Source organism: Astyanax mexicanus, chromosome 7 (assembly GCF_023375975.1).
Source record: "Astyanax mexicanus isolate ESR-SI-001 chromosome 7, AstMex3_surface, whole genome shotgun sequence".
Classification (NCBI taxonomy): domain Eukaryota; kingdom Metazoa; phylum Chordata; class Actinopteri; order Characiformes; family Acestrorhamphidae; genus Astyanax; species Astyanax mexicanus.
Window position 1 is genome coordinate 16582796 of NC_064414.1, and position 130228 is coordinate 16713023.

At 40.1% G+C, this 130228-nt stretch overlaps 9 protein-coding genes across 10 annotated transcripts; 5 read left to right on the forward strand and 4 right to left on the reverse strand.

Annotated features, from left to right (window-relative positions):
• Nucleotides 1-678: 678 nt before the first annotated feature.
• On the forward strand, nt 679-10881 carry tnfaip3 (tumor necrosis factor, alpha-induced protein 3). The gene is made up of 9 exons (XM_007247333.4): nt 679-813; nt 1804-2147; nt 5867-6057; nt 6239-6380; nt 6491-6661; nt 6766-6946; nt 7661-8565; nt 8989-9185; nt 9394-10881. Exons 2-9 carry the CDS (start codon nt 1841-1843, stop codon nt 9652-9654), a joined length of 2355 nt encoding a protein of 784 aa, XP_007247395.3. The 5' UTR covers nt 679-813; nt 1804-1840; the 3' UTR covers nt 9655-10881.
• Nucleotides 10882-24309: 13428 nt separating this feature from the next.
• On the reverse strand, nt 24310-31178 carry LOC103035936 (p53 apoptosis effector related to pmp22). The gene is made up of 3 exons (XM_007247334.4): nt 30829-31178; nt 27352-27492; nt 24310-25720 (listed from the first exon to the last, which is right to left on the reverse strand). The coding sequence occupies exons 1-3, from the start codon at nt 31031-31033 to the stop codon at nt 25509-25511; spliced, it is 558 nt and encodes a 185-aa protein (XP_007247396.3). The 5' UTR covers nt 31034-31178; the 3' UTR covers nt 24310-25508.
• A 4431-nt stretch (nt 31179-35609) lies between these two features.
• psmb1 (proteasome 20S subunit beta 1) lies at nt 35610-40000 on the forward strand. Its single transcript, XM_007247335.4, has 6 exons — nt 35610-35780; nt 36912-37019; nt 37108-37189; nt 37626-37755; nt 37857-37963; nt 39680-40000. The coding sequence occupies exons 1-6, from the start codon at nt 35671-35673 to the stop codon at nt 39863-39865; spliced, it is 723 nt and encodes a 240-aa protein (XP_007247397.3). The 5' UTR covers nt 35610-35670; the 3' UTR covers nt 39866-40000.
• Nucleotides 40001-43423: 3423 nt separating this feature from the next.
• On the forward strand, nt 43424-50975 carry LOC103036570 (uncharacterized). The gene is made up of 5 exons (XM_022685045.2): nt 43424-43582; nt 45029-45233; nt 48049-48215; nt 49590-50115; nt 50212-50975. Exons 1-4 carry the CDS (start codon nt 43424-43426, stop codon nt 49722-49724), a joined length of 666 nt encoding a protein of 221 aa, XP_022540766.2. The 3' UTR covers nt 49725-50115; nt 50212-50975.
• Nucleotides 49986-67585, forward strand: LOC103030755 (uncharacterized). The gene is made up of 15 exons (XM_049481588.1): nt 49986-50174; nt 51056-51136; nt 51344-51458; nt 52915-53090; nt 56309-56530; nt 56825-57027; nt 57293-57424; nt 57503-57640; nt 59133-59364; nt 59851-60052; nt 60352-60619; nt 62574-62701; nt 64466-64629; nt 66756-66978; nt 67099-67585. Exons 1-15 carry the CDS (start codon nt 49986-49988, stop codon nt 67236-67238), a joined length of 2613 nt encoding a protein of 870 aa, XP_049337545.1. The 3' UTR covers nt 67239-67585.
• Nucleotides 67586-68798: 1213 nt separating this feature from the next.
• dnaaf10 (dynein axonemal assembly factor 10) lies at nt 68799-73986 on the reverse strand. The gene is made up of 8 exons (XM_007247337.4): nt 73548-73986; nt 72288-72388; nt 72066-72196; nt 71860-71961; nt 71633-71748; nt 69902-70036; nt 69323-69420; nt 68799-69179 (listed from the first exon to the last, which is right to left on the reverse strand). Exons 1-8 carry the CDS (start codon nt 73731-73733, stop codon nt 68972-68974), a joined length of 1077 nt encoding a protein of 358 aa, XP_007247399.3. The 5' UTR covers nt 73734-73986; the 3' UTR covers nt 68799-68971.
• Nucleotides 73987-74084: 98 nt separating this feature from the next.
• Nucleotides 74085-77328, forward strand: pno1 (partner of NOB1 homolog). The gene is made up of 7 exons (XM_007247339.4): nt 74085-74377; nt 75074-75223; nt 75330-75413; nt 75669-75729; nt 75811-75928; nt 76050-76120; nt 76995-77328. The coding sequence occupies exons 1-7, from the start codon at nt 74213-74215 to the stop codon at nt 77060-77062; spliced, it is 717 nt and encodes a 238-aa protein (XP_007247401.1). The 5' UTR covers nt 74085-74212; the 3' UTR covers nt 77063-77328.
• Nucleotides 77329-77486: 158 nt separating this feature from the next.
• On the reverse strand, nt 77487-98483 carry ppp3r1a (protein phosphatase 3, regulatory subunit B, alpha a). Its single transcript, XM_007247338.4, has 6 exons — nt 98281-98483; nt 88039-88078; nt 81799-81975; nt 79389-79448; nt 78954-79138; nt 77487-78766 (listed from the first exon to the last, which is right to left on the reverse strand). Exons 1-6 carry the CDS (start codon nt 98281-98283, stop codon nt 78719-78721), a joined length of 513 nt encoding a protein of 170 aa, XP_007247400.1. The 5' UTR covers nt 98284-98483; the 3' UTR covers nt 77487-78718.
• Nucleotides 98484-99761: 1278 nt separating this feature from the next.
• On the reverse strand, nt 99762-104859 carry cnrip1b (cannabinoid receptor interacting protein 1b). 2 transcript variants are annotated; one of them, XM_049481769.1, is made up of 3 exons: nt 104459-104859; nt 102107-102239; nt 99762-101311 (listed from the first exon to the last, which is right to left on the reverse strand). In XM_049481769.1, exons 1-3 carry the CDS (start codon nt 104635-104637, stop codon nt 101147-101149), a joined length of 477 nt encoding a protein of 158 aa, XP_049337726.1. In that variant the 5' UTR covers nt 104638-104859; the 3' UTR covers nt 99762-101146. The 2 variants fall into 2 exon arrangements, with proteins under 2 accessions (XP_049337726.1, XP_007247402.1); XM_007247340.4 differs by having other exon boundaries at nt 102095-102239; nt 104459-104855.
• Between the last annotated feature and the right edge of the window lie 25369 nt (nt 104860-130228).

The window sequence follows — 130228 nt, forward strand, 5'->3', positions numbered from 1 at the left end:
GAAAAATAATGAGCAGCTGTCCCAATATGTTGTTCATGTGGTGTAGGTATTTTCCTTTTTTGACCCAGAATAAACCTAAAGCTGTTTAACTCAGTTATATAGACGTAACTGAATTGTAGTTGGTGGTGGTATTGAGGTGTTATCTAGTGAGGGTGGTGAGGGTGCTCTGGCTGCGGGTCTGAGCGCCCTCTGCTGGCCGGGCCTCAGTCTCAGACAGCACTAACCCGCTGAAAGGCCTGAAACAGGCGCGCTCCGCGGCTAACAGCAGCCCTGCGCCGCTGCGGGGGAGGCTCGGAGGGGCGCAGGCAGCGGGGCTGGTGGGTTCATGGGTGGTAAAGGCTGGAGCTTTTTAAGACAATAGAAAGATTTAAAGGCCCGACAGCGGGCAGACAGATACTCCCGGCCAGACCTCCGCCGATGGGTGTGGCAAACATTAGCAGCGTAACTGCGTCACCGTTTCGAGGGCGACGTCAGCGCGCTCCGCGAGCGTCCGCGCGGGCCTGGGGAGGTAATTGGCTGCGCGCGGTTGTGAAAGTGGAAAGTACCTCCTTGGAAATCCCCGCTGGCTTTTCCTTGTTGACATCAACTCGAAGGCTTTTCGGCTGGTTAAGCCCCGCTCCGCTCCGCTGTGTGAGAGAGAGCGTGTTATTGTGAGGAGGCTGGTGGTGCGGATCAGCCCGCGGTGTGAAGCGCCATGGAGCAGCAGCAGCGCGGTTAGCGGGGTTTAGCGCTCCGGACTGGGGGACCGAGGAGGCGCGGAGTCGCAGCTCTTTCTCTCGGGCTTCCGCTGCTGGATACCGACATATTGAGCAGGTAAGAGGCGCGCGGCCCCGGTCCGCCCCGCGATTATCCGTGTTGACTCCACACTGAGCCAAATGAGACGGAGTCGGTTCGGAGCGGGCCGCGGTGACTCGGTGTGTGAGTGAGAGCGGATGGACGGTGTGATTCTGAATGCCCGGGTCTGACAGCCATTGTTTGTGAAGACGCTCCTCACAGCCGCTTATTAAACACTCCGCGCAGCGGCGGCCCGCTGTCGGCCTCGCCAGTGTGAATGAGGAGTGTGTGGCAGGTAGTGGAGTGTGTGTGGCGGGTAGTGGAGTGTGTGTGGCGGGTTGTGGAGTGTGTGTGGCGGGTAGTGGAGTGTGTGTGGCGGGTTGTGGAGTGTGTGTGGCGGGGGTTTATTGTCTGTAAGGGACAGAATTACGTAATTGGAGCGCCAGCTCGCCGTCGCCGCTGCTTTACCCCGAGCGGAGCGGCGAGACGCAGCGGCTCCTATTGTTGTGCTGCAGCCGAGCAAAACACCCCGCCGCCGCCTCACCCCCGGTCCGCTCAGCCATTCTCCTCTGAGCAGCGTTTTACTGCGGGCAGAGACGGTGGGCATGAGTTGTGTGTGTGTGTGTGAGAGAGGCAGGGTATTTGTATAAGTTGTCCTCAGACAACCTCAGCCTGTGACTGAGCGCAGGAGAGCCTAAATGATGCCCTTGTAGGTTAGCTTAGCATCCTCAGGCACTTTCACTGACAGAAGATGAGAATCGTGTGTGTGTGTGTGTCTGCCGTCCGCAGACTGTAGTGTAATAGACCAAAAATTACCCTTTGTCCATCTCTGTCATCATGACCTCGAGGAAGTGTTTCACAATAAGGGTTTGGTAGTGTCCAACGTCAGGTGGCTCCATGGGCCCACCTGTTATATCTAACCCACATATTTACTCCAGCCTACATTGTCAGAGTGTATTGGTTGAGTAATTGGTTGAGTATTGTACATGTTGAGTAATGTCATTATTGCTGTTCTTTTCCCCCCAACAGAAATAATTTGGTGTCCCGCTCCTCTCCCAAGAACACAATGTCCCAGGGCCAGAACTTCCTGCCCAAGTTCCTGTTTGTCAGCAACCTTCTAAAGGCTGTAAAGATACGCGAACGTGTCCCCAACGATGTCGTGAAGCCCTCCTCCAGCGGCGGCCTGCTCCATCACCTGCGGGGCATGCACCGCTACACTCTGGAGATGATCCGCATGAGCCAGTTCCCGCAGGCCTTCTGCGAAGTCATCCAGGCAGCCATCTTGGACCGGGCCATGCAGATCTCCCTGGAGCAGGAGAAGAGGCTCAACTGGTGCCGAGAGGTCAAGAAGCTGGTGCCGCTCCGGACGAACGGTAAAGTCTTGCTTTTAGGTTGTCACATAGAAATGAGATTTGGCCAGCCTGAGCATCTCTTTTGGTAGCTGCTTTTTTGTGGGGATTTTGTACAAATCAGATTGGAGAGTCCTGCAGACTGAAAATTATGGATATACTTGGCTTTAGAGTGGTAAACTGGTTTGCCTTTAACACAGGGTATGTCTGTAGAGCAAGCTTACAGCTGAATACAAAGTTTTTTAGTTAGCCATCATCTAATAAGGATTTGTTTGTAATCATGTATAGCATTAACATAAAAGTTTTCTCATGTAGTGCAGATCCTGTTGGCTATTCACAGTTCCCTTTTTGCTTCATTAACGAATTGTGCCCATTTAAGGCCCTCTAGGCCTAACTGGCCCACTGCACATACAAATTTGTCTGTGGTGAACTCTGTTCAGTATAAGATAGACTTGCTAAAGGTTTGTGTATGAATTATGACAAGATCAAATAGTCAGTTGTGGATGTATATTGTGTTTGTTTTAAATGCCTGATGCACAGGCATTTTAGACATAGAGGGAAAATCCTGTAGCACCCCTTTTTGGTGTGATTTGATTTTAAGTGGCCCCACTATTGCGCTGTTAACTGTAAGCTCTAAGAGAGTTAAACATTTCTACTGTTAACTTGAGGTCAAGCTATTCTGCTTGCTTAGGATGAGTAATTTAACAAGAGGAAGCATCTGTGTACTTGCCCTTTTTGCTTCACTTTACAGTCACTTATGTTACAATAGCCCCACCTGAACAGAAGTGTCATGAAAGCTTGTGTTTTACAGAAAGTTGAAAGGAGACGTCGGCCAAAATGTATTGTTCATCACCTTTTGTCATGACTAGAACTTTTTCCTTAGTGTGTTTCCAAGATTGGGGTGACGGTGGTATTGTGGTGACTTCGAATCGTTTCAGAGTTGAGCTGTTGAATCCAGACATTTTATTTGCTGACTTTTCCTCTTGTAGCTAGCATCTAAAACAGTTAATTTATATGGTTTATTGTACATATGTTACTAATATAGATATTTGGACTCTGTGCAGCTTCCTCTGAATTAATCTAGTCTGGGAATTTTGTGTTTTGAAGTCGTTTGCGGATGTGAAAGTGTTGGAACTGAATGTGCTGCTTTGAATAAAAGACTTCTCAGAATGGATACCACTGGCTGCTGATTACTAGAATTCATAGTATCAGGTGACACTGGGACAGGGGTGAGGGAGAGCAGGACAATCCGTTCCAGTGTCTGTGCAGCTGACTCATTTTATTTTGTGTCCATGTCCTGAAGCTGCAACTGAAATGGCGATCCATGCTGATAAGGATGTGGTTGTGAGTGAGGAGCTGGGTATTTCTGACAATCACCTCCCTGTGTTTCATATCATTTTTTTCACCAGTTGTGCCAATGTGTTATTATAATTGATTTATAACATATAATATCCCCATACATGAAGAAATAATTTATGATGTGTGACCTGCATCAGGATACTTAATTAATTTTACATTTGATACATTTAAGATCCCTAGTTACGACATATAAACATTACTGACAAAAGCTCTCCTGTCAAGTTTGAAATTTCCATAGTCAATCCAGTTATACAAAGCTAATACTGTTTTTTTAAATGTCAAAAGCTTAGGATAGTGAAATGTAAAACACATTGTTTTATTGGAGGTATAGTTCTGTTTTTACACAGAGTGACACTTTGGTGTCATGGATATTGTAACGTTTCATAAAATGTGTCTAGTCATGTGGAAAATTTCTCAGTCCTCCCAAAACTATTTTCCTTCAAACAAAGGCCTGTTCTGCTTTGCTCACATTTAAGAGCTATTTATAGGACCTGTTTTTTACTCAGCCTTGATCTTGTGTGTTGAAATGTATTAAAGTCTATTCATTTTATTTTTTGATATTTGTTTTCATGCTTGGGTTGGGTTTCTTTTAAAATCCAAGGTAGTCTACACCTCGTCGCAGCCCTTTGGAACTGCTGGTTGTTGGTAAAGTTAGAAAAGGTACATACATTCCTGTAGCACGAGGCTCCTCCCCTTTGGAAAGTCCAGCCGCTCTGTAGCACAGCCCTGCTGTCTCAAGAGCAGACCAGGGGAAGAAAAAAGTTGAAGTGCGGCCTTACGGCACTTAATCAGAGAATCACATACAGGGGAAATTCCTCCCTGTTGTGTTACAGGCTTGTTTTAGACTAGTTTGTTACCAGGGCGCGCTCAGACGCTCACAAGTTGCACAACATTGAAAAAACCCTCGCCTTCAAACGGAATCTAGGGCTTAACTCTAATTCTGGTGTTAACAGGAGTTCAGCATGTGTGAAGTGTTGAAGCTGTCTGTAATACATGTAACCTATTTTTATTTGGTCTGACTTTACTTGAACAGGAGATCTTACTCAACATTTCTGCTGTCAGGGTTTTGGCTTATTAAGCCATTAGTGTTTTTGTTAATTAAGTCATAACCACTGTTTATCATTTGTTATAAATGGTGCTAAATGTAGTCACTACTGAGTCAGATTGTTCCCTAGATTACATATATGTGTGTTTATTTTTTGGATGTATGGCTAATAGAATAAGCAACACAGCACTGAGTTTTTATAAAGTATTTATAAATGCATATTAAATTTTTAATATTCCTAAAAAGTGAGGAATAAGTACATTGCTCTTTAAATGCAATGTGCATTAATACAAATGTATATTTAGTATCAAATAAGGGGCATTTAATTGTCCTAAAAACAATCTTATTTATTGAAATTGTTCCTGGGACAATATATCTTCCTACACACACTGAGCACTATATTCATGATGTTAGAAGAAGAAATACATCCTTGGTTATTATACAAATGTCTAACAAACAACACATGATCACACAGTTTATTAAGTCATTTTTATCCAAATCAGTATTATCTTTATTTAGTCACATTATTTTTCAGAGCTTGAGCAAATCTAGTGCCTGGCCTTCTAATTTGCTGTAAAATTGTAATACAGTAGTGTGCTATAGACTTTACACTCATTTTCCGCTCTAGGTACTGGGACAGGTTACCGGTTCTGTTCTTGTAGAAAGTCATATTTCCTCTTTAGAGAGATATATGGCCCCATGTAATAGATACCTTAAAAGAGTTCTAACAGCTTGGTGGAAATTCCCCAGTTCATTTTTGTCTCTCTGCCTGACAAAACACCTAACCATTTGTCATATCTCTTGCGGCCTCTGAAATCTTTATATCTTAGCAACAAAGCACAGTGTACATTGATAGCTGTTACAGCTCTTTTACCTACAGGTCTGCTACCTTTCAAATGTCTTCTAATGACGTATTTGGTCATGAGCTGCCTCTTTGGGTTTTTTAAAGGGGAAAATATACACCCTTCTGAACTTGTGGAGGCGGCCTACAAAAATACAGCAACCGCTACCACAAGTCTGTGTGCAGTGCATAGGCTCAACTCTGCTCTTTCTGCTGGCTTTGATTCTTATCAGAATAGTTGGTTTGGCTGTGTTTTAGGTATTTTAAGGTTATAGCGTTATGATAGAGTCAGTTTTAGAAAATGTGTTGATGTTTTTTAGGTTTATAATGACCATCTGTCAGTTGTGTTCTGTGTATTTCTGCCTATGGAAACACTTATGTGTGTTTAGATAGTGTGACCATTGACCCACTAATACTCTAAAAAAGCTCTAGACATACAGTTGTATGCTGCAGGTATTCAGGTAATAATTCTTTTTTTTTTGCTCTGTGTTTCTTCAGGTGATGGGAATTGTCTGCTTCATGCTGCCTCGCAGTACATGTTAGGAGTACAGGACACGGACCTCGTCCTGCGAAAAGCCCTTTACGCCGTGCTCAAAGAGACTGACACCAGTAATTTTAGAGCACGCTTTCAAACTGAGCTCCTTCACTCCCAGGAGTTCACCCAGACTGGCCTGCGCTACAGTACCAAGGTAGCTTATTCTCACCCTCACTGTATGCACACACCAGAGCAGCACTCTGAATTCGTCAGTTTTCTCTTTTCTGTCCCACATTTACTGGCCATTTTTGTGAGTGTTATTTCTGGGCCGTATTTCATGTACCAGTAGTGACGTTATCGAGGCAGATTCAAGAAAAGCCCTTTTATCTTTTCAGAACTGGGAAGAGGAGTGGGAGAAGATAGTTGAAATGGCATCTCCTGTATCCAGCAGTAATGGCCTACAGTTTGACTCCCTGGAAGATATTCACATCTTTGTGCTATCGAATATCCTGCGCAGACCAATTATTGTCATTGCAGGTAGATACTTCTCTGTAGGTTTTTATCTTTTGGTTAAAGTTAATAAAAATTGGGAAGATTAAGGCAAACACTTTCTTTTATTAAGTTTACTGTTTTCTGTAATTTAACAGATCAAGTGCTGAGGAGTATGAAGTCTGGTTCCTCCTTTTCACCGCTCAATGTGGGTGGCATATACCTTCCTCTTCATTGGCCCCCAGAAGAGTGCTACAAGTATCCTATAGTCCTCGGCTACGACTCCCAACACTTTGCCCCCCTCATAACTGTCAAAGACAGTGGTCCAGGTATATCCCAGACATTGTTAAAACTGTCAGTATTGCCTTCTGATTAGTGACTGTTTTTGGCTAGTATTGTTTTATGCATTGTTATGTGTTGATCCTCTCTTTAGAGTTTCGAGCAGTTCCTCTGATAAATCCTGGCCGGGTGGGCTTTGAGGAACTGCGTATACACTTCCTTACTGAGAAGGAACAGCAACAGAAGGAGCGGCTGTTAAACGACTACCTGATGATCATGGAGATCCCCGTCATTGGCCTGGGCTATGATCCCACACAGATGATCAGAGCAGCTCGGTATGAGACAATGACATACTTCTGTGGGAGCCATGAGTGTTTCCCGCTTAGACTGTAGATGATTTTGAAAAGTATAAATTTAAATATACCTGTGACTGGTAGTTAGTTTGTTAAGGTTACTGAAGTCCTTGTTAAGTACTGAGGTCCTAACCCTGGTACTTCAGTACACCTGCATTATATTGCCAAAATAATCTGCTTTTTTAACTAATTTCATGCAGCTCTCTATACTTTACTGTTCTTGAGCTAATTTTAAGCTACATGAAGTTTGGAGGTCTGTAGTGTTTGACGCTGACAGAGCGGGTTGCCGTCATTATCAGTCACCTCCTCTTTGTTATACTACTGACAGTTGGCTGTGAAATATTTAGTAGTGAGGAAATATCATGACTGGTCTTGTTGCACATGTGAAATCCTTAAACGCTCCCTGCTGGAATTTCTTTCTTTCACTAATGTTTGTAGAAGCAGTCTGCATGCCTAGGTGCTTGCTTTTATACACATGTGGCCATGAAATGATTAAAGCCTGAGTTTCTGTAATTTGGGTGGGGGAGTGAATACTGTTGGCAGTATAATGTACCAGCCACAAGGGCTAAAACAAAATAATCTGCTATATAACCATTCCTATATTGATTCAACAGAAAGCATTAAAATATCCAGATCATGGGCTCGGCTTATAAAAGATATGTGTCATATTCATTCTTTCATTAATTCTCTGTTTAGGCTTGATGAGGGAAACCTGCCTGAGGACATGAACCTTATGGAGGACTACCTGCAGCTGGTCACCCACGAGTACAAGCGCTGGCAGGAAGACAAGAAGTCTTTGTGGGCTCCCCAGTCACAGCGTCCTCCTCTGTTCTCTGTTTCTCAGCTGTCCCTTATCGAGATCCGCTGCGCCACACCTCGCTGCACCTTCTACGTTTCTGTGGACACGCAGCCACACTGCCACGAATGCTTTGAGAAGCGTCAGGCTGGCCGGAAGCTGGAGGCTGTGGCTAACCATGCCAATTCCTCTTCGGACACAGAGGGCTGCGGTAGGTCGGCCACTACGGAGCGCTCTGTGATCCCCAGCCCTCGCTCAGCACCACCTCCCACCGCCCCCAGTCTGAGCCTGTACAGTGAAACACACGCCATGAAGTGCAAAACAACCGGCTGTCTGTTCACACTTAGCGTGGAGCACGATGGCCTGTGCGAGCGCTGCTTTGCTGCTCGCCAAAGCAGGCTGGCCGGAAACGGGCCACCCCAAGGACCCTCCCATCACGGCTGGGGACAGGGTTGGGTGCTTGGTGGCCGGGAGCGAGAGAAGGAGCGAGAGCGTGAGAGAGAGAGGGACAGCGAGCACTGCAGTGCGTGTCGACAGGAGGCCACACGGACATTCAACGGACTCTGCCCGTCCTGCATGCAGAGAACGGTGGTTTCAGAGCGGAGTGACACTCAGCAGCTGGAGCCAAGGATGGAAGGCTCAGTGTGGACGCCGCTAAGGGATCCAGAGCGCACGGGCACTGGTGGCCACGGTTGGCAGACCCAGACAGCGCGGCAGTGCAAGCGCTCAGGCTGCCAGTTCTTTGGGACGCCCGAGAAGCTGGGATTCTGCACTATATGTTACGTGGACTTTCAGACCAATCACCGTAAGTGCAATGAACAAAAAGTCCACAGTAATGTGGCATACAGTGAATTACAGCTTTAACGTAATGCACATGCTTACACAACCACTAGAGTGAGACAAATTTTACAAGGGAAGCAGAAGCCTTTTATACTTTCATCTGGTGGCTGTGCTTGTAGTGGTTGTAGAAGAAGTTGGAGTAGCAGAACTATTAGTGTTTATTAACTGTTAGTACACTAAACAGTTTTTTTTACTCTAAAATGGGTTTACTCATTCTACATTATTCATTTTTACTGAGTACCATCGTAGTAAACCACAATACTGACTGCAACATCCATAGCCAAAGGAAATTTAGACAGAAGCAAGTGTGGGGTAACAGTTTTTTTTTAAAGAGGTAACGGGATACTGAAGAAGAGTATGAGTATTAATGTGCCTTTTGTTCATGCAGAAGCAGCCTCTGTGGTGGTGCCACCTAGACATACTTCGGAGGCAGGCTTTCAGAACCTCCGGTGTCGGGGCCAGGGGTGTGGTGCAGTGGGCAAGGCCATGCTGGAGGGCTACTGCAACAAGTGTTATGTGAAGGAGCAGAGTGCCAGACTTACCCAGGCTGCTAGCAGAGGCTCCAGTTCCCCTCCTCTAGTCATGGTGAGTCACCTTAGTGTATGCCAAAGGTTTTCATGCAGAATGTGATCTTTCAAGAGGAGCTTATCCTAAAACACAAAGTGTTTTGAGTGAAGTCATTGAGTGAAGTGAGTCACAGGCTCATGAAATCACTAAAATGTTAGAGTGAACATTCTAAATATATCTGACCAGGCAAAACTTTATAATGTTTTTTCCCCTCTCTGCCACACAGCGAGCTTCAAAACCACGTCCACCGGCGACACTTAACCAGGCCCAGTGTCGGCGAAGCGGCTGTAAGAACCTGTCGCCCGGCTGTACTGACCTGTGCCCGGACTGTCTGAGCCGCGGACAGCGCGAGGGCAGGCGTGCGCAGGCGCCCAAAGAGAAGAGCAAACAGCGCTGCAGGACGCAGGGCTGCGACCACTACGCCAACCAGGAGAAGCAAGGCTACTGTAATGAGTGCGACCACTTTAAGCAGATCTACCGAGGCTGACCGAAACCAGCTTTCAGTCTAAAACAAAAGGGACTAGAACCTTGCACACTGACGGGCAAAAAAAGGAATCCTTTGGCTAACCTGCCCATCTGCTTTGGGCAGTGCTAAAGAACCTGCCGGTGCTGTAGAACTGGTGATTACCTCTCAAGCTAAGTTTTGATCATTTTTGTATCGTGTGTATTGGACCCAGGTTGGGGGTGTTGACGTAACAAAAACTGATGATACACTGGCATCCAGTCGCATACATCTGTGGTATCTCTGATTTATATCGAACAGGGTAATAGATTGTAAACAATTTTTACATTGCCAACAAAATTGGGGGAAGCGACTTAAAAGGATTTTTTTTTCTTTTTTCCTGATTGTGAGCTGACAACAGTGCAGTTTGACCAAAGTTACCTAAAGAATGATTATGACCAAGCCAATGTACATCACCACTGTGGACTACGGTAAGCCAGTGGGGCCTGTAGAAAATACAGGAGCAAGAGCTACAGGGTTTCAAAGTTCGCCGAAAGACAGCATTTGATAATTTATTTGATACTTCTTAGGTTAAGTGCCAATGAGAGTTTTGCAAAGCAGTGCTCCAGTTTTATTTCCTGCTGTACCATTTGATGTCTGCTGGCAGTACGGACCTGTTGCCTTTTGAGATTGATATATATTTTTTTCGTATTACTTTTTTTTTTCTTTAGTTTTCGTCATTGCTGGACGTCTTTGTGTGTGTCCTGCTTGATCTTGAAATGATTATACACCTGATTTTGCCTTGCTAGACTTTGTTCAGTATCTTTTTACTGGCTATGGCACTGGAATATGTTGGATATGTTCTAACATTTTTGCGTAGCTTAAGATGAAAGAATTTCCGAAGTGCAATAACGCTGGTTTTCCACCTCACCTCCTTAATCGAGAGCATGTGACCACTCACACGTGAAGCAGTCAAAATAACACTGATGGGAAATGCCACACCAAAAAAAAAATAAAAGTGCAACAGAAGAGAAATCCCAGTTAGGATTAACGTTAAGTTTAGAAAAAGGAAATAAAAAAAGAACAGTGATCCAAATGTAAACACACCTGTGTGTTGTGCACACCCTCTCTTAAATCTGTGAATATCCGTCTGCTTTTTTTTTCTCTCTCTCTCTCTATTTTTGCAAGGGATCTTCATTCCCTTGGCTGTGCTTCTTTGCTACATTCACACAATGCCTCTATTGCATACATTTGGTATGCAAAACCGTCTCTGGCTCTCGGCGCTCGCAATAGATGAGCATGGAAAAGTCGTTGGCTACTGTGGCTTTGCTGAGAAAAAAAACTTCTGTGTAATACATTCCCATTCCTGGCGTCTACTATTGTGCTAACACATGTAACTTGTGGTGACATATGAGAAATACAACCATGTGGGCCCGTACGCAGACATGTGCTTTAGTCCAACGACACATTCGAGAAGAGTTCGCAGTCAAATTGTAAGTAGGAATCTGAGTGTCTGCTCGTCAACTACTGGATCTGAATTCAGTTCAGATGATCACAAATTTGCACAATACTTAATAAGCTGCTCTGTAATTAGTTGAGGTACTTCTGACTTACTTCTGACATAGTGACATTCCAACTATAGACCTAGATGACAATATGAATTTGTGCAAACTTTCATATAGAGTATTGTATGAAAACTTTTTTTGGGGAGGGAGGTGGGGGGAGTTGTTTGGTATTTATTCACAGCAAACATTATCTGTATTGTGTTTGATGAATTATTTATATGTTGGTCTGAAATAAATTATTTTTAATAGTAAAATTGAAATTTGCCTCCTGTCTATTTTCAGATCTATTTAGCAGTGATGGTATGTTCATTGGTTCTTTTTTCTTTTAGACAAACCAGCCTCTTTGCACTTCTGATCAGAGTTTAAGCTTTTCTGTGAATTTTGCTGGACTTCCAAAGCATCTGCTTCCAGCCACGTTTTGGTAGCACTTTTATGTGTAGTTAAAATTTTACCTTGCTTTAAAGGCTTTATTGAGCTTCATTTCAGATCTTCAGTCAACTGTTTAGAGAAGCCCAATTGTAGTTCATTGTGTTTAAACATGGTTGCAGCTAACAGCCTAACCATCTGTAATGAGTAATGAGATCATATGAGGGTGGACGGGTATCTGAACGTTTTCATGTGACACAATTGTAAGTTTTTCACTTCCAAGATAATAATGTCACTGCTATGTTAGTGTACCAGCCATGCGGAAATACTCGTTAATCCAGAAACTAACTGGACAGCACCGGTTATGTTTCAGACTGGTATCGAAACTAACTGACTGTGTATGATCAGACATCTGGATAATAGTGTTTTTATACGAAGGTTTTTCAGTGAAGCTAAATTAATGGTACATAATCAGAATGCACATGTCTAATGTACAGTATAGTCATGTAAAAAGTAACAAATGAGTAATCTGTTAACAGTGAGGAAGGAAAAATGTAATGGCTCCAACTGACTTTGAGTTTAAGGCCCCCTTTTTGGGTGATAATACTGGTATTAATAAGGATGGAACATTTTTAAAAGCTGCTTCCCGAAAGGGTTGTATGTATATGCAAGATTAATTAACAGTGTGTTCCTCTAAATGTATTTATATATGTGTATATGCTTAAATATACACTATTTGTATTTAATCTACTGCAGCAACATGATATAAATGATGTTCTGTAATAACAAAAGTTTGGTAGAAGGACCACGTCCGAACTCTGCGTTCTAACTCCACCCCGTTCAATCAACCGTCTTATAAATACCTCCCCTAACTAACTACCTCTCATGACGAAAGTTCGCAACCCACCTCCTCCCCAACAACCCCCTTTTATTACTCTTCCACTTCTTATTTAATAAAAGGGGGGGGATATAACTGCATGCTTCTTCAGCACGCAGTTCAGAACCCAGGCCCAAATTTCCCTGAGTTCCCTCCCCTTTTTCCTTCTTCTTTGTCTACTTATTTAGGCGTGGTCCGCACTTAGCAAAATATAAATTATAATCCAATCGTCCACTGTCAACTTCTATCTGGGGCGGGGTCCGGGTTTCAATATTTTAAATATAAACTTAGCTTTCTCCCCGGTACAAATAATATATTTTTATGTAAATTGTCATTATTTAATAAATCTTATTATAAAAGCTCTCATTAAGATCAAATAATCTGCAGTTAGCTCAGCTGGCCTGGTCAGTCTGTTCTCAGTCTGAGGGCAGATAACCAGCCAGTTACAGTGTTTTCACTTTTTAACAAGTGGAACCTAAATGAAGTATAAAAAAGACAAATTAGACCGGTTTTCAATTTGAATAAAAAGATAGAAATGTGTGAGAAATGAGTATGAATGTAGGACCTGATTGAGAATGTTGTGTGGGTCATTACCAGAAATGGATCTTTGAAGTAATGAAACATACCAGACCTCCTTGAAATTTTTATAAACATTTCCTAACCTTTGAAAAACTCTTTAATTGCATCGTTGGGCCTCTGCAGTACCCTCAGAGGTTTAACTGTGCTATAGGCGAGGATGATGTGTCCGTGTACTTTCAGTCAATTAATAATACCGCCCCCCCTGCTGACATCCAACCATCTCCGTCTCACTGCTATCAGAGGCACATGGCTCAGCCCAATCAGCACTTCCTCCTGCCCTGCCTCTAAACCCATACATCACCCAGTGCTACTCTCAAACTACTGCCTTTTTTTTATTTTTATTTTTTTAAGTTGAGCTGAGGGTGGAGTCAGCCAAAATCGACGGGTTAAGTTACCTTTTAACCCAATATCTTGCGGCGTGTTCAGTCACTAATGTGTACGGTGATATTTATGCAGTCAGAAACATTGCAGAGTTTAAGATGATGGCTATTATAAGATTAGTAATCATTTTAACAGCTGACACCAGTATTAGTCATTTAGTTTGAGAGTGAAAACCAGTACAAGTCATCCAGCCAGGTGAGAACGAAACACACAACAGGGAACCGACTCCCTAGAAAAGTTTCATTTTAGACTGGATGGCTGTTTTTACTGTAAGGTAAAGGCTGTGAGTGCTGACTGTAATCTGCCTGAAGCAGAGTCACCATGAGCTGGAAGATGGCTGAGCTTGTGTCACTTGTTTCAGGAAGTTTTGTGGTGACGGGTTACAACACGTATGCTTTGTAAGTTTTTTCCTCTGTTTGTCTGTAATTTTTGTCTTTCTAACAATTTGATTTTGAAAGTCAGCCTACAGGTTGAGGCAGCCCCCTTCCCATGCGATCACGATGGAGCGCTCGCACTGACTCACAGCTGGAAGGAAAGAGTGTATAAGAAGGTGTGAGAGAGGGAGGGGATATTTGTTGAGAGGGAGAGGTGACATTTTGGAGGTGAGGGGGAAGAACCGGCAGCTTCGTGGGCGGCAGGAAGCCCACAACCTGCCTAAACTCTCAAAATAACACAGCATGCAAAGCAGGATATGCTAACACAGCTAACATGCTACTGCACCGCCACATCCGGTACCTGTCCAGAGTTTACACACATTCTTCTCTAGCTTTCCCCTCTATCAATACTTAAATATAATAATATATTTATAGTGGCATGAAAAAGTATTTGCCCCCCCCACCCCCCCCCCCCCACACACACACACATATTTCTTTTGTTTTTTGTCATACTGATGTTATTGAGATATCAAACAAACTTTAATATCAGACAAAGATATTCTAAATAAATATAAAAGCAATTTTATGCTTAAGGGGAAAAAAAACTATCCAAACTAATCTAGCCCTGTGTAAAAGGATAGTTTGCTTCCTAAATCTAATATATTGGTTTTGCAACTACAGTCCAGCTTTACCAATAACTTTTCACATCTCTAGGGAAATATTGTGTTTCGCTTTTCTTTGCAGAATTGTTTTAATTCAGCCAGATTTAAGGATTTTCAAGCACAAACAGCCTGTCACAGCATCTTAAAGGAGAACTCCTGTGTAAAATGGACCTTTGGTCAGCCCTTACTTCAACTCGCATAAAGCATCTGCACCCGCTATCAGCCCTAACTCTAACTCCCATAATTTACCTGCACCTACTATCAGACCTCACTCCAATTCCCATAATTCACCTGTACCTACTATCAGACCTCACTCCAATTCCCATAATTCACCTGTACCTACTATCAGACCTCACTCCAATTCCCATAATTCACCTGTACCTACTGTCAGACCTCACTCCAACTCCCATAATTCACCTGTACCTGCTGTCAGACCTCACTCCAACTCCCATAATTCACCTGCACCCTCTATTAGACCTCACTCCAACTCCCATAATTCACCTGCACCTACTATCAGACCTCACTCCAACTCCCATAATTCACCTGCACCCACTATCAGTCCTTACTCCAACTCCCATAATTCACCTGTACCTACTATCAGTCCTTACTCCAACTCCCATAATACACCTGCACCTACTATCAGACCTCACTCCAACTCCCATAATTCACCTGCACCCACTATCAGTCCTTACTCCAACTCCCATAATTCACCTGTACCTACTATCAGTCCTTACTCCAACTCCCATAATTCACCTGCACCCACTATCAGTCCTTACTCCAACTCCCATAATTCACCTGTACCTACTATCAGTCCTTACTCCAACTCCCATAATTCACCTGCACCCACTATCAGACCTCACTCCAACTCCCATAATTCACCTGTACCTACTATCAGTCCTTACTCCAACTCCCATAATTCACCTGCACCCACTATCAGTCCTTACTCCAACTCCCATACAGACCTCACTCCAACTCCCATAAATCACCTGCACCCACTATCAGACCTCACTCCAACTCCCATAATTCACCTGCACCCACTATCAGTCCTTACTCCAACTCCCATAAATCACCTGCACCCACTATCAGACTTCACTCTAACTCCCATAATTCACCTTTACCCACTATCAGACCTCACTACAACTCCTATAATTCACCTGCACCTAATATCAGACCTCACTCCAAATCCCATAATTCACCTGCACCTATTATCAGAAGCACTTTAAAGCACCCGTACAATCAGTTCAGGTTATCATATCAGAGCGTAGTGTAGGGTAGTAAACTATAAATCCTTCTAGCACTGGACTGTGTAGCAGGGGAACTGTAATGTGGAGTTACGACGCTCTGACTTAAGTGCAGTCAAATGTTTAGCGCAGGGGTCAATAAGAGCCGGACTGTGGTCCGGGTCCAGACCCAGACGTTGTCCAATGTGGACCCAAACCGATAAACTACAGATAAGGATTCTGACAGTGTTCATTTAAAGCGGCGGAACTTTAATTGTTCACACTGCAGCAACGTGGAATTGCTCCCAATCGCTTTCTCTCTCCGCTTTAGGGCATGTCGCCTAAAAGAGCAAGCAATTTACCTGCCACCAGCAAGAATGTGTAGAGTTGTAGTTCAGTGCTGTGTATGAATAAGACGCTGTTCTTTTTTTATCGCCCGGTGAACCCTGCTAAAGCATCCAGCTCAGGACCAGCTGGTCCTCCATCTCTGTTATCCTACAAAGGGGATCTTAAAGCACAAAAAAGTCTAGTTCAACCTGTGGTGTGTGTGTGTGGTGCTGAAGCCCTGTCCGCGTGGCGCTGATTGGCTACCGCCCAGCGAAACTCGCTTCTCATTTGCATAAAGTTGAATTTTTTATTTTTTTTTGCCGCTCGCTTTGCCACTTTCGTGCCCCTGCCACCACTCTTTATAAAAACAGTTGGAGTGTGCAGTGTGTGTTTTGCGGCACAGTAAAGGCACAGACCAATCAACAAATGCTCTCCTCTGCCAATCAGATCTGTGCAGACCGCTGCCCCGGCAAGTAAATTGGGACGCGTCCAGGAAAAAACGCCTTTATGAAGAAACTAAAGACACGCAGAGCGAGATAAAGAGACAGGGGAGGAATGTACACAAAATCTGGCCAGAGAGGCATTTTATTATTATTATATGTATATTTATTTAATCATAATTCAAACAACCTCACGGGATGTATCATACATTTTATATATATATATATATATATATATATATATATATATATATATATATATATATATATATATATATATACACACATATACAGGTTATAGCACTGAATCATAACACAAGTTAACTGGCGACGGTCTTGGACTGACGGAATTTTCTCCAACTGGACCGTACTGAAATCTAATTAAATACCCCTGGTTTAATAATGAGTAATGTTCTTACATTTAAGCAAGTCAAGATAAATGTATATCTTGTAAAATTTAAAGAGCTTTACATAAACTGTGATAAAAATATGAATAATTCAGTATATTTAAATAAATATTCAAATGAACATGAGACTATACTGACCCATTTTGTGTGTGCACAACTTGTTGACTGGTTACTGGTCCTACAGAACATTATATAAATACTGGTGAATTTTACTGTAAATTAATGTAAAGTGTTACCAAGAGCATCCATCACTCCCCAGTCCTCTATAAAGTTCATGACACATTTAGTGTGCAGAGAATAATAAGAAACAGGCTGGGGGGTGATAAATGTGGTTTTGAAGATGTACAGACTACATGTAGTTTTCTATAGGAGGCTTTCTACTAAAACAGTGTTGAGTGGACCATGAACAGAATGGTTCAGTCCTTATTTATAACTAAACCAGGTTTTATTAGACACCATGTTAACTGTGCCATTCATTATTCTCAGCTCCACAGTGAGACTAATCAGCATGGTGGTGCTGTGTGAGGTGTTAGTACAGTGGCTTGCAAAAGTATTCATACCCCTTAAACTTTTTTTTTTTACATATTGTCACCTTACAATCACAACTTATGTATTTTATTGAGATTTTAAATGACAGACCAACACAAAGTATTGCATAAGTGTGAAGTGGATTAAAAATGATACATGGTTCTCAAGTTTTTTTATTAAACAAAAATCTGACAAGTGTGTTTACTCTAAAACCCCTAAATAAAACCAAGAGAGGTCAGAGATAAAGTTGTGGAGAAGTTTAAAGCACGGTTAGGTTATAAAAACACATTCCCAAGCTTTGAGCATCCCAAGGAACACTGTTCAATCCATCATACAAAAATAGAATAAGCATTCTACACCTGAAAACCTATCAAGGCATGGCCATTCACCCAAACTGAAAGATCAAGCAAGTAGGGCACCGGTCAGAGAAGCAGCCAAGAGGCCCATGATCACTCTGGATGAGCTGCATAAATCCACAACTCAGGTGGGAGAATCTGTATACAGGACAACTATCATAAGTCATGTGCTCCGAAAACATGGCCTTTATGGAAGAGTGCCAAGAAGAAATCCATTGTTAAAAGAAACATATAAATTGCTGTTTGCAGTTGCAGCAAATATATGGAAGATGGTTCTGTGGTCAGATGAGACCAATGTTGAACTTTCTGGCCTAAATGCAAAGCGCTATATGGGGAAGAAAAGTAACACTTCTTTTCACCCTAAACACACCATCCGCTCTGTAAAACAAGGTGGTGGTGGCTTTAGGCTGTAGAGATGCTTCTTTTTCAGCAGGGACAGAGAAGCTGGTCAGAGTTGATGGGAAGATGGATGGAGCTAAACACAGGGCAATCCTGTAAGAAAACCAGTTGAAGGCAACATAAGACTTGAGACTGGGAAAGAGATTCACCTTCCAGCAAGACAATGAACCTAAAACATACAGCCAGAGCTACAGTGGATTGGTTTAGATCAGAGAATATTTATGTGTTAGAATTGGCCCAGTTTTAAATCACATTGAGCTTCTTTGGCAAGACATAAAAAATTGCAGATGCTCTCCATCCAACTTGAGAAACAGATATAGCACTATAGCCTGTAATTATAGAACTGCAGTGTCCTATATGATCAGTGGAGCTGAAAAAGTTGGACAGTATGTGTAGAAGCAAGCAGTTCTCATAATATTCTAATATGACTGTGTGTATTGATAGGTTTGGAAATGATATAATAATTTGCTATATGATGGTAAAGTATGTTATTACTGGAAACTAATGTAAACTTTAATTTAGTCTCTTTTAATACCTTGTTGCTCATGCTATTGTTGGATATTTCAAATAATTGTTAATAATTTGGTGTGGTATTGAATACGGTAAAATATTATTTCTTAGAGAAACAAACCAATTCCAATATTGAAAAAACAATAGACTATATTGATGGTTCTATTGTATGAAACAAAAAAACAATTAACAAAAAAACAGCAGCTGCTTCAACCCCTTCTTGGACCTTCACTGGGGTCTGGTTTTAGTGTATGTGTCTGTCCCAGTGACACCATTAACTGTGGGCTTGTCTGTACTAGATTTGAAACGGTTCCCAGATCAGAAAGCCCCTAAAAGGAAGTAGAGTGTGCCCAACAAAACTGAAAAAGAAAAGCTAAACTCAGGTTGGACACCACAGGGTTTTACTGCCCAGCGATGTGCAGTCACTGGGTGTGTGGAATAGAAAGGGAATTCCATATTTATTACTACTGGGTTATATATTCTTGATCTGCCCATATCTGATGAGTCAGGAAAAGTTCCACATCTGATCTAATCTCACGGTGCATTCCAGGAACAGCTTCACTCAACACTTCCAGTCAGGCTTTCTGAAACAATGGACAACTAAATAAATGTAAAGGTTTTAGTGGAAACATGTGACAGTACACTACATCTAATAGTGAACGATATAGGGAATTAAATGTGGTGTTGAGATTTGGAACTGCACTACAGGATGGCTTTCATATCATACAGTGTACTACTCCTTATATTAAGAAGCGATTCTGTACGCAGCTACAAATATGGTAGACTTAAGTCTCAAATTCACAGATATCCAAATGTAATGTTTGTAATAAATCTAAAATATAATTAATATATATAATTAGTTAATTAGTTAATTATATAATATAATTAGTTAATTAGGTCATTAGTTTCAAGGAACAGCTGACACATCGTCACGAGGTGTGGAAAGCACCTGAGGTCTAAAGTTCATGGCGCTGTTTTGTTATAAGAAAGTGAAAGAAAAGACCCCGGCAGTACCCTTCCTCACGCAGAGTCCTCACAACTGTCCTCACAACACTCTGGGAAAAATAATATAAATATAACAGAGCAATATCATATCAGGTGGATCAAAACTGAAAGTTTCTCACGTGCTGAGCGGCTGAGAGAACAGGGCTGGGAACAGGCGCGATCTGTACATGAGTGCCTGATCTGGGGCCCTTTTAGCGCTCTTAGGGGCCGAGCTGACTCACCCTTTGTTGAGCAACTGGATCCCGTAAATGTAACTAGTATTTCATTCTGATTCAAGAAGGGCAGCGAGCTCTGAGTTCTGAGTTCTGGGGGTTGTCCCCAGTCATTACGACACTTTTACAGCCTGAGATCGAGTCAAATGAAGCTCGTCTGAGAACCCCCACAGTACAGCTCCAGCACAGCTATGGTGGGGGAGTACACTCGGGGAACATTTGAGCCCTTAAAGGGGAACCACTTGAGGGTTCTGGTGTTTTTATTTTTAGGGGGCAACTTTTCAGCAAGTTACTATTTGACTCACAGTCCCAACAGCTAGACACTACTGCAGAAACCTTGCAGAAGAAAAATGGCAACAATGGTAGAGTTTCCTGGTAGAGTTTAGCATTATGGCCCCACACATCTCTGAGGCTTCATCATGTACAGATTTAAACCTCTGAAAGATCCTGTACATTTAGGGACATTCTGTATCAGGTAGGATGTTACCTCACAACTCACAAATTAAAGTGTTAAACAGACGTTTCTGCTTATGATATGAGCAGTGTATCGCTATGACACTAAGCTGTTAGCAGAGAGTGAATTATGTTAGAGGAAAAGAGAATGGGAAGCTTCCTCTTGGAAAAGAAAACTGATTTGCTAATGGTGTTAATAAAGGTGAGGGAAATGCCAACTGGTGTGATCATTTTTGAGAATTTTTTAAAAAATCCAGTCTTCAGAAAGATTAGACCACAGGTGTCCCAGTAAATATGCTGAATAATCACGACTTCAGCAAAACAGCTGTGATCAAAACTAGTGTTTGAAAGCAGTAGCAGGTACAATTATACTGCTTTTCATGAATTAAGGTATAAAAAGCTCTACAGAATGTCCAACACCATAAACACCACAGACTAAACCTGAGCTAAAACTCTGCTCTGGGCTTTTTCTATTGATTCTCCATATTTGCAATGACATCATGTCCAGACGGCTGTAATGACATCATACTCAGTGACAGGTTTAAGGGTCCTCATGCTTTAAAAAAGGAGATGCTGCCATCTTGTGGCAATATATGTTCTGACATCAACATCCAGTTAAATGAAAGATACAGAAAATAGTTGAGTGGCCAAATCATAGCGTGGGCCTGTAAAACCACATCTGCTTCCTCTGATAAAGGAGAGTTAGAAAGGAGAGAAAAGGGGGTTTAGACAGGAAGCTAGAGGGTTGCAAAGGCTCATCTTCAACATGAGGGATTATTTAAGAAATACTTTATGCATTTTAGTTATTAATTCATAAAGCTATGTCTTAGAATTCCTTATTCAAACTGTCACTTTAGGATGATTCCGCCCTTTAAGAAAGTAAGCTTTGGAATCAGTGACATCACAACCTTCACATATTTTTATTTTCAAAGGACTGAGGGCACTTACTGCTGCATGTTCAACAATCACACATGTAAATATTGTATTTATTGTCCATGTCTGATCTAGCTTAATAGTGTTTCTTTCTATTGTACAAGCCAGTATCAGAAAATAAAGTTACATTTTATTAATAATATTAATTTCACTTAATATTTCTCATTCTGTGTCCATACTGAGCTCAATCTGTGCACTCTGTCACGGCAAAATATCACAGTACTTCAGTTTAGTTAATCAAAATGTTAAGATCATCATGAACAATTCAATACTTCTGCATATCTACTGAAACTGCCCATCATGTTGCATAGCTTGCCATTACAAGGTGGATGCATGCATGACAGGAAATAAAAAGTGATGAAGCTGGGAAGATATTATTATTGCGTAGTCGGAAGTCTAAAAAATATGATGTGTCCAAAAATTAAAAAAATTTTTTTGAGGGTTGAGTTTCCTTTCATTTATTACAGTTTTTCTCGGTTGCTTTGGAGAATATCTCAAATCAGAATTGATTTTCTCAAAACTATCAGTTCAACTTGTACCTCATTTATTCACTTGTGCACATCACAGAAGCTATTTCTGATAACATACAACTGTCTGCTGTTCCTCACATTATCATCCTTTCTGTCCTGTAGGTCACAGCGTATTATACTTTATTCTGCTGAACTTTCACACCCACCACAGCATGCAGCCATTAGTTCACTGTATAGGTTGTTACATTCAGATAAAGTCATCCATGTATCAGAATCTGTACAGCAGATATTTTGTACATTTCTTTTAGAACTTTTACTAATGAAGGAAAGGGTGTGGAAATGTTTCAGATAAAATAAGAACTACAGATTAGGAGGATGTTATCAATTATAGCCTTACACTGGCAGAGGCTGATCAAAGGATGCAGAAGAATTCTGGGAAGTCAGTTATTCAAATGTTTTATAGAGAGAACAGGTGTTTCATCTAACAATGTCCTCTGTAGAGATAGATAGTTTAGACAATGTGAATAATTAGCTGATTTTTTAAGGAAAAAAACATTTTAAACGTCCCTTTTATCTGAAATCTCAGTGTACTAAATTATTTTATTGGGAAACTTTACAAACGGTTTAGACAGAAACATATTCCATTACGCCAATGTCATAAAACCTGTAAAACCAACTTCATAGCTCCATCCTTTTTCACAAGGATATTTAGATTTAGGCGCGATCATACTGGTGGATCAAACAAAACAGAACCACAGCGGATGAAAAGTGAAGCCACTACTCTGAAACACTCTTACCCCCTCTGGTGGCTCCAGTACAACTTTTAACTCCGCCTAATTCTATTCATTTGAATGGGAGAATGGGAATAGAAGTCGGGTTCTGGACATTCTGTTTTTCTTTGGAGTCAAGTTATTTCGTGGTATTTAATGGGGCGTGGTGATGTGGTGATTGGCACGCGTCCTCTGTAGGAGTGGAGGGGGTCTCAGACATGTGGGTGGGGTTTCAGCAGTTCCACACAGCCCCGTCTCTCACCTCTATTGCTTTTGTTCTGGCTCCACTTTGCCTTTACCGCGCAAGCGCACGCAAGATGGCAGCTTCCATTTCGGCTATATTTTGACTTCAAAACGCCGTAATGAGAGTGAATGGGGACGTTCTGTCCAAACATATATACAGTCTATGATCCTGAACAGGTCAGTGATTGTAACCAGTCTGACCAGCTGGCCATGGTGTTTTGAGCAGGGCAGTTTTGATCCTGCTGGATGGAGAATCATCTTGTGTTGGGGAGCTGTAGAGAACTGCATGTGTTCCTGCGCTGCCTGTCACACAGGTTTACAATTAGCAAGCAGAGCTTTAGCTTGAAAGGGCTCAGGTGAGCTCCTCTGTTCTGGAGCAATGGATGCTAATGTTGGAAACAGAGGCAGCTTCAGAGGACTGAGCTTAGATTTCCAAATTTCCACTAAGACTGGGTGCAGTAGTGCTTGCCCGACAGTGCTACCTTGAGGATCCCTGTGTGTTTTGGTAAGCCAGGGCGATATGGGTTAGTCGTTTGTCCCTTATTTTAACATGGTAAAGCCGATAATACTCACCTCTGAACGACGAAAGAGCTAGCAGTTAGCGGCTAATGCTGCTCTAGCAGTGTTAGCTGTGGTTAGCAGCAGGCTACATGCCAGTAACACTCACTTCTAAACTGTGATAGAACTAGCGCTTAGCATGGTTAAGCTTTCATTGTTTTTGTGGGAAAAAGAAAATGTTTGTTGCAGTGGATTTGTGTATTAAAACAATATGAAAAACTATTTTACAATACAATGTATGTATTGTCTGTAGTAGTGATGGGCGGTATACCGGTTTATACAGTTAGCCTTTGGGTAGTTTTGAACCCGTACGCATTTTTCACATAACTAATAATAAAAATACAGTGATATACTGTGAAACCATCAGAATTTTGAAAAATACTGTGATATGCATTTTTGGTCATACCGCCCAGCACTAGTCTGTAGTAACTGTATCACTGATCAAAAAAGGTCAAAAAGGAATGAAGAAGTGTTTTTCATTCATTATAGTGTTTTACACTCATCACATCAGTGTTGAGCCGGTTTTTATACATGTATATTCATATGATGGTTTGTGTGTGAGGAGATAACATTTTGAATATTAAGTTTCATTTTGCAGGAGAATTTGTGTTTTTTTAATTGTGCGTAAAGTTCCGAGAGTATGAGGGTATAAGAGTAAAGCCATTGTAAGTTTGCCACTATGAGTAAAGGGAAGGTGGAATATAAATAAAGGGAGGGTAGAACAGGAGGAGAAATAAAAATAAAATTAGTGTCTCTTTTCACAATTTTCCTGAAATCTTCACTCACTTTACAAACAGATTAAATAAAGTTAAATAAAGATTAAACAAAGGCTCTGACAGTTTCAACGATGTTTAAATTATTTCCCAATGTAGTAAGCTGATATTTTGCTTGTATAAAAAATAGCTTCTTTGAAGGGTTTTTTTCTGTCGAGGATTTCAACAAACTCACCTACCGAAACTTTTACATATATCTCATTAAATTTACAACAAACTTATATTGTTCTAATTTGGGACATTTACCCATGAAACACAAGAAAATATGTGAATAAAAAGCCATCAAAATCAATTATTTTTTAAACAGTCTTTCCCTTTATTTTGTTGTTTAAAGTGAACTATTCAGCATCATTAAAAGATCAACAATAAAAAATTTTTTTTTAGTAATTTATATAAAGAAGAACAGTCAGGTACAAAAATGGGAAACCCTAAAACCTCCAAATTTCTCTTTATCACACAGAATCTTTCTATACACTTTATATCATTGCTGTCACACAAAATGTCATATCTGTAAAATGGCAACTTCAAAGAAAGAGGAAAGTGTAAAGATTTTATTTCAAGTCACTGCAATTCTATTGGTCCATTTATGACACTGTGGCACAATGTAAAGAACTGCCCAATTTAAACTGTTAAAAAAATGAAAACAGCAAAACCATATACAGGTTTTCTAATAATGTATAAAAAAAAAAAAAAAAGCAGAAAAACACATTCATCAGTTCAATCACAACAGTCTGCGCCAAACACACAATCTATACAGCATTTGAAGACAAAAATAGCACTTTGGTGATGTATTTTAAGTGGAGGAATCGCCATCCGTGTTCATGACCTTGGATGAGTTGAGGCCAGTATTAGAATCTTAACAGTGTGCAGAGATACAGTAGACAGGTTTCTAAAAATATACATGCATCTTTGGACACAAGGCACCAGCGGTGTTAATGTTATAGTTAGCAGGCCAATATTAATATGATATTAACCATAAAGAAAGGCGTATACCAATATTTTCGAACAAAGTGATGAAGTAGTGTTATGTTATTTAGTTATAAAATTATTACGTCTGGAATCACTGTCAGTTACTGAGGTGACTACACCTACAGAGTTTAAACCAGTCTTTTTTATTTGCACCACATTTATGGCTGCTTAGGACTGAAACGGCAGCAGGTTTAGCTATTTTTAGACATTTTCTCCCATAGAAAAAAAACACACAAAGAGCATCCAGTGCCAAAGTTAATCTATTAAACCCCCAAGCAGGAACTGCTGCCAATAAAGCACAGGCTGGTGTTTTAATATAGTAACAATATATATATCTTTAAACGTAGGTCTTAAAAAGTCTATAATACTGTACACATTTAATGCTCGATGTGGATCACCAGCCACCTGCTGTGACAATTTCCTGACTGGAGCTTTAAATAATGTTATATATTCAAGAGTATAAAGCCTTGGAAGATGTTTTTGGGAAGGCAACACTCAAACGGTCTGATCTGGGTGAGATGTTTAGGATGAAGTGTAGATGTATTTGGTCTTTTCCAGGCCAGTGAGGTGGTCTTCATAGCGGGGGAGGCAGCAGAAGAGGATCCCACAGCCCATCATGAGGATGGTGGCTCCCCACCCGAAGCCGTATGCCCAGGTATAGTCATAGTGGCCTTCAAAGATGGTCTCATTGAACTTCACTGGATAGATAATGAGTGCGATGATCTGGAGGATTACTGAAATGACAAAGGCCATATGGTTAGTTAGTCAGGTAAAATTAACTGTACATGGTAATCGACTACACGCTAAAGATACAGCAGATAGAAATCAGGTTGAAAAACTCTAGATTAAACCTTCAATAACGCTACAAAAAGCATAGACTGCTTAGCAAAGTCTATCCCTAAACTGTATCCTTTTTAGGGTTTGTTTAGCTGTTTAATTAACTATTTTGTAACAAGGGAATTCTAAATAAAATGAAGCAGATGTTTCTGCAGTACATTGTATCATCTTCGCATAAATTCAAGCCTCCTTTATTTCTCCATATGGAAGTAAACTGCAGTTTGTAACACAGTCTAAAAGAAAGTACATTACAAACTCCCAAACAGAACTGTCCTATAGAATAAAGCTTTGAATGGAAACAATTATTTTCACAAAAATGAGTATAAGCTTCTAACTAGATAAATTCCATTACTGAGCATTAAAAAGTATAATAAACATTTCAAATAACTAAACTGTTTACATCCTGATACAAGTAAATCTATTGCTCTGACAAATCAAGAAAAAGAAATCGAAAATCACATAACACAATAAACACAATGGTGTCTTAAGAGCTAGCTTGTTTATGGTGGAATCATCCTGAATTATATAGCCCATATAGTCAAACATGTTTCTATATAGAATCAAACATGACTTCGCTATTGTTACAGAGCCCATTTTCAGTAATATATAGAACTGTTTTTACGTGCACTTTCACTCGCGCTTCGTTTAGAAAAGTCCTATGCTGCTTGCTAAAAACAGCCTTACATCCGTCAGTGCAGGGGTTGGCTGTCACAGGGCTGGAAGTCTGGTGAGTAAGTGAGAGTGAGAGCCTCGCCCTGCTGGGTGTGTAGCTAAAATTCTTTCACAGATGTGTGGCCAAACAAAAGATTAGACACAGAGTGCTGTCTCTTCCTGAACTCCCGCTTGCTCCACAACACATCTCAAAGGAGCCAAAAAAGCTAAAAACGGCGTTAGGAAGCTGCTACCTTAAATGTGGCAACATGAGAAGAGACACAGCTACAGTCGGAGGAACGCCACCGGGGCAGGTGGTGTCTTATTTTACCAGGCCCGACTCTCACGCCTGGGTGCAGGCCTGGGTGTGTGTGTGTGTGTGAATGTGTGTGTTGGTGGGGGTGGGGAGGCGCTTTCTCTCTCTGTGTTCTCAAATGACTCACAATCCACTCCCAGGTCTCCTGGCAACAGTACAACAAAAGCTCAGGGCGGAGCTTGAAGGTGCACAAATCACTCAGAATGCGCTTCAGGCTGGTTGGAGGAGTTCAGGCTTGCTCTGACTAATGCTAACACTATCACTTTCTCTCACTGTCTTTCACTTGTGCTGAGATTCTGATAGTTTGGAAAATCTTACGTAGTTTAATTAAATTACACAGAACCGTCTGACACAACTCTGACCCCAAACTGATCAGCGAACAGGAGCAAGACTATTTAAGACTACACTTACAGCAGGAATGACAATGTAAACATAGTTTATACAATAGTAACTAATGTTCAAGGGTCGAGATCCTTTTAAACCGTACAGTGATAAGGAGGTTGCCAGCTATACAAAGTAGGCCCAAATCCAATTTGAAAATTTTAAATCATAGGCTCTTACCGGCAATGATGAGGAGGACTCCGATAACTGGCAGAACGGGAATGTTGAGGGTACAGCAGAGTGCGACACAGGAGACGATGAAGGCTATGATGAGGATGATTAGGCCAATGATCATTAGCGCAGCTACAGCCTGGGCCCATGCTGGGGAAGAGAAAATGTAATCTTTTAAATGTAAAATCAACAATTACAGTGGAGCTAGTGAAGTGCCTCTTTATTTCTCTTGCCTTAAATGAAGTGTCTATACTGTATACAAAACATTTTCCATGTATCAGGTAATGGTGTTTGTGTCACACATTTTCACATCATTTTCTATTTTTTAAAAGAAACTGTGTTAACTGCAATTTATGTTACTGGTTTCAGATTATTCTTTCAACACAAGTAATTCAGTAATTCAGACTCCAGCCAATACAGGTTATGACAGGTATGAACCAGCATTTAAATCAAACAGGTTTATAATATATTGTTTTTTTTTAGTTTTATAAGTATCACCTACCCTTAACCCTTAAGTTCATTTAAAATCATGATTAATCAAAAAACAAGGAGTGACTTGTTCTGGCAGGACAGTGTGAAACTGGTTCTGCGTTGTGACGGTTAGCTGGCTGTATGTCAGACTGCAGCCTGTGACTCAGGATGACGGCACATGAGAAACAGAAGGGAAGTTGAATGTCTGAGAACATCAGATCCACCCTATAATTGTCGACTTTCACCCTGCGATCTTTTCCAAGGAAAAGACAAGGCAAACACAAACAGGGGCCTGGCTGATAATACTGGTTGAACATTACTTAAAGCTGAAACAGAATCAGCTTCACACAGCTCTGTGGAGAATGTGCACTGGATCTAAGTTTTCTCAGAACAGGGAGATACCTGGCGGGCCAGTAGGGCGTGCTTAGGCTGGGCTGTGTATCACCACACCCTGTGAAATAAATGCGGGAGGCAAAGGGTGTGGCTGATGTGGCCCCTCCACAATGCATTATAAACTTGTTGACTCAATACAGATTCCATATACACTCTAAGCTGTGTTTTGAGGGTGTGTTTTTAATGGGAAACTGATAAAATGCTTAACTATGCCTGGGGCAAATTGCATGGCGTGCGCACACTCTTCTGTTTACGACATAACTAACAGGCCTAGCTACCGGTTAAACAAGTTACCTTCCATATAGACAGGCCAATATGGGTTTGTTTTCCTGAGTAAACTGAGGGAGGGTTTTTTTTCTGTATGTGTGACAAATTATCAAGTTAAAATGTCTAAGTATGTAATTCAATAATCATTGGACTAGAAAAATGCTTTTTTGTCACTACACAAAATACAGGTTCCGTGGCTTACTTTAGCACTGTAAATATTTAATAATTTATTTTACTCTTCACAGTCACAAAGGAGCTGTACTTGTGGCCTTTAATAGACTATAAATAGGGCTGAACAATGATTTAATATTGATAAATTATGCCAAAGAAAATGTTTCAGTAATGGCATTGATTTTAAAATCAATCAATATTTGCAATATACAGTACCAGTCAAAAGTTTATTCCCAACTATAAAGACTGGAGATGTCTGTAATTTTCATTGTACATTCACTTCAACTGTAAGAGACAGAATCTACTAAAATAGCCCATTGAAAATCCCTTTGTACAATTTTTAAATAATTTATTTGCATTTTATTGCATTAAATAAGTATTTAATCAGCTACCAAACAGCAAGAATTCTGGCTCTCATTGACTGTTTTTGCAATTAATAAAAAATGGAAGAAACCTACTGGAAGGCAAACAAGGTCCCCCTGCTCAGGCCAGCACATGCCCCGGCCCATTTGAAGTTCACCAATGACCATCTGGAGGATCCAGAGGAGGCATGGGAGAAGGTTATGTGGCCAAACAAGACCAAAATAGAGCTTTTTGGTATCAACTGTACTGGCCGTGTTTGGAGGAAGAAACATGAGTATAACCCCAAGAACATAATCCCACTTTTGGGGTGCTTTTGTCCAAAAGGGGACAGGACAACTGCATGGTATTTAAGTGAGGATGGATGGGGTCATGTACTGCACAGTTTTGGCCACAACCTTCTTCCCTCTGTAAGAGCACTGAAGATAGGCTGTGACTGGGTCTTACAGCATGACAATGACTTGAAACACACAGCCAGAGTAACTAAAGTGGCTCTATAATAAGCATTTTGAGGTTCTGGACTGGCCCAGCCAGTCTCCAAACCTGAAGCCAATAGAAAATCTTTGGCGGGAACTGAAATTCAGTGTTGCCCAGTGACAGCCCCGAAACCTGAAAGATATGTATGGAGGGGCGGGCCAATATCCCTGCTGCAGTGTGTGCTAATTTGGTTAAGAATTACATGAAACATCTGGGCTCTGTAATTGCAAACAAAGGTTTCTGTATCAAATATTGTTTTTCTATTGTATCAAATACATACGTCATGCAATAAAATGCTAATTAATTATTAAAAAATACAATGTGGTTTTCTGGATTTTGTTTTAAGATTCTGTCTTTGTAGGTGGGAAAACTTCCAAAATTGGCAGTGTACTTATTTTCCCCACTGTACATAGTAAATAGTAAAAAAAAAGTGTTTGTGCTCCACAATCTCCTGATCTAAACCAGATCAAGTGAGATGGTGATTTGGGATGGTGTGAAGGAAAAGCAGTCACAGTATCGTTTAGCAACTTCAGGAACTCCTTCAAGATGCTGAGAAAACTATTTAAAGTTAAAACAATCCTCAAAGTAAAATGTTGTACTGAAAGTATTTAAAGTATAATACACATTATGGTTTGATTAACACGAATGTACTGAATAATTATGTGTGATACTGTATAGCTTTAATCTATTCGATATAGAATTTACAATGTAAAACAATCATAAATAGAAAAAAAAAACATGAAGAGAAGAGGTGAGGTCCTTGTTCCGTATACTGTATTATATTTTGTATTATCGCTGACACTGATTTATTTGTCGGATGTTGGCACAGATATTAATATGAAGGTCTTACATTTAAATTAGTTTGTATATAATAACGTTTGTTAGCTTCTAAACATATTTTTTATACGTTATCAATATATATATATATATATATATATATATATATATATATATATATATATATATATATATATATATATATACATATTGATATATATCAATACCTAATAGCTACAATTAGCTAGAACTGTAATCTGATAAGTGTGAAAGGTTATAGCTATTAAAACAAAGTTGGATTATTACCAAACAAACTTTTTTCTTCTTCTCATTTTAGAGGACATTTCTGTTGATTTAGTGAGTTAAATCTGTTTTGGTGTGTTAGTGTTGTTGGTCTGAGCTGTAGTAAATGTTAAGTTAGGTGAATGTTGTTGGTCTGACTTGTTGAGTCCCCCCCTCCCCTCCACCACCAGCTCCACACCCTGTTTGATCAGTAGATCCGCTCAGTAAAGTAAAGTTACTCGGTTCTTACTGCGGTGTTTAACCCGCGGGCCGGGCCCAGGTACTCACAGTTCTCCATCAGGGACCAGCAGGTCCAGTTGTCGTTGCGGCCGCGGCACTGCTCCCACATGCTGGCGTAATGGGACTTGGCGTTCTCGTCCTCCACCCAGCCGGACTGCGCCGCGATGGCGATGATGTCGAAGATCAGCGCGAACAGCAGCAGCAGCGGGAGGATCCACCGGCAGCGCGGGTACGCGATCCCACAGCGGAACATACCGACACCCGGAGAGAGGGAGCAGGACCGAGAGAGACAGAGAGAGAGTGCAGGAGTGAGTCTGTGTGAGTGAGGGAGTAGTGTGTGCTCAGCGCCCGGAGTCCAGAGTCCTTTCTGTGGCTCTCAGAATCCGGCCGACCCTAAACTACAGAACCGAGCAGCTCCTCCCACCTGAAACCTGAGCAGGGCTCGGCTCTGCCGGGCAGGAGCCGGGGAGGGCGGGGGCCGTGTGGGAGGGGCGCTGAAAGGGAGGGGCGCGTTTACTTTCCTGCCTTTGTTTTTGCAGTACATCTCCAAAAGTTTGTGTTCAGACTGCTAACCCAAATCAGATTCATGACAGATCCAGATTTAAGTCAAAAGAAATCAGATTTTGCATATTGATTTTTTTGTCCTGCATGTTTCTAAGAACTGACGTTAGTTGTTAAACATTCTGGTAATGTCACTGCATCGTCACTTGTGTCAATGTTTAGATTTTTAGTTTTGGGAATGTTCATTTTTTACACACATTTTTATTCTGTGTTAGCTGGGAAACCACGTTATCTGCTGTGGTAGCTGTGTGGGGTGCTGTGGTATCTGCATGGGTTACTGTGGCATCTGCATGAGACGCTGTCATCTGCGTGGGTTGTTGTGGTATCTGTAGGGGTTGCTGTGGTGTCTGCATAGGTTGATGTGGTATCTGCACGGGTTGCTGTGGTATCTGTGAGTTGCTGTGGTATCTTTATGTTTTGCTGTGATTCATGATTTTGTTCATGATTTTGTTTATAAATCATTGGTTGTTCATATAGTTTAGTTAAACATATCATATTGCAGACAAACACAGTGATATTTGAGAAGTGAAATGAAGTTCATAGGATTTACAGAAGGGTGCAATAATTCTTTAAACAAAATTAGGCAGGTGCTTAAATTTGGGCACCCCAGGTCTGTACTGGTTGCTGTGGTAGCTGTGTAGGTTGTTGTGGTATCTGTGTGGGTTGCTGTGGTATATGTGTGGATTGCTGTGGTATCTCTGTCGGTTGCTGTGGTATGGAGGTCGGTGCTCTCTACCTCTGGTTGAGTAGCTCTAGCACAGCATATGATGTCCTTTGATTTTAATTTAATGGTGTAGCTGGTCTGTCCGTATATCCAGGTTGGTTGTTCAAAATGATAAGAGCTCATACCAATACTCTAATTAAACATCCTAAAAGCACTCGGCTGCACTGTGCTACATTTTTTTGTGGAATTTTGGTCATGTAGAAATGTATCAAAAACATCAGAAAAAATAGGGGCTAAATATGTCAAGAATAAAAATATTGTATATAGTGTATATTTTATTCAAAAACTTTTTAGGATACTCTGGATAAGGATTATATTAGTAAACACAGCCTGTGCACAGCAGGTGTTAGTAGTAAAATGGATTCAGTGAGGTTTCAGGTAATGAAGCTTCCGGCAAATGTTTGGGCTGAAAAGCTCCATTTGACAACTGAACAAAAAGCTAAAAACACATCTCTAATTTGAAAGAAAATGGTTAAAGAAATTTAAGAGGTAGGATTACTGATGAAGGAGTACTTATACTTATACTTAGCCAATATTACACTTTATAGCACAAACCTCGAGTGTATTATTGGGATTATACCGCTGTTCCATTATTGCTGTTTATTGAAAGATTTTAAATTAAAGAGGATGAGAAAATACAATCTGTTTGGTTATAAACACTCCGTGAGTTAAAATGGTTCCATTTCTGCTCTGTTTGTATCGGTGCTGTATCGTTGCTAGGTTACCTGTATGTGGTGGAGTAATACATGGCGAACTTCGGTTACAGTGCATTACCGGCTGATAACGGCACTCATAGAACACTTCTTAGCCAATCACATTGTAGGGTCAGAATTAACTGTGGTATAACCAGAGTTTAAAACTGTGACCGAAATGACTCCCTATTAATTATTTAGGGCATTATTGAGTGTGTCAGAATCATGAGAGCGAAATAGATTGGGTTTTAGGGCACAATAAACCCCCATAATGCATCAGGATTTAAAGTAAACATTGCTGCTTACAAATCAAGCTGAATGTGTCCCAGAATGCATTGCGATTCTCACTGCAAAGCAACAGACAGCCGAACAAACTGAGTGGACAGCGAGCCACCAGGGTTGCCAAATTGTTACAGTGGGATTCAGATAAAAGTCAATGGGTAAAATGTGTTTAAAATCTGCATAAATGCAAAGAAAAACAGCCAGACAGCTGATGTTCAGCATATTTACAGTATCACAGGGTTTATTCCAACATGACCTTAAATAAAATACCTTAAATATCTTAAATATCATTAATTACAATAAAATGTTATTTAAATTATTTGTATTATGTGTTTGTGCATTGTATGATAGGACACATGAATGAAAGAAAAGTAAATACAGTACATACAAATAAACTCGCAAAAAATGACTTCATGACTTACATGAAAACATAATAATCAACACAAACACAGCGTATTTGAATCTCCATCACTGATTATTTAAATTTCCAAAGTCATAACACTTGGTAGTTTCAGATGTTTCTCCATTTCAGACAAACCAAGTCTCCCTGAAGCTGCGGGAGTCTCCCGCATTTAGGTAGTGGCTCCCTGATGCCCAGGGGCGTAGCAGCAAATTCTGGGCCCTGTACACCCTCTATGTTAATGGGCCCCTATCCATGCCAGTAAACAAAGGAAAGTGAGCGAAAAAAAAATCAGGATTTTCATGGGCCCCTCTCCCTACTCGGGCCCTGGGTAGTCAGGTCCACTTTTCCCCCCACTACCACGCCCATGCTGATGCCCACGAGTCACATATAATCTCCCGCAATTCAGAACGAGTGCCCCAAACGCGCACTGCACGCAAACGCGCACACAGGCGACAGTATGGTGGCCGAGAAAGCTCAACGCAGTGCAAATTGAAAAGCGCTGCAAAAGCACAAAACACATCCATCAAAATTACAACACAGGCGCAGCAAATAGAAAAACGCGCTGCAAATAGAAAAACACGCTGTAAATACAACCACAACACAACGGAAGTGAGTCACAACACAACGGAATTTTCCCGGGGGACCTCAAAAGATGCTGTACCAGCTGTGTACAAAGGACAATAAGTGGCAAACAAGCTTCTGAAAAGTAAGTTATGTTTATTACCTGTGATTACCATGGTTGTGTGCATATTATTAAAAGTTCTGCTTCACAAAACGCCTTGTTTGCCACTTATTGTCCTTTTTACACATAGTGAAGTCCGAGACGTTACTGAAGACGCAGCTTAGCTGGTCCAGTATCTTTTAAGGTCCCCCGGGAAATTCCGTTGTGTTGTGACTGACTTCCGTTGTGTTGTGGTTCTATTTGCAGCGCGTTTTTCTATTTGCAGCGCGTTTTTTTATTTGCAGCGCGTTTTTCTATTTGCTGCGCCTGTGTTGTAATTTTGATGGATGTGTTTTGTGCTTTTGCAGCGCTTTTCAATTTGCACTGCGTTGGGCTTTCTCGGCCACCGTCCGACAGACTTTTTTCTCTAATCGTGTGGGGGAAAGAGAGAGAGAAAACAGAGAGGGTTCTGATTGGCCTCAGTTTTTAGTGTGGGCGGGCAGTGTTTTTCCCCCCTTCCAGACGGTTCAGTTAGTGAGAGAAAGCAGATCATGGCGGAGGCAATATTAATAATTATTTTAATATGATATGGAATGTTTTGGATGTTGTGCAATTTTCTGTGATATTGTAACTGTCAATGTTTGTCAAATAAAGGCTTTTGTTTTTGTTTTTCAAAAAAAAAAAAAAAAAAAAAAAAAGGAAAGCAGAGGCAGGGCCTTCCAAAAAGAAAAACGTTAAAACTCATTTCACCTCTAAATACTCTAAATTTAATTAAAAAAAAAAAAAAGTAAAATTAATTAATATAAAAGTAAAGTTTCGTTATCTTTTGGTGTTATCTTGGGATGTCTGCCATTTAGTTTATTAATGGATTATGTTTGTAAACAGTGTAAATATAACAGAGCGATTCCTCCATTATCACTATTCACTAACTTTAATTTAGAGCTCAGTTCGTGTGTTTATGTAGTTTTAAACACAGTTCTGTTGTTTTTGGTGTCCGTGTTTCAGAATGATGAGGGCGTGTCCGAATTCACTTTAGTGAAGTACACAGTCTCTCGCTATAAAGCGCAACACTAATGAGGGAGTAGGGAACCATTTCAGTCACAGATAAACACCCAATCATCCATTACTCCGGATATCGATGGGGATTTAACAGGGCTGAGATGGTCTGGGGGCTCGCGGCGCTGTGTCTCCCAGTTATACAGGCTCAGAGTTCAGCATCATCCACCTCCACTCACTGAGCGCCGGCTCGCGGACTCCCTCTAGCGGTCAGTGCTATAGTGGAGGAGGCGCTCCTGCAGCAGCGCCCCCTGCCGCCCGGGAGACACAGCGCCGCGAGCCCCCAGACCATCTCAGCCCTGTTAAATCCCCATCGATATCCGGAGTAATGGATGATTGGGTGTTTATCCAATAACGATGTTAATAACAGGTTAATAATAACAGGATCTTATTAAAGCTATTTCTGAAATAGAAAGAACTGATTACAAGTGCTTCGCGTCACCGGAAAAGAGCGATATCAACTTCCGTCCGCCATGTTGCAGTGATACAGCGGGTTTCGGTTCGGTTAGAGATGATTTCCGCGCAGCTCCGAGCCCCGCAGTCCGGCACCATGCAGCCCCGCAATGCCGCCACCGCCGCCGCCACCCAGCACAAGTTCTCCCCGTACGCCTTCAACGGAGGGTAAGAGGACCACAACTTTACATCCAGAATATAACTGCTATTAGAGCTGTAGTTATAGAGAGAGCCGGTTCTGGAGTTGCCGCTGAACCGATGCTGCGGGTTTAATTTACCCGGTCTCCGGCTCACAGGTCCAGTTAGACTCGGTTCTGCTTCAGTGAGCTGCTGTAAAGTCTCTTTCTCTCTCAGCCCGACTCCAGCTCTCCTCTCCTCTCCGCCTGTAGCTCACCAGGAGACTCGCCGGTTATCAATAAAGTGTTATAATATTAATAACTCAATCTGTGCTTCAGTGACTGGAGTAACATAAATGATGTTGGGTAGATATCACTGTAAGCTGGTAGATATTATAATGAGAAGTATCAACAGTGTGGATTTTTCTTGATCAATTAGCAAAAAAAAACCCTTTAAATATAGGTTATATATTTCACAAAACACTGTAATGTAAGTATTGCGCTAGTGTACATTGCGATGACTAGGCAGAAAAGAGAATATTGTTCAGCTCTAATGTAGAGTCAACTTTCAGTTCAGTTTTAATAATTACAAGAGATTAAACCCACCCTGAATACCTGTTTACTGTAACTATCGTTATTTAGTTAACTTATCTTAGTCTTATATTTTAAAACTCTCCTCACTGTGTTTATTACATTATACAGGGACACCTGCTTAATCAGTTGTTTCTACTGAATTGTTTTTACTCTCCTTTTTTTGGTTCTACTTATTGTCTCTACTGTCCAGGGAAGAGTTTTCACTAAGTTTTGGAACGTTATAGTGAGGATGAGGATGTGATTTAATTCAGTTACAAGAGCATTATTGAGGTCGGGATGTTGGATGATGATCACCAACTCATCCCATCTTTAAGTATTGGATGGAGCTCTATCATTTCAGAGAACACATATCAACCCAACCTTTATGCTATGCAGGAAAACAAGGACAGAATCGGTAATACAAATAATTGGAAAGCAGAGTAATGTACACATCATACAGCAGAACTTACAACAATATTAAACCATTAATAACATCATTCTGATATCAAACATCAGCTGTTAATTCATCTCATTTATTTAAAGCGTTGTGTAAAACCTGAGTGTGTCTGGGTTGTGTGTCTGATTTCATACTGTAAATGTTGTGTTGCAGGACTGTGCTGGCGGTTGCTGGGGAAGATTTTGCTCTTGTGGCCTCAGATACTCGTTTAAGTGAGGGCTATTCAATCCATAGCCGGGATTCCCCAAAATGCTATAAACTGTAAGTGTGCACAGCTTTTGTTTTCATCTATGTAGATCCCTGTTGTGTGAAGTAAACAAAGTTATGCTAATATGGTCTGCTTTCACAGGACGGACACGACAGTGATTGGCTGCAGTGGTTTCCATGGTGACTGTTTGACACTGACCAAAATCATTGATGCAAGACTGAAGGTACGATTACTTTCACCTCTACATCTGAGACTGGTTTGATATTCAAACCACCAATACACAAGTTTCACTTACCTTAACTATCATTCCTTAGACAAGACCCAAGACACATGAGCCCAGCATAGTGTCCTGGTATATTCTTTGTGTTTGTTGGCAGGTTGAAAAAAACACATAAAATATATGTAGAAATGCACTATTAAAAAGTAGTGTTTTTGTCAATAAACTATTTATCCAAATAGAAGATGAATAAAAAATGTCCACAGTCCCTGACCTATTATGACAAAAATTAGCATTGTAATGATTTTTATATATATATATATATATATATATATATATATATATATATATATAATTTTTTTTTTTTTTTTTTCTCTTGTGTTGAGGGGAAAAATAATGTAAATGGTGCCCAAAAAAAGAATGGTGTGGTCTCCCTCTACAGATGTACAAACATGCAAACAACAAGTCCATGACAAGTGGAGCCATTGCTGCCATGCTGTCAACGATTCTGTATGGAAGGCGATTTTTCCCATACTACGTTTACAACATCATCGGTGGACTGGATGAGGAAGGTAAGCTTCTCAAGAAGGTAAAATTTTCTCAGATCCATTTTAAACTCCTACCTATAATACTCAGTGTCTTTTTATTTAATCTTTAACTTTTCCCATTCAAGGTCGTGGTGCGGTATACAGTTTTGATCCTGTTGGATCTTATCAGAGGGATTCTTACAAAGCCGGAGGATCGGCAAGTGCAATGCTGCAGCCACTGCTTGACAACCAGGTGAATTAGCTAAAATTATTTATTTAGATACACACAACAGAAAGTCTTTAACACAGGCAATGTTATTCAGATATTCTCTTAATACATGTATCTTTTTGTTAAATTTTTAATTTGTAAACTTTAACGTGTGATTAAAACAAATTCTGCCTTTATTCATGCATAGATCCGTTAAGCTATGTTAAAGGTTTGGGGAGTAAATGTACACACATACTTTACGATCCGTCACAGTACGGGGGGGGGGGGGGGGGGGGTCACAGGCTGGTTCACACAGAATACACGATACATGTCATCTGTAGGAACATGCGAGAACCACTGAAGGTAATGTGGAACCAAGTTCACAGCCGAGTTGCACCTGAGAACTTTAGATGAACACAGTTGTTTTTAGCAACATGTAACTCGCTTAGCCTGCTGTGCTAACTGTAGTGCTTAAAGTATTGGCTAAGTTTGGCAAGTGGAAGCAACCCCTTTTTATAAAATCTACTGTGTGGGGAATGGTTTTAGAAACATTTGTTAATGCATTTTCTACACCATCCGGCACCAGACGTGCTGATAACAAGAGCTAAAAATAAAAACTGCAACCCAACTTCTAATTCCCACAGTTTGTTTTTGTATTTTCAAAACATGTGGTCTGTTTTTTAGGAGCCAACTACAAGAGTGTGTTTATGCATGTATAAAGGCAGAAATCTCTCTTTTTTTCTGTTGGAAAAATTAAGGCTTAAGCTTTATGTAAATATAGACTTTTAAACACACAAACTCCTCTTATTAGACAAATTAATTTTGTATAATAAACAATTAAAATATGTTTTTCAAACACAGTTTACATTTCACTGTTTAACATCTTAGCCAGTGATGAGCTCAGGACAAAGTTGGGAGTCTTTCTAATCCCGACCGCTCGCACTTTGAATTTTTTGATAGCTATTCCTGAAATAGCACAGGTTTTGCTCCCTTTCTTAGATGCCGTTTGTTTGTTGTTTGAATAAAACTGCAGGGAAAAAATTCTCAAGGTGCTTAGTGTTGTTAAAATTCTCATTATGAATAGTAACTCTCCACTCTGCCTTGATCTCATCACTTCCTGGGATGAAGTGAAAACTTAAGATGGAGAACTTTGCCGACGCTAAGCAAATAAACAAGCGAACAATTGAACAAGAAAACACCAGCACTATATACTATATAATGAATGCTAGAATAACAACTTAATACTAAATATAAATCACACTATGCAAAGCTACATACAGAGCTAAGACTATAGCTGGGGGCATTGGCAGATTGTAAACATACATGTTGTTCAGGATGTGGACATGCGTCCCGCCATGTTGTGCAAGTTCTCATTTAAGGTCAAAAATCTGTGTAGTAGTTATTCACTGTTGAAACTGGCTAAATAATATCTTAAAACTCATTTATTCTTTATCCTCTGTCAGGAACCTGTTTTTCTTTTTTGGCATATGTAACTACAGCCATAAATAGCCTGTTGCTTTGTCTAATAAATGCAAATATCTCCCAGCTTGTGTAAACACGCAGTCTTTAGTGTGTACTGTTTCACTGTTTAATTTGCATTATACCATTACACACACCAGTAACATTTGTAAACCTGGGAAATGATGGCTAAATTCATTTATACAGCTGTGAAATGTTAGATTAATTTTGCGTGTCTAGTAATATTTCAGTTCAGTTTAAAATTCTCAGTACTGAGACTGCAAATATCCTTGTTTTACTTAGATTGGTTTCAAGAACATGGAGAACGTGCAGCAGCTGCCCCTGACCCTGGAGAAGGCTGTGCAGCTGGTGAAGGATGTGTTCATTTCTGCTGCGGAGCGAGATGTCTATACTGGAGACGCCCTTAAAATCTGCATTGTCACCAAGGAGGGCATCCGGGAAGAGGTGCTGCCACTCAGAAAAGACTGAGCAGCTTCTTTTCCATGCCAAACCCAGTCCACCTCTGTTTCCCTCAGATTGACCTTTGCTTGTCCTTTGCTTTGAATCCTTTGCTCTGCTGTACTTTTTATATTCTCACAAGAATAAAAAAAATACTAAATAGAATGTTTTTGGGTACTGTCTTGTTCATTTAAAGGGTCGTTCAGCAGGGAATGAGAGAAGTGTGTGAAATAGCCACAGCAGTCCAATTTCAAAACACCACATAAAGTAGTCCGTTTCAGCACTGCTCACTCGCTGTTTTGTATTGGCAACCTCGGGGGATGGAGTTAGTGTTGGGGAACGAGCAGCAGGCAGACTCAAAGGCCAAACCAAACACAGAGACCGGTGATGCACTGCATAGTCCAAATAGGAAAGTACTGGCTGAAGCTCTGTTGCCAGTGCTTTAACTCAGCATTTTTCAGCATTTTAATGTCTGATGATACATCCTGAATTATCATTTACTACTGAAACTTACATGAACTTACATGTTTTCTCAGTTAAACAGTTTGATTGCATGTTTGTATGCAGGTGTCATAATGGAAATCTGGTATATGTACTAATTAAACTGGTGAGCAGGTGCTTAATGTTATTCCTCACTGTTAAAGCATGTTTTCATGAACAGTCATAAGATATGTGTCTTAGTGAGGTGTGTTTAACTAACAAGCGCATTTAATATTATATGGATAAATGGAAAATAACTAGTTGTGTTTAGTAAAAAGCAGGGACGAACGGTTTTACCAGCATAGGCTGCTGTTACCATAGAGCTCATGCCAATAAAGCATAAATGCACCTGTAGGGTATTACAGAAAACTGAAGAAATTTTAATAAACTTTAAAACTCAAACTTTACTTTAGAGTCTAATGCAGCATGTTACATCATTACATCCACGAATAGCTGATCAGTTAGGTTAGGTTGTTTTCAGTATAGATTTGAATGAGAAAACTCGAATATTGGGTTTAATACCACTGGAGTTTGACATAATAATGTCTGCTTCATTATACAGACTATTTAAAGAATATGTTTAGATGCTGAAGTAAAAGCAGCATCCGCAAAAGAACAGGATTTGGTGCAGCAAAATGAGAAAAAATTAAAAGAAGAGTGCCAGAATAATGTGCAATATGCAAGTTCCAAAAATTGTCTCAGTTTTACATGTGCCTAATGTGGGAGTAATTCTTACCCTTAGCTCTGAGCCCTTCCTGGAAGTGCATTTTGTGGAAGTTGTGGAAGGTAAAATGGAACATCCCTTCCTCTGCATATGAGTCTTAAACGCAGAATAACTGATGCTACTGTGCTGGGTTTGCTGAAGTCTAAAACCTGTCAGCTGCAGAGAACCATTTCACAAAAATCTTATCACTACAATTTAAAGATTTTTTTTTTCTTGGTAATTTGAACATTTTCTCTCATGACTCATGATATGATGTCTTAATCTGGATGAAAAAGAAGAAATAAAGTACACATATACACCTAAAGTTTTTTATTTTTTTATTGGCCAGTGTGATGAAGATCGCAGGATGACAGTGGCTCATGGATGATTACATCCAGTGTGATCTGATATGGAGTTAGAAGAGGATGTACCAAGAGCTCATGGTCCCTCTTAAGGGAAACAGGAAGAAATGAGAGAGCCTACTACATCCTTTACACCTGATGATGATGAAAATGCCAGTGATAGTGGCGAAGATAATGCTGAAAATCATATGAACTTAATACCAAGTGACTTTTGTTCATAACTACTCAGCGTTCTTTATTGTAGCCTAGCTGAGCATTGATTACAAATGATTCTAGGTCTGTAACTTATGGTAAGATGGCTGAAGCGAATAAAAACCCCATTTACAAAGCCAGATGAGCAGTGGCCTGCCTAGGCCTTGGAGAACTGGAGGAAGCTCATCTGATCCAAAAAAAAAAACAAAGGCCTAGCCTAGTACAACAACATGGATGCTCTTAATAAAAAAAAAAAGTGCTGTGGCATAAATTATAAAATCTACTTTGTTTTATGACTGTACATGTACTAGTTATGTACTAGGGCCCTGATTAAAAATTGCTTGTGACTAATACTGAAATAGCGATGACAGGCGAGGCTAATGCTGTGATAAAAATGCAAATTACAAACTGAGACTAAAGAAAATCAAGGATTGTCTAAATGATGGGAAATCATGGATGTCACACAACTTTCTCCAATTAAATAGTGATAAATCAGAAGTCCTAATATTAGGCCTAAAAGCTGCTAGAAAAAAAAAAGATCCAACTTGGTAAATATGGCCGACTTCTCAGGGACACCTGGTTCAGCAGCTAAAAATGTTGCCTTTATCACAGATTCAGATCTAGCATATGATAAACACACATCTAATGTTACTATAACAGCTTTTCTACACCTCCATAATATTGCCAAGCTAAGAAATTTCTTATCTTTGCGTGATGCAGAAAAATTAGTACATGCCTAATTTTTTTTTCAAGGCTAGACTGCTGTAATGCGTAACTTTAAAGTATTTTTCCCCCATTTTTTTCAATTACCCAACCCACTTAATAGGACTCCCCCTACTACTAGTGATGCCCCAACACAAGGAGGCTGAAGACCAGCACATGCTTCCTCTGATACATGTGAAGTCAGCCACCGCTTTTTTTCAAACTGCCAGGTAGCCAGAGCACTCTCGGAGGAAAGTGCAGCGACTCGAATCTGATACATTAGCTCACAGATGCCTTGTGCTGACCCACATCACCCTAGAAAGGATGTGGGGAGAGAGCAAGGACACTTGTGCTCTCTCAGGGCTCCAGCAGTTGATGTCAACCTACATGTAATGCGCAACTTTCAGGATGTTCTAACAAGAAATTATATATAAACTTCAACCAGTTCAATATGTTCAGCAGGGCCAGAGCTTTCTCTTATAAGCGCCCTAACTCTGGAATAACTTTCCCGAAAATGTTTAGGGATAAAATCTTGCTTAGTTTAGTTTAGCTTTTGAAGATTAATGTTTCCTCGTAGATAAATCCTGCAGATCCAGGGGTTCATGGACATAGGGGATTGTGGTAAGCTGAGATGTTGGTGCTGTTGTCCACTACAACCCACTGCACGCGATCACTCAGGTTTGTTTAATCTTCTATACAACCACAGTAGTTTTGCTAAATAATGCTGGTGGATGGGTTAGCTAACGTCATGGTGGTATTGTTAATGGCACAGCGGTGATATTAACAGCGCAGTTATCAGAGTAGAGCCAGTGGCCCACTGCTGAACCCCACATTGGGAATACTGTTGGGCCTGCTGAAGCGTGGTGGAAAAAGCCAGTCCTCGTCCATGCGTGTTTCAACAAAATGTCTTCAGTCAGTGATTGAGAATATGAAATGTCAGATGTGAAAATATGACAGTATATTAACTAAAACATAATTAAATACTTTTAACTCTGCTTCAGTCATGTCTGTGGGTAATTTGAACAATCAGTACCCTGGTTACAGTGTTGCTGTGTAACTAAAGCTACAAACATTGCAGTGAGTAAACACTACTCAGTACCTTTAGAAAGTCGCTTCTTTACTCCTGTATAAAAATCAGTTTTTTAAAGGATGGATAACTGTGATTTAGAGAAGCTCTCTGTGGATGGAGTCCAGCTGTGTCCTGAGTTCAGGCCTGAGGTCACTCTCTACACAGCGGCTGTTCCGAGCAGCGTACGCAGAGTCCGGCTCCACATGACCACCAGCGACTGCGCAGCATCCTGTAAAATAGTGAGTTTAATATGAACCTCGGTGTTTTACTTACAGATGAATTTACTGATCCTACATATTCTCTGTGTGATTATTAAAATATTGTGCCTTTTGGAAATCATATTTTCAATTTTAGTGGACAACTTTAGTGAAAATTGGCGTTTAATGGATGTGGTTGAGCTGGAGTTGCATTGTTCATGCTGTTATTCTCCTGCCTCAAAGATATATTTATATTAACTAAAATGATTTTAATTACTGTGATATTTTACTGCAAAAGAGTGGAAAGATTAAGCTTTACCTCTTTAAGCTCAGTATGGAGACAATATGAGAAATATTAAGTGAAATTAATATTATTAACCCTTTCCATTTTAAATGATTGGAAACAAATAATTCATTATTTTGCGCTGAAATGGCTCTAATATGATGGGGGGGCATTCGTCGCTGTGTGTGTGTGTGTGTGTGTGTGTGTGTGCAGTCTGTGAGAGGGGAGGAGCAGTAGGAGGGGAGGGACAGCACCTCGGCTGTAAGCCGCAATATCATTGGTCTGAAGGCTGTCAATCAGCAGGAATAGGCAAATCAGCAATAAGTCAGGAGGTAATCTAATCTACAGGCCATGTTCAGGTGGAAACAAGCCTTTCAAAGCAGATCCAGGCAATTCGTATCTTTTTTTGTGGTTTGTGTTTGGAAGCAGTGCAGTGTGCACTAGGAGGCGCTGCTGCTGAAAGAAGCACTTTTAAACTTGTTTAGAAGGTTTTTTTTGTGCAGAATTAGTTTGATATCAGCATGTACCTTCAAGATATGATGATTTGTGTGGAACAAAAAAGGCGATTTTAATGTTCTTTTATATCATAATATATAATTAATAAAAGGTAATTAAATTTACCAAATAGTGAAAACCAACGGTTGCATTTTTGGGGCCCAAGTATATACTCTTACATAAGCCATTAACCACCAGGGTTCAGTGAGTTTAAAAAAATATTCTAAGCTGAACAGAGGGACCTTTAAAATAGGCAAAAATTGCATTTTATGGCCACTGAGAAAAGGTTGTCGTTGATGTTAAAGGTTACTTTCTTAAAAGGGTGGTTTTATCCCAAAAGACAGGGTGGACAGGGAAGTCTTGGAAAGATTGATGTTTTTGAAAATGAAAATAGTTAAATGAGTAATTGAAATGCTTAAATTATTAAACACAATTAATAAACAAATTACCATCTTTAAAACCTAGAAAAGAAAATCTAATAAAACAAATTTGTTTATTTAACCACTGCAAAAATGTGTGTACTTCATCTAGGCAACACTGTGAACATGGCAAAACCCCACTCCCACCATCTACATAAAAATAAAAGAGTATAAAATGTAGAAAAACTTCCTTAAAGTGAAGGTTAATAAATGTTGAATGTAATTTAAATAGTTAAAATAGGCTGCAACACAAGAGAATCATTACGCTGATATTGTCTGTCTGTGTTTGAGTTATCTGGTGACAGGACGGGCACAGTGCAGCTGGAGGATGGTTTAAACCGAATAGATGTTGAGGTGATAGCAGAGGACGGCACGGCCAAGACCTACAGCATCCAGCTGACCAAACTGTCGGCCAGCGCGGCGAGACTGACCGAACTGACAGTAGAGGGACATCAGCTTCAGCCCGGGTTTACTCCAGACCTGTATGAGTACTGCTGTACGTGTTTCTAAAGTTTACTTTCTGAACCTGGATCTGACTCTTCCACTGTTCTCTGCTCATTCATAGCTCCTATATTTACCATGGTCAGCCTAAACTGGCTAAACTGAGTAAACTGGTTGTTTAGCTTAGATCAGAGGTGTTCAAACTGAATACTGGGAGCTGAAGGTAAATGGTGAGATTGTTATTGAAATAAAGCAAATTAGATGTTTTATATAGGTGCTGCAGTAGTTTGCATATTGGTCATTGACAGGTGACATAATGGTGAGGTTCCCTTTTTGTTTTATTGATTTGAATACTTGCACTAATTATTGGAACACAAAATGTGTTAGGTAAGCTTAATGACCCTTGACCTACATACACAGGTGAATCCAATTATGAGAAAGTTAAGGCAAGTATTTCTCCTCTTCTCAGAGATTTTAGCTGTCAGTTTCCACTGTGAGGAACATAGCAAGGAAATGGAAGAACACAGACACAGTTCTAAGGCCTGAAGTCACAGGCCAAGCAAAATAAGCATAGGAGAACCTTCATTTTGGAATAAGGTGCTGTGAGTTTTCGGAGCGCAGTATGCATGGTGGAAAAAGGACAAAGCATTCCAAGACAAACACTTTACTGGTTATTCCATCATGTTGTGGGGCTGTATGATCTATGGAAGCCCATTTCCGCCACCTGAAGAAAAAAAAAAACGTCCTCAACTAAGTCATAATTATGAGATAGAAAAGTCATAATTATGGGATAGTAAGTCATAATTATGAGATAGTAAGTCATAATTATGAGATAGAAAGTCATATTTATGTGATAGAAAGTCATAATTATGAGATAGTAAGTCATATTTATGAGATAAAAAGTCATCTCATAATTATGACTTTCTATCTCATAATTATGACTTTCTATCACATAAATATGACTTTCTATCTCATAATTATGACTTTCTATCTCATAATTATGACTTAGTATCTCATAATTATGACTTTCTATCTCATAATTATGACTTAGTATCTCATAATTATGACTTACTATCTCATAATTATGACTTTTTTTCATCTCATAATTATGACTTACTATCTCATAATTATGACTTAGTATCTCATAATTATGACTTACTATCTCATAATTATGACTTTCTATCTCATAATTATGACTTACTATCTCATAATTATGACTTACTATCCCATAATTATGACTTTTCTATCTCATAATTATGACTTAGTTGAGGACGTTTTTTTTTCTTCAGGTGGCGGAAATGGGCTTCCATAGTGATCAGTGCAGGTACTGGAATACTTGTTAAAGTTGAGGGTTGCATGGATTCCAGTCAATATCAGCAGATTCCTGAGAACAATGTTCAATCTACTATGGCATTCATGCAGAGAAACAAGTACAATGTTCTGAAATGATCATCTCAGTCCCCAGACCTGAATATTATTGAAAGTCTGTGGTGTGATTTAAAGCAGCTGTTTATGCTCAGAAACCATTAAATCTGACTGAACTGGAGATGTTTTTGTAAAGAAGAATGATCCAAAATACCTTCAACCAGAAGTCAGACTCTCATTGGAAGCTATAGGAAGTGGTTAGAGGCTGTTATTTCTGCAAAAGGAGGATCTACTAAATATTGATGTAATTTTTCTGTTGGGGTGCCCAAATTTATGCACCTGCCTAATTTGTTTTAAAGAATTATTGCACATTTTCTGTAAATCCTACTAAAAACTTCCTTTCACTTCTCAAATATCACTGTGTTCATCTGTTATATAATATATATTTAACTGAAATTGCTGATCCGAACACCCAATGATTTATAGAAAAAAAGCATGAACATTATCAGGGGTACCCAAACTTTTTTATACCACTATATTACACCAAATGGCAATAAATTCTCTGCCTTGGTTCTGAGACGTAGTTTTTCCAAAGTTTTGAGAAGATTTTGAGTTTGAAATACGTTCCCAAAATTAAATATTAATAAACTATAGGCCAAATACATACAGAGATTTGTGCAAATAACAGCTCCCTGAAGAATATTAACAGTCCTCAGCATGTATCCAGATATTTGTAAAAACAGTACAGTCTTCAGTGCTATAAGCACAATTTAAATTTGTTCAGATAAGCTTTATTGGTAGGACAGTCGTACTGTGTTTTGGAGCTTCAGCTTAAATGGAAAAACGTCCTCCACTGACTATATTTTAGACCTAATTTCAGAAGTGTTCACAGGTGTAAACACTCATGATATAAAAAAGATAATATCTGTTATATCCTGATAACATTGCGATTGCTTCTCCTGTTTTACTGCCATTGCTATACTATACCTTAAACATCATGCTTTGGTGACAAACACACGTGACTGTCAATGACCTATAGACACCTGTGAGTTGTAGCTGAGGGAGAGTGTCTCCAAGGTGCCACATGGGGCTCTGGAGGAAAAAGATTGAATACCTCTGTCTGAGAGTATATAGGGTGTGTTTTTATTTGAGGTTGATGGTTTGGTATGATCAACCATCATGACCAAGTCTGACCAGGCTTAACCATGCTGAACAACCAGCAAGACCAACGAGACCAAAATCAAATGCATTACACATTACATTGGTTATAAGCTGCTTTTAATGCTGAACAAACTAGCATTATTTAGTGCAGCTGTGCTTTCAAATGAGGAAAACAACTTAGCAAACATTCTATCTCCTCTATATTTCACAATATTTATTCAAATTCACTTTCATGTTACTAAACTTAATTTGTATATGAATATATCTGAACTTTTATATGACTATATCTAAGCATATAATGGTGTTAATAACTGTGAATAACTGAGGTGAGTTTGTGTGTTTAGGCTCTGTGAGTTTTGACTGTCTCAGGGTTTCAGTGGGAGCCCAGGTTCCTGACCCCTGCATGCAGATCACAGTGAGGGAGGCCTGCAGCTCCGGCTCTGTGTCTTTAAATGCTGGAGACACTCTGATCCCTGTGCAGGTCACCTCACCAGATGGCGCCAACTCACAGGTAAACACCTATCACTGCAGCCCCATAAACCAGCAGCTTCTCCTGCTCCTGCAAATCCAATGTTTAGCACATTTTACTGGTTAAAGGCAGCTGATTAATCTAATCTGAGACCAGATCATCTATAAACACAAGCAAAGAAAGTTTATAAAAGCCCATTCTCAACAAATACTATTCTGCTACAAAGATTTATATAATTATATATTTTAACACACCTTTACCTCTTTGAAAAACATCATAGTAAACTGGGATCTAATGCTAAACTGCCTGGCCAAAGAAAGAAATCGCCACCAAAAGAAAAGGTCACATACTGTAATATTTCACTAGACTGCCTTTAGCTTTGATTGCAGCACACATTCAGTGTGGCATTGTTTCAATAAGCTTCTGCAATAAGATTCACAAGACTTATTTCAATCCAGTGCTGCATTCATTTTTCACAAAGATCTTGCAGCAGCATTGATGATGGTAGAGTCTGCCCACTGCACAAAGTCTTCTCCATCCAGCACATCCCAAAGATTCTCAATGAGGTTAAGATCTGAGCTCTGTGGTGAACAATCCATGTGTGAAAATGATGATCTCATGCTCCCTGAATCACTCGTTCACAATTCCAGCCCCATGAATCCTGACATTGTCATCTTGGAATATTGCGTTCCATCAGGGAAGAAAAATACGTTGATAGAATAACCTGGTCTATATTCAGTATATTCAGGTAGTCAGCTGACCTCATTCTTTCAGCACATACTGTTGCTGAACCTAGACCAACTGCAGCATCAACCCCACATCATTTACTTACTTAAATCCAGGTGGCGACTTTTGTTTTTGGGCAGGCAGTGTATTTTGATTGTGTCTCTTGATTGTTGCTATAAAGGTTACATTTTATTGCTACATGATACCCACAGAAATGTTCCAAGATAACTGCCATAACCCTTCATTCATTTTGAGAGTTGTCTTAATGTCATAATGGCTGTATTAGTCTTTTTTTATTATTATTTTACTTTTATATAATCTCAAACTGATAACTGAGTAGTTGTAACCTGGGGGTCTTTGGATTTTTTAATCAGTTCTTATTAAAGGGTTTAGTGTGTTTGAGCTGTTCTTTAGCCTTAAAGGAAATAAGTGTTAACAAAATATCCTCTTTTAATTTCTATTTTTAGATGATTTAATACAAAATACTGTATATGTACAGTGCAGTTTGCTAGTTATTGGACAAAAAATATTTTTTTCTCTACTGGTTCTCTACTCCAGCACAATGGGTTTGAACTATATGAATAAAGAATGTTGTGATTAATACATGTTTATCTACAATTAAAAGAAATGCCTAATAGCAAAAGGACAATGATTGACTGATCAGCTGATGATTACTTGTCATGTTTTCAGGTGTATACAGTAATGGTCACTCGGGAACAGATTCCTGTAGCTGTCTCATTCTGTGACGTGAGAGACCAGATGGCGTTTGAATGCCCTGTATCTTTAAATGCCCTCTATAGGCCTGTGTCTATTAATCAGAGGTAGGGAAACATTATGTAATGTAAGTAAACAAAATACAATATGATAACACACTCAAATGCTTAATAAAGCACTACTATAAAAAACTGCAAGACTAAGAGTAAAGATTTTTCTGGACTGTGTAGCAGTTTTAATTTAAAGCTCAGTTCCTGTATCAAACAGTACACTGCCTGTATGAGGACTGAGTGTATATTGTTTTACAGTGACTCAGTTTGACGTGTTTTATTCAGTGACTCGAAGGCCGTCTTCTCCTCTCCGTATATTGACATGCTGACGCGGAGGTCGAAGGTTCATCCGTTTACTGAGCGTCCGCTGGGGGACTCGTGGAGAGTTGAGGAGACTGAGCTCGACAGCAGAATGTCCAACACATCTGTCAACTGCTGCTTTACACATCGTGGTATGAATATCAAAACTGCAGCCTGTAGAGTGAAGCCTTTGGAGTATAGAATGCTGACTGTGTGAATTTCACAATCATTCAATAAATGTTGTTTAGGTTGTAAAAGCGTGCTGAAACTTGCTGAGGTCGGAGCACATGCAAAAGATTGCCCTTACAAACCACCGCTCAACTTAAACACAAAGGCAAGTATTAAATATTTATTAGATTTAGATTTAACCAGTACAATACTGATCAAAAGATTTAGAACCCCCCGGTTATTTTGTTGTTGTCCAGTAGCAGTGCTGCACAATCCACACAATGACTTTATTACTGCACTTCACCTGTCAGACCTCAAATTCTTCTTTTTAATGCTGAAACTGAGGCTTTAGTCCAATGTTAAGATGAGCTTAGGCCATTGCCATGTGGGTCAGCCAGACTATATCAGTTTTCTCTTTTGAAGGTGTAGGAAACAGAACTCATCGCTCTCTGAATTAATCTGTTATTTCTTTAAAGAAATGACTTATACTTTTAATAGTTTCAGAATTCTGTATATAAGTCTGTATTTCTGTGTCTATTTCTAATAATTATGATGAAAGTGTGAATATGCTGTGTGTTGTGTAAATGCTGCAGTAGAGAATCTGTATCAGTCTGTACAAAAGCTTTGAAAAAGCTTTGCATTCATTTCCAAAGCTCAGTTTATTTCTATAAACTAATAACCAATTTGTTTCCTAAAATATCTCACCACCTCTTCTTTTCACAATATACTTCTTTTACAATATAATTTTTTCTTAGTTTTTAGTTAATTTCTTTCTTAAAATCCTAACTGTTTTCTAACTTTTGTATCATTTAAGTAAAAAAATGAACAGAAAATAACTGGGGGTGTTCTAAAACTTTTGACAGGTAGCGTATAAAAAAGTGTCTGTTAGTCTAATTCCTCCGGCATCATTTTATTTCTATACAGGAGGTCACTGAAACAAATTGGTACAGAAACTTTTTCACATCTTCCGGAAGCCTGAACATTGAGACAAAGCACTCTCTTAAGGTGAGGCAGAAATAGATGTCACCTTCACTTTCTGGGTTCTTTATGGAACATCAGCACTCATAGCTCAAATCTTGAATTGGTTCTGTTCAGAACTTTGTGCAGTCCAGAAAACCTCAAAAACATAAGAAGTGCCTTCATTTAAAACTGTTAACTGTTAACTACAGCTTTTTAAGATGAGCTTACATTAAAAACATCTTGTTCTTTAAGATTCGGAAGTGGGAGAAGAGACTCCAGACTGCAGTAGGTGAGGGCGATGTGGAGGACCTGTGCAGTCGAGCTCAGAACTACATTAATCTGTACAGAAAACAGATTCCAAAAGGAGGTAAAAACAGGGTCTTCAGGCTGATCTCATAGATCAGGGGTGTCCAAACTACGGCCCGCGGGCCATTTGCGGCCCGTTTTCTTTTTTGGAGCGGCCCGCGAGGTATTTTAGAAAAACCACGAGGTTTTTATAATGTGAGATTCAAAGTTTGAACGCTAGGTGTCAGAAACGGGCCAAAGAGTCTAAAAGCGGAGAGGGTGCGCATTTCTAGCGCAGAAAACGGGCCAAAGAGTCTAAAAGTGGAGAGTGCGCATTTCTAGCGCAGAAAACGGGCAAATGAGTCTAAAAGCGGAGAGAGTGCGCATTTCTAGTGCAAAAAAACGGCCAAAGAGTCTAAAAGCGGAGAGAGTGTGCATTTCTAGCGCAGAAAACGGGCAAATGAGTCTAAAAGCGGAGAGAGTGCGCATTTCTAGTGCAAAAAAACGGCCAAAGAGTCTAAAAGCGGAGAGAGTGTGCATTTCTAGCGCAGAAAACGGGCAAATGAGTCTAAAAGCGGAGAGGGTGCGCATTTCTAGTGCAAAAAAACGGGCCAAAGAGTCTAAAAGCGGAGAGGGTGCGCATTTCTAGCGCAGAAAAACGGGGCAAAAGAGTCTAAAAGTAGCCGTAATTAAGGAGTTTAATATTAAGAGAAATCATGAAATGAAACATCAATTTGAAAAATCTTAGTTTACACAACACTGTCAAAGATAAAGATAGTAAGTCAAGTAAAATGGTGTGTAAATAAAAGTAATCAGGAAAACGTATTATTTAAAGTGGTACATTTTATTATTTGTTTTATTACAGGGTCTTTGGCCCGTGACTTCAAATATATTTCTCCTTGTTTGGACACCCCTGTCATAGACAAATAATTTTTGGTTCCTTAAAGAACATTTGTGAGGATGGATGCACTGTTACCTGACATACTTTTAAAAATAGGATTTAAAGTGACATTGTGTAAGTTTTAAGGGATTTGGAGACCTCTCTGGAGAGAATGTTTAGTTGGAAGAGCACTTTTGTTTAAGAGAACGTTTAAAAAATGTAAGTAAATTGCATTTTATGTTTTCGAGTTTATTGTATTGGTGATTTATGAAATATATCAGTTGTGTAGAGAGTTTGTGTAGATTACATCCAACAATTCTACCAGACCACTGCAGGGATAGGTGTGCTAGGACACTGGTATTATTAATTAACTAAAAACCACTGTTTAAACTACTGTTTAAAAGAAAAATCTTAAAGACTGCTGCTTTAATGTATTGTCTGAAAGCACAACTTATTAAAATGGTTTTGTGGTTAATGCACTATATTTAAAAGGTTGTTGCATAAGTAAGTAAGAAAATATTGAACGCTGTAATGCCTGAGCTTCGGCATGAAAAAATAACACAATGCAGCAGTCGCTGCAACCGACCACAAAACATTCCCAGAGATCTATGTGTGGGTGTTTGTGTTTCTAGTGGTGCTAGGTTTTGTTTATTTGCAGGTGGTAAAATGCACTGTGAGAAAGAAAACTCACCTCTGGATTGTTTGGAACAAGCAGCCATCCACTACGCTACTGCCATCAAATTCAAACCGCAAGATTCACAACTGCATTTCCTGCTGGGAAAGACTTTAGAGGAATTCTATTATGCATCAGAACTGTATGGCCTGAAAAAGAAGGTATTGAAAACTAATTGCAAAGCCTGTTATCATCCCGCAAATATATATATATATATATATATATATATATATAACAGTCAGAAAGATAGGAGTGGGACAAAATATTATTATCATGATATACAATTTGTTTTCGTTTGTGATAGCTTATCAATACATGATGTTAAATAATTGTATTTGTATTGAAATATAAACACTCTAAACTCCCGAAGACTCACGGCCCAGTTAGATTTACCAAAATTACTGCTTCATTACTCCAAGTAGTGGCACTGACCAAATAAATAGGGTAAACCTGTGGTGTATAATATTGGTTGTTAAATTCTGTAAAACTGACACCAATAAATCCATAATTTCTGTTATTTCTGTTAGGAGTATTTCCTCTTCAGTACCACAGATAATCTGAATTAGATTAGATCATTTTCTTATAATATGTGGAGTATATCGTGATAACATCCTGTGATTTCCACCTCTAAGATAATGTGATATGCCATTTTAACCTTGATAAAAAAAAAAAATAAAAAAAAAAAACATGTAACATGTCTTCCAGGCAGTTGTCCACTGTTTGATGCAGTGGTGGATGCTGGTCTTTCAAAGAGGGGAAGCTTAATTTCGGCCTACATCTTAAAATATTTCAGTTTATTTATACGTAAATTCTACCCTCCCTGAGATGGTTTCATAAAGAGAAATGGCCATCAGTACATTTTATTTGTTACAGCACTTCCAGTCAGCCAGCTCACTTTGTCATACCAGAACAGCTGAAAAGACCTGATACTTTTCCCCACCTTTTACACCAAATTAATCTGAGCAGTTAATCTGCCTCACTCAAGTTTTTTTTTGTAAGGAAGACTATCAAATGGCTTCTCCAAAATCTGGTCCAACAATAAAACTGTCTGCCATTATGTGCAGCTGGTGTGAGGCTAGTGTGAAGTGTGTCCATCTGTGAGTGCTTTGTGACGGTGGAGGGGCTGAGCAGCACCCGCTGGACAGAAACTGCGATAGAAGTCAGAAAGAGTGATAAAAGTCAGATAGAGTGATATAAGTCAGTCTCTAAACACAAGCAGCTACAAAAAAAACACCAACAAAGAAAATGCCGCTAAGAGGATTAGGAAAATCTTCGCCGCCACCTAAAAAAATATTTTGAGATACTATTTCAAAATATTGAGATACTAGTAGAATGTAGTAGAATGTACAGAGACAGAAGCAGGTGAGACAAAGACGCAAAATGGATACTTTTATTGAAGACTACTTCAGACATGGATTTACAAATCATAAAATATTGGTGCTTTTAAAGGAATTACACAATATCGGAATAAGCCTCCAGACCTTGGAGAGAAGAGATTTATTTAATACACACTGGATTATATTTTAGTGTGTAGAAGAGTGTGGCTGTGGCTCTGACTGTGCTGTATGTTATATATGTGTTGTGTCACCACTTGAATAATAAGGCCAAACAGCGATGTGGAACAATATTAGTTAAACTCTTTACTGTTACAGCAGAACACAGTTTACCCCCCACAGTCACTGCTGTCTTAGGGTGTACTCACACTAGGCCCGGTTGGGTTGAATCGTGCCGGAGCACGGTTCGGCCCCCTCCCCACTCCCCCGCAGGCCTGCACTCACACTGCGCTAAACGATCCGTGCCCGAGCACGCTTTCGTCATCAACAGGTGACTTTTGTTTTGAAGAACAGTATGCGCGCGCAAAACAATGGAGTTCAGGATTGTACTGTTGTTTTTGTTTCTCTGGAGTCGTTTTGGGCGTGCAAATACGCAACTGAACCAGAGATTCATTGATTGTGCAACACAGCGATTTACTGCTAATCGTGCTGCACGTGTAAGAAGGTTTTTACACAAGCAGCAGACGTCCAGGGAGAAATTTGCAGCTTTACTCGCGGACTACAATTCACGTTCATCAGTAAGGTAAGAGACGTACTTGCTATATACATAAATAGTGTCCAAAGGAGCGAAACATAAAACTCAAGTAATAATAAAATGTGTTTGTTGTTTAGGACTTGTAGATAGTAGTCCTAATTTATTATGGGTAATACTAACCATTATGGTGCTCTTTAGAACCCTTTCAAAAATATTATATTTAGAATTGTGTATAAAACGTCCTCCGTTTACAGTAGCGTCGCATCACTGACGTCATCTTGATCCGTGCTCGGGCACGGTTTGCGCTCACACTGCACCTGTACCGTGCCCGGGTCCAAGTGAACCGTGCTCGGGCCCACCTCTCCAAGCGGGCCGTGCCCGGGCACGGTTCGGAGCAATCACACCAGCCAAACGAACCGTGCCTAGTGTGAGTACACCCTTACTCTCCCCGCCCTACTCTTCTCTCTTCACCCACTCAGCTCCCCCTAGTGGTTCTCTACACACCACAGTATGGTAGCTTCACTGGAGGACAAAAAAACTTTTTTCCCCCAAAAGCAAACACACTTACTATCTCAAAATATTAAGATAATATCTCAAAATAATGACTTAGTATCTCAAAATAATGACTTAGTACCTCAAAATAATGAGATAGTGGCGGGAATGGGCTTCCATATCGGTCCAACTCTCCCAGCTCCCACCACGGATGTTTACACCAAAAGATTGCTGATTCGCTTATTTCGCTGTCAATCAAAAAGGAATTCAACCTCAAACAGATCATCCAACCATCATGCAGAGGCTGAGGGTCCGGGCCAGCCGAGACCAGCCCACTGCCCCATAGACCCCCAGAGACTCTGAGCGTCCAATGGGCGGGACAAAGCCCAGCATTTATCCAATCACTCGTCGTTTCGCTGCACGCTTTGCTTCGCTATTGAACTCTGTTTAAAGCACCGTGAAGCTGCGGGAATGAGTGAGAGGAAAGCTGCGTCGTTACCAGTGATAAGAATCTGATTCTGAACAAAAGTTGAGCGCGCTGTAGCGCATATTCAGTCAATGACATGTACACACAACAGTTTACGGTCTTAGAGCAATCGCCTCTGGTTTGGTGATATAAGATATAAGCTTCATCAATCATTATGCTTGAATCCTAACGTACCATCAAGAGGACAACCTGAACTGTCCAATAAGGCCTCAGGGGCGTGGCCAGCAGAGCACAGGGACTTTGTTTTAAAATTGCTGGCCATCGCAGCTTTCACTCAGCTGTAGTTCTCTGTATATTTCAACCAATATAGTGTTTACATGAAACAGGTCCAGTGTATCATGTGTTCTTACATGGTAATGGATTCTCTTCTAGGCTAAAGAGGAAGACCAGGACCTTAGTGAAGCCCAGACCAGCGGGAGACGAGAAGAGATCCTGGCAATCTGCAGTCTTCATGGCTTCTCCGGGACAGTTTCAGTAGAGAATCAGCTAAAAGCCCTTGATAAGGAGCTCCAGCTGCTGAAAGAGCAGGGCCAGTCGGGAAAAGCTGATTATGTTCAGACTCTTCACATTTGGCTGTGCAAAACAGCTGGAAAGGTACATTTGCCACACTACTGTCATATTAAAATCATCTAATCTAATCCAATTATCTGAATTATCTTATGCTCTTACAGTTAGTACAGCATTTTTTGTACTAACTGTACTCTTACAGCAGTTATAGTTCTGACTGGTCACAGCATTGATTATTGTTACAGCAGTCGCAGACTTTTGTTACCACAGTCACAGTGCTGACTTCTGTTACAATAGTCACAGTGTTGAATGTAATGTTACAGCAGTGACAGTATTAATGGGGTTTATAAAGAAGTCACATTGTTAATTGTATTGCTACAGGTCAGCAATCCTGAAGTGTGTGATGAGGAGAACTGGCTCCACAGAGCCTCTCTGAAGTATCTGGATGCCTGGTCTCTGAGTCCAGATAAGTGGGAACTGAACCTTCATGTGGGTCGTCTGCTGCTCTTACAGGGAAGGAGCGAAGAGGCCCTGCAGCACCTGTACACTGCACTGGCCATCACACCTGTCCAGGCAGCTCTTAGGTCAGACCTTCTCCTCTCTATACACTTCTACAGTCACTGTACATGTATTTATTGTTCATTTTATACATATTTATATCCTTGCCAAGTAATTTAGACTGTGGATTACAATTACTCTGTACCCCTTTTAAATTTATATTTCTTTGTCCAGCAGTTTATGGTATTTTTCTTGCCATTTTATTTTTTGGGTTACATCCCTGGGGGTTTGTTTTATTACTGAAATTATGAAAAGCTACTAATAAATAAAGCATACAATTATTATTTACAGGTTCTACACAGGCCTGGCCATGCTGCAGCAGCCTGGAGCTTCAGTGGAAAATGAGCCGGAGGCAATTTTGTTCCTCCAGCAGGGCCTGGAGAGTGTTATGGCCCAGTACTTTACCTCTCCAGATCATGATCGGTAAAGCAAATAAACATTTCTGTTTTCTTAAATAAACTTCCATAAGGCATTTGCAACCATCCTTATTTCCCTGCACAGAGGTCAGAAGCAGGATGTTGGATATGCTCTTTCCACTGTGAATGTCCAGTTTCTCAGAGCTTGCCTCAGTCTGGGAGATCTGCTGTGCAGGCACGTCAACTCAGGGCAGGATATGAGTCCTGTACTGGTCTATCACATGTAAGTAACAGTGACAGGTATCACATGTACTGGTGATTAATACGTTTTCCTCATTACAAAGAGTGTAGAGTTGTTTGTGCTTTTAGAATTGATTTTTCTTTTGGAAATGGTAAGATGCTAATATGAAACAAGAAAAGTGAGACTGTTGCATGATTATATGAAAAAAGTATTGAAATGAAAATAGTAACCCATCAGCTTTTTTTGTATATTTTTTATGTACTGTTACCTATACTGAAACCCAAACAGTCATGGGACAGGAACTAGTATTGTGTCCCATGGAAGCAAAAGAGAGTGGCACTGACCTGTGGGATATGTGGGCGGGGTTTCCTGTATTGAATGAGGAGGCAATCATGTTTAATATGTGAGGTGATTCTATCAGAGTCACTAGTCACTGTTCACACAGACAATTCTCACCAGATGCCGCCAGTCTACATCATTACTGCTAGTCACCCCCCACTGCACTGTCCACTGTGGGTGATAATATTATTCTCTGGTGTTTTCATCTTGTAGAATTCCTGTATAAATTACCTACACCCGCTATCAAACCTCACTCCAACTCCCATAATTCACCTGCTCCCACTATCAGACCTCACTCCAACTCCAATGATTCACCTGCACCCACTATCAGACCTCACTCCAACTCCCATAATTCACCTGCACCCACTGTCAGCCCTCACTCCAACTCCCATAATTCACCTGCACCCACTATCAGCCCTCACTACAACTCCCATAATTCACCTGCACTTGCTATCAGTCCTTACTCCAACTCCCATAATTCACCTGCTCCCACTATCAGACCTCACTCCAACTCCAATGATTCACCTGCACCCACTATCAGACCTCACTCCAACTCCCATAATTCACCTGCACCCACTGTCAGCCCTCACTCCAACTCCCATAATTCACCTGCACCCACTATCAGCCCTCACTACAACTCCCATAATTCACCTGCACCTACTATCAGATCTCACTACAACTCCCATAATTCACCTGCACCCACTATCAGTCCTTACTCCAACTCCCATAATTCACCTGCTCCCACTATCAGACCTCACTCCAACTCCCATGATTCACCTGCACCCACTATCAGCCCTCACTACAACTCCCATAATTCACCTGCACCCACTATAAGCCCTCACTACAGCTTCCATAATTCACCTGCACCCACTATCCGACCTCCCTCCAACTCCCATAATACACCTGTTTCCACTATCACACGTAACTCTAACTCCCATTATTCACCTGCACCCACTATCAACCCTCACTATCCCATAATTCAACTATCCTTACCATGAACATACTGACCAGTCTTCAATCAACCTTACTCAGAAGATAGTACCTCACAACTTATATGGGTGTGGTCATTCCTAAACAGTCTACTAAAGTAACACTTCATTTACATGCTGCTGTCCCTTGATTGTATGAACAGTAAAGCAGTGTGTGAATATTAATGAGAGCTATAAGCAGGTGTGTGCTGATGTTGTGGTTGCAGGGTTGCTGTGTTTGCTGCGCGAGCCGTTAGCATGAGCGCTGCTCAGGGGGAGATGGTTCAGCAGTTGGAGTGGGTGTTACTCGATGCTCACTTCGCATTGCTTCAAATTCTCGTGCAGCAGCAGAGCGAAATCACGCAGGTGTGGAACACTCGGAGATGCCAGGCGCTCGGGGCGCTGATCAGGCTCTCCTGCATCGCCCCCTGCAGGAAACTGTTGGACATGCAGGAGAGGGTGAGGTCACTGTCTCTTCCACCTGAATTCATTTACTGTAACATACAGGGAAACTCACTGCCCAGACAGTAAGAGGAATTTTGACTTGGATGCCCAAAGTCACTTACTGGGAATAATAATTGATAAGAGCGTGAAATAATCTCAAAACGGTATAAACTAAAGATTTCAGCATTTCAACAGCCTACTTCTTATTTAGAGCTAGACAATTGCAAATTCTCCTCTTCCTCCAATCATTGTAAAACCTCTAAACTCTAGAAAATTCCCATAAATGAAGCCTAAAATTTTGAATGCCACTCTCATTCTAAGTCCATTCCTGGTCTAGTCGCATCATTCTATATCATTACTTATTAGACAATAAGTTTTTTTTCCAAATAATGATATAGCTAACTCACAACAGGCCTGGCCATCAAACCTTGTCCAGCCTTGGTACAACAAACTGCTACATGGACGTGTTTTTGAGATATTGTGGTGTTATTGTTTGTGCAGGTGTGTGAGATGGGGGTAATGACCACACCCTGCAGCAGTACAGCACTATGTCAGCTAGGCCTGGCCCAGCTGGCCCAGTACGACAGTGACTCCAGCTCAGTAAGAGGTCAAGCATCCTTAGCTGATGCTTGCCTCAGTTTCCAGGCCAGCATCGCACTGGAGGGACTGCCTTTAACCGGAGACGCCCCGGAGCTACTGACCAGTAAGCAAAGTGTTCATGGCCTAGAGTCAGCTAAGGCTAATATTGAAATGATAAATAGATAACAAAGAAAAACTCAACTTTAAAACCTATTACATTTTCACCTTCTTTAATGGTCTGCTCCTCACTTGCTGAAAAATGTGAAAAAATGTGAAAGGATACTACTATATTTTTAAAATCTTTAAAAGGAAAAAAATGCAGTTATAAGGTTAATTTTAGTGAGGAATTTATGTCATTGTTATAATTTTATGGTGATGTTTGACCAGGTGTCTGTAAAATGTAAATTGTTTTGTTTTCTTCAGAGCAGGCGTGGTGGCAGAACCACTGGGTTAAAGAGAAGGAGAGGAGAGACAGGCAGGCCAGTATTAAAACCACAGGAGTGAATACAGCGTTTGATAAAACAGGAGAGGGGACTGCGACTGGGAGAGGCAGATCTGCAGCCGCAGCCAAGAGCACTCCATCTGCTCCGGCCCGCGGCGTCAGAACTGGCCCGGCCCGCGGGGTCAGAACCGGCCCGGCCCGTGGGGTCAGAACCGGCCCGGCAGCCAGACAGAGAGGACAAGCATCAAGGTTAACCTTCCAGATGCTTCAGTTTGGTTAAGAATAAACATACACACCACTAACAGAAAAGCAAAAGTTTTCTGAATGTTCTGAATGTAAATATTAATTAACATTCGTAGAAAGTTCAATCTGTCAAGTTTTCTGGATGTTCTTAGAACATTTTAAAATGTTTTGGTAACGTCACTGCAACATAACTATAAATGTAAATGTTTATATTTAGTTAGTTTTGGAAATTTTACTTTTAAGGTTTCCATAATGTTAGTATTTGTCCATCTGGGAACTTTATGTGAGGAACATTCTAATAAAGTTGTGATGGAAACCATAATTATGTCACATTCTCAGAACATCCCTGGAACATTAATACTGTAATAATACTGAACCTGTGATCATTTTGAAACACCTAAAGAGATCACAGATCTAATTTCCATATTTTCCATTATTGCTACAAATAACGTCTTGTGACATTATGTTAAATTGTCAAACTAGTTTGTTTTATGTGGTTTCTAACACTGACATATTGTAGTGCATAAAACTGTAAGCTTTAAAGTGACAGTTCATAAGTTTGGGGAATTTAGAGACTTCTCTAGTGAGAATGTGTAATTGCACTGAGCCTGCACAGGAATACTGCATTGTAGTGAGGTCTCTTTACTTATAGTGAAGTATTTGCTCTCTTATTTAATCTCATCCAGCTCTCTTTGTTTGCAGTAGCTCTTGTATCAGCATCATTAGCAGCAACATCAACAGCCCAAGAAAAGTCCCAGGAAAAACCTACCAGTCCACTCTGTTTATACGATTAATATATTTGACTTGCAGGGATGGTCACAGAGGCATATTCATGTAATTTATTAAAAGCCCCACCCCCTCAGGAATGCTGCTTTAAGATGCCATTACAACTCTTAATACAGACACTTTTCTTTTTAACAACATTGCCTGAAAGCTGGACATAGTTTATACAGATTATGTGTCTGATATTTGCCTCTTTATATGATGTTGTATTCAGAGGTGGAAAGTAATGAATTACATTACTCAAATTACTGTAATTGAGTAGATTTTATGTGTAATTTGTAATTTTTAAAGTAGTTTTAAAAATAGGTAATTTTACTTTTACTCAAGTACATTTTGACAAGTAATTTACTTCACTACATTGGAAAACTCCTCATTACTGAGTAAATAATTAAATGCTGGGGGAAAAAATACTAATTGTCTGAATAAAAAAATAAAGAGTTTTGTTCTCCATGGCAGCGCAGCTAAACTTTTCCCAGCAGTGTTTATTATGTTTAGCGGGAGAGACGCTGTGTGAATCAGCTGTGCTCGGGGGAACCGGTGTTCTGTCGAGTTATGCTACCCATCAATATGTGCTTCTTTACAGCACTGCGCATGCGCCGACAAACTTTTTATTTTTGTATTTTTTCATGTTTTTAATGATAATTCCTTACGTTTTTATTGGAAACATTAAACAATCTTCTTAAATGTAAAAAAAAAAACATGTAAATAGCAGTTAAAGCATATCAGTGGCAAGTTCAAAAAATAATAATGACCTGTAAAACTGTAAAAATACGGTTTATAGTCACCTATCTGAGCATAACCTTTTAACAGTAAAGAAGAAAAATGGATCATAGAAACCTATACCACTTTTTGAAAATGTTTTATGGGGTGGTCTGACCAAATACTGCCTGAAAGATCATTAAAAAAAGTTCATTAAAAAAGATTTAATTCATGATTGTTGTACTTTTTTACATCAAATAATTACAAGTAACTATGTAACTTTTACTCAAAGTAAATTTTAAATTGAGTACTTTTTTACTTTTACTCGAGTAGATTTTTAGATGGGTACTTTTACTTTTACTCGAGTAGAATTTTAGATGGGTACTTTTACTTTTACTCGAGTAGAATTTTAGCAAAGTAAAGGTACTTTTACTTAATTACAATTTTTTAGTACTTTTTCCACCTCTGGTTGTATTAGAGGAGCAGCTGCTGAGGCTGATGTTGGAGTGAAGAGTCCAGGAGAAGTGAGCTGTAAGATTTCTTCTGCTGGCGAACAGGAACATTACCTTAACCAGGAATGCAGGCCTCCCCAGGCGGATTCAGCAGGTTTGAGCTGTGTGTTGTAAATGTAGTGTTTGTTAACTTCATGTTTGTGTGTGTGTATTGTTTCTTATTGTACTGCAGTGACAGTACAGTGAGTTTGGGTGTGTCCAGTAGTCTGTAGTCAGGCACAGTGTGTCTGGTTCCCTGGGCATGTGTGCTGATCCTTTTCCCCACTCCTATGAGTTCTGGCTTTATGATTTTGTGTTAAACACAGGGCTGCTGGTACAGCTGTGGTGGTTAGAGCATGTACAATCATATGAAAAAAGTTTGGGCACCCCTATTAATCTTAATCATTTTTAGTTCTAAATATATTTCAGTTTGATATATCTAATAACTGATGGACACAGTAATATTTCAGGATTGAAATGAGGTTTAATGTGCAATATGCATTAAACCAAAATTTGACCGGTGCGAAAGTATGGGCACCCTTATTATTTTATTGATTTGAATACTCCTAACTACTTTTTACTGACTTACTGAAGCACAAAATTGGTTTGGTAACCTCATTGAGCTTTGAACTTCATAGCCAGGTGTATCCAATCAGGAAAAAAGGTATTTAAGGTGGCCAATTACAAGCTGTTCTCCTATTTGAATCTCCTCTGAGGAGTGGCATCATGGGCTCATCAAAACAACTCTCACATTATCTAAAAACAAAGATTGTTCAACATAGTTGTTCAGGGGAAGGATACAAAAAGTTGTCTCAGAGATTTAACCTGTCAGTTTCCACTGTGAGGAACATAGTAAGGAAATGGAAGAGCACAGGGACAGTTCTTGTTAAGCCCAGAAGTGGCAGGCCAAGAAAAATATCAGAAAGGCAGAGAAGAAGAATGGTGAGAACAGTCAAGGAAGATCTAGTAAAAAATAATGAAAAGTATTTTTTCAGTATGTAACGTCTTCTGCTTGCCTTAATTAGTGTAATATGAAAATGGCTCATCTCACATATTTGCAACCACCCCCTGCATGTTTATATCACAGAGATACTGTTCGGGTCAATTGGACCCAGCAGTCAAACTGGAGGTAAAAGGGTCATAGTATTTCTTTCTTTGTACATGTGCACATGTTATGAATAATAATAAATGCAGTTAGTAATAAAACTAACTAATAAAAATAACATTTACACTGCGTGTTAGGATTTTTTTGGATAAGTAACATGCACAAAGTCAAACTGACCCAGGAAGAGCATTGATGTTCATGACAAATCAACATAATAAGAGGGTTAAGAATGATTTATAATGTTTAAAAACTTTTCAGGTAGGTAAGCCTGTAATGTTACAGAAATAACTTTCTAGAAAATTTCTGAAAATGTGTCACTTAATAATGGTCTGCATCACAACGTTATTAGAACATTTCTCACAAAAAGTTCCCAGCTAGACGTTAAAAGTAACATTCCCAAACTTTAAATTACTAGTGATATTGCACCAGTGTTACCATAATATTTAAAATCTTTAGATAAAAATGTTCTAAGAACATCCAGAACACTTGACAGATTTAACATTCAAGAAACAATAACTAAAACGAATGTAATAAGGTAATAAAGTGTATGTAGGAATGACTAAAAACACAGTTTACTTGTCACTATGAAAACTGGAATTTAATAAACACCTCCATCTTGAATCCAACCCGTGTGTCTCTTCTGTCAGACTCTCACAATACCGTTAAGAAAACGTTCTACTAACCAAAAATAGTTCGCTTGTTAGTTTGGTGGGATGTTTGGGATATGTTGTTGGGGACAGTTTTATGATGTTACTTTATTTTTGTGTATTTCAGCAGAATCAGTGGAGAGTAAAGCCGGTCCTGAATCTCCTGCAGTTGCTCTAAACAGAAAGTGCTCTTCTGCTCGGCTGGGATTGGCCCGGGCCCTGTCTCACTCTCCGGACTCTCACGAGCAGGCCTGCAGGTTTTACAGAGAGGTCATCGCCCTGGACCCTGAGGTCAGTATCATCTTTCTCCTGTGCAGTGTACAGTAGCAGTGTGCTGATGGCCTATTCCAACTCAATTAGCTGGGCTCTTTGATACTATGTAGCTGAGAGATGAGCAGTGAAGGACAGTAGAGCTGAAAGACGAGCGATGGAGGACAGTAGACCTGAGAGATGAGCAGTGGAGGACAGTAGACCTGAGAGATGAGCAGTGGAGGACAGCAGAGCTGAGAGATGACTGATGGAGGACAGCAGAGCTGAGAGATGAGCAGTGGAGGACAGCAGAGCTGAGAGATGAGCAGTGGAGGACAGCAGAGCTGAGAGATGAGCAGTGGAGAACAGTAGAGCTGAGAGATGAGCAGTGGAGGACAGTAGAGCTAAGAGGTGAGCAGTGGAGGACAGCAGAGCTAAGAGGTGAGCAGTGGAGGACAGTAGAGCTGAAGGATGAGCGATAGAAGACAGTAGAGCTTAGAGATAAGCAGTGGAGGACAGTAGAGCTAAGAGGTGAGCAGTGGAGGACAGTAGAGCTGAGAGATGAGCAGTGGAGGTGACAGATGCGCAGTGGAGGACAGTAGAGCTGAAGGATGAGCGATAGAGGACAGTAGAGCTGAGAGATGAGCAGTGGAGGACAGTAGAGATGAGAGATGAACAGCAGATTTTATTTCTAGAGTTAGTGTGCACAGATTTTTATTTTAACTTTATCTGCAGAGACAATAGTAAACCTGAGAGATGAGCATTGGAGGTGAGAGATGAGCAGTGGAGGACAGCAGAGCTGAGAGATGAGCAGTGGAGGACAGTAGAGCTGAGAGATGAGCAATGGAGGACAGTAGAGCTGAGAGATGAGCAGTGGAGGTGACAGATGCGCAGTGGAGGACAGTAGAGCTGAGAGATGAGCAGTGGAGGACAGTAGAGCTAAGAGGTGAGCAGTGGAGGACAGTAGAGCTGAAGGATGAGCAGTGGAGGACAGTAGAGCTTAGAGATGAGCAGTGGAGGACAGTAGAGCTGAGAGATGAGCAGTGGAGGACAGTAGAGATGAGAGATGAACAGCAGATTTTATTTCTAGAGTTAGTGTGCACAGATTTTTATTTTAACTTTATCTGCAGAGACAATAGTAAACCTGAGAGATGAGCAGTGGAGGTGAGAGATGAGCAGTGGAGGACAGCAGAGCTGAGAGATGAGCAGTGGAGGACAGTAGAGCTGAGAGATGAGCAATGGAGGACAGTAGAGCTGAGAGATGAGCAGTGGAGGTGACAGATGCGCAGTGGAGGACAGTAGAGCTGAGAGATGAGCAGTAGAGGACAGTAGAGCTGAGAGATGAGCAGTGGAGGACAGTAGAGCGGAGAGATGAGCAGCGGATTTACTCTCTTGAATTACAGTTCAAAGATTTTTATTTAAACATTATCTGTATTTGCCTATTTATTTTCATTCACAACAGTACTTTACTAAAAAAAAAACACTTCTGCTCACTGGCTGAACCGCAGGTAGAGAACAGAGTATCACCAGAGGATATCTACAGAGGAGAAAACACTAGTCAGACACTAGAGGGCGCTTCCGAGTCCAAAATGAAAAGGTTTATATGGAGCAATAGAGCAAAATCATAGTTTTTAAAGGTTATTTTATACATAGATTTGTCTAGGTTTAAACACAGAACAAAATTACATGTTATAAACCTTTAAACTTCAATTATAAACCATTAAACTTTAGTTATAATAAATATTTTTTAACTTGCTATAAAGCTTTTAAATTCGAGTTATAAAACCTTTAAACTCCAGTTATAAAGCTTTTAAACTTCAGTTAAAAAGCTTTGAATTGTGCTCTGGCTGTATCTGAAACCTCAGCTCATGAACCAATCAGGCCGCAGTAACAGGAATGCAGCGCTTTACTGCCTAAAGCCCGTAAAATATATAGGTACGATTTTCTAGCAAAATATATTATAATTATTATAATATAAAAATGTTAGCAATATTCTAGACTATTGTTAGTGTTTAGCTCTATTCACTGAGGGCTCTGGTGGTCTGCAGTAATTCTGATATAATGGAGGAGACTCGAAGTGGGCAGGCTCTGTATAAACTTGCACCACTGCCACAATTAACATTTATTGTTCACAGCTGGTGTTTATGTTTGTATTTATTGTGTCTCAGGTGTATGATGCATACATTGAGCTGGGGAACCTGCTGGTGAGTAGTGACCCTCTGGCTGCGGTGGACGTTTACAGCCACTTCCCATTTAAACCCGTCACTGATCAGACGTTTGATGAGGCGTTTCTGACTGGAGAGATTGTTCGCATCCTAATGAAGCAGGAGCTGTTCGACCATCCACAGCTGCTCCCCAACCTGATCGCCTACGGGAAGGTCATGGGCCTCAGTGAGTTTCAGTACACATAATGACCTTCACATGACCTTAATCATTAGATCATGCTGTCTGTTTGTGCTGCTGCTCAGAGTCTCTTTATTAATTACTGTATATCTGTATCTCTTTTTGAAGGCTGCCTGGAGAAGTACATTGATGTACTGGATAAGAAGTTCAAGACCAAACTTCTGAAGCATGTTTATGCAGGAATTCATCATAAGTCACTGGACGATGAGGATCTTCAACAGTTTTTTAAGTTTAAATGTTGGATATGAACAGAGTTATGATCTTAAGACTTTTTATTCCGCAAACTCATTCAGCTATAGTTATATGTAGAGTGTTCAGATTAGTCAATATTGTGTGGGTATATGTAACAACATTTTAAACATGAATGTATTTTTATTATTTTTTCCTTTTTAAATTGTCAGAATATATTTAGAGTATTCAGGTTTCTCTCCATCTGTTTTTTTTTTCCCTTTTTTAGCACAATACGCAACAATAGTGGCAGATAACTGCTTACATAAAAATAACATGCAGATATTTAGATCTGACCTATTTGTCTTACTAATATGGTATGAAATGTATAATCCTATGAAGCAGGTCATATACAGTAAATATTAAAGTTATTTAAGTACTTGGATATCTCACCTTTTATTGCTTCCACAAGCAGAACTATGGTCAAAATAAAACCTAACCTCTAAACTTAATACATCTTAATGTCAAAGTAAAACAGTAATTTTAATGTGATATATATATATATATATATATAATATTGTAGTAAAATAAGTGATCACTTAATTATTAACCCCCTTTATAGCTGCAACTCAACAGAAGTCCATTACTGATGATTCTCAAAACTCATCCAGTTGGTTCTGTTTTATTTATTGCATTACAGAATCTACACGCTGAGCTGCGCTGCTTCCTTCACTACCTTCTGCCGTTTTTTTGTACAGTTCCAGTATTTTTTCCTAGTTCAATGTTTTATTTCTAGTTTTGGGATTTGTCTCTGCTTCAGCTCCTTCACCTCTCTACGTTCCCAGCATAGCTGCTGACAATTTTAACGTATTAACTATTTTTAAATGTATTTCACACTTGGGCCCAATCTCATTCTACCTAAAAACTGTAGGGTAGGGTGTCCCGATTCTTGTTGGAACATTGCAGTAGGGTACAGTATTACCTGACCCTCCAAACAGTGATTTTTCAGAGGCACACTACAAATAGAGGGCTATGAGAAATCATGGTAGCATAACAGCACAAGCAACCAAACAAACCCACAAATATAACTGGAGTTTTCTTTGTTAAAAAGTACAATAATCATTCCATTATATTTAATGTGGCTTAAAGTATTGTGGCCATTTCTCAGAACAAGCATAAAAACAGGAGACCCTATTGGGGATTTTAACTCTTTGTAACACAAGGGGTTGGGTACCAATGAGAAATGGGATTGAGCCTTATTCTCCATTTACTTTAACAAAGTCTTTTAAAGTCTTTTTACCTTCATCTCTGAAGTCGCTCTTACATCTCCTTACTTCCTGCTCTCCTCTTTAACCTGCTTCCACCTGCTGATCAGCATATTCATGGTTCTGGGTATGCTGTGTCTTTGCAACAGAGCTAAACACCTTAAATACTGAAGGATTTCCCACCACTGCACTGCACAGACACAAAAACTCAAAGCACATTCCCTGTTTAAAACAACCCTGTTAAAAATCAAACAATGATATAAGTGTGTGTATTCACTATTCCTCTTCTCTAGCTCCATAAACTCCTCTCCTTTCTTTGAGTGAAAAAGTGAGAAATGTGTTTGTGAAGAAAAGCTGTCCACGTCTGGGAAGGAATGCTGTATAAAACACCATTTAATATATTTAAACAGATTAAAGAGCACATCAGCACAGAGACACTGCTCTGCCAAACAGAGTATTTGAGTATGTGAGTATACTCATTAAAAAGTTCATATTTGAGTGGAAAATACAGTTACAGCAGAAATATATACAGGTTTGGAGTCACGGACTCACACTCTGTTCAGCTTGGTAACGATGAGTACTCGCACACACTGGTCGAAGGAAGAACACACACACAGACCCTGTTTATCAGGACTCCAGTCCAGGCTGGAGATGGGCTGCGTGGACAGCGTAACATTTTGCAGGAGGTTCAGTGTCCCAGCCACTCCTCTCTCCTCTCCATCTCCATCCATCTCACTCCTCTTCGCTGGATACTCACTGCAATAACACAAACATTCATAAAAATCATGCATTTAAAAACATATATGTATTAGTTGTCTATGAAACAGGATTTTCAGTATCACAGAGGCTGCTATGAATGTGTGAGATTTTTATAGTGGTACCAGCAATGATTTACTTACTATTTCCATAAGTGCAGGTTTCCTGCTCCACCTGCTGTCATGAAAATGTCTCGGTTTTGAGGCAAATGCCGTACTTGCCATACTGTAGACTTATGAGCCTAAAAAATGTAAAAGAGTAAATGAGCGTGTACAAATCGGAATACCATATTTTTCACACTATAAATTGCACCGGATTAAAAGGTGCACTATCAACAAAAGCATCAGATTATAGGGGGCATTATAAGCAACAAAAATAAGAAACGAGGGTGTCGCATGTTAATCTACACAGATTTCTCCCCTGAAAACTGTTTATTTGGGTGAGTAAAGTGCTTCCGTTTATTTACAGTAAGCTTTGATTTCCAATATGTTTAACAGTGCAGTTAGCAGCAGCGCTAGTCGTGGTTAGCAAATACTAGTAAATGCGCCCGACAGCGCTACACAGAGGAACCCTGAGTGTCAGGGCGCCATCAGCAAGCGGTTCATCCAATGTAGATTAAAGGATTTTAAGTGAGCCTTATAGTGCGAAAAACAATACTAAGATAAACAGAAGCTCCACAGATCTACATTTATATCAGCAACATTCACGTCAACTTCAACTACCTTTTCAGATACAGAAGCAAAGCCTTTGGTTGGGTGTTCAGTTCTCATGTCAAACACGTGGAATTTGCCCTCTAAAGATGTTGCCACCAGTTTGTTCATTTGGATATCCTTCCTGTCAAATTCAACACTGCACACCTATCAAAGAGAGAATACAAATAAACACACAATTATCATACTTTTAAAAAGCTATAGAGACAACACTGCAACATTCATATTAGTGGTTACTTTTTGGTATGTTTGTTATGTTATGTAATAATACTTATAATACATAGATTAGTAATATTCTACAGCACAGACTGAAAGTATTCGGTTCTAGGCAAACAGTTCAGCCCCTGATCAAACTAAGAACCTTTGTTAATTAGCTAAACTAAAATTGCTTGGACACTTAACTTTAACTTGTTAACATTTAGCTGTAAAGTCTCAACCAGACAAGGATTGTCTGAAGGTGATTCCAGAGCTTAGCAAATTTATAGGATTCCTTAAGCAGCTGACTGAGAATAATAAACCACAAATAAAGCTAAATAAAAGGAATTTGTACCAAAGAGAAGTCATAATTTAGAACTATATAACTTTAGAACTGTAAAATTAATCAAATAAAAAATACCTTAAATTAGTCAAATTTAAAGTTGCTATATCTATATAATAGGGATGCACAACCGTATCAGAATTCTATCTGTATGATAATTACTATTTTAGAAACACTGGTCGATACTAATATAATTCCAATATTGTTGTGCATCCATAATATATACATATCAACATGTTCTTTGATTACCATCAGAAATGTCAAAATTGTTAAAATCAACTGCATAAATCACTGAGCTAAAAACCCAGTATCTTTCACATGCTGAAGCAAGAATTTAAGTTCACCTGATCTAAACAGAGCAAAACTCTATATAAACATCTAAATATTCTAGATAATGTGGAGAAAACTGCAGCTTTTTTTATTAAAGGTGCTGCTGACTGATAAAGTAAATATATAAATCATGGAAAATCTATAGGTTAATGTATACGTTTGTGGACATTTTTTCTAATAGATAGAACCTCTGCTGACATTGTTGTGCAAGTGCACACACAGCTTGTCTAGTTCCTGCCAATAGAATAGGATTCCCTGGAGCAGATAAATATGAACCTTTTTGGTTCATTTGCCAGCCACTGGCTAGGAGTGTAAAGACCCCAGAGAAAGTGTGCTGGAATGACACTTTTTAATGGGATGAGTTGAGGAGTTGGGCATAAGGTGGCCGTGATCAAACAGCATCCAAACATCACTAATGCTCATCACTAAACTCAATCAAATCCTCATAGCAATGCTACGAATAAACACTATTTCAGAAGAAGCAGGAACTGCAATACTTTTTTTCCATATATGTTCGAAAAGACAAAAAACAATATTTGATTATAAAACATTATGCATTGGGATTGTGTGGCAGCTAATGTAAGAGAATAGTTCCTATTTACAGCACTGAAAATCTGTGGTTCGATGTTAAACATGACATTTACACAAGACACCTCAACATTGATGTCTGATTTATTTGATGTTTGTAAAGCAGTATTAAACTGTAATCCTAATCACAAATTGTAAAGGTTTTAATGCTGTCCTTATAAACTCTGGAGCACTGGGGTTGACAAAAAGACCAAAGAAAAATGTTTTGCAGAAAACCTGAGGACATGATTCCAACTAAAACTAATAAATCGTACACTTAAATGAGAAAGAAATAAAATTTCACATACGCCATTTTTAATGTTTTTCTCCCATCGTACAGACATATTCCGCAGGTCAAACAGCTTGATGTCTCCATTGTCGTAACCAGCACACACACAGCGGTCCTGGTCATTAAAGGCGTGACCTTTCAATGTAACATAAATAAATAAAGATTTACAACTAAATGGAGTAAAACATGTTTGTGCTTGTTGGCAAACTTTTGACATATTAACTGGATATAGTGTAAAATACACACCAAAAGCAACTGTCCAACAATCTCTCTTAGTTTCTCCTTCGACTGGCTCCATGTTTGCCACAGGTGTGTCCTTTTGTCTCGGGTCCCACACCTTAACTGTACCTACAAAAACAAGTCAAAATACGTACGCCTGATTACAAACTACTGTTCGTACCTAATAGCAAACTTTCTATTGTAGTGTGCATCTCGAAAGCAGTAACGCATACCGTCTCTGCTTCCTGTAACGATTTCTGGAGCACCATCTCCAATACCTAAACCTCCAACGCCATCAACAGCGTTCACTATCTCCTTATGGGCTTTCACCGAGTAAACCGGGACATCCGGCGCTTCCAGATTCCTAAACAAACATTCATACTTCAGTCAGCCTGTTAGTAAAAACTCTAACATACTAGAAAGAAAAAAATTTAAGAAAAAAAAATTATTAATACCACACGTGTAGATTTCCATCAAAGTCTCCTGTGGCCAAATGCCTCTGCTGGAGAGATGAAGCTCCAAACGTCCCACATTTTATGGGCTTGGTTTTCTCCGTCTGAAATACAGAAACAGAACACAAAACTAAGCAGTGCTAATGAATGCAGTCATGAGCATGTGTGCGGATCAGTACACTACATGTAGGATTAGATTAAATGTAACTTAAGATCATAAAATCATGAGTACATACAAATGTTTAAATATATACATTTCCTAGAATTTTGATCAGCACTGTGGGGAACATAAGCAAACACAGTCAACGGCCATCGTTGTTAGTAGGGATGCACCGAAACTGGGATACTCAACAAAAATAACAAAAAAAAAATCAAGTAATAAGTGTTAAGTAAAGCTAAAGACAAATTTATTCTGAACAGTATTGTGTTTTGTTAGAATCTCTGCTTGGAAGTTATAAATATTTAAAATATCGAGACACATGCTGCATTCATTGTTTCTGGTAATACAAGTTCTAAATAAAAGTTTATCCTGCTTTTATTGTAGCAACTGTGACATCTGGCCAGGAAAGACTTTCTACTAGATTTGGAGCAATGCTGTGAGGATTTGATTGCATTGGATGACAAAAAGAGCTACTAAGTGAGATATCATAGAATTTGAAGTGAAGAGAGGTGGAGAGATTAATAAAGGAGTATGGGTGGTTGATGAAGCCCTAAAATAATATCACAATATTTCATGGTATTTTCGTGATCACAATACTCTTGGCAATATGACAAAACACTGAGTTATAAAAATTATTACAAGAATACACTACTGCAACAAAATGAAAAAAAAAAAAAAAAACTTAATCACAGTTTTCATGCATCTTGGCATGTTCTCCTCCACCAGTCTTGCTCACTGATTTTGGATAACTATATGCCACTCCTGTTGCAAAAATTCAGGAAGTTCAGCTTGGTTTGATGGCTTGTGATCATCCATATTCCTCTTGATTATATTACATAGTAAGTTTACTAAAATTTAGTAAAATCAAAGAAACTCATCAGAGTTGTATATTTCAGTGTTGTTTTCGTATCACACGAGGACGTGGCTGCTGTAAAAACACGCTGAAATATATTATCAGAGCTGTCCCTGTTAATCCCCGTTGCTATGACAACCGACAGCCGGACTGTTCTAGAAATCTCAGAGACATTAGCGAGTTACAGACCCTCTAAACTAGAGAATCAGACACTTTTACAGCGATACAGTGATAAAGAGCTAGAGTTCACCTCTTTAACGAGCTTTATGTCTCCGTGCTGCAGCTCGTAGATCTGCATTAATCCGGTTCCTCTGCAGGAACTTCCCAAACACACGAACTTCGCGCTGCAGGGAATCCATTTACTGTCGAACAGCGAGTAATTCAGACTCTTCTGACTGTGGGAGACAACTTGCGGCTTGTCCAGTGGAGCCGACATCCCGCTCCTACCGCTATATAACTTTACTATATAAAATATATATTTATACAGCTCTACACACAGAGCTCCACTATACAGAACTCAGTTCTCTACTCTAACCTGAACTAACTAACGTTAACGCTTCAGTGTTGCACTCTGACCGACCGAGGACCCCTGAACCAACACCGCAGCTGTCCACAGAACTGCCTGACCGCCCGGCCCATACAAATATTTATTTTTCAGACCACATCGTAGACAGCCCTGCCCTCAGCACACTAACTCTATTTCATTTCAATCTTAAACACAGTTTAATCACATTTCTCTCGGTGTTTATCTCCCCTCGCCGCGCTGCTCCCGCTTTTATTCAGTCCGGCGTGTTCAGACAGCTCGGCCCGGGGTCCTTGTGAGTAGAGTGAGGGAGCGCGTGCTACAGGTAAACAGGGAGTTATTAATTCTCCTGTTTTTATTGAATCTGAGGAATAAACACCAAACCCTCCAGCATGGAGACCGCGGAGAGCACGCTGCCCGAGCCGGGGTTTGAGGAGGTCCGGGGGAAGCGGCGGGAGAAGCGGAAGAGAGCGGCGCAGGACGCGGGCATGGAGAGCGACGAGCCTGCTGCGCCCAAGAGGCCGCAGTTCCCCCCCATATCAGGCGATTTACTGCAGGTACAACACTGACCGGGTTCTGTCCTGTGACCCAGGTTAATAACCAGGCTAATAATCGGATTGACTCCGACGGTAGCTGCGGGTTTATTTATAGAAATGTCAAAGAGTTTCTGAGGGCAAAGCCATACACGTGTGCTGTTTTGCGCATGCGCAGATCCTCAGCATGAGCAGTAGCCACGGTACTTGTTAGCAAGTGTGTTTACTAAAAAAACTTAACCTAACAAAAAATATATAAGCGCTCTAACAAAGTTATTACACCTAATGGTTATGTGTACACTACCCCATAAAACCAAGCACACACGTATCCAGTAGAAGTCAGAGACACGCTGTTTGTTCAGGCTCGTTCACACGTGTCCAGATCGATAATATGTGGGCTTTAAATCCTGGTTCCATAGGTGTTCACACGTGTAAATAAGATAATGTCTAATATTTAGGTAACGTTACAAGGATGGATACAGCAGACAACATTTTAGCTAGCTGTAATCAGGTTGTGTTTATCAGTGTTGTTGATGATGATCTATTAATATAAGTTTGAGTCTCTGGTATTCTCGCTCAGCTCGTCTAAGAGCCATTTCGTCACTTCCATCTCTTCAGTCAGAATGAGAGAGTTAGTGTACAGGAGTTTACAACACTACAAAATAAGTGTTTTTATTGTTGTTGTTTTGTTATCTTAAACATATCTGGTTTGTTTTTCAGGGAGGTGCTGATGAGATGAGGAAAATACCTGTTCCTTCTCACCGCTACACACCGTTGAAGGACAACTGGCTTAAAATATTTACCCCCATTGTTGAGAACCTGCAACTTCAAGTCAGATTTAATCTCAAAACAAGAAATGTTGAGATTAAGGTAAAGACAAATTATTTCATTAAATGTGGTTGTGAAAGGGCTTGGAACTGTGAAACTCTTTCATTATTCTTCCTTTTCGTAAATGTATTTATTTATACATTTTCAGACGTGCAAGGAAACACAAGATATTGGTGCGCTCACGAAAGCAGCAGACTTTGTAAAGGCATTTGTTTTGGGATTTCAAGTTGAGGTGGGTATTTAGACACAGTATTTTGAAGATTACAGTGCAGTGAAAAAGTATTTGCCCTATATAGATTTCTTGTTTTTGCTTTTTTTGTCATACTTACATTTTTCAGAAAAAAGATAACCTAAGTGAATATATAAAAAAAACAGTTTTATTGCAGTTGTTGATGCCAAAAACACATCTGTACGGGGCAAATACTTTTTCACATCACTGTATATTTATGAATTACTGTGAAAAATAATTTTTTGAACTGTTCCTCAGGATGCACTTGCACTCATCAGACTGGATGAACTGTTTTTGGAAACATTTGATGTCACAGATGGTAAGTCTAATTTCAGCATTGATGTGCATTTACTCCTCGTAATGTCTCATTTGTAAAGTGGTTTTATTTGTGTAATTTTAGTTAAGCCTCTGAAAGGAGATCACCTCTGTAGAGCTGTTGGTAGAATAGCAGGCAAAGGAGGAAAAACTAAATTCACTATTGAAAACGTCACCAAAACTAGGATAGTCCTGGCAGACACGTGAGTGCATTGTAAATGTTTGTTCATTTTTTGTTTAATTGAACAGTTAATTGCTTATTTTAAGAAAAAATATTCATTTGTATGTGTGCTAATAAATACATTTTATCTTTTATTTTTGCAGGAAGGTTCACATATTAGGATCTTTTCAGAACATAAAAATGGCACGGACAGCTATATGCAATCTCATTTTGGGTAAGTAAAGGCAGGCTGGTGGCTTTTAACCTGCTCCTGGAGTATTGGAACACCTGACATTCACTGTTTCTTTTAAATTTATTTTAAATAATTTTAAGTGCTTTTGTTGGAGTAAATTCCAATTTATAATTCTGCATCGAACCTACGCCATAACCCGACGCACACCTCCCCAGAAATGTAACTATAGAACTCTGACAGCAGCAGCAGCAGCTGTGATTGGTCTACTGAGCTTTGTGTTCCTGCCTTCATGGTTTATACTGCAGAGTGATTCAGAGTCGTGTACACATGAATACAGAAGAATAAACATGCCCACTATGTCAGGCTCTCACGCAGACTACATTGTAGGCAATGCGTTGACTTGACTCAGAAGTATAAACCAGCCTTAACTGTGTCTCCTGTGCAGGGAAGACTTTATACTTAAAACATTTCTTTGAGCAGTTAATTGCATTTAGCTACATAAGCTTCATCATTTTAGAGAACACAGTTCCACTGTGTAGCATTAGGTATGGGGTGAAAAGGATCATGTTTTATCTAGTCCTATTCTATTAGCATCAAGTACTCTACAGAGACTAGACACACTGTGTGTTTGTGTTAGCACATCCGTGTCAGCAAAGGGTGCAACATAGATTACCTTAATGTTTTTATACTGTTTTATATGTCCAAAAAAATAATAATTTAAACCGTAACCTAATACCCCAACCTTACCCAAATAAAAGAAAGGTGTTGGATTTGAATTGTAACGTGCTGTAAGGGAGCTCTGTGGGTGAGGTTTGGAGGCCACTGAGCTGTGTGTGTGTGTGTATGTGTGTATAAGAGGTTGGGTGATGAAATGGATGGTTAGTAACTGGATTGATGTTTCCTTTCACCTCATCAGGGAGCCCACCATCAAAGGTGTATGGGAACATCCGAGCGGTTGCCAGTCGTTCAGCTGAGAGATTCTAACGCTGGCTGGATTTCTCTGATCTGGGACCTGTGGTGCAGCTGATGGACTCATACAGAAATGTGGCAGATTAGACACACAGGAACACGGGTCTGAAATATACCCAACCGGAACTAAAGAACTGTCCCGTCATTTCTGACTGTCTGATGGATCAGTAATTTCTGTAAATATTCACTTAAGAATTGATCAAAAATAAATAAAAATCACATAGCGCTGGAAAAGAGGCAACTCATAGATTCAGTGAGAAATGTGATATTTTAAAGATTTATTTTCATACAGTATCAAGTCTGTGTATTCCCACAGTAGGCAATACAATGCAGCATGCAGAGTGAACATCCCACACCTGAAATGTGGTGAAATTCCCATTCCATCAAAGTAAAGCTGGAGTGAAGTTTACTTTCCCCATATAAATGATGTTTTAATATTAAAAAAAAAAAACCCACCACAACCAGTATGTAAGATCTTCTGTTTGACTGAGTAAATCCCAGTCAGGTCCCTGCCACTCTAATTTAATCAGGAACATTTTAAAAGAAATGAGTTAACTAAACATAGGCAACATCCATGATTCTTAGATATTTGATATTAACATCACAATCTAAGTGTAAACAGTAGGAGTGCTGTAAATTGGAAAACATGCAGAAAGGAAAACGTGCATGCAGGCACTGGAGAAGCTCCAAGGGTTTCAAGATGCACAGAGAGCTGCAGTTAAAGAACGATGAAGGAAATACAGAGAGTGATTAAAGAGGAAAACCTTCTTTCCCCTCAGACTCTAAACTTGTCATGCGGAAACTTTCCAGTGTATTGCAGTCCCACCTAAACATTAAATTCACCATTAACAATGGAGTTATCATTTTTAATATGACCAGTTTTTTGCAGTAGATTGATTTGATATATGCTCACTGATAGTATATTAGGACTATTTCAGTGCACCTGTTTTAAAAAGACCCTAAAGAAGACGATGTTTAGGTAAACTATGAACACAGCTGTTTTCTTGGCATCTGTTTCTGTTTGACTGTTTCACAAGAGTTAAACACAAGTTACTCTGCAATAATATAAATATTTATAAATAAACAATCTATCACAATTGAAAACGGTATCATGGAACATGATTAAATGCAATAATGATAAATATCGCATACCACAATGTGTAAAATAAAAAACAAAAATGTTTTTGGCTTGAAAAAAAAAAATGCACCAAACATGTTTGCCCAAAAAATAATAATGACAGGCAGTATTTACGTAAAGTTTGTCAATTCCATGTTCTGATTGGCACATCATAACCAAGGTCTGTACGGATACTGAATATTATTTTTCTCCTCTGAAAACAAGTTAAATAGCTGATTAGAAAAAGTTACAGACAAAATAAATACTTCAAATAATAAATAAACATTACAAAACAAAAAATGAACAAGCCAACCCGTCTTCCCTTCTCCAGATAGAGACACTCATAGCCGTTTTTCAGTCAGTAAAGTGCTACACCAGGTTATTGAGAGGGTTTAAGTTCAATAACACTTCACCAGGCTCGTATTAGCAAAGGGGGTAGCTCAGAGAGTAAATACTTCTGTTGAAATATTATAGAGGGCAATGCTGGATATCTTGAGCAGATCATCAGAGGTGGACAGGAAAGCGCGGGGCGGGGGGCAGTGCAGGCCGGACACTCACACGTCCACTACCATCTTTTTGTGTATGTCGAGACCGCCGACAACCTGAGTAAAAAAAATGATGTATAAACATTTTACTATTGATACTAGATAAATTGAAGTTTAGCCTGTTGGTTACAGACAGTATCATTATCTGTAAACTGAAACATTCAAAGCATCGGCACAGAAGTCCTCTAAAGGAACAGTAAAATTAACACCACCTGCGTGCAACTTTATAACGATAGACACTTACTGCGCAGAACTCTTCAAAAGATATTCTCCCATCTCCATCCTTATCTGCGTTGATGATGGTCTTATCTACGATCTGCTGCAGCTGTGTGTCCTTCAGGTTGTTCCCCACCATCATCTTCAGGACTTGGAATAATTCCCCATTGGAAATATAACCGTCTTTATCCATGTCGTAGATCCTGAATGCGACTGAAGATACACAGAACAGAGTTAGATTCAGTGGTAACGCATTACAATAAGAGTAAGTTAATTAACAGTGCTAATGACAAAATGTCTCAACTAAATATTACTCGAGACAAGTCAAGACTTAATTAAACACTACAACATTTTTATTTCATTTTAATTTATAACATTCTAATTCATTAAAATTGAGTAATGTTTAATAATGTCTTAACTACTGTCAGTACTGTCAATCATTAGCTCAGAATGTTTGACTCACATCGCAGCTTCTGTTCCTTATCTCCCTTTACGCTGAACTGAGAGACACCCTCTATAAACTCTGGAGAAAACAGAAAAGAAGCTGTTACAGATACAAAATGTGGAAAAAGTTTTTTAGCACAAATTTGCAAAACCCTCACTGTTCCTTATTGGGTTTCATTCTAATCCAGAAGAAGCACAATTTTAGGATGTAGGGTTAACATAAGTGTTAATAACATGGTAATCATTATGAAGTATAATAACATATTCTATCACTCTTTGTTAAAATAATATTATAATATCTATAAAACATAAAAACTTTCAATAAAGGTCATAAACTAATTTGTATATGATTAAGTGAAATACGTATTTAATCACCTACCAACCAGCAAGGCACAAATCAGTCCTGTCCCTTTAAGACAGTACTCTAAATCTCAGCTCATTATGTGTATAAAAGACCCCTGTCACAGAATCAGTCTCTTCCATTCAAACCTCTCCACCATCAGGGGCAAGACCACAGTGCTGTGAAAGAACATCTGAAACAAGACTGTAGACCCGAACAATGCTGGAATGATAAGTTATTAATGTAAATATTGTGACAGGTCTACTCTCTGCACTTTTAAACCTTCCCACACTGGATCTTATTAAAACATTGTAGAGTGGCGTAGTCTCACTGAAGCAGTTGCCTACTAGTAGTGGTGTAACAGATCACAATTCTCACTGTTCAGACCATATCACAGTTTAACTTTGCTTTCTGTTTTTTTAATACGAAGAAGTCTGTAGTGTCTGTGATATTTGTGTTGGATCTCACAAGTTTATGAATAATATACATTTTTTTTTATATTTATGACCAACATATTTGTCTCACACTCTAATTACTTACTAATTAACTAATTAATTACTAATATTTTTGACAGTAAAACCACACAGAGAACTCAATGTTTTGTAGGTGAATGATTTGACAATATTCATCATTTTAATGGTAACTCCTGTGAGTGACTGATTTAATAAAAAAAGGGCATAATCTGGTATAATACCCCTCCTCTGTGTGCTCTGGCCTGTTACATACTTAAGTACCTGGGCCTGATCTGTCCCTGTGTGGCTTGTATAGAGGGGGGCATGTCTGTAGCACCAGACTCCACCCGCTCCACTGTTAGCAGTCACCGCACTGCAGTTCCAGCTGTCTGTGTTTAGAGCACCAGAAGATAACTTAGATACCGTCAATAATTTGTTGACAAATTAGATTTAGATTTAGTTTTCTGTTGATAAAAAAAAAAACGGCACAATGTTCGTACCAAAGTGTGAGCTTTCAGACCCAAAGTGTTTTTGTTACTGATTAATTTAAACTAGTGACTTTCGTTTTTAAACAGTCTGCTCTTTTCTATTAAAAAAATATGGAGAGGTCGGAGTCTTTCTCTCTTGCATTGTGTCTGTATGAAACGGCCACTCCTCCCACTAATATAACTCTGCTCTCCATTCACACACCAGTGTTATCCACTGTAGATGTGAAGTGCTGCCTAAGCCGTCCACTCAATTCTGACACACCCCTACTGACTGGTAAGCTAAAGCTAATATTAGGCTTGTGCTATTTATCTAGTATATAATAACTGGATAAATGGATATATACCATATTTTTCACACTATTAGGCACACCAGATTATAAGGCGCACTATCAATGAACATCTATTTTCTGGTCTATTTCCATAAATAAGGCACACCGGCTTATAAACAACAATAGTAAAGAACAAGGGTGTCGACAGGGTGTTGTCCCTTCTAACTCAGCAGGTCTCGCTGCTGGGGGGATGCCAGTAATTCTTAAAAAAAAAAAAAAAAAAAAAAAAAAAATATTCAAAGTGAAATGAGCCCTGGAAGTAAATCTCCACAGATCTACTCTGTTTATTTGGGTGAGTAAAGTGCTTCCATTTATTTACAGTAAGCTTAGATTTCCAATATTTTCAACAGTGTGGTTAGCACCAGCGCTAGCCTAGGTTAGCACCAGCGCTAGCCATGGTTATCAAAAGCACTTGCTGTGGTTAGCGGTGCTTAGCGCTAGTAAATGCCGCCCAACAGCGCTACACTGAGTAATTCTGAGTGTTCCGGTAACCCAGCACAATATTAGCTAGCAGTTTGTCCCACGTAGCTTGTTTTATGACGATAAACACACAGACTACAGTCCAATATACTTACCTCTAACATCTAGCAGAGCTAGCCTTGCGGTTAGCGGCTAATGCTAATGCTACTCCAGCCTGGCGAAACTTTAATAAAAGTCCTTAAAAAAGCTGCACTTCATGCTGCTCCTTACACACATAAGGCGTACCGGATCATAAGGTGCACTGACGATTTTTGGGAAAATTAAAGGATTTTAAGTGCGCCTTATAGTGTGGAAAAATACAGTATGCATGCATGTCAGCTTGTTCATGGTTCTGCCTTACCTTGGAAGTCCACTTCCCCATTGCCATCTGTGTCGAATATATCAATAACCCTCTGCACCAGTGGATTCTGCTGCAGCTCTGGCAGGGACATGAACTCCTCCACACTCAGAGATCCAGAGTTATCCAGGTCCAGTTTCTTAAATCTCTTTCCTAACCTCTTAATCTCATCAGCATCGACTGGAGTGGAGAAAAGGAGAGAAGATAAGAGGAAAAAAAATGAACAAACATAGCAAAACTAACATCCCCTTATACACACCTATACCTATACACAACTCAGTGCTAACTGCAGTGACCTGAACGACCCAAGCTGCTGCAGGTAAACAATTAATAGAGTCCTGAGAAAATCAGCACCCTGATGAATATAGAACACACTCACATCCTGCAGTCTGATCCCTCCTTTCTGAAGCAGCCATGCTTTCTGTTCTAACATCAGGCTGATCCACTACAGTACGTCTCCCCACCTACACCCGCTCACATCACCACATTAAACCTGTCCTACAGAGTCTCCACTGTCTCCCTGTAAAACACTGCATCCAATTCAACATTATTCTACAAAACATACAGAACTTGCTCCATCTTATCTGTTTAACTAACTGACTCCATACAGACCCTCCCACACTATCAGGTATTCCTCTACTGGATGACTTCCTACGACACCCTCTAATTTTCATGGTTCTTCTCCAGGCTGGCATCCTGACTTCGTAACTCTCTTCCCTCACAAATCAAACAGGCCAGCTCTGTTCCTACATTTAAAACTAAACTCAAAACCTTAAGATCTCTTCTCTGATGCTTACGTCTGTTCTTAAACTTTATAGCCTGTAATTATATTACTGTGATTATGCTTTAAAATTCTGTAAGTTACAAAGTTCTTGAAAAGCACTCTATAAATATTACATATTATTATAATTATTATTACGCCTCCATGCCATGCTGCCCCTGACCTTTCACACAGTAGTACAGCATCATTCTGTAACTATAAACTCAGCCTATCATCCTCCCCTCCATTTAAAAAACTATTTACAAACACCACAATACTTTTTGGTTGCTTGTTGGTAAGGTTATGGAATTCACTCCTCTGCTAACTGCAGACTCACTGGAAACAACATGCATTTTTGCATCAGATTAGTGTAAGGAGAGCGATCACAGTGATTTACTGGCTGTGATGTTAGTTTAAGCTATGACCTCACTTAAACACAAACAATAATCTAAACAGATTACACTGAAATGACTTTTAACACTGGAAGATTAAGATGATGCAACACTAAATAAATAGTATAGCCTACTAAATAGTGTGCGCCTCTGATTTGGACACAACCCCTGTTTTAGTGGCACAGCTTTACCTGCAGTACTGGAATTCTTGACTCTTAAAAGCTTAAAATTATTCCTGCACACATTCAGTACATAACACTTGTTTATTAGGGAGAGTTTCATCCTAGATTTAAACACTTCACTGTGGTGTGCATCAACACAGTCTCAGGAGAATACGCTGCATTAACCTCGCCAGCTCCCGTCAGCCTGAGCGAATCACAGGTTGCAGTGCAGCAATAATTACCATCTCCAACAACAACAATTATTGCACTCAGTGTGTTGTGATTGTGAATGGTCAACACATCCATTCCATTAGAATAATGCTCTGTGTTTCTGCTGCACAGTCGAGTGGAGGAATGAGTAATGCGTGATTCCAGCAGAGCTCCTGCTATGTTTAAACTGGAAATACAAACTCACAATTCAACTCACAAACTCACCCACTAACTCACCCACCAACTCACTAACTCACCCACCAACTCACTAACTCACCCACCATCTCATCCACCCACAAACTCGCCCACAAGCTCACCAACTCATCTAGAAAACCACCAATTCACCCACTAGCTTAACCACAAACTCACCCACCAACTAATCCACCCACAAGCTCATTAACTCACCTACAAACCCACCAATTCACCCACAAGCTCACTAACTCACCTACAACCCACCAATTCACCCACCAACTCACTAACTCACCCACAAACTCACTAACTTACCTGCAAACCCACTAACTCCCCCACTAACTTACGAACAGCTGGCTATGACAATACAAAAAGTGTGCTTTCTGTGTTTCTGGGTCTGGGCAGCAACTAGCAGAATCAGCATCCAGACAGAGCGTTAAAGCCGTTACTAAAATGATCCTGTCTGAAAAGCCAAATGCTGACACCATTATGCTCATCCACCCACAAACTCGCCCACAAGCTCACTAACTCATCTAGAAAACCACCAATTCACCCACAAACTCACCCACAAGCTCACTAACTCATCTAGAAAACCACCAATTCACCCACTAGCTTAACCACAAACTCACCCACCAACTCACCCACAAACACACTAACTCACCCACCAACTCATCCACCCACAAACTCGCCCACAAGCTCACTAACTCACCTACAAACCCACCAATTCACCCACAAGCTCACTAACTCACCTACAAACCCACCAACCCAACAATTCACCCACCAACTCACTAACTCACCCACAAGCTCACTAACCCACCTACAGACCCACCAATTTAAACACAAACTCACTAACTTACCTGCAAACCCACTAACTCCCCCACTAACTTACTAACAGCTGGCTATGACAATACAAAATGTGTTTTGTGTTTCTGGGTCTGGGCAGCAACTAGCAGAATCAGCATCCAGACAGAGCGTTAAAGCCGTTACTAAAATGATCCTGTCTGAAAAGCCAAATGCCGACACCATTATGCTAATGAGTGCAGGTTAGGCGACAGCGATAAGGCCTATATTTTTAACTGTGTGGTCACGAGAAAGGCCTCCTTAGGCCTGCAGGGAAACCCTTAGCAACAAACGATTCCAGCACAGCGGGGTATTTAGAGCCACAGATGATCAGGACGGTTTTAGGCATGGCTATGTGTCTGTAATAGTTACCTCATACTTTCATAAATAAGCCCCTGGCATGGAGAGGCAGAGAACCCAGACCATTTGTCATACAGACGGTGTTAATATAAGAGATCTGTGTGACCAGTTATGAAATAATTCAATACAAAATCACAGAATAGCATTTTTTCAATCAAAACAGTTAGACCTAAACAACAAACCTTTAATCTGCATAAACAGCTCATAAAAAGCCCTGTATTATGGTCAGACAATGTAGGTCATCTTCTGTCAGGTCGGTTGATTTATATGCGACATGCATTAGGTAAAGAACGTGTAATTAAGTATTGCCTTGCAGTTTTGCATGAAACAGCATGCTGCACATATTATATATATGTTTTAAATAAAACAAAGCTTTTAACGTAATAGGATCTTCACAGCCACTCCTACAGTGGTGCACTGTAATATGTAATATGTAAATGTAAGTGCAACTGATTGTGGTGATAAATGTGTGGGCTGGTGTGGACTGCTCCAGAGAAGATCTACAGGAATTAAAGTCCAGCTCGGGTTCACAGACTTTCAGACAGACAGGTCTGCAGGAGAGAGACTGAGCAGCTGTCTGTGCTGCTGATGGGCTGAACAGTTGGTCTGAGGAAGTCTGAGTGTGAGTCAATGTGTGTGTGTGTGTGTGTGTGTGTGTGTGTGTGTGTGAGAACTGCATGTTAAAATGGACTACATTCTACACATTATTGTATTTTACCCTTCAGAGTTTACTCAGTGTCCCTTTAGTGTTTTAGTGTCTCCTGTATTTTACCGGACTGTTGAGTTTAGGCTGAATCCATACTGAAGATTAGTGTAAAAGATTAAAGCCAGATTTAGATGTTTTATCAAAACACAGAGATTTCATCAGTATTGTACACTACTTAGCAGTGAGGTAGATCTAATTTTCAGACATTACTATCAGATATGCCGGAAAATTTATTTTGATGGGTGTGGCTTTTTGATACCTTGATTTTTGGTGATGCTATAATGTGCTGTTTGTTTGTTAGTTTTTTTACAGCGTAGTCTTTAGACATGAACAGTACAGTGTGCACGGTGACACTGACACAACAACAAAACTTGGAATAACCCTGATATTAAAGCTCTCCTGAAGATGAAAGAGAGGGATTTTAGATTAGAGGACAAAAAGGAGATGAAGGCTGTGCAGAGGGAGATGAGGTGAAAGATCCCTGAGGAGAAAGCCACTTACAGGAGGAGGATGGAGGTCCGGCTGTAGCAGAATAATGTCAGAGGAGTCTGGAATAGCCTCATAACTATTTTCGGCTCCATTCCAGTATTCAGGCCTCCAGTCCAACATTCAGGTCACTCACTCCAGTACTTAGCCCCCCATTTCAGTATTCAGTGCCCCTAGTCCAGTGTTTAGCCCCGCCCCAGATCAGCATTCAGCCCTCCCACTCCAATCTGACATTCACAATGTTCCAGGTGAGAGGTGAGCTTAGCAAGATTAAGATCAGGAAGACTGCTGGCCCAGATAACATCAGCTCCTCAAGTCCTACGCAGAGGAACTGGGTGGCGTGGCTGAACACAATCAATCTCAACCTCAAGGCAGGAAAATCTGAAAAACTAGTGGTGGACTCCCGCAGTTCCAACCACTCTACCATGGTGTCTATAAACATCTAGGGAATGAATATTGAGATAGGCAGGTCCTATGGGTACCTGGGTGTTTACCTCAACAGCCAGCTGGACTGGACTGATAACACAGCTGCACTTTACATTAAAAAAGTCAGAGCAGACTACATCTCCTGAGGAGACTCCTTAGAGGGTGCTCCTCAAAACCTTCTTCGGACACTGTGGTGGCTAGGCAAAGTACTTACCAACTTCCTGGCAGAGAGGGTCTTTAGCACAGGTGGTAATACTGTGACCTGCCACAGGACAGCTTTAAAACCCCAGGCAGTGGACAGACTTGTCTGCCTGGCCTGCAGCCTGTAGTAGGGTATGTCCAGTGCAAAACTTTGACAGCACTAAGAGACAGTACTGCACTAATGAGTATTAATTGTGCCTTTCTCTATTTTGCTTAGGAGCATAAGCTGAGGAAAATTGAGTGAATTTTATATTCTCTTTTGTTTACATTGGAAAGTTGCTTGAAGATTTTGTTTGAAAAAGAATTTACCTAATTTTATATGAGATATTTTATATTTAGATTTGGAACTGACCATAGAATTTAGTTCTCTGTAACATCTGATCTTTGAATATACAGGATTTCAATGTTTTTTTTTCCATTTTTATTTATACAGTATATTCATATAGTTATAATGTTCATTTAGTCTGTTTACATCACCATCACTATGTGAAATATTACCACTCGTGCTATTTGATTACGGTAATATTAACCTATGTGCAATAACACTGCTCATACATACTGAGGAACCATGTTTCCTCTAAGCTTAGTGTAGATTTCTATATATGTTTTTTATTTTTATATATTTTTTGTGTAAATACATATTTTATATATTGTTTTTTTTATTTCCTTTATTTCCCTGCTGCTGTAACAGTGCACATTTCCCAGCTGTGGGATTAATAAATTATTTTCCTATCTTAGCTAAGATAAGTTAGCTATATATAAGTTATAATTCCTGTGAAACATAAACCTGATCCTTTAAAATCTCCAGGATGTAACTCACCAGATCCTACCCCCTATAGTTCACTAGCACCCATGCCCCACCCCACCCCCCAACCCACAGGTCTCTTTTTAATTTGCTTGTGTTGTGCATGTCCATGATGTCCAGCATACCAAAAGATATGGGTTTATTTATTAATTTATTAATAAAGTACAGTCTTAAAATCAATTTAAAACAATTGAAGAATACTGCCCACAATATAATAAAAAATAAAATAAAATATATATTGTGATATTATTTAAGGGCCATATTGCCGACCCTTATTATCAGGACTATAAATAAGACGCTGGAGATTCACATTAAAGGAAGAAATTTAAACCTGGAATCACTTTACTGTCTGTATCATGAGGAATGAAATTACACTACAGGAAGAGCGTTATTAATTTAAATGAATTTACAGGCTGCTTTCTACCATAATAAACACAAATAAAACGTTAAATATAAAGGTTGAGGCTGAACAATATTCATAATTTAAATCTTAATTTACTCACAGATTACATGAGAATTAGGTTACTGTATCTGACCCTGTTCCACACTCTAAGACCCATAAATGGCAGTGTGTTTGGCAGGGCAATACAATCATTAAAACAAGCAAAAGCCTGTGCTGAGCAGCCTTACAGAAATAAAACAATAAACAGTTTAATGCTGGGAAAAAGCCTGAACAAAAAGTGTTGGTGATAAATAGTAATACTTACAGTGAGAGCACATCTCCAGGGGATAGCTGGCTTCATTTCCCTGCAAAAGATACAGGAGTTATACTTACTAATGACTGTAGTATTACAGTATTAATATTAATAATTACTAACATAACAGATATAAATTTGTATTATTATTGCATGCCTTGAAACAGAGTTACTAAACTTATATTATCATGTTGAGTATCTCACAATACAAAGAGTTGGTCTGCAACAATTAATGAGTTCATAATCAATAATGCTGATTATGAACAGCAGTTGCTAATCAGTCTTGGTCTTGTTTATTGTTACATTGTTGTTCAAACGGTGATTACATTTTCAACTATAGCTACATTGCATAAAGAGGTTAATTAGGATAGTTTAAAGTAAAGGTTTCTATCACACCCCCAACATTTACTCTTTAACCCCAGTTTATTAGCGATAGACTTTTAACAAGTAAAGCTCAGCTGCACTTAAATGGAGCGTTATTAACATCAGATACAGCAGAGAGAAACTCTGTTCAGACTCTGTTCTTACAGGGAAAATGTTGCTAAGCTAACCAGTGTCCACAGAAACACAACTCCAACCCAGCGCGCTAAACACTAACTTATCTACTACAATGTCTTTAATTAGCTAACTGCACATCAGGACAAAGCCACACTATCCAATAAGATCAGGGAATAATTACCAAAAGTTACAATGTTCCTGTACAGTGCAAAAAAAGCTACATAATAGTACTAAATTATTCACCTGTCCACCGTAAAATAAATAACTGCATGTTTCATTTTGAGGTGAAATAGCAGAGTTTCAGTATGCATGTTTAGTTTTGTAAAGCTACAGTAATGAGAATGGCAAGTAAACACACTGACGGGTTTATTTTACATTCCGCTCACAACACACCCATGATTAATTAAGAGAATTAGTACATGCCTTTCTTGGGTTTCAAGCCGTGCCAGGCATACTTTTCCCATCATTACATGGTGATTCAAACTGCTATTCCTCTATACAGGGTACAGGACACTTGTGGGGTACTTTGATTTATTATTTACAGTTTATTTTAGCTCTAAAGCTCAAAGGCAAACATGCCACCAGGATAAACCGAAATAGAGTTAACCAATATACACTGAACCCGTTTTATATGGAATGTAATATACAACATAATGTTCGAAAAACTTGACAATGCCCATTCGAGACATACAGGTTATAATATGCAGTCTATTTATTTTGTCACCAAATGCAGCTGGATCCTAATACTAACTTAGCAAATTAAATTTACCTACACCAGCACATTTCACAGCCCCACACCACACACTAGTGCATTCTGATCTTGACACATTTTATATAAAGATCCCAAATAGCAGCAAAATGGCAAAATGTAATGGTCATTGTGGAAGATCACAGTGTTTTTATTATCTGCTTATTATCAGAGGAAACGGGTTGTGGGTGACGTGTGTTGCCCAATTCTCAGCATTATCAGAGACCGACATTATTGCAGTCGATGTACCAGGGTACAAAGGTTTTTCTTAATCCTGCAGCAACAGGATCATCCTGCGTTGTGTTAAACTGCATGTTTACCGGTCACAGGTTCTCCAGGATTAGGACTGAGAAACACTAGTGCCCAGAAACAGAAGAGGAACAGCAATCAGGCATTCTGATACAGACTGGTTATGCTTCAGATTAGGACAGTGTGACTGGATAATGGAGTTTAACATCTCTGTTCTGCTGGATAAGCGCTGTGCAGCGTGGGCTCAACAGAACGTACCATCCAGAGTGTAAAGTGGGGAGGATCAGGAGACGGATCTGATCCCCCGCACTACTCCTCCATCAACCACTGCAGCCAGTCACCCACTGCAGAGCCAGACTGGAAAATCATTGTGATTGATACCTGTTGTCTAAATCTAAAGCTGCACGCCAGCTAACATCCACTGATACAGCTTAAAGAAATAAATCACACCTTTCCCCCTAAATATACCTTTAAATATATTCAGCAAGTAATCAGTAATTTATTGACCAACATCTAACGGTGTGATGAAGCATCATGGCTCAATATAGTGCTGTGCGATATGACGATAAATATCGTGGGGATAGAAAAGTGTCTATGTTGCTACTTACCTTCTATCGTCCCTACTGGTTCTACAGTAATTTCATCAATTATTCATGCAAATATATATATATATATATATATATATATATATATATTGGTGTGGTCGCATAAACTCTTTTGACGGACACACAATTAAAAAATGTTAATTGAGTTTCTTTTGATAACTCAATTTAAATACCTGTATAATTTTGAGAAAAAAAAAAAAAAGCTACTGGACCTACCTCATCTGTTTTCATTTGATACATATATATTGCTGCACTAAAAGGTAGTAATTCTCATTTCTGAAAGTTTGGTTTAATGTCACTTTGAAATTAAGTTGGAAAAGAAGTAAGCAATGATATTATCGCCCAGCACTAGCACTAGAATTATTGGTAAATGTTATGCAGTTGCATTGTTCGAAACAACATAGGTTGCAATCATGCTAGTGTAGGCCGGAGAGCCAGTGGACGTAAGCAAAAGGCAGAGCATATGTCAGTCAATTTATACTGAGACAAATTTTATATCTGCTTTTTGATGTCAAGCCATCATGTGATTAAAGCCACTTTCATTTTATTAAGCCAATCAGCAGCCAAAGCTAGCTCTGGCTAATCAGCCCACATAAAGACACAAACTGGAGCTAAGTGAAAAAAAATGAAGTGAATTTAAAATGTAGTTGATTTTAAGTCTAGTCACTAAATAAAATAGATATTTCAGTAAAAATACATAGAAAACTGTTTAAAGTACAGTAACAAATTACATTTCTGTAATCTGTTTCTGTCCACCACTGTTTACTCAGAATTCAATGATGAAACGTTTGGACGAGAACGATAGAGCAACACGACAGAGAGCTAATAAAAATTAACTTTTGGTTCTGACGCGTAATTGCTAAGCTAGAGAGGCCCCCAGAAGCACCCACATCCTGTGGCCATCTTTAATGCACATGACTGAATGAATGAATGAATGAGAACACACGTCATATTTATTAAATATTGTCCTCATTTATTGATAACTTATAGCTGGTAAATCAAAATTAGGTTCAATAATTAAAGAAATCATTACGGGCAGCCCTGAAAATCTTATTTACTGGCCAAAAGATTTACCCTCAGAGAAGTGGACGATATCTATAGGTGGATGGAATCTACTGAGCTGTAATGCTGCACTGCACCTCAGCGCTGTTAACCCTGCTGCTCTTTCCATTACGATAAATGAGACTGCTGCTCTTTACAGTAATGTCTATCGCAGTGTGTGGACAACCGTGACCTCAGTGGCCTTCTGTTAAAGGGAAGGAGATTGTCGGGTTCTGGCAAACAAGGGACACGTATAAGCAAGTCATCTTTAAAGTGTAAATTATAAATTGCACTAATGTTTTATTTTATTATGATTCAGTATATTGTGATTGCATTTTTGTTTATGTTTAAAATAAAAATTTATAAAAAAGGTTATAGTAAAAAGAAAATATATCATATTTATAAAATCTCAATAAAAAAAGTTTACCATTTATCTAATCACAACAGAGGGATTTAACGTCATAGTATACCACTGCTTTCTAGTGGGTGGGGTTTAAACACAACACTAAATGAACCACTTCTGACACCAATCTTTATGTCTAAACACTAAAGTATTAATAAACTAAACTAAACTGTGTTTTTGACAAATCAATACAGTATTGCAAAACAAAACAATACAATATCGGTATTTTCTCACACCCTGAAATTTATCTAACAATAAATAATCCCAGCTACACCTCATTTTTTTTATTACACATATTGTGCGTATGTTATATTATCACAAAAATACATATAATAAAATTACTAATAAATTAATCATTAATTTTATCAACAAATTCACCAACAAACATCAACAAACAACACATTTATTTCAGAGTCACTTTAGTGTCTTTTTAATGTATTTTAATGAATTGGAATTTCTGTCACAAACTTGGTCCCCATGTATGCTGTACATAAACAACTACTCAGTAAATAATAGGAGACATTTACACAGACAGGATGTTGTCATTTTTAGGACATTCTAGGACATTGAAGGACATTGTATATCTTCAATGTAAAAAATGTAAAAAATGATATTTACAATGTTTTGATTAAACCTTTATTATCTTATTAAAACACAAGAAAAAAAATCTAATGTTTCTTTGTGCAGAGCTCTTGTTTTTCCCCTGTAACCTGATACCTTGTCCAGTCATGTGATCAGACCCTCCTCTACCTGCTTCCTCTCATTTGAGAGCTGCACAGTTTGCGTTTTTTTCAGCCAAATTTAAAATATAGTCGTGGGTGAAAATTTTAAGTCACAGGGTGTTTTTTTCAGGCCTTGTTTTAAATTTATCCCAGCTGCTAAAAAGCCTTCATTTGGCTAGTTAAAGCTTCTAAAGTGTGGGTTTTAGACTGACTTTGGGTTGGATATTTTTACTGAACCTGGCAACCCTGCAGTCAGTGAAGGTCTCCGGTTGAGCTGCAGCTTATGGTAAACTCACTTTTTACTTTTCTCTACAACTCCAGAGACAGCAGGCATGTGATTTAAACTATGAGAATATGTTTAAATGTACAATGATCTGATGTACAGTGAGTGTGGCTGTTGTCTAATCCCTTATCTGGTGTGTTTAGACATTTTTGGAAACACAGAGAGCGAGCCGAGTGAGTGATCCCATTACCCCTCCCACACGTTCCTCCACAGCACCTCATGTACTGCACTCCATCACACTTTAACAACACACAGACAATGAAATTCTGTGTCGATACATTTTTATAGTTAATGCTGATTATGTTGGCTAATCTAGTCGTAAAGTATCATGGAGAACTGTCTTGCTATTTATCGAGAATCACATAATCACAGTATCGTGAGATCAATATTATTGTGGGCAAAGTATTGTGCTAATATTGTATCGTGATAATATTTTATTGTGCTAATACTGTATCATGATGATATTATATTGTGATATTGTATTGTGAGGTATCCTGTGATTGCCACCCATAGTTAATACCAGGGATAAACAGGGCCTGTGCATCATTGCATTTTCCTGTCAATTCCAAATCCAACCTGAGTCTCAAGACTGCATCCTGGATCAGTGTGGTATTCTCTGACTTTATATTTATGACACTATCATTACAATATTACCATGTTGCTACTTTAGTGCATGTTCTGCAGAATAACAGTGTGAACCCTGCTCATTTAAGACTCTACTTTTTGTTATCTTTTTTAGAGTATAAACTGGCGACAAAAGGAGTATTTACATTTGCTCTGTTTCGGTGAATTAACTAAATTCCAAATGACACTGAAGCTGATTAAATAAAATTCTGTAAAATGAAATACATATACTCGCTAAGAGCTTTATCAATCTCTGCCATTAAAGAAATAATAATACTAAACTATGAACCATTTCAAAGAGTGAAGCACAACACTGGAAATAATTAAAACACTGGTCAGCCTTGGTGAGTCCTCCTCCTAAACGAACTGTCCTGTTTAATGAGCTGAATGTTGTCTGAGGAAACCAAGAGGCAATACAATCAGTGCAGCTCATGAATAATGGATTCCTCATTCAGAGTCAATTGGACTAAACAAAATCAGCTTGAACAGTGAATACTAGAGTAAGATCTGTAGGCCAGCCCACTTAGAGCATAATCTTATTCATGAATAAAAAAATCTGATTATGTTCTCAAACAAATATTCAAATACTCAGCTGAGAGCTTTAAGCCTGTTCAGGTTTTTAGATGGTTATGACAATCACAGTTATGCACCTTAATTATATTTTTTTATTCAACTGAATATGCAATGCTTTGAAATGAACCATTACTCTTAACAGTATTACCTATTGTGTATTACGTATTGTATATCGCAAACCACTTCACTGCTTCCAGACAGAGCAGGCTGAGAATAAGCTGTTTCAGTAATTAGCTTCTAAACAGATGCTCCTATTCAATCAGCACCAAGTGGATGCAACAAAACAGTAATGTTTTGTGTGAACAAACCTGATGAACAAAACAGAGCACTGTTTAATTATTTACAAAGAACCGAAAAATACTAGAGTCTCATTCTGCTAAAATCCACTTTTTCTTGTTCTTTGTGAAATATAAATCTACTATATACTATAAATCTATATATAGTATATAATGCCACATATTGAACTGTTCCTCAGCCTCCATTGTCTGCAGTAGCTAGTAAAAGAAAATCCTCAGAAGTACGAGTTGATCAGAGAGATGTTAGGTGTCTACCTCAACCAGCCTAGCCCACCTCGGCTCTCTCGCCCATTCATGGCCTCTCGGCTCCGAGGCGGAGCTTACAGCTCTGTTTACAGAGCTAGTTAGCGTTAGCTATCTTGTGTAAGGAACTGTACGTTTAGGTATCTCTGGTTGATTCTGCATTTTACAGAGACCTTAAATATAAACTAGGGAAGCACGGTTTGACAAGACAGCACATCACGACAGAACACCAGTCAAATTTATTTCGGCCGTGGGGCCGTTCAACGCTGAGCGACGCTGAGAGTCTGATGTAAAGTGAAGTTTAAGGGTTAGCTTTATCCAGCACTAGCTATATCTTAATAATTAATGCTGTATCTCTGTAGACATTTTGTCCTTTGTTAGTTTTAGAGCTGTACATTTGCCTGGGGGGGAGGGGGGTAGGCATTCTCTGCAGCAGTGCCGTTAGCCTATCAGAGGCTTTAAGACCTGTAACCTGTAATTCAATGATCTAAAGCAGGGCTAAACAGAAACACCTGAACACTTTTTTTTAATTTTTTTTTTTTTTATTACAAAAAACAGCTTACATGGCATTCACTCATAGTAGAGACCACAACTACACTGTTTAAAATGAATGAAAAAATGATGGATTAAGACCTTTAAGTAAGTGTGGTGTAGTAAATGGGCATGCCATATTGAATTGTATTGTATCACAAATGGAATAGAAGTGATAATAGCCCGACCCCAGAAAACTCTAATTGTTAGATGTTAATCAGTTTGAGTACAGTATGTTGCTGAATTGTGTTTCGTCTCTGAACAAACCACATAGTTGGAAAAACAAAGTAATTGATTAAGAATAAAAAAAGAACAATACAGTGACTGCATTTCTAAACAATAGTTTAAACGCCAGCCTTAATAAAGTGAAAGAAATTCCCAGAACCACAAAAAAAAACTGTGCATGCACTGAAAAGACTGATTGTAGATAGATAGATCTTCTTAAAATCCTTTTTAAAAGCACTTGCATATATGACAATACCTATACAGTTTATAATAACTGTAGTTGGTTTATATGTAAATGTTCAAAACTAGAAACAAGTCAGATTTTCCAATTATGCAGCAGAAATCTCTTAACAGATAATAAATCTAACAGTAGCAAGCATGAACGTGTAATATATTTAAAGAGAGTTAATTTGATCCCAAGTCTTAGATGGATGGTGGCAGGGGTTGTGTAGCTGTGAACATTTTGCAGATGGAAGGCTTTATTCTGAGTGATAAGGCACTAGTGCTCCTTATACACAGCAAAATAAAAAAATCTGCCTTTATTTTTGAGGATGAAATTTACATGTGCTTACGCATGATGTTCATACGACATCGAATATAACAGTTTATGAACAACCACTACTCTATATTCAAATTCTGTGTTACTGAACAACGAGCACACCGGTCTTCTGTCCTCATACAGCAGCTCCAGGCCTTTATATCTGCCACCTGTGCTGCTCCCACTAGCTAATAATCAGACTGCAGTGCTGATACTGAAACACTCACTGCTGCTAACTCCAGCCAGTGACAGAATTCTGCACAGAACTGCATTTATTGGTCTTAACAAGCCAAACCAAAAGGCCTACATTAACAATATACCGTATATTTCGCACTTAAAATCCATTAATTTTTACCAAAAATTGTCAGTGTGCCTTTTGTATGAATTTTACCATTCAGGTTGTAAAAAGCAATAAAGTCACTAGTACAGCCTTATACAGGGGTTTCAGACTCGAGATTAGAGCAGTATTAGCATTGTTTGACTTTAAAAGAAAACTGTACAGGTCTGTGGAGGTGAACTGTAATACAGTCTACAGCCTGCAAACCCCCTTCGCTGTCTGTCTTTCAGATTAACTGTAATACAGTCTACAGCCCGTAAACCCCCCTTCGCTGTCTGTCTTTCAGATTAACTGTAATACAGTCTACAGCCCATAAACCATCCTCGCTTTCTATTTTACAGATTAACTGTAATACAATTTACAGCCCATTAACCCCTCTTCGCTGTCTGTCTTTCAGATTAACTGTAATACAGTCTACAGCCAGTAAACCCCCCCCCTCGCTGTCTGTCTCTCAGATTAACTGTAATACAGTCTACAGCATATAAACCTTCCTTTGCTGTCTGTCTCTCAAATTAACTGTAATATGGTCTACAGTATATAAACCTCCCCTCGCTGTCTGTCTCTCAGATTAACTGTAATACAGTCTACAGCACATAACACCCCCTTGCTGTCTGTATCTCAGATCAACTGTAATACAGTCTACAGCCCTTATACCCCCCCCTCGCTGTCTGTCTCTCAGATTAACTGTAATACAGTCTACAGCATATAAACCTTCCTTTGCTGTCTGTCTCTCAAATTAACTGTAATATGGTCTACAGTATATAAACCTCCCCTCGCTGTCTGTCTCTCAGATTAACTGTAATACAGTCTACAGCAGATAACACCCCCTCGCTGTCTGTATCTCAGATCAACTGTAATACAGTCTACAGCCCTTATACCCCCCCCTCGCTGTCTGTCTCTCAGATTAACTGTAATACAGTCTACAGCATATAAACCTTCCTTTGCTGTCTGTCTCTCAAATTAACTGTAATATGGTCTACAGTATATAAACCTCCCCTCGCTGTCTGTCTCTCAGATTAACTGTAATACAGTCTACAGCAGATAACACCCCCTCGCTGTCTGTATCTCAGATCAACTGTAATACAGTCTACAGCCCTTATACCCCACTCGCTGTCTGTCTCTCAGATTAACTGTGATACAGTCTACAGCCCGTAAACCCCCCCTCGCTGCCTGTCTCTCCGATTAACTGTAATACAATCTCCCTCCATAAACCCCTCTTTCTTGCTGTCTATCTTTTAGATTAACTGCAATACAGTCTACAGCACATAACCCCCCCCCACCCGTGCAGTCTGTCTCTCAGATTAACTGAAATACAGTCTACAGTCCATAAACCCCTCTTGCTGTCTATCTTTTAGACTAAATGTAATACAGTATACAGCCTGTAAACCCCCCTCGCTGTCTATCTTTCAGATTAACTGTAATACAGTCTACAGTCCATATACCCCTCTTGCTGTCTATCTTTTAGACTAAATGTAATACAGTATACAGCCCGTAAACCCCCCTCGCTGTCTATCTTTCAGATTAACTGTAATACAGTCTACAGTCCATAAACCCCTCTTGCTGTCTATCTTTTAGACTAAATGTAATACAGTATACAGCCCGTAAACCCCCCTCGCTGTCTATCTTTCAGATTAACTGTAATACAGTCTACAGTCCATATACCCCTCTTGCTGTCTATCTTTTAGATTAACTGCAATACAGTATACAGCACATACCCCCCCCTGCAGTCTGTATCTTAGATCAACTGTAATACAGTCTACAGCCCTTATACCCCCCTTGCTGTCTGTCTCTCAGATTAATTGTAGTACAGTCTACAGCCCATAAACCATCCTCACTTTCTATCTTCCAGATTAAGTGTAATACAATATACAGCCCGTAAACCCCTCTTGCTCTCTATCTTTTAGATTAACTGTAATACAGTCTACAGCACATACCCCCCCCCTGCGCTGTCTGTCTCTCAGATTGACTAAAATACAGTCTACAGCACAACCCCCCCCCCCCCCTGCTGTCTGTCTCTCAGATTAACTGTAACACAGTCTACAGTCCATAAACCCCTCTTGCTGTCTATCTTTTAGATTAACTGTAATACAGTCTACAGCACATAACCCCCCTCGCTGTCTGTCTCTAAGATTAACTAAAATACAGTCTACAGCACATAACCCCCCCCCCCTCCCCTCGCTGTCTGTCTCTCAGATTAACTGTAATACAGTCTACAGTCCGTAAACCCCCCTCGCTGTCTTTCTCTCAGATTATCTGTATAAGGGTCTGTATTTATAAAGCTCGGGTTTTTTTTTAACCGGCTCCGGTTTGTAAACCGATGTAAACCGCGTTTACTCACCATCTTGTTTCCTCCGCGACAGAACTCCGCTTATAATCCGGTAGCAATAAATAATAATAATAATAATATCAAATACTACTACTACTAATAATAATACTAATACTAATAATACTAATAATGAGCGCGCGGGATGAGCTGCTGGAAATGGTGTTTTGAGAGGAGCGCGCGGCCTGCTGGGCTTTACTGCAGGAGGGGGAGGGGCTACCACACAGTACATCCGGGTACCGCCATGACAAAACGAGCCGCCTACATTTACATAAAGATACTACTAATAATAATGATAATAATAATAACAATATTAAGAATAATAACAATACTATTGTCACTGTAATGATTACTATTCATTATATATTTTCTGCATGTTTTTAACTAAAGTAACACAGACCCAGCTAAAAGATCCAGTTTATGATCGGCTGCTCATCCATAATAAACATACACGGAAGGTTTGAGGCTCTGTTTTCTCTGGATGACTATCTCATTTTGTAGCAGTGTAAATATTACTTTTTGATGATTTGATGATGTACGAAGAGGATTTAACCTAGGACACAGAGAGCTTTAGCTTTAAGCAGAGGTTTTTACAGGTAAAACGCCAATTCAGGATCACTGTATTGCAATTTTCTACACCGAAATGTCTATTTCACATAGCAATTATACACTGATAAAAATCTAGGACGTTTATATTACCAGGACACCTCATCCTTAATATATTTCTGTCACGTGTTACTATTTATTTAAATAAACAGTAACTTGTATTAGGAAAATACCTTTACATTTTGAATTAGTGCTGTTTATGTTTATAGAGCATTAACTATAGTATAGCACTGTATAGTATGGTTTCTCTGTCATAATTTGTAATGTTTTGTCTCCATCTGCTGGACACTTGTATAATTTCACAGATTCGCTCTGCACTGTGTGATGGAAACACCAGTGTTTCTCAGTCCAGATTCTGGAGCACACTGTCCTGCACATTTACTTCTTCTCCCATCAAACCTGACCCAACTGATTTAGCAGATCATTTCAGAGTGCAGGATTTTTTTAAAGCAGAGAATCCTCTAAAATCTGCAAAGCAAAATGGTACCAGTACCAGGATTGATGAACACTGCTGTACAGATACATATATATTAGCCAAATATATAAATAGGGATATATGTGTAACTTTTATTAAACTGTTAAACGCTTACTAGAATTAATATCTGATGTTGGTGATCTGACCTAAACATCCACTTAATAAAGCAACCACTTAATAACACTATAGAATCCAAGTGTGTGTGTAAGTGAAAGTATGAGTGTGTGCGTGTGTGTGGGAGTGTAGTGTGTGTTCTGTATGTTTCTGATGGAGTTTTTACAAGATTGTGAGTTTAATGTTGCAGTGTTCTGTAGAATGAACAAACAATCAAATAACAAAATAAGTGGAGCATTCATAATTTTTTGGCAAAAAAAACACGCATGACACTTTATATATCAATATACACAACGTTTAATAAGGGCTATTTTACATATTACACAGTTTTGAAAAACACAATATACCTAACAGGAAAACAGTATCCTAATCTCTTATAATCAGTGTACAAGATATTTAAAAATACTCATCTTAAAAAGTAAGGGATGTTAATCTATACTCAAATGTCCATTATACATGTAAACATTTACAGGATTGTCACATATTACATAAAAATTGTAAACACACAGGAAGTAAACCTCGTTTTTTTTCAGCGCTCTGCAGGTTAATCTGATTGATGGCATGTGCCAAGAACACCAGGGGCCTCATGTACTCAAACTTTCTACTAAAATATTGCATATGCACAAAAAAATCCAGATGTGTCAAAATGTACGCAAGCAGAATCCCACACTTACTCTTTTAGTACATAGTAATCAACTTTAAACTGAGCCAATGAGCACATCCCTCTGCCATGCCCCTCCCTTAATTAGGCATATTATACTATGCATTTTAGTATACAGTAGTCTTTAGAATACTTGTATTAAGAAAAAAGGCAAAGAAAAGGAACTTTATCAATTGCATAATTCACATAAGCGAATTCCTTGTTTGTCTAGTCAACCACATGGCATGGGAAGCTAATATACTGAGCTGACATCTGGAAGATCTCGTATGGAATGAAATGATGCGGCTCAAAGAAGACGAGGACATCCCGACCGGTTTGCCAGTTCCCACTGGAATGGACCTGTTACCAGGAACCCAAGCTTCTTCAAGGCACCTCGCTGTCTCACTCTCTAAAACTGGGGCCAACTCAGCGCAAAGTTTGTGTTGAAAATCTGAAACAGCTTCTCATTAGCTAGTCATCATCTTTGAGGAAAAAATTCTAATGGTCAAGGAAAATGCACTCTCGACGAATTCGATCAAGTGCCTCTAACTGACAAAAAAACATTAGAAATGTCCATACGCCTGAAATGAAACTGGCATGGGGGAAAGCACACTCTCACGTTCAAGTCACATTTAGTACATCTGACCATGAGCGTGAAACATGGCCTACGCAATGTTTTTGTACGTACGCAACTTTAGAACATGAGGTCCCTGATTGGCACTTAACTGGAATTTGAGGCGACTCCTCAGAGGTAGAGAATTAGAAACAAGATGGACAAACATGAAAACAACAGTACAGTGGGTAAAGTGCCTGGAGTAAAAATACAACAGTTTATGTTTCCCTTTTTAATTGTCTGAACGGTTATAAACAATTACCAACCTCATAATACAGGACCAGAACACTTTCAGACGGGGCAATGCTTACACAGGAATCATTAGGTTTCATGTTCACGTTATCACTGATATGCGCTGATATGAGTCCAGATAGAGCTGTCTGTCAACAGGTCTCTGGATCCTTTTTTCATCACACAGCCGAAGACCATCTCCTTACAGGAACACCTCTTTATTGATCCACATGAGGGTGCGAGTCTCGTTGGGTTTACACTCGTACTCAATGCTGTTGAAGCTGTTCCCCCACTGGCAGTGATCTCTCTTATTGTAGTTGTAGAATTTCACCTGCCACACCGTCTCAAACAGACCAGCATCACTGAACTGCAGACAGCAAACAAGAAATAAAAACAAACAGTAATGGGTCCCTCAGTGTGGGGTTTTCTTTTCTCTGGTCTGAATCAGTTAACAAGTTTGTTTATTTGGAGTTTTTCCCCCTGGTTTGGTTTGCTTTGATTTTACACAAAGAAAACTGCATTTGGAACAAAATGCGTCACAACAAACCACATGAGCACGTTCTCTTTGCTGATTGGTCAGACCTGTAGGTATAAGGTAAATACAGGAAGTAGGTCCTGTGTTCCAGACCAGCAGGCATATTTGTACAGGGTGAAACTAATTTAACACTGAACACAAAAAATGTGCCGTTTTTCTTTTAAACACAATGTTTTCTGTGGGATGTGCTTTGCAGAAGTTATGCGGCTGTGAGCTACACATTCTGTGTTTAGTGTGAAAACAGCTGAGCATTAAGCGGCAGCAGAGATGCATCAGTTAAAAGCTGTATTTATAATGTGGGTATAAATCAAGTTAAACTGCACCTGAGCGCCCGTTTAGCTAAAATACAAGAAGTATATTTGATAGTTGGGTCAGATTGAGGGCAGATCACATTCTCACCGCATACAGAACCACTCTGGTGTTTGTTTGAAACTAGACTAAGACCTCCTCCTCTTGTGGATATCGGTGCAATTACTGTTTTTACCCCAGCTAAATCAAGCTGCACCAGGAGTGCAAATCAGACAGTGTTGACCGTATTTAACCGGACTGTTGTGCTGGTGTAAAAACAGTCTAAGGCTCTTAACTACAGAGGCTTTGATAAGACGTGCTGCTTACCTGTATGCTGACCTGAACAGGTTGCCTCTCCCCACTTTTGGTGTGGGCCACTCCTTCAGTATCATACATCCCTGAGTACATCACAGACTGGGGGTCTTTAGACTGCTGATCCAGTGGAAACGTTACTCCACCAATGGTCATGGACCTGAAGGTTAAACATGTGAAGGAGGCGACTTAATGAAGATACATGTGAAGAATTATGTAGGCCAGAATATCACAATGATCATTACTAAATCAAGTGTAATCCATATAATTCAGCTCCGACCATTTCTAAAAAAGAGAATTAAAAATATTCAAAATAAAAAAAATCCTTATCTAACTGATGAAATCAGCATTTAGAGTTAAAATTAAATACTGTAACAACAATATTTCATTATTTTGATTCAGTTTTAATCTGTATTAATAAGGGTTGTTTTCCTTGCACCATGATGTACCATGTAGAACTCTCTAGAGCTTCTTCTTCATGTTTCTACACTCAGCAGGGGCTGTGAACTCCACATCACCTGTAGCTTAGTTCTGCATCCAGTTCCTGCATGTTTTTAAATGACTGCTTAACATGGCAATGCTTATGGCATCCATGCTGCAATGTTTATTAAGATGATTGTGAACAGATTTCACTCATTAAGCAAATTAAAATTGTAGTTAAAGCTCATGTGGTGTTTAAATCCGGCTTGGGCTCATAATGGCAGTTTATGGGATGGGTCGGTTGGGCCTGATCTAAGCTCAACTGCACACTGCAGTCAAACAACAACAAAAAATAAAACAAACTGAATTACTGTTGAACAGAGTTTGTGGATTGTCACAGTCAGAGGAGACAGATGATTGTTAGGATCCGTTTTGGTCTTATTTGTATTTTATTTTTTACTTTTATTATTAAACTTTATACTTTCAAATAAAAGTACATATAAAAGGTATCAAATAAAAGGCTATAGCTGATTTCACACTGTACAGTAAGTGTCTTGACGTTCACAGTTGAAGAACGAGTAAAGTAATTCAACTCATCCACCTCTGTGTACCCCTAAACACATGCTGCAGTAGTGTTTTCACGATATTGAAATTATGACTTCCAATTCAATACCTGCCTAAGTATCTCAAACCTAAAACATCAGAAAGGTATGGAATTATAGAAGATTAAACATGGATCTAAACATTATTTGTTGTTTTTATTAATAACAAAGAAGAAAATCTGAAAAGATTAACAATGTGATAGTGTTTATTCTTAATTTCAAGAAAGAACATAATATATTTATGCATGTCTTTAATAGAAATGAGTTGACTTTCTATAAGCTTTGAGCTGTTTAGATTAGAAATTCAAGAAAGGAACATTGAGTCATTGTCACCAGAAAAATAAGGTATTTAAAAGCAGTAAAAAGAGTCTTTTGAACTTTAAGATCTGCTAATATATTGTGAATTATTATGTGCTCTGTGTTGTGTTTGGGCACTGTGAGGAATTTGGGTGGAAATTGTACCAAATATTTTAACATAAAACCTTTTAAAAACACCATTTTCACTTTATAACATTATTAACTGTGAGATGAGTTCATTCTTCTTTCAGTTTCAGAGCTTTATATTGATGTGAATTAATCTAAATCAAATAAAAGCTGTAAACAAGTCTGAGGAAGTTGCTTTGAAAAAAAAACTTTTGTGATTATTATTATTGAGTGTTTTCTACAATGGATTGATCACAGATCTTTCTAGCACTGTCTTTCTAGCAAAGCATATATATTTTATATGTTGACGTGTTGAGGCGTTATTAAAGTGAGAAAACCACAAGGTGTGATTTTTGAATCAAACACAAGATTATTTAGATTATAAAGCCACAGATTGAGATAGGAATAAAATATATAATATAAATTAAATAATACGAAGACATAACATTTTAGGACATAATATAATATAATATAATGAGATCACATATTAGCAGAGTGAGACTACAGAGTAATTTACTTAGGTCACAAAATAAAATGAATGAGGTCACAAAATAATATCATGAGGCCACTAGATAATAATCTCCCAAAGATATAATAATCAGTATATTAAGGCCACACAATAATGTTTTCCTGTAGCTTCGATGTGTATTATGTAGGTATTCGCTGCGGGCACAGAGCAGCGGTGTTATTATTGTATCTGAAAGATGGAGGCAGGGTTTAATCTGCTGTGGATTAAAGGTTACTATATAATCTGTGCTCACTGATTCTCACACAGAGGCAGAAACAGCAGGAACACGCGCTGTTCAGGTTCGGGTCTGTGGTCCTGTACCGCGCAGTAAACGCGGGGTGAACCGCGGGTTCGGGAGTAAAGCGGAACCGTAACGGAACCGCGGATCGCGCTCACTCAGAAATTCTCCAGTATCGCGATACTCACCTCGCCTCCACCGCGCCGGGTTTAATCACAACATCGATCTTGTACTTGGTTCCGGTCAGCAGTTTAATAGTCCGGCTCTGCCCGAACCGCGTCCCGTCCGTCTTAAAGAACACCGGCCCGTTATTGGGGCTTGTTCTGAGAGAAACCCCCACCTTTATCAGCTGCGGGAGAACCGCCATGATCCACACGCGCGCACCACACACACACACACTACACACAAACACACTTACCACACACTACACACACTATATATACACGCGCACACACATACACTATATGAACGCACACACAGGCACACACACACGCTATACACACTATACCATGCGTGTAGTCTGTCTCGCTACACACACACACACGCACACACGTTTCTGCTCTGTGTGTAATCCTGTCTCTACACAGCTGTAATCTCCGAGCTCGTGCTGCAGGTAATGGGATCAGAGAGCGAGTGATTACCTGGTAAAGATCAAATACGGTTTTTGACCGGCAGTAGATCAAACAGCATCACTGGAGTGTCAAATGTGTGCCATTGGCAACCTCTTGTGCACAAGAGATTAATTAATATATATCATAGTCAATAGAGTAGACAAAATAACTTCAATAATTCATGAAATTGTTGACAATTTTTTTTAATAGAGACTTTATTAGCCTTTAGAATTCCATGTGTACAAATGAAAATAATTCTTCTTCTTTAAATACCACCATGCATCCTTATTAATCTTAATCCAACTAGTCCTCTCCCTGATCCTGAACCAACTATTCCTCTCCCTTATCTTGAAAAAAATTATTCCTCTCCCTGATCCTGACTAGGGCTGCCACAAACGATTATTTTTATAGTCGACTAATCACCAATTATTTTTTATGATTAGTCGACTAATCGGATCATACGTTAATTGAATATAAAACACAGTTTATCACAATAGAATGCAGCTGCTATTATACAACCAACATTAGATTTCAGCTATATGCTAACTAAAAATAAAAACAATTAAAATCATAGTTCATTAAACCTTTAATGAAATATGCAGCTTGTTGTAACAGACAATTATTTTACTGTTTAGCATAAAGTGTAAACAACTGTGTAAAATAAGGATAAGGCACTGGCATTTATGAAACATCTCAACCGTGAGGTTGTTTGAACTATTATGAAAAAAAAGTATATTAATAAAAAATGCCTCTCTGTCCAGATATTGTGTACATTACCGTACACAGGGCAGCGGTCTGCACAGATCTGATTGGCAGAGGAGAGCGTTTGGTGATTTTACACCACACATGACTGATCTGTGAGTTTACTGCACCGAAAAGCACTGAAAACAGAAGCCACTGTCAGAATGAAATCCTTCTCTGTAGTTTATCGGTTTGGGACGGCATTTGTGACAACGTCTGGGTCCGGATCCGGATCGCGGTCCGCCTATTAGTGACCTCTGTTTTAAAGCTATCAAGATGAGTAAGTTAAGTACTAAGTTAACGCTCTGTTTACGCTAATTTTAGTAGCTTCTTCGTCATTTAATCAGCCACAACATGCCTCCTTTTCAGGTGCTCGTGCATCGCGGTTGTGCTGCCGAGGAAGGCAAGTTCTTCATTGCAGATATTGCATTGCACGCGTTTCACTTTTATTTTCTTGGTGATCCCACACTTTTGAGTTCTGTAGCGGGGTAGCCATGAAACCAGAGCCTGTCTGTATAATGTCCTGAGATGTCGTCCACTACCTACCCCGGTTTCCACTACTGCGCATGTGCGTCCAGGACAGAAAGGCAGTCGCAGCAGTTTGGAGAGAAAAACAAAGAAAAAAAAAAAAACGACTAATCGACTATTAAATTAGTCGTCGACTATTTTAATAGTCGACATAATCGTGACTAGTCGACTAATCGTGGCAGCCCTAATCCTGACACAACTATTCCTCTCCCTTATCCTAATCCAGCTATTCCTCTCCCTTATCCTGACCCAACTACTCATTTCCCTTAATCTGACCCAACTATTCCTTTCCCTTATCCTGACACAACTATTCCTCTCCTTTAATCTGACACAACTATTCCTCTCCCTTATCCTGACCCAACTACTCATTTCCCTTATCCTGACCTAACTATTCCTATCCCTGATCCTGACACAACTATTTCTCTAAACTTTATTAGCCTTTAGAATCCCATATGTACAAATAAAAATAATTCTTCTTCTTCTTTAAACACCACCATGCATCCTTATTAATCTTAATCCAACTAGTCCTCTCCCTGATCCCGACACAACTATTCCTCTCCCTTATCCCGACAAAACTATTCCTCTTCCTTATCCCGACAAAACTATTCATCTCCCTTAATCTGACCCAACTATTCATCTCCCTTATCCCGACACAACTATTCCTCTCCTTTATCCTGACAAAACTATTCCTCTCCCTTAACCCGGCAAAACTATTCCTCTCCCTTAATCTGACCCAACTATTCCTCTCCCTTATCCTGACCCAACTATTACTCTCCTTTATCCTGACCCAACTATTCATTTCCTTTATTGTGACAAAACTATTCATCTCCCTTATCCCGACACAACTATTCCTCTCCTTTATCCTGACAAAACTATTCCTCTCCCTTATCCCGACAAAACTATTCCTCTCCCTTAATCTGACCCAACTATTCCTCTCCCTTATCCTGACCCAACTATTACTCTCCTTTATCCTGACCCAACTATTCATTTCCTTTATTGTGACAAAACTATTCATCTCCTTTAATCTGACCCAACTCTTCCTCTCCCTTATCCTGGCCCAACTATTTCTCTCCTTTATCCTAAAACAACTAGCAGGCCTGAGTACACGGGCCTGGTAGCGGGCACAGGAACCAGATCTTTTACCGGAGACTTGGGCACGGGAGCCAGCGTGGCGTCAGGCATTGCTGGTGCTGGAGATGGTGGCGTGGTGGTTTAGGCAGTAAGAGCTGGTGACGGGACGACTTAAGGCAGCAGGAGCTGGCAGCGCGATGACTTGGGCAGCAGGAGCTGGCGGTGCGATGACTTGGGCAGCAGGAGCTGGCGGTGCGATGACTTGGGCAGCAGAAGCTGGCTGCACAATCAGCTGGGCAGCAGAGACTGGCAGCATGGCGACTTAGGCAGCAGGAGCTGGAGGTGCAACAGCTTGGGCAGCTGGAGCTGGCGGTGTGACGACTTGGGCAGCAGGAGGTGGCAGCGCACCGGCTTGGGCAGCAGAAGCTGGCAATGCTGCGACTTGTGCGGCAGGACATGCGGCATGGAGACTTGAGCAGCTGGTGCTGTAGATGCAGGTTGCGGTGCAGCTGGAGCTGTGGAGATGGGGACTGGCGCTGCTGGGATTCACAGATGCGGGGAGGGTGGAGCCGCCGGGAGAAGCCGGCCTGGGAGCCGCCGATCCGCATTTAATCCACAACAGACAGATATTGTGTATTCAGAGTTTTGAAAATGTGACTACAGATCAGACAAACCTGTACATGTTGCCAACATTAAAACCATATTACACCTTTTAAATTGTATCCTTATAGCTTGTGCAGTGTTCTAGTGTCACAGCTTAGCCCATGTCTATCTTGTATTTCTCCCTCATTTGGTCCCTTGTGCTCCTGCCCTCTGTTTACCTGTCATGGGTTTCCCAGCCATGTGCTACTGTTGTGTTTTGGTCCTGTCTCCACCCTAGCCCCACCCTGTCATCAGTTATTTGTAACCCCACCCCCTCTTGATTGATCCTCAGGTGTTTCCAGTTTCCTGTTCCCTCCTCCTGTATATAAACCCTCTGTTTCAAGTCTGCCTTGTCCGGTCTTTTGTTGGTTTGTTTGCTGTCTGTGGTCTTGTCAGGTTTGTTATGGGTCTCATGCTGTTTGTTAGGTTCCTGTTTTCAAGTGTATTCCTCTTTTGTTTTGTATTCAGTGTAACTTTGGTTTAACATGTTTGTTTGTTTGTTAGTTTGTTTTAGTTTGTTAATTTAATAAAATATATATCTGCACTTACGTCCACCCTCTTATACGTAACAAAAGACTCAACCTTTTAATATGGACGTAGCAGCTAATCCCTACAGAGGTGGAGAGGATTTGGCAGAGGAGTACTGGACTTTTGTGAGACTAAGAGTACTTGAGTACCTGCACCGTACATCCCTTGTACATGGTCCATCCTCCTGTGATCCAGCAGCACCAGCTGCACCAGCTTCAGCGTCAGCTCCATCAGCACCTGCTGCCTCAGCTTCAGCGTCAGCTCCAGCAGCACCCGCTGCCTCAGCTTCAGCGTCAGGTCCAGCAGCACCCTCTGCCCCAGCTTCAGCGTCAGCTCCAGCAGCACCCACTGCCCCAGCTTTAGTGTCCGCTCCCCAGCTTCAGCCCCTGTTCATGTGCCAGCAGTGCGCGATATTCCTGCTCCTGTGTCTGCAGTGCCTGCCACCCATGTGGTAACCACTGCTTCAGCTCCAGTGCCAGCAGTTCCTGCCGGTTCTTCTCCTGTGTCTACAGTGCCTGCCACCCATGTGGTACCCACTGCTTCAGCTCCAGTGCCAGCGGTGCCCGCCGCTTCTGTGTCTACAGTGCCTGCCACCCATGTGGTACCCACTGCTTCAGCCCCAGAGCCAGCGGTGCCAGCAGCTTCTTCTCCTGTGTCTACAGTGCCTGCCACCCATGTGGTACCCACTGCTTCAGCTCCAGTGCCAGCGGTGCCCGCCGCTTCTGTGTCTACAGTGCCTGCCACCCATGTGGTACCCACTGCTTCAGCTCCAGTGCCAGCGGTGCCCGCCGCTCCTGCTCCTGTGTCTGCAGTGCCTGACGCCCACGTGTTACCCACTGCTTCAGCTCCAGTGCCCGCGGCTCTGGCCGCCTCTGATTCAGAAGTAGCATTGTGTAACTGTATATAAACCTCATCACTACAATTTAAATTTTTGGACCTCTCTGTTCATTGGTTTCTCTTGTTAAGTCATGTGAGAACATTTGAGATGTTTTGAAAACAGTTATGTACATAATTGTTCAACTTATTGGCTTGGGACAGGCTTTTTATTTTGAGCTTATTTTAATGGAGATTGCTTTAAGTGTTCTTCATTATTGTTCATAGTTTCTACATGCAATTTAGTGTGTTTAACAAAATGTATGTTTGCTCTGTTTTACATCACAATGGAACAAAATTGAGAAAAAAAAAGCAAATGGTCAATGTTAAGTTTTGATTTCCAATACAATAAATTATTTTTTACCAAAGAAATTATGACTACATTTTGGGTCTTAAATAATATTTATTGAGATCCTAAAAAGCATTTTTTTATGGTGCAAGAACCCTGCCACTGTGAGGCTCTTAACGGTATAGGACTTATCACTGTGGGAACAGAAATAACGCGCACACCATATGAGCTCTTCTTTGCAGCCAGGACCATACTCTCATTACCCGTTCTGCCCTTTATGTGGAACCATTCACTGTTACCTTTTAACTCCATCACTATCATGGTGTAATTTTACTGCCAATAGTCGAGAGCAAAGTTTTTAAATGCAAGAGCCTATTTCATACTGTGCTAATGGATTTTATTTGTGCGAAGATTTTCACTGCTACAAAGCTACAAAAGTCTCCAGCCAATCAGAAGTGGCAACAGGATTTGACCAGTTAAATAGACCACTGAAGTTGTGCGTTATTCTGTAGTCCTCGCATGGTTTCTAAGTGTTTTTTTCCTATGAGAAAAATGAGTGTTTAAAATGGGCTTTTTAAACACTGGCCTTTATTACATTCTGTGGTAAATAACTATGTTCAGAACTCTGTATGTTTTATTGTGTCCTCCTGAACAACCCTGGAGCCTCTGAATTTTGAGATTAAGAGTCGTAATTAAGAGTCGTAATTAGAAAAATGCTAACATTAAGATAATGCTACTGCGCAGCTGCAGAGATCGGCAGGGGACTCTTTCGTTGCAACACCAGCGAATTCCGATCAGATTGCGTTTTGGAATATTCTTCTTCAGAGAGGGTCATTAAATCATTTAAACAGGTGAAAACTCTTTCAGTATGGTGATGTTGAGGATCATTAAATCATTTAAACAGGTAAAAACTCTTTCAGTATGGTGATGTTGATCATTAAATCATTTAAACAGGGGAAAACTCTTTCAGTATGGTGACGTTGAGCAGTGTAGTCTGTGTTAGAGCTTTAAAAGGCAGATAATAAGAGAGTTTCTCAGTAGAGGTGGGCGATACCGGGAATTTTGGTATCGATCCGATACCAAGTAAACGCAGGGCCAGTATTGCCGATATCGATACTGATACCGATACTTTTTAATATTTAAGCTTTATAGATCCAAATGATCCAAAAACCTAGGATATAATTTCACCAAACATTGTAAGTGATAACAAAATACTTTAGTATCACAATCAACATTTTTTGTTTAGAAACAATGGAACAGTAACAAAACAAAGTTTAAATATAAAGTAAAAAAATATTAAAAAATAAAATAAAAATTCTCTCCTCACTAGACATCTTTTCTAGTTCTTTGTTTCTTTTTTTTTAATAGAATTGTCATTTGGAAAAAACAATAAAAAATAAGGAATTGTCTTCCTTTCAGTGCAATTCAAATGCAAGTTTTTCTTAAATAAACAGAGTGTAAAAAAATATCACTCAACACTAATCTCCTGAGGTAGAGGCGTGTGGACTCGAGGAGAGCGCTAAGTGGGCGGGGCCAGGCTGAGCCTACCTGCTTGGGTTTGGCTGGCTTTGCTGAGCCATGTGACGCATGTGCAACAACAAGAGACCAGAGAGTAGACTGTGGTGAATCCTCGTGCGCAGCAGTCAGTGCGTGCGGCAGAGAAAAAAGCTTGAATATCGATATTTTTACATGAGTATTGCTTAATACCAATACCAGCGTTGGTATCGATATTATCGATATTTGGATCGATCCGCCCACCTCTATTTCTCAGTCCAGGAGCAGCACTTTCTCACGGGGTTTAACACTTGGTTATGGTCATAATGTAACTGATAAATTATTTTATTTGTATTTTTTTATTAAAATATTTTTTTTTAATGTGAACACCAAAACCTGCTCCACAAAAGTCCAGTACTCCTCTGCCAAATCCTCTCCACCTCTGTAGAGATTATCTGCTACGTCCATATTAAAAGGTTGAGTCTTTTGTTACGTATAAGAGGGTGGAGGTATAGTGCAGAATATATATATATATTTTATTAAATTAACAAACTAAAACAAACTAACCAACAAACAAACATGTTAAACCAAAGTTACACTGAACACAAAACTAAAGAAGAATAAACTTCAAAACAGGAACCTAACAAACAGGTTTGTTCAATCATTTAAACAGGTGAAAACTCTTTCAGTATGGTGATGTTGATCATTAAATCATTTAAACAGGTAAAAACTCCTTCAGTATGGTGATGTTGATCATTAAATCATTTAAACAGGTAAAAACTCTTTCAGTATGGTGATGTTGAGCAGTGTAGTCTGTGTTAGAGCTTTAAAAGGCAGATAATAAGAGAGAGTTTCTCAGTCCAGGAGCAGCGCTTTCTCACGGGGTTTAACACTTGGTTATGGTCATAATGTAACTGATAAATTATTTTATTTGTATTTTTTTTATTTATTTTTTTTTTTATGTGAACTCCACCAAAACCTTTTGAACTAAACTGAGACTAATTATCTGAAGCAAGATTGCGATAAAAAACAGGTTTTATATGTTGTATGTTTGTTTATTAGTAGATAATTTTGGTTCCTCCTTACCTTGTTGTAGCTGGGGCCCTAATTAGCGCTACACCTGCAGCAAGCACATGCGAGCTTTCGCCTCTTTTTAGCAGAAGCATAGTGGATGCTTGAACGGGTAAGATGTGTTTTGTGCATACCTGTCAAGTTTTGGACTTAAAAATAAGGGAAATTTTCCGTCACCTGCTTCGAGTCGCCCACCAACCCAACCGAGGTTCAGAATCCCTTACATTTTAAGACAGGTTTACAATAAATCTAAAATAACCACCTGGGAACATTTTACAAACTACAATTAGATTATCAGAATCTGACAGGTCTATCTTTGTTGACACTGAAATGCTGTGGACATTCCTACATATGTAATTCTTATAATACAGCCTAAGTTAAACCCTTTTCTAGACATTTACATGAAATCATCAGCTTTTACAAAAATGACATGGACCAGATATATTGCATAAGTAAATATTAGTCCAAAGGGGCCTAAACAATTAATAATTTAATTAATACTTCTTTCTATTGATCAGTCCAGTCCTGTCAGTCAGTTAATTTCAGCCCTCTTCACATTTTCTCTCTCTCCAGATCAACCATCTCTTCTGCCCCTTCTAAATATTAAATTACACCACAATACTCTTAAACAAGCCCTGAACTAATAAAATAAATACAGTTTCGTTCATTATAGCTTACAGTAGGCCTGCAAACCTAAATTAATAAACACAGTTTGAAAATGAAATAGTTATTGGCTGATCAGGGCAGGTTGAACATCTAATTGTAAAGTTAAGCTAACTGAGTCACAAGCTGTATTTTCTTAAGCACACAGTCGGTTTGATCCGACTGTTTCAGAAACAGCGTCATCATAGTTTACATGTTTAGCTCCGTTACCTCGCTGTCAGGGGCGTAGCAGCAAATTCTGGGCCCTGTACACCCTCTATGTTAATGGGCCCCTATCCATGCCAGTAAACAAAGGAAAGTGAGCGAAAAAAAAATCAGGATTTTCATGGGCCCCTCTCCCTACTCGGGCCCTGGGTAGTCAGGTCCACTTTTCCCCCCACTACCACGCCCATGCTCGCTGTATATCCAGATATGCTTTACCGTCAGCTGCTCCGACTAGCTCTCACAGCGAGGGGGGCGGGGCTTTCCTCAATTGCGCTCCGCGAAACCAGGAACCTGATTGGCTGTTTCACCTGAAAGGCGGGACTTTCTCCTTGAACCGGCACTACCATTGGTTAAGAGACACACGGTGACCAGTGCCCTGTCGCCTCAATAGTAAAGTTTTTTTTTTTTTTTTTATATAATACGGGAAATTTACGGGAAAATACTAATACGGGAGGACGGCGGGAAAGAGGAGTAAAATACGGTATTTCCCGGCCAAAACGGGAGACTTGACAGGTATGGTTTTGTGGCTCTGATCCCATAGTTTTAATAAACCTCTACTCTAAATCAAGTGCTTAGGACTGTGTTTGTGAGAAATCTGAGCTGATATAAACGTGTGAAAACCGAGTTTTGGGGACTTAAGAGAAGTTTAGTTCAGCCTTTTTTCCCCTACTATGTGTATGTAGGGGCTGACGAGAGAGCTGCTGCTTGCTGCATGTGCTAACTGTGCCCCATGCTATATTTTGTGCAGGTATGTTCATGTTTTGTGCAATTTAATGAGTTCTACTGAATATTCTGAGGTCTTGTTGGTTGTAAAATATTATAATAAGCCACTATACGATCAGATGTTTAGCCCTTTACAGTAACTATTTTATATTAATATTATATATCTTTTTATACATAATTTTTTATCCTATATATACGGTTTAGTGTAAAAAAAAAAAAAAAAATCATGCATCTGTCCTGCATCCTAGCTCTGTGCTGGATCATATAGTATTACTCCACAGTTTTCTGTCCTGCATCTTAGCTCCGTGCTGTTTCATGTCAAGTCAAGTCAAGTAGTTTTATTGTCAATACTGCATATGTACAGGACATACAGAGAATTGAAATTACGTTACTCTCCTTCCCAATTTTACAGCAAGTACAGATAATAGATATAATAAAGGAGAATGGGAGACACTATGTGTACAATACAGCAGGGACACAAATAGACATACATGAGACAAAAACAAGGTGCAGTGGGGGAGGAATAGATATATAAATATAAGTAAATAAGTAAAAATATATATATAATTATGATATAAAAGAGTGGGAGACACTATATGTTCAATACAGCAAGACACAATAAACATACGTAAGACAATAGTGCAATATTGATGGTGATTGAGATGGAATGACAGTAAAAATAGTAAATAACAGTAGTGCAAATACGGTATATGGTATATAGCTTAAGGCTGGTAAAGTGAATGGGTGCGTAAGTCCTTAAAGTTCACAGTTTAATTAAGTGGAATTAAAGTGCGTATTGACAGTGCAAGTATATCAGTAGTGCAGGTGTTGTGTAGTGCAAGTCCGTTTGGAAGGGACCAGTACTTTGTGCATTGTAGTGCAGAGTCTCAGTACTTTATTAGTGGGGGGGTCAGGATGCTGAGTGAGTGTGTGCTGGGGGCAGGATTGGGATGGGGGTAGAGCAGGAAGAGAGTTCAGCATCCTCACAGCCTGATGGATGGGGCTGTCTCGCAGTCTGCTGGTCCTCGCCCCGAGACTCCGCAGTCTCCTCCCTGATGGCAGCAGGCTGAAGAAGCTGTGTAGTGGGTGAGAGGGATCTCCTGCCAGACGGAGGGCTTTCCGTGTGAGGCGGGAGCTGTACAAGTCCTGAAGGGAGGGGAGAGAGGTGCCAACAATCTTCTCAGCTGCTCTCACGATGCGCTGGAGGGTCCTGCGGCAAGATGCTGTGCAGGCCCCGTACCACACAGTGAAACAGCTGGTCAGGATGCTCTCGATGGCCCCTCTGTAGAAGGTGGTCATGATGGGGGTGGGGGCTCCAGCTCTTCTCAGCTTGCGGTAGCATTACACCCCAGTGTTTGTCTTATTATAGTTTTTTTTATTGAACTATTTTGCATTTTTGTCTTAAAATATATATATTTTTAATTGTTATGAGCAGAAGCATAGTGGATGCTTGAACGGGGGCTGACAAGAGAGCTGCTGCTTGCTGCATGTGCTAACTGCCCCATGCTATATTTTGTGCAGAGAATAAATCTTCAGACCTCCAGTCCCAGTGTGTGTCTCTTCTTATGTGGCGACGATCTGAAGTCTGCTACAATAAGTTCATGTTAATTACAGCACACCTGATCCAAATAATCAACTAACAACTAACTAATCAACTAACTATCTGCCCTCGCTGAGACAGCTGTGTGATATAGCAGTAAAAACTAGCAGGACAGAGTCACTCCAGAACCACAGGGCTAACCCAGCTAACTGAAGAACCAAAGAGTGTAAAACACTGAAAGTAAACAGGCTTTTTCCTTTTTTCCGTGAGTCACAGAGACTTCAGATAGTTTCAGTGACAGAACTGCGATTGTGGACAGAGAGATTTCTGTAATCCTAAATAATAATTCTTAATAATTAGTAATAAATAAAGTAATAAATATGTTTATGTACATATAACAGAAATTGTATATATCTTGTTTTTAATACATACTTTACCACAATTAATTCATTAAGTGGAGTTAAGTAACTTAATTTTGGGAGATTGATCCATGCCCTTACTCCTCCCACTCTCCGATCTATTTAAACAGTCACTTCCTCTCTACCTGTGTGTCGAACAACCTCGCACCCACCTCCTCCCCATCTTTCCCCTTCACTCATTTTTTTCCCCTTTCTCTTCCCGTATCTCTTTATGCGGGGGGCTTCAGCCTCACAGTTTTTCAGCACAGCTGCCCCTAACTCCTGTCCAATCAGCTGAATGCCTTCAGTGACTGATGTGATATGAATTTGAAGTTGTTGCACATCCTTGGTTGTCTTTTAGACATGTAATGAGTGTATATATAAGTGTCCTCTAATACTGTGTATTTACCCACAATGGAAAATGTATGTGGGTAGACAAAGCTGAGTAAGTAAACTCACATCACTCTGCAGGCAAATTTTGAGGTAGACCAGTTCATCAAAATCAAGAGGCTAAGAGTAGATGCTGTTCCCACCATATTTGTGCATTGCCCTTTCCTTCCTTATTGTCCGCAGGGCTGCCTTTGTTTTCCTGATTATTCTTTCTTGTCTCTTTCTTTTTTTTTTTTAAATAGATCTGATTCGCTGGCTGCTGGATCACTGTGTTGTATTAGTTCTCCCTGTCTCTACTCACAAGCCATGTCCTCTCTTTTTCTCTCTGTATCTTTGTCCCTTTTTTTCTCAATTTTGGAAACTGCTGTATATACCACCATGAGGCCTCAGTTGCTCGGTCCTGCCGCTTTGCGCTCTATAACATCCGAAAAATTAGACCGTTCTTGACGCAACAGGCCACCCAACTCCTGGTGCAAGCGGTCGTCATCTCACGCCTCGACTACTGCAATGCCCTGCTAACTGGCCTCCCGGCCTGTGTAGTAAAACCACTCCAGATGATCCAGAACGCAGCAGCACGTCTGGTCTTCAACCAGCCAAAACGGGCACATGTCACTCCGCTGCTTATTGAGCTCCATTGGCTACCAGTTGATGCTCGCATCAAATTCAAAGCTCTTACAATCGCCTACAAGGTGATGACAGTACAGGCTCCTTCCTACCTGCACTCGCTCCTGAAGGCTTACGCTACCCCCCGGCCGCTGCGCTCCTCCAATGAACGTCGCCTCGCTTTGCCAAACATTCACACAAAGCAATCCAGACTGTTCTCATACAGAGTTCCCCAATGGTGGAACAAACTACCTTCCACTACCAGATCAGGAGAATCTCTCACTATCTTTAATAAACTCCTGAAGACAGAGCTCTTCAAAGAGCACTTACTCTCTTAACACCTCTAACACACTAACTACTTCTAACCTCATTTCCTTCTTCCCCTCCTTCACTCCTCTATCCTATTATTCCCCTTTGACCTCCTTTTATCCCTATCCAAAGATGTTTTACCTTTAAACTTATTTTACATTGTACTTGACTATTGTAAGTCGCTTTGGACAAAAGCGTCTGCCAAATGTAATGTAATGTAATGTAATGTAATATAAAAGAAATAGTGTGAATAAGTTTAAAATATTCTAAATAGTATATCACTTACACAGATAATAAAATTATTCATACTTATTATACCTATGATTAGCAGCTATGGGCCCTGTCTTTACAGGTCCAGTTGTGTGCTGCAGTGCAGGGGGCTCCTCCTATTTTTGAGTGTAGGGCTACATGTGCTCAACATCACCACTGACATGGGTAGCCCTAACCAGGCCATGTGGAAATCCTTTGGGGTCAACCACAATAAAACATCTGTGCCACATTTAGCGACATCAGACAGGCAGATTTTTATTTAATGCCTGATGTCCCACATCTGGTAAAAAAAAAAGTGCCCTTGTCTATGGACAGGTGTTAAAAATTAATGGGGATTTTGTAAAAACAAAGCACCTGCTCTCTAATAAGGTTTCAGTGGTCCCTATTAAAGACCTAGTGGCCTTTCAGGAAGGCATGGCATTAAAAATAGCTCCCCATCTGTCAGCTGCCGCCATTGAGCCAAGTCATTTCAACAAGATGAAGGTTGGTCCTGCTCTAAATGTAATCAGTAAGGCAACCAGTGCTGGGCTGAAATACATGGTGCAGCAAGAAAACTGCCCTCTGTCCTACACAACTACAGCATATCTCCTGGAGCAAGTTGATCATTGGTTTGATCTAATGTCATCTCGTAATCCAATTACAGCACTGAGCAGGCTGAAGATGGAGGAGTACCCAAAGGCCACTCCTTCCTCGAAAGCATTGTCCATCTGTTCCGTGGGATTAAGATTGGTCAGAAGAGAGACTGGAAGCCTGTTAAGACAGGGGTGATAATGACAATTTTAGCCAAACAAGAGGAGATGCTGACAAGTGAACACAAGTTTGTGTTAACATCAGTATTCACACAAGACTGCCTTGAAAATACCCTCAGCTGTGTGAGGTCTAAAAATCCTGTCCCAACTCCATTGTAATTAGATCATGCACTGAGGATCATATCTGTGGGCAGTTCCTCACAGTCATCAGGTCTCGGAGCTACCTGGAAGACAACAGTAGCTTTTTGGCAGACTTCTTGAACACAGTGGAGCAAAATGTCACACCATCAGTCAGAGTGGAAGAGCTAATGGCAGTCAACAGAGATGCACCTCACCTCACAAAGACCGAAAAATGTATTCTCTTCCATCTTGCTGGCTACATTGTCCACAAGGTCATCAGGTTATCCAGCATCTGTGAAAAATGCTAAATTACAGCACAGTGATAACTGTGGAGAAAACAGCATCTTATTGAACTTAAAAGAGTTCAAGACAGGTGCTCTTTGTTGTCCTTCCCAATATGCATATGATTTCATTCACCAAATTGAGGAACTTTTTGGGACCAAGACTGGTTGCTCCCTCATGGAGCTCCCTAATGCAATGAGTGTCTTGGAGAAACAAGCTCAGGCACTTTCCAGTAGGCTTCCAGCTTGCTGTGGAGTACAAGACAAAATCATTAAAAGATTCATATGGATAAGGTTGAGAATTGAGGCAGCAACAAAAGAAGAAATAGTTAAAAGATGGTCATCTTGGAAGCAAGAGTCAATGCAGAATGGTGAAAAAGAACATCAGTAGCCAAGCTTCAAAATCCAGCAACCCCCAAAGAGGGGGATTGGTACTGTTCTTAATTAACCTTAAACTCATACTTAGAGAATAGGAATTACTTTGTCACTATTGGCAGCTTTGAATCAGACAGGATATGACTGAAATGTGGAAACCCCCAGGGGTCAGTTCTCAGACCTCGGACTCTTTTTTTATATGCTTTCTTTAGGCCAGATGTTACAGACCTATAACCTTAACAATCTCACTTATGCAGATGATACACGTATATATTTGGCTGTCTCTAGATGATTTTAACCATGTGCACTCAATATGCTGGTGTCTGGACCACATAAACAATTGAATGAGACAAAATTTCCTGCATTTAAATAAAGACAAGACAGAGTTCATAGTGTTTGGTTGTAGTGAAAAAAGGACTTGAATTATTGAACATCTCTGCACTCAGGGTCTAAAACCCAAAGGCCAAGTACAAAATCTTGACATTATAATGAACTCAGATCTCTCCTTCACTAGTCATATAATACTTTTCACAAAAACAGCTGTTTACATTATTAAAAATATAGCCAGAGAAGCAGAGAGCGCATCACCCCAGTCCTGAATTCTTTACACTGGCTTCCATTTACTTACAGGTTAAACTTGCACTAAAGTGCTGCTGATAGTCTATAAATCACTAAACAATTGTTGCCCAGAATACATTATAGATCTGTTTAGAAAATATAGACCCAATAGATCTCTTAGATCCATGGACTCGGGTCAGTTAGTTGAACCCAGAGTCCAGTCTAAACACGGAGAAGCAGCATTTAGTTATTATGCTGCATATAACCAGAAAATATTAGAAATACTGGGTAAAATCCAAGTTAAGGACTCTACTTTTTTGTTCTTTTAACTAAAGCACTTTATTTCACTGCACTTTTTTATTGTTTACCTTATCTTATGCTTTTACTTTATTATTATTATTATTATTATTATTATTATTATTATTGTTTTAAATCTTTGTTTTTTTAAGGCACTTTTTTATTTTAACTTTTTTTATTTTAACTGTCTTAATGCTTTTATTTCTCATGTAAAGCACTTCGGATTGCCAATGTATGAAAGGTGCTATATATGCTATAAATGATGGTTCAAAAACTGACATGCACATCTTTGAAGACAGGAGAGAGGTGAAGACAGATAATGGAACATTGCTATTGTTTGCCGGTTGCTGTTGCTGCAAACATATTGTCTTTTTCTCTTCTGCAAACCATTTCTTTTTCACAATTTCAGACAATGTTTCCTCTTTCTAACTTTCCTAGTCTACAGACTTGAGGTAGACACATCTGAAATTTGCAATACCACTTCTTGTTGAAAGATCAATGTTTAATTGACAATCAGGTGACTCACAATGAACTTTGTGTTCAAACCATATCTTCTGTTACATGTGGAGAGGGATGCTTGACCACGTTGTTAAAGAGGAGACTGCACCTAGGGCAAGGAAGTACTTTTTTCCTCTCCTGACCTGAGCAACACTAGTCTTCACTGAGCATTTCCCTGCATATCAAAAAACTCTATGAACACCAGTGTTCTCAAGTCTCACGCTCCTCAGTGAGTTCACATGCTCACACGCCACACATGGTATTTCTCACGCTTGCCAATCCATCGGCTGTATATTATAATGTACTCTCATTGAGCCAATCAGAATATAGATTGCTCTGTTGTTAGGCAGACCTAGCCAAAGAGGGTGGAGTTTCAGCCAGAGTGTCAGGCGCTAACAACTGTCCGATTCTAAAGTTCTGAAACACACGTCGGTGAACAAGAAGAAGAAGAAATGCGCGCCCCAGCACAACACCCCCCCCCCCCCCCCTTCAACAACTGAAAAACTGCGCAAACCGCTAAGCCTCGCCCCCCCACCAATCTCAATCCCACCAAACTTTAAAACTTGAGAGCCCTGATGAACACGTTGTTCTACTTCAGTTACAGCTGGTCCCATCTCTTCTCTGTAAAAACATTAAATCTGGCCTTTTTCTTTGCTAAGGGCGTTTTCACACCAGCAATATTTGGTCTGGTTACAACAGTTCACTTTTGGTGAGAACATGATCTGGTCTCAAACCAACCCAGCTATAAAATATACTCCTTTTATTTGAGCTAAACTGCTGACATGGTGCAGTTTAATCTGATATATTAGCCGGATAATGCTAATGCACTGCTATGAGCAAATGCTATATCCATGCACACGCGGTGTGTGCTGGTTTCACTACTCACAGACGCGCGACTTTAGTTTACTACGAAGTCTTCGCTGCAAATCCAAACACTGTTTGGTGTTTTAGCGTTTTTAGCCTGAAACTAAGCAAATATATGCGCTGGAGCACAGAATCATCTCGCGCCAGACAGCTTTGACACAGGAGACAATGTGCTGACGTGGTTTACTGGTGCGGATTTTGGTGCATTTCAGTTTATGCCTGTGTAAAACCAAACCAAATAGAGGTAGAAAATGCCCCAAGTAAACAAACTTATTTAACTGATCTGGACCAGAGAAAACAACTACAGGTGTGAAAACGCCGTAAGTTAACATTGTTTTGGCCCTCATCCTCTCTGGGACCAGACTGACCAACCTTCTCTGCGGTATTTGCATGACCTTATTGCTTCTTATTGGTACAGTTTCCCTCCTGATGTGGTTCCATTTGGCTCCTCTCATCCCAGGGATGAGTGATGTCTATGAGCTAATTTGTTTTGGGTTTTGCTCTCCTCCCCTCAGGGAGCCAAGTGACCCACTTTATTAGTTAATAGAGCGCAGCTGTGTGTAATTTAGTCTCAGTATAAATACACCTGTTTGTTAGAGGACACTAGTGAACAAACAGCACTATGAAGACCAAGGTACTCCTTAGACAGGTCAGAGATAAAGTTGTGGAGACGTTTAAAACAGGGTTAGGTTATAAAAACACATTCCCAAGCTTTATGCATCCCAAGGAGCACTGTTCAATCCATCATCCAAAAATAGAATAAGTATACTACAACTGCAAACCTACCAAGACCTGAATGGCCATCCACCCAAACTGACAGATCGAGCAAGGTGAGCACTGGTCAGAGAAGCAGCCAAGAGGCCCATGGTCACTCTGGAGCAGCTGCAGAAATCCACAGTCTGTCGACAGGACAACTAAAAGTCGTGCACTCCACATATCTGGCCTTTATGGAAGAGTAGCAAGAAGAGAGCCACTGTTAAAATAAAGACATAAGAAGTGCTGTTTGTACAGCAAACATGAGGAAGAAGGTGTTGTGGTTAGATGAGACCAAAGTTGAACTTTTTGGCCTAAAAACAAAGTGCTTTGTGTGGCAGAAAAGGAACACTGCTCACCATCCTGAATACACCATCACAAAAACTGAAACATGGTGGTGGCAGCATCATGCTGTGGGAATGCTTTTCTTTAGCAGGGACAGGGAAGTTGGTTAGAGATGATAAAAAGATGGATGGGGCTAAATACAGGGCAATCCTGGAAGAAAAGCCACCTGATGGAGGCTGCAAAAGACCTGAGACTGGGAAGGAGATTCAAGACAATGACTCTAAACATACAGCCAGAGCTACAGTGGAATGGTTTAAATCAAAGAATATTCATGTGTAAGAATGTGTCAGTCAAAGTCCTGACCTAAATACCACTGAGCTTCTGTGACAAGACATGAAAACTGCTGATCACAGACACTCTTCATCCAACTTGGCTGAGCTTGTGCTGTTTAATAAAGAAGAATGGGGCAAAAATCTCAGTCTCGAGAAGCACAAAGCTGGTAGAGATATACCACAAAAGACTTGCAGCTATAATTGCAGTGAAAGGTGGCTCTATGGAATATTGATATGTTGGGGGTGAAAACTTTTGCACATTACACTTTAGATTTTTATTTGATTCCATTTAAAAAAAAATCTATCATTTCCGTTCCACTTCACAATTATGTGCTATTTTGTTTTGGTCTATCACTTAAAGTCTCAATAAAATACATTTAAGTTTGTGGTTGTAGAGTGACAAAATGTGAAAAAGTTCTTACGAATACTTTTGAAAGTCAATGTTTTTTTTGTCCTTTCTTATTGGGTTTTCATTTTCTAAAATCTGTTTTTTTTTTTTGTGTGTCCTGCCACGTAATGGCTTGGAAAATATCTGGCCCCCTGCCAAAACTGGTTGCTGACCCCTGGACTACAAAGTAAGAATTATCACCTGGCTGAAGTCAAACAGCCAATCGAGCTGTCTATGACAGAACATGCAGGAAGAGAGTAAAAGAGCACAAACATTTTACTTTAAGAACTCAGTCATAAAAAGGGAACACTTTTTCCAGAACAGAACACTGAACAGCTTTTTTTTGTCAGCATTAAACCTGAAAATAGTCAAAATGCTTCTGTCTCCAAAACCAGTAGGGTTAGCTGAATCAAGCTGATAAATCCTGCAAAGTTTTGGCATCAGGACCTGTGAAGTAGACAAATTGCCTGCGATGTAGTGAAGGTTAATCTATCCTATTAAATCATAAATGCAAGCGATGATGAAAGGACAAACCTATAAATATACTAATACAAGCAGTCACTACACTTGCACAGACAGGGAGAATGATAAATTGTGTGTTTGTGTGAAACAGATTTTGTGGTTCAGTCTGACTGCTGAATCAAGCTCACATTATTTCTATGTTTGGCCTATAACTGTTTCAGTAGCAAACAAGAAAGTGACCAACAAATATACTGAAATGCTTATGCAGAGCTGCTTTTGCTGCTGCTGCTCCATCAGTGGGAGTTTCTGCTGCTCTGTCATCCGGAGTTTCTGCTGCTCCATCAGCCGGAGTTTTTGCTGCTGCTCTATCAGACGGAGTTTCTGCTGCTGCTCCATCAGCCCGAGCTTTTGCTGCTGCTCTATCAGCCGCAGTTTCTGCTGCTGCTCTATTAGCTGGAGTTTCTGCTGCTCCATTAGCCGGAGCTTCTGCTGCTGCTGCAAGAGGTATTCTGTTGTACTGTATATATTTCTCAGTTCAACACAAATGCTGTGAAATGTTTCATACACATATGCATGATAGTGCTTTTTAATATTAAAATGAATCTCATCACAGAAAAATGAATATCTCATAAATCACCCATAAAATAAAAAATAACTTAGAATGAGTGTGAAATTCATAAATACATACCCAACACTGTCTGACCGTGGTTATTCTTTTGTATGTCTAGTCCAATATTCAGATTTTTCTTTGTGTTTTCAAATTAAATTCCTATTATTGCTATAGTGATTCAAGATGCTTCGTATCAAAAAGATGTGTGATGAGGGAGTCATCATATTTAGAAAATTATATATTTTTCTTCATTCCAGGGAAGAGCTGTTCGGCACATTGGCTGTTGACCCAACCACATAACTCTGAGACCAGTTCTATCTTGCTGTAACACCTGCTCGCACTACACCTTTAAGATCCGCCTCTCCTGAGTATTGAGGCTGACTCCTCCTCTCCCACACACCGGTGGGAGATTACTCATTCACAAGACTATATAAACTGGACTCATGCACTGCCTAGTTGCGAGATATTGCCACATTGTGTCTTATCGAGCGTTATTGAATGTTACTGTTTCCCTGGTTTCTGATCTACTGCTTCCCCTTGACTACGATTCTAGCCTAGCGTGTCTTTTCTGGTCTTTTGAACCTTGCCTGTCTGACTACGATTTTTGCCTTCTGTTTTGGACTAATAAACCTGTCTGCATTTGCATCCAAACTCCTGGTTGGTTTCTTACAGAATATCTCGCCACCAATGGATGCAGCAGGGAACCGGGACCTTAATGAGGTTGTGGCAGAACAATCACGAGCTGTAGAACTCGTACAACAACAACTCAATCAACTGGGTACCGCGTTTAACTCACTGACTGAGCGTCTGGAGGCTCTGTTTAGCAACCAGCCTGCTAATCCCGTCCAGCAGGTGGTTAGCCCACCAGCACAACCTCCTCCTGTACCAGAACCCCAGCCACCTGCATTAACTCCTCTCAAAGTCGCCCTCCCGGAGAAATACCACGGAGACCCAGAGGTATGTGAGGGATTTTTATTGCAATGCGATATTTACTTCGCCCAACAACCCCCGCCTGGTCCCAACGATAACGCTAAAATAATGTTTGTAACTTCACTACTCTCTGGTAAAGCCCTAAAGTGGGCTACAGCGCTCTGGTCTCAAAACCCCGCGATGAATGAGAGTTATGAACTGTTTGCCAGTACTTTCCGGACTGTTTTTGGCAGCCCAAAGGGGGGTAGAGAAGTTGGGGAACAACTACTGGAGCTCCGACAAGGCCGTAACACAGTAGCGGACTATGCCCTTACCTTCCGCACGTTAGCCGCGCAAAGCGGTTGGAATGAGGCTTCTCTCATCACGGCGTTCCGAAGAGGGTTGTCCGAAGTAATCCAGACTGAGTTAGCTTGCCGGGATGATGCGTTGTCTTTGAATGACCTTATCAAGATGGCCACCCGTCTGGATGTGTTACTGCAAAGCCGGCGTCATACGTCACGCGCCCAGCGTGGTCACGCATTGCCACAGATAGTTTCAGCCGAAGAGGGTGAACCTATGCAACTGGGACACACGCGGCTCAGTCAAGCAGAGCGCCAGCGCCGCATAGAGGGCGGTTTGTGTCTTTACTGCGGAAACGGGGGTCATATGAGAAGTGGCTGTCCTAATCGACCACTTTCAAGGCCAGGCAACACCACCCAGCGCACGAGTTCCGATTCGTGCGCTGACGCAGTGAGTATGCCTGATCCTCTCATCTCAATAAAGATGTTAACTGTACCTGTAACTGTACACTACCTTAATCAGATCTTTTCCTTTGCAGCCCTCGTGGACTCCGGAGCGGCAGGCAACTTCATCGAGAAAGCCGTGGCCGAGAAACTGAAGATTCCAGCCATAAAATTAGATACCCCATTAAGGATTCAAGCCATCAATTATCAACCCATTGGAGAGGGCACAGTAACGCACATCACTGAACCCGTAACTATAACCATTGGATCTGTTCACAGTGAACAGATTTCTTTCCATGTCCTCCGAGTGTCCTCTCACCCCATTGTTTTGGGTCTACCCTGGCTCCTTAAACATAACCCTAAAATCTCCTGGGAAGATAGAGACATTGTTCAGTGGTCCAGCAATTGTTTTGAAAACTGTATTAAACTGACCTTGGCATCTACCTCCATTGAAAGCCCCTTAGAACCCAGTCTCACTGACATTCCGGATGTCTATTCAGACCTATTAGATGTTTTTAGTAAAATAAGAGCCTCTGAATTGCCACCTCATCGACCCTGGGATTGTTCCATTGAACTGGAAGAAGGAAAAATCCCTTCCCGAGCTCGCATTTATCCTCTTTCAGTCAAGGAAACACAGGCTATGGAGGATTACATCCAGGAAGCCCTGAACCAGGGTTTCATTAGACCCCTACTTCTCCTGCCTCCGCAAGTATGTTTTTTGTGGAAAAAAAAGATGGTGGTTTAAGACCGTGTGTGGATTATCGTGGTTTGAATGAAATCACAAAAAAGTTCCGTTATCCACTGCCTTTGGTACCTGCTGCTTTAGAACAGCTTAGGGGAGCCCGTTATTTCACAAAATTGGACCTTCGCAGTGCATATAATTTAATTAGAATTAAAGAAGGTGATGAATGGAAGACTGCTTTTTCAACTAACTCTGGCCATTATGAATACCTGGTGATGAGCTATGGATTGGTAAATGCTCCCTCTGTCTTCCAGTCATTCATCAATGAAGTTCTGAGAGACATGCTGGGTAAATATGTCATTGCATTTTTAGATGATATTCTTATCTATTCTGCGTCTCTTCCTGAACACGTTCAACAGGTGAGGCAAGTACTGCAAAGACTCCTACAGAACAGACTGTACGTCAAAGCAGAGAAATGCCAGTTCCACCAGACCCACATCTCATTCCTGGGTTATCTGATCAATCGTGAGGGGGTCCACATGGATGAAAAGAAAGTGGAGGCTGTAACTGGATGGAAGAAACCTGTGAGTAGAAAAGATTTGCAACGTTTTCTTGGATTTGCCAACTTCTACAGAAGGTTCATCCGAAACTTTAGTTTGGTGGCAGCTCCACTCACTACTATGCTTAGAGGGGAACACAAGAAGTTAGTGTGGAATCTGGCAGCTGAACAGGCATTCGATAAGCTTAAGACACTTTTTACATCAGCCCCTATGCTGAAACATCCCGACCCTTCTCTGCCCTTCATCGTGGAGGTGGACGCATCTGACTCTGGGGTAGGAGCGGTCCTGTCACAACGTCAAGGTAATCCTGCTAAACTGTTCCCATGTGCATATTTTTCTAAAAAACTGTCTCCCACAGAATGCAACTATGATGTAGGCAACCGTGAATTGCTGGCTATTAAATTAGCTTTGGAAGAATGGAGACACTGGCTGGAGGGAGCGCATCACCCATTCATCGTCCTCACTGACCACCGGAACCTGGAGTATCTGCGTACAGCCAAACGTCTTAATTCCAGACAAGCGAGGTGGGCTCTCTTCTTTTCACGTTTCTGCTTCACCATCACTTATCGACCAGGCTCCAAGAATGGTAAAGCAGATGCCTTATCCAGGCTTTTTGAAAAAGAAAAGACTCAGTCAGATCCTCAAACCATCCTCAATCCCTCCTGTATCCTTGCCCCTATCCAGTGGGATATAGAGGAGGACATAAGACAGGCTTCTCGGTCAGAACCCACTCCTCATAATTGTCCAGCTAATCGTGTGTTTGTTCCCGAATCATGCAGGGACAGGTTGATAAGATGGGCCCACACCTCTCTGGCTACGGGTCATCCAGGCACAGCCCGCACCTATCATCTGCTGGGAGAACGGTATTGGTGGCCTCGGATGGAGCCGGAAATACACGCATACATTCAGTCCTGTTCCCTGTGTGCTCGTACCAAGTCTCCCAGATCACTGCCGGCAGGTAAATTAGAGCCTTTACCCATACCTCTCAGACCCTGGTCCCATCTGTCCATAGACTTCCTCACCGACTTACCTCCATCACAAACATTCACCACTATTCTTGTAGTTATAGACAGGTTTTCTAAGGCCTGTAAATTGGTGCCTTTCACCACTATACCCACGGCATTCCAGACTGCAGAGGCTTTGTTCACTCACGTTTTCAGGAATTTTGGGATACCGGAGGACATTGTATCCGATCGGGGACCTCAGTTCACTTCTTCAGTTTGGAAAGCTTTTATGGATAAGTTGGGGATTACTGTCAGTCTCACGTCAGGCCATCACCCCGAAGCTAATGGACAAGTGGAAAGGCTCAATCAGGAAATAGGTCGTCTGCTGCGCCATTACTGTCATGACCAACAGGGGGAGTGGTCCCGCCTTCTGCCGTGGGCTGAATACTCTCAGAACTCTCTACGTAGCTCATCTACAGGTTTAACTCCATTCCAGTGTGTCCTAGGTTACCAACCACCATTGTTCCCTTGGAATGCAGAGAGGACAGACGCTCCTGCTGTTGACGACTGGTTCACACACAGTGAGAGGGCTTGGGAACAGACACACGCACGTCTGGGTTTGGCTGTCAGACGACAAAAAGCACAGGCAGATCGACATAGAGGTAAAACCCCTTTATTTAACCCAGGTGACAGAGTTTGGCTTTCCACAAGGGACCTCAAGTTGCGCCTGCCCTGTCGTAAACTCAGTCCACGGTTTGTTGGACCCTTCAGAATACTGCAAAGAATAAACAATGTGACTTATAAATTGCTTTTGCCCCGTAACTACAGAGTCTCACCCAGTTTTCATGTGTCTCTCCTCAGGCCGGTTATTCCTGGTCCACTGGATGATGCCTCCCCTCTCTCATCACCACCTCCAGCTCTGGACATCGACGGCAGTCCTGCCTACAAAGTCAACACCATTGTGGATTCACGTCGGAGACGGGGGCACATCCAGTATCTAGTGGACTGGGAGGGGTACGGTCCCGAGGAGAGGAGCTGGGTGTCTACATCGGACATACTGGATCCCTCTCTCATTACGGATTTCCACTCCCGCAGGCCGGAACGTCCTGCACCCAGACCTCGGGGCCGACCCCCGGGCCGGACTCTTGGCGCTCCTGGAGTAGCGCGTAGGGAAGGGGGTTCTGTAACACCTGCTCGCACTACACCTTTAAGATCCGCCTCTCCTGAGTATTGAGGCTGACTCCTCCTCTCCCACACACCGGTGGGAGATTACTCATTCACAAGACTATATAAACTGGACTCATGCACTGCCTAGTTGCGAGATATTGCCACATTGTGTCTTATCGAGCGTTATTGAATGTTACTGTTTCCCTGGTTTCTGATCTACTGCTTCCCCTTGACTACGATTCTAGCCTAGCGTGTCTTTTCTGGTCTTTTGAACCTTGCCTGTCTGACTACGATTTTTGCCTTCTGTTTTGGACTAATAAACCTGTCTGCATTTGCATCCAAACTCCTGGTTGGTTTCTTACACTTGCGCAAGACCTCCCAGACATCTTTGGAGTTAGCCTCATGAAATCGATCATAAAGAGCATAACGCTCAGATGATTCAGTCAGAGGGTGGGCATTTTCATCAGGTACAGGCTTCTTGTTGACCAGCAACGGCAAGTTTACTTTTATCTTCTCAGTAGTGGCAGGTGTGATGTTCTCTTCAGTAGGTTCAAGCAGCCTACCCTCATGAGGACTGAGAGGAAATGTTCCCGGTTCACGTAGATTGGTACGTGTTGAAAACCCTCTGGCAAAATCATACAATGCAACATTTGGAAAATGTTTTATGGATAGCAAAAGTTCAGCAAAGTCCCCTGGGCCCTCAGCCTTATGTTAAATTTTACGCCATACACCACAGCACAAGGACAGGTGACCTAAGCCCATCCACCTGTTACAGAGAACTGCACATCACAGAAAAAAAAAGAAAGAAGAATGTTACTCAACAAAGACCTGCAAACCAATTGTTTGTATGAGTTACAACAGATCACAGCTTACCAGAAGCTCCCCAGATCTGTGAACACACCTTGTCATAGCTGGCTCTGTTCTTTATTTCATGTTGTAGTCTTCCTACCAAGTCCATTTCTGAGCCCTTGGGGTCTATCCCACATTGCTTGCACAGAAAACGCACAACCTGACAGAATTTGAAGAATCTGATTTGAGTAGTAAATAACCTTGAGCTAAAGAAGTTCATCAGTCAGTCAAACTCTGCTTCCTTCACTGCATTATAAGAAAAATGCAATTTTTTGTACTCTGTGTTGATTAAAAAATCCAGACCTCTAATGTGAGGACCAATCCACGGTGCACAATTATGGTAACTTTAAATGATAAAAGAACAACAGAACATCATTTTATGATAAACATAAATCCTTCCTCCTCATGGCACTATAATTTACAAACATTCCAGCTGTTATAAATAAACTAAAATGATTGAAATAACTCAACACAACTATTGCAACAAGTGTTTTCTCCAACTTATACGAAATTTTAATTATACAAACTGCAATCGTAGATTTATTCAACCCCTTCATAATAATCTTTGGTACTTAGCAGAGCAC

Excerpts from the sequence above, each read along its gene's own strand:
- dnaaf10 (XM_007247337.4), bottom strand. The coding sequence starts at position 73,733 with ATGTCGGCTCCACTGGACAAGCCGCAAGTTGTCTCCCACAGTCAGAAG. Across the intron at positions 71,749-71,859 it reads TTGTTGGACAGTTGCTTTTG|GTCACGCCTTTAATGACCAG; the intron begins GTGTGTATTTTA and ends TTACATTGAAAG. Across the intron at positions 69,180-69,322 it reads AACCTGCACTTATGGAAATA|TGAGTATCCAGCGAAGAGGA; the intron begins GTAAGTAAATCA and ends GTGTTATTGCAG.
- tnfaip3 (XM_007247333.4), top strand. The coding sequence starts at position 1,841 with ATGTCCCAGGGCCAGAACTTCCTGCCCAAGTTCCTGTTTGTCAGCAAC. Across the intron at positions 6,947-7,660 it reads CAGATGATCAGAGCAGCTCG|GCTTGATGAGGGAAACCTGC; the intron begins GTATGAGACAAT and ends TTCTCTGTTTAG. Across the intron at positions 9,186-9,393 it reads GTTCCCCTCCTCTAGTCATG|CGAGCTTCAAAACCACGTCC; the intron begins GTGAGTCACCTT and ends TCTGCCACACAG.
- pno1 (XM_007247339.4), top strand. The coding sequence starts at position 74,213 with ATGGAGACCGCGGAGAGCACGCTGCCCGAGCCGGGGTTTGAGGAGGTC. Across the intron at positions 75,224-75,329 it reads CAAGAAATGTTGAGATTAAG|ACGTGCAAGGAAACACAAGA; the intron begins GTAAAGACAAAT and ends ATACATTTTCAG. Across the intron at positions 76,121-76,994 it reads TATATGCAATCTCATTTTGG|GGAGCCCACCATCAAAGGTG; the intron begins GTAAGTAAAGGC and ends TCACCTCATCAG.
- ppp3r1a (XM_007247338.4), bottom strand. Across the intron at positions 81,976-88,038 it reads CCTGGAGATGTGCTCTCACT|TCGATGCTGATGAGATTAAG; the intron begins GTAAGTATTACT and ends TCTCCACTCCAG. Across the intron at positions 79,139-79,388 it reads TAAGGAACAGAAGCTGCGAT|TCGCATTCAGGATCTACGAC; the intron begins GTGAGTCAAACA and ends GTGTATCTTCAG.
- LOC103035936 (XM_007247334.4), bottom strand. The coding sequence starts at position 31,033 with ATGTTCCGCTGTGGGATCGCGTACCCGCGCTGCCGGTGGATCCTCCCG. Across the intron at positions 27,493-30,828 it reads CTGGTCCCTGATGGAGAACT|CATGGGCCCAGGCTGTAGCT; the intron begins GTGAGTACCTGG and ends TCTCTTCCCCAG. Across the intron at positions 25,721-27,351 it reads AGTCCTCCTCATCATTGCCG|TAATCCTCCAGATCATCGCA; the intron begins GTAAGAGCCTAT and ends TTGTCATTTCAG.
- LOC103036570 (XM_022685045.2), top strand. The coding sequence starts at position 43,424 with ATGGATAACTGTGATTTAGAGAAGCTCTCTGTGGATGGAGTCCAGCTG. Across the intron at positions 45,234-48,048 it reads AGACCTGTATGAGTACTGCT|GCTCTGTGAGTTTTGACTGT; the intron begins GTACGTGTTTCT and ends TTGTGTGTTTAG. Across the intron at positions 48,216-49,589 it reads CAGATGGCGCCAACTCACAG|GTGTATACAGTAATGGTCAC; the intron begins GTAAACACCTAT and ends TCATGTTTTCAG.
- cnrip1b (XM_007247340.4), bottom strand. The coding sequence starts at position 104,637 with ATGGCGGTTCTCCCGCAGCTGATAAAGGTGGGGGTTTCTCTCAGAACA. Across the intron at positions 102,240-104,458 it reads CCCGGCGCGGTGGAGGCGAG|GTCCATGACCATTGGTGGAG; the intron begins GTGAGTATCGCG and ends TTTAACCTTCAG. Across the intron at positions 101,312-102,094 it reads CTGTTCAGGTCAGCATACAG|TTCAGTGATGCTGGTCTGTT; the intron begins GTAAGCAGCACG and ends TGCTGTCTGCAG.
- LOC103030755 (XM_049481588.1), top strand. The coding sequence starts at position 49,986 with ATGCTGACGCGGAGGTCGAAGGTTCATCCGTTTACTGAGCGTCCGCTG. Across the intron at positions 51,137-51,343 it reads AGACAAAGCACTCTCTTAAG|ATTCGGAAGTGGGAGAAGAG; the intron begins GTGAGGCAGAAA and ends TTGTTCTTTAAG. Across the intron at positions 60,620-62,573 it reads CAGAGAGGACAAGCATCAAG|AGGAGCAGCTGCTGAGGCTG; the intron begins GTTAACCTTCCA and ends TGGTTGTATTAG.
- psmb1 (XM_007247335.4), top strand. The coding sequence starts at position 35,671 with ATGATTTCCGCGCAGCTCCGAGCCCCGCAGTCCGGCACCATGCAGCCC. Across the intron at positions 37,020-37,107 it reads TCCCCAAAATGCTATAAACT|GACGGACACGACAGTGATTG; the intron begins GTAAGTGTGCAC and ends CTGCTTTCACAG. Across the intron at positions 37,964-39,679 it reads AGCCACTGCTTGACAACCAG|ATTGGTTTCAAGAACATGGA; the intron begins GTGAATTAGCTA and ends TGTTTTACTTAG.